This window comes from Dama dama, chromosome 17 (genome assembly GCF_033118175.1).
Source record: "Dama dama isolate Ldn47 chromosome 17, ASM3311817v1, whole genome shotgun sequence".
Classification (NCBI taxonomy): domain Eukaryota; kingdom Metazoa; phylum Chordata; class Mammalia; order Artiodactyla; family Cervidae; genus Dama; species Dama dama.
In genome coordinates this window covers 54,724,718-54,868,896 of record NC_083697.1, presented here as the reverse complement: position 1 = coordinate 54,868,896, position 144,179 = coordinate 54,724,718, and positions in this window count along the sequence as shown.

Sequence of the window (144,179 nt, the reverse complement as noted above, 5' to 3'; positions counted from 1 at the left end):
TGGAGTGTTTAGCCAACATGCAGACTATACAAACATCCCCTAGTCATCCTTGGTAAGGTCTACTGTAATAAATGTTCAGTCTAATAACTGGTTATGGGAGTGAGGTATTTTAGTAGTACCTGATTAATTGTAGCCTTACTAAATTAGTTAATACAGTTGCCCAGGATAGTCACTCAAACCTTGAGTTTTTGATCTTTGCAAGAGTGAGACAGAAACCCTTGCTATTTTATGTTCCTGAGATTTAGGGAATATTTGTTTCAGTGGCAAAATGTAGCCCATTTTGATGGATGTAGTCTCAATCTGTAAAACGTGGGGTTTTAACCAGATATCAAAGTCACTTACAGAACTTACATTCTATGATTTTAGGTTTCCTGATTTCAAATAGGAAAACTCAATTATATGAAAGCAAAACAACTATACCAAAGCACTCACTGCATTAAATGAAATTCTGCAGCCAGAATCGTGGTTTTTCAAATTATCTACCCAGTAACCTGTTTCCATTACATAGACTCATGCTTTCCTAAACTCAGCAATTGTTTAAAGGAAGCATTAAAATGTATATCATTTGGGAATGATTTTTATCTAGGAATTAATTGATTATTATGGCACCTTTTGGAATGTACCATTTGAAAATGCCAGAGTAACTCACTGGTAGTCAGTTTCACCAAAAAATTTAACCTAAACTCATGTTATTTACTAACTTTGTACCTAGCCATTAGCAAGGGATTATGGGAAATGCAGAAGTATATGATGTGATCCAAGTAATGTCATTAATTTTATCTTAACCAGCATGGAATATAATCACACATAAATGACACATTTAATTTGTACAGTATGAAACTACTTATGCCTTGATTTCTTGTGGAGAACAACAGTCCTCTAGGATAGGACTAACTATGATGCAATGTGAAATTATGAAAGGCATTTCTGAAAGCTAGCAAATCAGAGTCTAGTATCTAATGAGTGCAACTACCTTCAAATCTGTCACATTGAGAAATTGTGTGACTACACCCCAAGATACAGCAAGCACCCCAAACATTCTTGGATTTCCTCTTCAGGGTACTTGAGGCATTTTTGTGACCATTTTTTCCATTGAATGTGCTATTGATTATTAGAAATGGTCATTCAAAGCCTTTGCATGTGAACTACATACATGATAGATCTGGACAATATTATATTTATTTAAACAGCAAGTTGAATTTCTTATTTTGTGTCTTTTGTGGTGTGGAAATGTAGCCTCGAAGGCAATTATAAAAAAGGAGTCCCTTAGAAATGTCAAAATCAAAGTTAGATTTCATTGATACATGTAGTTTTCAAATAGACTATACTGAGGCCAATCATCCAACGATTGATTTGTTTGTGAATGCATACGAGTATACACGTTACGTATGTTGTGTGCAAGTATGTATGTATTTCTGAGAGTGAGAAACTCATTATTTTATGTTTTATAAAAAATGTTATCTCTATTTTTAAAGAATTCTGATGTAACTTGAGGATACACACACACACACACACACACACACATGTATGTATATATGTGAAGCAACATATAAGGGAATCTGAGCCACTATAGTGCAGGCACTGAACCAATGTGATGTGACATGTTAAACAAGGAGACTTTTTTCTCTGGAGATTTTAAAGAAAATGATAGATGGGTGTCTATGGAATTTGGGGGGCTGTGGTATTTCTTGGAAGTAAAAAAAAATGATCAATATTAATAAAGCTATTTCTACATCTCTAAAACTCTCTGAAAGGGGCAAAATGAAAGATACTATTATGGACTTGCCTTTGAGGACAAGTGAAAGGAAAAACAGAGCCACTCTGTCTGATCACTAGCTGTATTTCTTCAAGAGTCAGTATCCTGAAGAAGGAATAAATGGGCTACCCCCTAAGAAAGTGATTGTGAGGATTTAAATGAGATCATGCCTATTAAGTGCCCAGCACAGAGATCAACATAGGAGTAATGCTTTACAAATATTAGTTTGCTTTCTGTTGGTCATTTCACAACTTTTGCTGATTACTTGCTTATCTGTGGATGTAAGAAGAAAATGAAATTTAGCACTGATGTGCAGTGTAATGAGAAAATAAATGGAGAAGATATACGATCTAATCAAAGTGAGTTAGTGATAATCCCTTGTCTTTGAAAAATAATATAGTAAAGTCATATTTATATCAAGCTCTTAATTTTTCATATCTATAATTTTTCTTTTATTCCTTGAATAGCCCCACAACTTTGGCCAGACTGGTTATTAACATCATGAGCTTGAAGAGAAAATTAGTGGCTGTGACTTTCTGAAAGCATAACTGTTTCGTACCAGATTCAAAATAGAGGTCCCGTGATTGGAAGACTACATCTAAGATGGCACCTAATTATCCTTGCTTTTTGGTATTCATGTAATCTCCTCTTGGGTGAGCTGGATCTAGTGACTCACTCCTAATAAACAGCTTATGGTGAAAGTGAAAGCTTCATTTCCAGGATTAGGTTAAAGAGAGACTATATCTTCCACCTGGACTGTCTCTTGTTCTCTTCTTTGCTGTTTCTGAGGAAACCTACTGCTAGTTGTGAGTAACACTATAGAGAGACCCAAATGGACAGGAACTATTACCTCTGGCCAACATTCATCAAGAACTTTAAGCCCACAAATAGTCACTAAGATGGGCTTGGAGCTTCTGAGACCTGCCAACCACCATGTGAGAGAGCTTAGAGGAGGATCCTCCCCAGTCATATTCTCAGTTGAGACCAAGCAGATAACTTGATGGCACTGTTGTGTTAGATCAGAACCAGAGGGACTGGCTTGGAGTAGGAAATGGCAACCCACTCCAGTATTCTTGCCTGAAAAACTTGATGGACAGAGGAGCCTGGCAGGCTACAGTCCATGGCATCTCAGAGAGTTGGATAGGACTGAGCATGTGTTGGCTAAAGGAGCTATGTGGATTCTAAGTTAATGGTCAGATTTCTCAGATGTAAGTGGCAATGTGTTAATTGATAATAATATCAAGCAAATTCCAATCACAGAAGCAGAACTAATAAAAACATGTTTTACTTGAATATACTTCTTGGGTTTCTCCTGCTGATTCTGAGATTGTTTCATGATTCACTTGAAGATATGAAGGGAAATATACATAATAACAGAGACACTGCCTGAGATTGTGTTCTATTTTGACAACTGTGTCTATACTCCGTACTGAAGCAATTTGGATGGAAGTGGTGTTGTTTTGTGTATCTGCTTGGCAGTCATGAACTCCCCAAACGTTATCATTAGATTTGCAACTTGGTATTAAGACTTTTCAGGTGGCTCAGATAGTGAAGTATCTGCCTGCAATGCAGGGAGACCTGGGTTCGATCCCTGGGTTGGGAAGATCCCCTGGAGAAGGAAATGGCTACTCACTCCAATATTCTTGCCTAGAGAATCCCATGGACAGAAGAGCCTGGCAGGCTACAGTCCATGGGGTCACAAAAAGTCAGACACAACTGAGTGACTAACACTTTCACTTTGAGACGGACCAAATAAGTCACTCCAGATTTCCTGACTCAGAGAAACTGTGACATAATACGTTTCATTGATTTAGGCCACTAGGTTTTTTGGGTATCGTGTTATGCAGAAATAGGTGTCTAATATGCATGATTTTCGACTCTCTGCGTTTCAAACATCTACTCTATATGGTAGATATCAGTTACTAATTAACCATTGACACTTTGGAGTTAAGAGTCTTCTGCTGCTTAACTTTGTGACTTTGGTCAAGTTGTACAAACTCTACGTAACTCAGATTTTTTTTCTATAAATGAAAACAAACGTAGAAGCTACTTATGGAAAGAAGAAAAAGTAAAATCTATGTAATGCTTAGAAGTATGCTGGCCCAGGGATAGTCCCCAACACATGTTATCATTATCATTCCTTTATTAAAGTGTGTGTGATATGTGTCAGTCGCCCATGTCGTGTCCAACTCTTTGAGACTCAGTGGACTGTGGCCCACCAGGCTTCTCTGTCCATGGAATTCTCCAGGCAAGAATACTGGAGTGGGTTGCCTTTGCCTTCTCCAGGGGATCCTTCTGACCCAGGGATCGAACCTGGGTCTCCTGCATTGAAGGTGTATTTTTTACCGTCTGAGCCACCAGGGCTCTTTTCATTAAAGTAAGCAGCACAACTAATATCACCAATAATAAAAAACAGAGAACTAAGCAAGCATTCAAGTGTTGAGCTGAAAATATGAAACAAACATGAACCAGTGGTATTAACGATGTACACCAACATACACCAGCAGAAGATAAATGCACAGGATAACGGGGCAAAGAAAAGGACCAATCATGAACTAGAAGTTACAAGCCAGGCAGGTTCTGACATATTTCCATTTGTGCTGATTTCTCTTTGAGAAGATCATATTTTTCTATATAATTGTATTACTTGCTAGCTGTCTTAATTTAGAAATCTTCTTGCATGGAAGTTTACAGGTAATCTGTCACCTAATTATGTTGTTGTTGTGTATTAGTCTCTCAGTCGTGTCCGACTCTTTCTGACCCTATGGACTGTAGCCTGCTCCTCTGTCCATGGGATTCTTCAGGCAAGAATACTGGAGTGGGTTGCCATTCCTTTCTTCAGGGGATCTTCCTGACCCAGGGGTCAAACCCAGGTTTCTTGCACTGGAGGCAGATTCTTTACTATCTGAGCCACTAGGGAAGTCCATCATCTAATTATATAAATATCAATATTTTAATGAAGCTCTTTTGTTAAATTTGTTATACTTAGAGATACACGTACATGTTTGCTTGTGACTATATTTAAGTAAAAATGGAGAAGGGTCAAGAGTATTAAATAGCATATATTTAGAGGAAATTACATCCAGATTTATGCTATCTTAAATAAGGAATGGAGTGGAAACAGTCAATGTTGCTCTTGGGCATCATCTGAGAAATACCACCAAGAACAGAAATGGCCTTTAATCACAGTACCAATACTCTGAGAAGGACAGACAAGGAGTGCTTGGAGTAAAAGACAGACACAAGATAGACCTTAAAATATATAATGATGACTGGATTCAGAAACTAAAACACATATAAAAAAATTAGAGGAACACTAAACACTACCACTGCTGCTTTCATTTTTAGAGCATTCTTAAAAAAATGAATTTAATAAAGACTCTTTGGTAAATATGTAAATTAAAATACAGAGAATTATAATACAATAAGAAAATAGACTTTGCTAGAATTGCTTTTCAGCATCTTCTAGCCTGCATCAGACCTCTTGAGTCCAAATCAGTCTGTGCATTTTAAAATCTGTAAGAACAACATTTTTTTTTTATATATTAAGGTAAAAACTCCTGGGGACTTTTCTTGGAAAAGCAGAACATAAAAATTATCTTTAACAAATTTACCAACACTGTATGTTGATATTTGTAAAAGATGGCATTGCTATTTATAATAAAGAAAAAGTTTTCTTTGCTGTGTATAGTATCTAAATTCACTTTCCAGATAAAGATGGTTGTAAATCCTAACATTAGAATCACTCACTATGGTTTATACTCCAAATCTGCAAAAGCGTATTTTCTAGCTTGCTCCTTGTGGACATTATGTGTGTGTGTTGCTTTCATAAATAATAAGCCAACCGGTGGGTGGTATAGGGATGTTTAACAGACAATGAATGCATTCTAAGCCCATCCCTTGTTTCTTTCCTTTACTGGCACTGCCATTTTTATGTAAAAAGACAGAATATTGCATGATTATTAAATAGTACCTATAGAGATGAACTTATCTCATGGGATTGGGTTTTATGACCAGCTACCAAATTAGCTTCAGTGATGGTCCACTCTGAGGGAATCCTCCAGACTGATTTTAAAACCAAATGCTCATGTTTCATTTCCAGAAGGAAGCTTGATTGGAATTTGATGTCCCTGACACTATGAGTGTCTCTCTTCAAGGGCAGTGAAGATGCAGAATGGCACTTGCCACAGAAAGCAGAAGTATTATTTGACAAGTATGAGCAGAGTAAAAATGAAAGATGCTCAATAAGGTCAGGAAATCTTCCCACAGTGGAGAAAAGAGACTGCAGGTGTTCCCTTTTCCTCATCCAAGGGTCCTCACGGACCCAAAGTTCTGATTTTACTTCTATTTCAGACTTAATTGTGATACTTCTATCATCTTCTTTTGCTGTTCTCTTTTCTTTTGCCCTCATATTCTGTTTCTTTTGCACATCTCTGAAATATATATTTCAGAAATATATACTGGATTTTAAAAATCAGAAATGTAATGCTTGCTTCTTGCAACAAGTCAAACAATACAAATGTACAAAGTGAAAAGTAATGATATTCCCTTCCTAAAAGGTGTCACGTTGAGGTAACAGATTCTAACACACTGGTGATATAGCTTTCTTAATTTTACTTAATTTCATACAAACATACAACTTGCGTTTGTGTGTATATATACACAAACATACAACTTGCGTTTGTGTGTATATATACACAAACATACAACTTGCGTTTGTGTGTATATATACACAAACATACAACTTGCGTTTGTGTGTATATATACACAAACATACAACTTGCGTTTGTGTGTATATATACACAAACATACAACTTGCGTTTGTGTGTATATATACACAAACATACAACTTGCGTTTGTGTGTATATATACACAAACATACACATATTTGTTGCTGTGTTCAGTTGTTAAATCATGTCTGACTCAGCGAACCCATGGACAGCAGCATGCCAGGCTCCCCTGTCCTTCACTATCTCCCAGACTTAGATCAGATTCATGTCCATGGAGTCGATGATACTCTCTAACCATCTCAGTCTTTGCCACCCCCTTTCTCCTTTTGCTTTCAATCTTTCCCAGCATCAGGGTCTTTTCCAATGAGTCAGCACTTTGCATCAGGTGGTCAAAGTATTGGAGCTTCAGCTTCAGAAGGACTTCAGACTCAGTCCTTCCAATGAATATTCAGGGTTGATTTCCTTTAAGACTGACTGATTTGATCTCCTTGCTGTCCAAAGGATTCTCAAGAGTCTTCTCCAGCACCACAATTCGAAAGCATCAATTCTTTGGTGCTTAGCCTTCTTTACGGTCCAACTCTCACATCCATACATGACTACTGGAAAAACCATAGCTTTGACTAGACGGAACTTTGTTAGCAGAGTAATGTCTCTGTATTTTAATATGTTGTCTAGGTTTGTCACAGCTTTTCTTCCAAGAAGCAAGCATCTTTTGATTTCACGGCTGAAGTCACCATCTGCAGTTATTTTGGAGCCCCCCAAAATAAAGTCTGTCACTGATTCCATTGTTTCCCCATCTGTTTGCATGAAGTGATGCAAAGCATCACTATACAGACAGCATTGACTATACAGACCTTTGTGGGCAAAGTGACCCAGGGATCGAACCCAGGTCTCCTGCATTGCAGGCAGATTCTTTACCATCTGAGCCACAAGGGAAGCCCAAGAATACTGGAGTGGGTAGCCTACCCCTTCTCCAGGGGGTCTTCACAACCCAGGAATCTAATCAGGGTCTCTTGCACTGCAGGCGGATTCTTTACCAGCTGAGCTACCAGGGAAGCCCCAAGAGGCATCTATAGAATATGTATAAAATGCTATTTCCCTAGAAACAGCAGAATATTATCTTTCAAAGGCACTATGCAAAAAAAGGAAAAAAAGACAGCAAAAATATATTTAAAAGGAATAAAATCAGATAAGTATGTTAGAAATCAATAAGAGAAAAAAAAGGAAATCACAAATGTGTAAAAATTATACAATACAATTCTAAATGACCAATACAACAAGGAAAAAAAAACACCAGAAAAACCAGAAAGTACTCTGAGATAAATGAAAACACAATCTAATGAAATTTAAGAAATGCAGTGAAGGCAGTGCTCCTGAGAGAAATTTATACCCATGAGTAATCGTGTTAAAAAAGCATCTCAAATTATAACCTAAACTTCCACCATATGGCATTGGAAAAAGAAAAGAAAGTTAAATATGAAGGAAGAAAATAATAAAGACTAGAGAGAAAATGAAAATAGAGAATAGAAAAACAACAGAGAAAAAAATGAAAAGTTATTTCTTTGAAAAGATCAACAAAATTGACAAACTATAACACAGACTAAGAAAAAAAAAGACTCAAATTACTAAAATCAGGAATTATAGAGGACATCACTGCCAATCTTTCAGGAACATAGAGCAACATCAGTGAATATTATGAACTCCATAAGCCAGCAAATATGATAGTCTGAATGAAATGAACAAATTTCTAGACATATATAAACTATCCAAATCAACTCATGAATAAATAGAAAATGTGAATATATTTATAAAAAGCAAGGAGATTAAATTAGTAATTTGAAAAACTTCCCACAAATAATCCAGACCCACATAAAATTTTCATTAGTAAACTCTATCAAAATTTAAAGAATAATTAATGCAATTCCTTTATAAACTTAAAAAAAGAAACAGAATAGGAGGAAATACTTATATCATTCTATGAGATCATGCACTATATTGATACCAAAACCAGAGACTCTTTAGTTCCTTTTCACTTTCTGCAATAAGGGTGGTGTCATCTGCATGCCTGAGGTTATTGATATTTCTCTTGGCAATCTTGATTCCAGCTTGGTCTTCATAGAACTGTTCAACTTCAGCTTCTTTGGCATTAGTGGTTGGGGCATACACTTGGATTACTGTAATATTGAATGGTTTGCCTTGGAAACAAGCAGAGATCATTCTGTCATTTTTGAGATTGCACCCAAGTACTGAGAAGCCTGTATGCAGGTCAAGAAGCAACAGTTAGAACCGGACTTGAAACAACGGACTGGGAAATTTCCCAGTTTTCAAATTGGGAAAGGAGTATGTCAAGGCTGTATATTGTCATCCTGCTTATTTCACTCACATGCAGACACCATCATGTGAAATGCCAGGTTGGATGAAGCACAAGCTGGAATCAAGATTGCTGGGAGAAATATCAAAAACCTCACTATGCAGATGACACCATCCTTATGGCAAGAAAGCAAAGAGGAGCTAAAGAGCCTCTTGATGAAGGTGAAAGAAGAGAGTGAAAAAGCTGGCTTAAAATTCAACATTCAAAAAACTAAGATCATGGCATTCCGGTCCCATCACTTCATGGCAAACAGACTGGGAAACAATGGAAACAGTGAGAGACTTTATTTTCTTTGGCTCCAAAATCACTGCAGATGGTGACTGCAGCCATGAAATTAAAAGATGCCTGATCCTTGGAAGAAAAGCTATGACAAATCTAGAGAACATATTAAAAAGCAGAGACTTTACTTTGCCAACAAAGGTCTGTCTAGTCAAAGCTATTGTTTTTCCAGTAGTCATGTACGGATGTGAGAGTTGGACCATAAAGAAGGCTGAGCACCAAAGAATTGATGCTTTTGAGCTGTGGTGTTGGAGAAGACACTTGAGAGTCCCTTGGACAACAAGGAGATCAAACCAGTAAATCTTAAAGGAAATCAGTATTGAATATTCATTGGAAGGACTGATGCTGAGCTTTGCTCAAGCTCTGGGAGCTGATGAAGGACAGGGAAGCCTGGTGTGCTGCATTCCATGGGTTTGCAAAGAGTCAGACAGGACTGAGCAACTGCACAACAACAAAATCTCATTCATGAGGGCTCCATCTTCATGATCTAATCACCTTCCAAAGGTCCTGCCTCCTATTGTTATCATATTGAACGTTAGGATTCAACATATGAATTCTGGGTTATTGATATCTCTCCTGGCAATCTGGATGCCAGCTTGGTCTTCATAGCACCGTTCAACTTCAGCTTCTTCAGCATTAGTGGTTGGGCATACATTTGGATGATTGTAATATTGAATGGTTTGCCTTGGAAACAGACAGAGATCATTCTGTGAATAATCAGACCATGGTAGAAATGTTATCTTAGAACCAGCTGTTATAATCAAGCTGATGGAGGAAGAAAACATGTTCTAGGTACAAAAACATGGAAGAAGCCAACCAAACCTTCCTTATCACATGACACCTTCCTGCCAACAATGGGTCCAAACTGTAGGAGCGGAGAAGCCTCAATTTTAAATCAGCCTCACAACTTTAATAATTACATGGGATCAGGAATTCTAATTATTGAATTGACACTATGTTTTGTGACTAAAGGTTATTGAAGAAATTTCTTGGAGGGAAGAAAAGTCACACACTCTCTCAATTTTCACATGGGAGTCAAAAGAAAACTCACCCCATTGAGTGCATTTGAAAGGCAGTGGGAGGCACAATTTAAATTGTTTGTAATTATATCCCACCAGTCAAGCTTCTTCAAACTCTACAATAAGAATACTAATAGTATCCAATCCCTTCTTAACTGCCAAGCAAATAATGAGTATTTTTAATTAATTTATTACCATCACTTTGCTTTATTGTTAACACAATTGTTAGCATCTCTTTTAGAACAGTGGCAAACAGAATTTCTCCTGCAGATAGGAATGCTCTCTATATTGTCCAAATAAGTTAACCACTAGCTGTTGAACACGTGAATGTGGCCGGCACAACTAAGGTATTTAATTTTTAATTAACGTAAATGTAAATAGCTACATGTGACTATAATATTAGACAGCTCACATTCTAAAGTATAACAAAGAAAAATGACATGGGTCAAAAAAGTTGACTGTAAATTCAGTCCTAAATTCAGCCGTTGGAAGACCTTTCCAAACCAAATCATTATTTCATTAGTGTAAGTGATGATGCCAGAAAAATCTCAGAACAAATCACAAGCAAGTAGAATTGTAATTTATACACAGGTTAGAGTTGTGGGCAACAAGAATAACAAACATGTACACAATGAACTTTGCCAATACTAAAATATATTCGAATTAACTTTTAGACATCTAGTTCAGTTCATTAGTGTTGCTAATAAATTGCCTGTGGGATTTATACTAGCCACTTGCTAGTGATACAAATTGTTAAGCATAGTATCCTATTAAGAGAAGCTGCATCATCTTATTCTCTATGAACATTAGACAGAAAAAGATATTGTCCATCTAATTTGAATAGTCCAGCATAAACCTGTGAAAGGTTTGGTACAATTCCTCTGTAATATATAGAGGTTACCAACAGGTAAAGGGAAGAACATTGGCTTGCCTTTGGTAAATTTGCTGACCTCCTCTTTTCTATATCTTTAGTCAGCAAGGTATAAAGCAAGCCCTGGCATAAGAAGGCAGCGTCAACAGGGCTTCACACTGAAGTCTATAGACTGGGAGAAAACACTAGAGCACATTTAAGATTATATGGAGTCAAACCAGTCAATCCTAAAGGAAATCAGCCCTGAATATATTTGGAAGGACTGATGCTGAAGCTGAAGCTCCAACACTTTGGCCACCTAATGAGAAGAGCTGACTCATTGGAAAAGTCCCTGATGCTGGAAAAGATTGAGGGAGGTGGAGAAGGCGGGTGAGAGAAGATGAGATGGTTGGACTGGCATCATTGACTCAAGGGACTTGAGTTTGAGCAAACTCTGGGAGACAGTGAAGGACAGAAAAGCCTGGCAGGCTGCAGTCCATGGGGTCACAAAGAGATGGACATGACTGAGCAACTGAACAACAACGTGTGATATGCAGGGAAACCAGATCAAAAGTTAGGTAATTCTGGCTGTGTAGAGCCAAACAGCTGTGTATTGTGAAACCTACTCTTGTTGCCACATTAAAGATTTATTTCCAATGTGGCGTCTTCCATATAATGGGTCTAAGTGCTTTGACTTCTTTAATTTTTATGAGTAATATTTAAAAATCACCATTGTTTTTCCCTCCATAAGCACCCCCTCCATCCTCACCCCCAAATATATAGTTTCTTATACAGAGTTAGCAGTTCAACTTCTGCTTGGGAATAAGGCAGCTGAAGACATAATATTATGAAGACATAATAGTCTAAGCTAGAGACTGCCTTTTCACTGTATCTAGCTTGAACTGGACTGGAGGCTGTGGCAGCAGGTCATAGAAACCAGAAGTTCTGAAGGAAATGTGAGGTCAGAACTGCTTAAGAAGGTAAATGATTGTTATAACAAAAAAAAAAAAAAAAAAAGAAGGTAAATGATTGTTATAAATGTATTCATATATTTTCATAGCATATCTGGCATTTGTAAAGTGCTTATTGCATATGTGGCACTTTATACATGAATTGCTACTCATAAATATCCTTATAAGTGATATTTTAGTCCCAAAATACAAGGAAAGAAACCAAGTCTTGCAAGAGACTAAGTAATAGCATGCTCAAGGGGACATAATTAATTATTGATAGAGGTCCTGAGCCATTTGTTAAGCACAATGCAATGTGGTCTGTTTGATACAGAAGAGAATTCTCCCTATCAATCAAGGTAAGAGGTGGTGTCATCATCTCCCTGGGGTTGTAATGACCTACGGATACATGAAAACAGTGAGCAGCTCTCTATAAATAGAACTTGTATCTAACCTAAATGTTCTTCTCATCTCTTTTTTATAATGAATATAGAAACAACTGAAAGAGAAGGAATGAGCTTGCTCATGTTGCAACTCTGTAAGGTCCTTACTGGAATCTGACCAAGCAAACTAGGGCCATCATTTGAGTCCACTGAAACTCGAACTTTCTGAGTTTAAGCTCTTGGGATCAAACTTTCCTTCCGTATGTATGTATCCAGAAAATATTTTATATTTCCACTAAACCTGTACCCTTTAATATTGCAGGGCTTCAAAACCTAGTTCTATAGCATCTCTTTTATGAGGCGGTGTTAGCTTTTGGTTGTTGTCAGGGTATTTTGCTATTGTTTTTGTTTTCTGTAAACTGCAGACTCAACTCTGGCTAAATCAAGCACACAAGTATATTTGCTGTTGTTTGTTAAAGATGAATGGCTGATTTTTATTATTATTATTGTCAGTTATGCTTCAATAAGGTGCTCTCTCTCTCTCTTCTGGATAATAACCACAGAGTTACTGATTAAGTAGGCCTGGGTTGGGGCCTGACAACTTGCATTTGTTTATAAGTATATCAGGTTAGGGGCTTCCCTGGGAACTCAGCTGGTAAAGAATCCACCTGCAATGCAGGAGATCCCGGTTCAATTCAGGGGTTGGGAAGCTCCCCTGGAGAAGGGATAGGCTACCCACTCCAGTTATTCTTGAGCTTCTTCTGGTGGCTCAGGTGGTAAAGAAGCTGCTTGCCATGCGGGAGACCTGGGCTCGATCCCTGGGTTGGGAAGATCCATGGAGGAGGGCATGGCAACCCACCCCAGTATTCTTGCCTGGAGAATCCCCATGGACAGTGGAGCCTGGTGGGCTACAGTCCGTGGGGTTACAAAGAGTTGGACGCAACTGAGCACTCAAGACTAAACACACAGCACATATCAGGTTATAGGGCTTCCCCAGGTAAAGAATCCGCCTGCAACACAGTAGACACAGGAGATGCAGGTTCAATCCTTGGACTGGGAAGATCCCCTGGAGAAGGAAATGGCAACCCACCCCCATATTCTTGCCTGCAGAATCCCATGGACAGAGGAGACTGGTGGGCTACAGTCCATGGGGTTGCAAAGAGCCGGACATGACTGAGGTGACAGCATGAGATCATCAGGTTAGAATTGCCTGGAGGACTGGAGCCAAGCTAGGAAGTTACGTTTCCATGACTTACGCCAAACCACAGAAGGAAAAGGGGTTGGAGCAGTAAGACAAGTAGAGGTGGGGGGATTCATCAGGCAAAAATCTGCTGCTACTGCTGCGACGTATCTGTAATTAAGTACTGGTCATCCGGGGCACTGCCTTTGTGGGAGATGGAGTCTGTGTGGCACGTGTGGCACCTTCCTTGTGTTGTTCACTTGAAAAGCCACATCACCGTGGGTCCTTCTAATTGTCAGAAGTAGGTCATGTGTGTGCATCCAGCTGCAGAGGAGGCTGAAATGTGAATTTTCTGATCTGTACTTTGGAAAGATTAGGAGGATTTGTAATGTGAGAAAATGGACCAAGAGTAAGGAGGTAGGTTATGAGTGATGTTGCTCAGACACAATTAAGGGCATCCTCTACAGGTGAGATTAAAAATGTCGATGTTGAATTCATCCTCTAGACTGAAGATTATTCTTAGAAGTGTCAATAAGTCAATTAAGTAAACAATAATAAAAATGGAAAACCATCACACAGTAAATGAACCTCTGGCTTTTCAAAGAGAAGATGGCTACACAAAGTGTAAACTTTTCTTGATGACACAAAATTTTTAATATAGACCGCAATATTGTGAACATGATTACATAGGATGAGGGAACTGACTACTTGTTAACTGAATCCTTGATGTTACCAGTCATAAAAGAACTGATCACTTATAAATCTGATTTAATTTAGGGGACATTCTTCTGCTTCTAGTTATCAAGGGGGTATGAAATATCCTGGAATCAGATACATCTAGGCTCAACTTCTATCAGAAGAACTTTGGGTGTTTTAATAACGCTGGTGGCTCAATTGGTAAAGAATCCACCTGCAATGTGGGAAACCGGGGTTCGATCCCTGGGTTGGGAAGATCTTCTGGAAAAGGGACCGGCTACCCACTCCAGTATTCTGGCCTGGAGAATTCCATGGACTGTATAGTCCATGGGGTTGCACAAAGTCAGACATGACTGAGCGACTCTTGCTCACTCATTGATAGCTATGTGAAATGATGAATGTGAAATGTGGTTCATAGAGCTTGGTTCATTGTAAGGAGTCAGTAAATGAGAGCTGATGTTATGCTTGCTTTCTTTCCCCTGATTTTTCTTCTAAATCTGTCTAATGATACTTTATCTGAGCATGCTTGCCTCTCACTCTGCTAGTTAGAGCTCTTCCACTTTGCTGTTTCTATTCTATTATGAGATTTTTTATTAAGACCATTTAGATAATAGCTCTTTAGGTTATTGATTATTCAATTCCATGGTCTGCATCTGCCCTGTGTCCCTTTATGGGAGTTTCCATAAAGGAACCCCACCATCACCCAATCAGTTTGTATTGTTCCTGACATCTTTATTTCAAAACTTTATCATCGCCTCGGTTTGGTGTTTCCAGAAAGACTAGCCTGCCTTGCAGTGCTTTAGAGGTGGATTCTAATGTATAATTAAACATCTTTTGGGGCAAAGGTTAAAGAGAAAAGAAAAACAACAACAAAAGGAATTTTTCTCTCCTCATTAGCATGTTAAGAAGGGATTTGGAGCCAGAGAAATCTTTGATTTCAAGCCAATTCATTTATTACTCAAGATATTTCAGCCAGACAGTTAACTTCTCTGAAAGATTTTCCCAATCTGTAAAGCAGGAGTTCAACAGCTAACTTGCAGGGTTTATATGTAGCTCAGTGACGTACCAATTTCCCAGGGCAGGAACTAGCATGCAGTTTGTGTTCCTTTTCATTGCAGGTGGGAACAACCTAACAGATAGCAGGAGACACCTGAAAGGTGGACTCCTGTCTAGCATGAGGTGGGAAAGATGCCCCAGAGAAAGTATTATCTACTTCTGCTCAAGGTCAGATCTGTCAGCCTGCCAGGAGGCAAAGACCTTTAATTTCATGGTGTCATTTTCTCTTCCTAAAAGTACAGTCTGACATATATTTGCTTTTTAAATTGAAGTGAACTAAAATTAATCTCATTATGAGAATCTGATAGTCCTTAAGGTACTTGGAGACTCTGAGTTTCACAAAACTAGAATAAAAAACCCTGGCAATACACCAGCGGGACAAGCAAAGGTGGTTAAGTGGACGCCTGTGGGGCCAAGGGTGAGGGGGCAGGCGATACTTAAGTATAATTTGACTTTTTTTGGTGCTCGCCTCGGCAGCACATATACTAAAATTTGACTTTTTTTTGACATTTGCTAAAATATTGTGGCTCAAATGGACACACTGATTATTTCTGAGAAATCCTTAAAGATCTGCCTGTTTCTTAGCCAATAGTTTATATTTTTGAATCATTTAAATGTTATTCAAATTTTATTTAAATATTCAGTAGAGGGTCATTATTAAGCATTAATTTACATGCATACTTAGGATAACCATGGATTCTGGAACTGTTTCTGGAGCTTCATGTATGCCTATTCTACATCAGAGGACAGGGCATATAAATATATATAACCTGGGGTTTCTGTGCTCTCCAGATCAAAAAGTCTGTGCTTTTCCATAAGAAGAGGAATTAAGGAGCAGCTCCTGGGGATAAAATGGGGTTGAATTCTGGAATTCTTTATTATTTTTTGGATGAACTCTTCCAGTCCCAATGCGATAGCTTCTCCTGGTCAGGCTGTCTATTGTCCCCTTGATTTTCTGGCTCTTTAATTCTCAGCTGATGGTCTGCTGTCCACTCTCACATCCTGAATCTCTGTACCTTAAATCTGTGAGTGCAAGACACTCTCTTCCTCCATATCTTGAGCGCTCTAGAGCTTCCTGACTCTTCAGGCAAGCTTTTAAGATTGCCTCTTGTCACTTGCTTTAAAATATTTATGAATCTATTTTGCTTAAATTTAAGCCTCTGTCTTAAGTCTAATCATTCCTATTTTCCAGATTTTGAGAGCCATTATACATCTATATGTTTCTCTGTCCAAAGATAGAAACTAGATCCTTCTTTTCTGGAATGATTATGAACATCCTCTGTGAGTGTTGCCTCTTTTGTCCAGGTTATTTTGTACTTCTGGTTTGCCCAATGACATTTTCTTAATAGAAATAGCACAATTCACTATACATATCCATCCGTTCTTCTATCATATGTCAAACAGCATAATCATTAACAGCGTGGTTCCTGGGGTCAGATTTCCTAGATTTGTTTACTTTTTTTTAGTGGTATAATCTCTAACAAGTCATCCTTTGCCTTAACTTCCTCATCTGTAAAATTACTACCTCAAGAACATGCATCCAAGACATTGTGACAATTAAATGCCATTTATAATAAAGATGGAACCTAACTTGGCCAGAGTAGAAGGATAAGGAGGTGGAAGGATCAGGAGATAATGATCTGTGCTGATTCCTTCCTATTTGAGAATATCTCCCCTCACAGTTAGAGAGGGAGATATATGAGGACTTAGAGAGGACTTGATATATGCCAGGCACTAAGGAAAGTGCACTGGAATAAGGACTTGCACCTATTAATAGTTCTGATGATCACAGATACTAACTTCTAGGTTAATTACCTAAATACAAAGGTAGGAATATAAATAGGGGTTTAGAAGTAGGCTTATTAGTGTCTATGCATTGTATTTACTATGGTTGCTCTGGCAGACTAAGTCCTGTCCCCATCTCCTAGAGCTGTTACACTGGGCCTGGTAATGGTCAGAGAGCTTTCTTTGACTTAATATTGTTCTGTTTGTCCAGGGCAGGCTAGAAGTGATGAGGAATTAAAAAACCACCTATCACCTCCTATGAGTCTGTATTCCATGACTGGCTCATGCTGGTCTATGAACATTCTAGTTCTATTGTGTGGGTTGTGTGGGTTAACTCCAAGACACATCATCCTTATTGAGTTTTATAATTCCTCAGTGGAATTAAGTTCCAGTTACCTACTGGGCTAACTGAATTGATAATACATACTTTTCTTCTCATGTTCCCTTGTCTATCTTACAAACCCACTCTACTTCTGGTTTTTCCTTAGGACCACCTTCCCAATAAACTACTTGTATCCAAATCCTGCTTGCTTCAGGGTCTGCTTTGGGGGTAAAACCAGACTAAGATTAAAGCCATGAGAATGTAACATTGTGAAAAGGTCATAGAATGTCAGGTCCTGGAATGTGGCACATTTGTACATTTCTTGGTTATGTCATCCATTGATTCATCTTCAGAAGTTAGTTGGTCAGTGTATTATTACTTCAGAGATCCTCAGGGTCTCCAGCAGCAGCTCACCAAGCAGGCTGAGAAAAGAGAAGCCCTGAATGTTATTAATACAAAGGTTGGCAAGAAAGGAAGCTTTCTGGTGGCCTCATTGGCTCTGGCTTCCTGTTGCTACAGGTGCAGGAAGTGCAAAGATTTTATAAAAAGTTATTTTTTAAAATAAAGGTCTCCTTCTCAGACTTCACTGCACTTGCTTCATTCCTCACATATTATGATGAATGACATCATGAAGTGGAGTAATTCTGTTCCCCAGAGGACATCTGGCAATGTCTGTGTTTGTCACAACTGGGAGAGAATGCTGTTAGCATCCAGTAAGTAGAGGCCACTGGCGTGGCTACTAAATGCCTTAAGATGCACAAGACAGCCCCTCATAACATTCAAGCCAAAATGTCAATAGTGCTGACGCAGAGAAGCCTTGCATAGGGAAAGAGGATTTGCCAACCTGAACTGTGATCTCTTTGAAGAGGACTGGTAATTATTTGGTTTTGAAATAAGCCCTGTTCCATCAGGTAAGATAATAATCATTTCTGATATAACAGTGTAGTCTATTGCAACACTGTCTCAGGGGACTTTCTGCAGTAACAGAAATCTATATCTGTCTTGGCCAATGTGGTTGTATCTAAATCTATGTCACTACTGAGCATTTGAAATGTAACTAGTGAGGCTGAGGAACTGAATTTTAATTTTTACTGACTTTTAATTAATCTAAATTTAAATAACCACAGGTGACTACTGAGGACCATATTTGACAGTAGAAGTCTAGAGGTTGAGACATCAAAGGCTAGAGTCAGAGAGGCCTGAGTTCAAATCCTGACTTTGTCATTGACTTTGTAGCTATAAACCTTGAGCAAGATATTTTTTCTTCTCCAACTTCGGTTACATCATCTGCACAATCAGGATAAAAGTTATACATCCCTCACTATAATATTGCAAGGATTAAAGAAAAAATATACATAGCACAGCATTTGCAAATATATATGCTCAATGAATTATTATTAGTTGTATGTGAGCCATTAGTCACTTAGTGAGGCTTCTTCTTCATCTCAACCAGCCTTAGGAACAGGAACTGGAGACAAGTTAAAATAGCGTACTGCCCTCCCTGAACCCTGAACACTGAATCCAATTTACGTATCTATCTATGGGTATAATTCTGAGTTTGTTTATGTGTATGTAAATATGTATGTGTGTGTGCACGTGTGTGTGAATATACAACCTACCATCACATGTTAATGACAAATTGTCTATCCCAAATCCATCCATATGCAACCCTCCCTTCTTGTTAATTTTGACTTTATGTTTGAATCACACTGCCAACTTGCACTTAGTTATGACTCTGCCTGAACTTGGCATGCATTTTGAGAACTTGGGTAAAGGTCTTACCTTTTCCTCCTCCTGACTCCTTTCCACATGAAACAAAGCCATTTGTAAACATTTTCACCCAACTGACCCTGACATTTACAGATAGTGTTCTAGAAGGACTGTTGAAGTGTTTCATTTAAAGAGAAAACTTAAAACTTTGACTAGAGCTTTTCAGCAACGCCTAATGTTACTTGAAAAAAAAAGGGGTCACCATAGTTAGTTTGAAATATACCTATATTGTGTGGGTTTCATGTAGCTCATATAATGCTCCCATTATTCAGAAAGCAAAGGGGACAAATGATCATTCGGAAGACACCATAAAAAAAGTATTTAGAAGTATGGAATGGTTTAGCTTCATGTGTACATTTACTAGTTTGTCTGGGAATGAATATGCAAGACAGAAAGGAATAGAGAGGAAGAGAATGTTTTCTTTTGCCTTTTTGTGTGTGTGTGTGTGAAGGAGTATAAACCAATATATTGAATAAATATATCAGCTCATTTATTTCAACAAACATCAATATCATCATACCTTTGGCAGAATAGTGCATCTGTAAGAATGGTGTCTTGAATACCTAGAATTTTAAGGTACAGTTCAGGCGAGGCAGAAAAGGAAAGACGACCTCAACAGAAGTAGGTTACCTTTATTCAGGCAAGGAGGGGCGACAGTCGGCCTAACGACCAGGCTGAGCGCCGAAAGGGATCAGGGAGGCTTCATACTTATAGGGAGGTTTGTGGAAGCGATAAGGGAAACGTCAATCAGGCGGGATATTTTGAGTATTCTTTTGTTGAGATGACACTTGTAGTTGGGCAGGGGGTGATAAGTCTTCTGGGCGGGTGTAGGGGGTGGTAGGTTTCTGGACAGGGGGTGATAAGTCCCAGATAGATGCAGCTGGCCTGGAGCATCAGGATGGAACTAAAGTTATGCTTTGTTTTCTCCAAAGTTAGATGATTCAGCAAGGGGCCTTTGAGACTGTTGTTCTCTTTTCTAGGCCCAAAAGACTCCTTCAAGAATCATTGTAAAACAGCATGTCTTTGTGACACGCACATATACACATAGCAACACGTGAATACAGACACACTGACACTCATATACACATGTCCATGTATATTTGAATGAACAATGAGAGAGAAGAGATAAGACAGGATTTAAAGAGGCACAGACACTTCTATGTCAGCCCTAGATAGATTTCCACCATCATTTTCCTATTTAAGACAAGTTATATATTATTTTTAAAGTGTGAACACAAAAATTATGTTTTTCTTAGTAATGACATCCTAAGGGATGCCTGGCCATGCTGGGACATTGTGGATGTCAACATGTGTTAATAGTTGTTGTAGGAAGAATAAAACATTTAGCATGTAATGCACAAAATCAAAGGTATTGAATAAACTGCAACATTTGCTATTCTTTAGGAAAAACGGCAACATCAAAAATACATACTGTGCATAATTAAAACCAAGGAAATATGTTATTGGGCCCATCAAATTTGTTGAAGGACCAAAGGAATAAGAATAGAATTAACTGCATTTATAAACTCTTTATTTCAAAATGAATACTGCAATTTGAAAGACAGCTCTTCAGCCATTTTTTTTTTACTTTTGAATCATTGCTGCTAATCAATTACCCAAACTGTGATTAAAAAAAAAAAAAAACATTTTTATTCCACTTATATAATAATGTGAGTATACTGCTGTATATATATTTTGAAAGTTTGCATATTTCTATTTTTACTTTCTATCTTCTTTTTCTTGTAGTAGTAATTTACTGAGAAGTACTTAGTGCATACTTTTATCAGTATACCTAAACATAGGAAAGTGTATACTAAATGTACATGTGTTTTGAGTAAATTTTGAGGGAATTGAATTGAATGTGTTTGTATTCAAACATTGCAAGTTGTTGGGTGGGATATGGTTTCTTTGCCAACAAAGGTCTGTCTAGTCAAAGCTATGGTTTTTCCAGGAGTCATGTATGGATGTGAGAGTTGGACCATAAAGAAAGCTGAGCATCAAAGAACTGATGCTTTTTAAGAAGACCCTTAAGAGTCCCTTGGACTGCAAGGAGATCAAACCAGTCAATCCTAAAGGAAATCAGTACTGAATGTTCATTGGAAGGACTGATGCTGAAGCTGAAGCTCCAATACTTTGGCCACCTGATGTGAAGAGCAGACTCACTGGAAAAGACGCTGGTGCTGGGAAAGATAGAGGGCAGGAGGGGAAGGGGATGATAGAGGATGAGGTGGTTGGATGGCATCACCGACTCATTTCGCATGATGTACTCTGCATATAAGATAAATAAGCAGGGTGAAAATATACAGCCTTGATGTACTCCTTTCCCGATCTGGAACCAGTCTGTTGTTCCATGTCCAGTTCTAACTGTTGCTTCTTGACCTGCATACAGATTTCTCAGATGGCAGGTAAGGTGGCCTGGTATTCCCATCACTTGAAGAATTGTCCACAGTTGTGATCTACACAGTCAGAGACTTTGGCGTAGTCAATAAAGCAGAAGTAGACCCAACAATCTTCTGTCGATGGTTGTTCAGAAGTGAGCTGCAATTTTGGGGTTCTTGTAGGAGAAGATGAGTGCACGTTCTTCTACTCCACCATCTTGTGCTTCCCATGAGCCCAGAATTCAATCACTGCCTCCCCACTTCCCTGACCCAGTCATTCTCCTCTGTGTCTCCTCACTGGCCTACCCCCCCTCCCCAAACCCCTCCAACCCCCTCACCACCACCCCCCACACCCTCACCTAGCCCTGCCCCGTCCTCAGCCCAGAGTAATGCCCCATGCTGCAAAGAAAGTCCAAGTCCTCCCCCTGCACCCAGTGATGGCATAATATGTTCATTAAGGGAAATGACTGGGGAACAGAATATTTTAATTCATTCAGTTTTCATGGGGAATGAGTATTTTTACATTCCTAAGGAAACTGTTTCCAGAATGAGGGTGTGACATGGTTTGGTTGTTTAGAGATGTGCCTTTGAATTTTCTTGTACTTATGGATGTACCTCAGTATTTTAGTTTTGTAAGCACATCATAAACTACAATACAAATTCTTTTAAAATAAGTATTATATACCTCTACTTATGGCCATGGTGGTTTAAAGGACTAGACTTAACCTCTTGATCATAATTAAGAGAAATAGGACAAAATCCATGTAACTGATATTTTCAGGGTTGTTCTTGAAAGAAGGGAAAAAAAATGATGTGTTCTATTATATGCTGATTTCTGCTTAATTGCACTTTTTCAAACACAATATGAGGGGAGGAATCCCAAACTTCAGTGGATTCACGGAATTGAGTAGATGGTGATCAAAGTACAGGGAAGCTGAGGCCAGTGCAAGTTGCAGGGCAGATTTCTAGAAAGAAGGGAGCCACATAGCACACTGGTTGTTGCCTGGGGCCAGGCATGGGGTATTGATTGTTTGCTAAGGAGCACAAGAGAACAGATTCCTGAACAATGGTATCTTTCAATATATTGATGGTGACTGCTGTTGTTGTTCAGTTGCTAAGTCCTGTCCAACTCTTTGTGACCCCATTGACTGCAACATGACAATTTTCCCTGTCCTTCACTATCTCCTGGAGTTTGCTCAAACTCATGTCCATTGAGTTGGTGATGCAATCCAACCATCTCATCCTGTCACCCCCTTCTCTTCCTGCCTTCAATCTTTCCTGGCATCAGGGTCTTTTCCAATGAGTCACCTCTTTGCATCAAGTGGCCAAAGTATTTAGAGCTTCAGCATTAGTCCTTCCAGTGAATATTCAAGGTTGATTTCCTTCAGGATTGACTGGTTTGATCTCCTTGCTGTCCAAGGGACTCTCAAAAGTCTTCTTCAACACCACAGTTCAAAAGCATCAATCCTTTCACTCTCTGCCTTCTTTATGGTCCAACTCTCACCTCTGTACATGACTACTGGAAAAACCATAGCTTTGACTATATGGAGCTTTATAAGCAAAGTGATATCTCTGCTTTTTGATATGCTGTCTAGATTTGCCATAGTTTTCTTTCCAAGGATCTTTTAATTTCATGGCTGCAGTCACCATCTGCAGTGATTTTGGAGCCCAAGAAAATAAAATCTGTCACTGTTTCCACTTTCTCTCCATCTATTTGCCACGGAGAGATGGGACCAGATGCCATGATCTTAGTTTTTGAATGTTGAGTTTTAAGCCAGATTTTTCACTCTCCTCTTTCACCCTCATCAAGAGGCTCTTTAGTTCCTCTCCACTTTCTGCTATTGGAGTGGTACTGCATATCTGAGATTGCTGATATTTCTCCTGGCAATCTTGATTCTAGCTTGATGGTGATTACATGGGTATATGGGCTTCCACAGTGGCTAAGAATTCACCTACAATGCAGGAGACACAGGAGATGTGGGTTCGATTCCTGGTTCAGGAATATACCCTAGAAAAAAGGAAATGGCAACCCACTTCAGCATTCTTGCTTGAAAAATCCCATGGACAGAGGAGCCGGGTTGGCTACAGTCCATGGGGTTACTAAGGGTCATTCACGACTGAGCAACTGAGCATACCTGGGTATATATAATTTCAAAACCCATCAAAATATACAATTAAAATTGATGGCAGTTTTTTGTCTATATATCATACCATGACAAATTTGATTTTTAAAAGCACTCAGAAATGGCAAGCAACAATTGGAAGAGGAAAGTATTGAATTTTAGACTCTGAAAAGATTTAATGCAAATATAGAAAAGCCCACAAATATCTAAATTGTACAGAATGACAAGAGTTTTAATAAAAACCTACATTTACTCAGTGCTTACTATCTTATAAGCTTTGCTTTAAATACTGGATATGCACTAACTCAATCTTTAAAGGAAACCAGTGAGGCACAGAATATTATGATTCCTATTCTGTACATGAGGGAACTAAGCATAGGAAGGAAGCACAGAAAACTACTCAGATTTCACTGACGTTAAGTAGTAGGGTCAGCACTCATTCCCACATAAGCTGTCTGTTCTCCTAACCACTGTGTGAGTCCCTACACTGTCTGTCTTAGTAGGGACTGGCCATAAAACATTGAGCAGAACAGTATGATGCAGTCAGAAATTAACTGGAGAGTAAATACACACACACACACACACACACACACACACACAGGGAAATGTCATGTAGGTAGTAATGAAACACATTCAAAAGCAAATTTAAGATATTATTTTGTAAATATGGAATTACAATGAACGATGGCAATAAAATTTTGGCCACAATTACCGTATTAATCACTGCCAAAGACATTCTTAATCAGCAGACTTTTTTCTTCTCCAGTGATTATTTTGGAATGTGTATTACAATTTGAATTTATAAATCCATGTATAACCAGTTATTCCATTGTAGGAACCTTATCCTAACAAAATACCAACTGGGAGAAAAAAAACTCTAAGAAGAAAGTGTTAACTGTGGTTTTCCTGTGACAGAAAACAGTGATAATTATTATTTTACCCTGCCTAGAAAAGTAAATATCCCTTAAATCATATCCATTACCATCATAGTTATAAAGGTTATAAGGACATGACAACAGGCATGAATTAGTCACTGATGCAATGAAGATATTATTACATGTCAGTGATATTGTTATACACTGTTACGGATTGAGCTATGTCCCTCCTAAATTCATATATTGAAGTCTAACCCTTTAGTACATCAGAATGTGATGGCGTTTGCAGATTTACAGATGTAACTAAGTTAAAATAAGTTCATAATTAGTGTAGGTCCTAATTCAGTATGGCTGGTGTCCTTGTAGCATATAGTCCAATATGATATGAAGAGAAGATTGTAAAAAGAAACACAGTGAGACGATGATCATCAAGTCAAGGAAAGAGACCTGGAAGAGATTTTCTCCTAACATCCCTCAGAAAGGAACCAACCCTAATGACACCTTTATTTTGGACTTTTAGGCTACAGAGTTGTAAGACAATAAATTTCTGTTTAAGCCACTCAATCTGTGGTAGTTTGCTATGACCATGCTAGGAATCTAGTCCACATAGTTAGAGAGACTGATTGTGGCTGTTGACTGCAATTAGTGCTATTCACCAGAGAAGGCAATGGCACCCCACTCCAGTCCTCTTGCCTGGAAAATCCCATGGACGGAGGAGCCTGGTAGGCTGCCGTCCATGGGGTCTTGAAGAGTTGGACACGACTGAGCAACTTCACTTTCACTTGTCACTTTCACGCATTGGAGAAGGAAATGGCAACCCACTCCAGTGTTCTTGCCTGGAGACTCCCAGGGACGGTGGAACCTCGTGGGCTGCTGTCTATGGGGTCACACAGAGTCAGACACGACTGAAGCGACTTAGCAGCAGCAGCAGTGCTATTCACCAAATATTTCTCTCTCTACTTCTGGCATTTATAAGAGTCAGCTTCTTTCCTCTTGATGATAGGAATGGTCATGGGCTTTCTTTGGCAATGAAAGGTGAGCAGACATAACATGTCATTTTAGGGAGATGTTTTAGGAACATCATATACTTCATCATGCTTTCTCTTTTCCTCTGCCTCAGTTCAGTTCAGTTCAGTTCAGTCGCTCAATCGTGTCCGACTCTTTGAGACCCCTTGAATTGCAGCACGCCAGGCCTCCTTGTCCATCACCAACTCCTGGAGATTACTCAGACTCATGTCCATTGAGTCGGTGATGCTATCCAGCCATCTCATCCTCTGTTGTCCCCTTCTCTTCCTGCCCCCAATCCCTCCCAGCATCAGGGTCTTTTCCAATGAGTCAGTTCTTCGCATCAGGTGGCATCACTTTCTTTACAGTCCAACTCTCACATCCATACATGACCACTGGAAAAATAATGGCCTTGACGAGATGGACCTTTGTTGGCAAAGTAATGTTTCTGCTTTTTAACATGCTATCTAGGTTGGTTATAACTTTCCTTCCAAGGAGTAAGCGTCTTTTAATTTCATGGCTGCAATCACCATCTGCAGTGATTTTAGAGCCCCCCCAAATAAAGTCAGCCACTGTTTCCACCGTTTCCCCATCCTCTGCCTAGGCAGCTGGTAATCCTAGAGATGATGGCTGCTTTGTTAGCCAAAAGTGCATGGAGAAGAGCCTCCAGCTGCTCTATTGAGCACGTGTGGTGTGAAGACAATATAAACTTGTTGGTGTTGTATGGCAGAAACCAACACAATTTTAAAACACAATTTTAATTGTAAAAATTAAAAACTAACAAACAAACAAAAAACAAAAAACCTGTGTTGACTTAATCCACTGATATTTGAGAGTTGTTTGTTAACTGAAGCCAAACCTAACTCATTCTAAGTAAAAGACTAGTAGTGTATGGGCTTTGCTTACAAGGACTTTAAAGTCCTCCTGAGAGCTGCAGAAATAATTAAATGATTATAACTGAATATGGAAAATTCTCTGACAAAAATATGCAAAGACTTTTGTGGGTACACATAAAAAAGTCATTTAAACTGGATGAGGAAAATTTCCTGAAGGGAGGTGACACATCAGTTTAGTCTTGAAAGGCAAATAGGAGTTAGCAGAAGAAAATGAAGTCAGATAGACGACGTGTGGACAAAGGTGAGAAATGCAAATTTTACATTATGCTGAAATGTAATATATGAGGGTCAAACGAGTAGAAGTGATGTTTGGGGAGGATACGTTGACAGGATCCAGGTCTCGGTAACTTTTTAAACTACACTTTGAAGGTTGAATATTACTTTCTCATGTACCTTCCCTAGGCAATGAAAAGTTCACAGAAATAATCAGTTACATTTGTAGTTTCAAAACTGGTAAAAAGAGGAAGCATTATATACTTGTGATTGCAGTCATGTAATATATAAACATGGAAGATTGCAAAATAATATGCAAAAATGGTTATGTGAGAGCAGTATGAATATAGGTAAATAGAGTTGCCTATTTAAAATGTTATTATACAGTATGTTCAATTAAAAGGAAAGTTAATATAATGGTCTGACCAAGTAAGCAGAATGAAACTAAAACTATATTTCCCCAAATTTTAAAAACCTATGAGAAATGAAAATACATGCTTTCAAAATGCAGTTAAAGATCTGATGGGAAAGGACTTATTAAGATAAGCAACACAAATGAGATGAAGTGAGTTTTCTGTTACTCTCTTGCCAGGAACAAATGAGATGAAGTGAGTTTTCTGTTACTCTCTTGCCAGGAAAATTAACTTAATATCAAAGGCAGAATAAATATTTTAAAAGACTGTATTTCCAAATTGGAAATTCAGAGAGGGAAAGTAAAGAAAAATTAAAAAGAAAGTCTAGTAAACAGAAATCAAAGAAAGCCCTTTCTGTTCTCTGGTGTCTAATCAAACACTAATCCAGGTACTGATGTGACCGGAGTTTTCAGATGAAACTAAGGTCACTAATCAACTAACCTTAAAATAGGAAGATTACTCTAAATTATCAAGGTGGATCCAAGGTAAACTTGAGCCCTTAAAAGCTAAAGAGCAGGCCAGAAGAGGGAGGGGTGGAGGTTTCAGAAAAGGAAGTGGAGGAGAGATCTGAAGCCTGAAAAAGACTCAATTCTTGATTACTTGATTACTTTGAAGATGGAGGGGATAGGAGGCATGACCTGGGAACATAGGCACCCTCCAGAAGCTGAGCACAATTACTGGCCAGAAGGTAAAGAAAAACCTTAGTCCTATAACTACATGAGACAACTCTGACAACAACCTGAGTAAATGTGGAAGTGGGTTTATCCCTTGAGCCTTCAGAAAGACATGCAACCCTGTCTTGATGTCAGTCTTGTAAAACCTGAAGAAGATGGTTGCGGGGAGCCGGCCTGACTGCTCAGGCCCCTTCTCGGCCCTGAGAGAGATCAAAAGGTCCCTCTCTGTCCTGCCACCCCTGATTTGTTAAAGTGCAAATTGGCCTTTCTCACCTCCCTCAAGGAAATCGCTGCAGCCACCATTTGCCCATTTTCCTGACTCTGATAAGATTATCGGGCTCCTGTGAATGGCTTATGTCTAGGTAGTCTTTACCTGATTGTAAGACGCTGGTGCCATGCTCTGCTGGAGTTAAGATAAAACTCCTGAGCTAAAACTAGTGTCTGCAGTTCTGCACGTATGCAAGTCTTTGATCTAAAATTTGGTGAATCCTGTTAGTATATATATGTATGTTACCCCTCAATAAAGTCGTCGGAATCAGTCACAAGCTGACTCCATCCCTCTCAACCCCATCTTTCCTAGTCTTTTATTTCTCAGGTGCTCTGGTGATTGCGTCCTCGACCTGTTCATCTAGCCGGCAGGCCCGGCAGATGGTACAACTGTGTCCACTGGATTTCTGAACTAAGCAACTATGAGATAATAAATTTGTGTTGTTTTAAGCCACTAAATTTGTGGCAGTTGGTTACAGTAGTCAATATAGAACTGTGCTGTGCTTAGCCGCTCAGTCATGTCTGACTCTTCGGCCCTGTGGACTATAGCCCCGCAGGCTCTTCTGTCCATGGGGATTCTCCAAGCGAGAATACTGAAGTGGGTTGCCATGCCCTCCTCCAGGGGATCTTCCCAACCCAAAAATCTAATCCAGGTCTCCCTCACTGCAGGTGGATCTCTACCATCTGAACCACCAGGGTAGCCCAATGTACTACTGGAGTGGGCAGTCTATTCTTTCTCCAGGTTATCTTCCTGACTCAGGAATGGAACCGGGGTCTCGTGCATTGCAGACGGATTCTTTACCAGCTGGACTACCAGGGAAACCCAATGTTTCTCTAACCCCTGTCTAAGCTTTAGTGCATCCCACGAATGTTTATTGCTCTCACTATTCTAGAAAGTATCACTTACTGAAAGTAAACAAATGTTTTCTGCTTAAAATATTCTTTTCTTTTCCCAATCATAAGGGTAAACTGAACATATAATTTTAAAAAGGAACTTTTTAAGGAAAGAGAATACAGTAATTCAGTGGGAATGGGGAAAATAAATAAGCTTATGTTGGCAACTGATTTTTATAGCACAAACTCCCTGAAACTACGGCTTTAATAAAAGGTTCTTACAATTCTTTTGGCCAAGATATTTTCATTAATTGCCTTCAGGTGGGCACTTGACGAAGTGCTGACTCATTGAGAAAAAACCCTGGTACTGGGAAAAATTGAAGGTAAAAGGAGAAGGGGGCAGCAGAGGATGAGATGGTTAGATAGCATCACTGACTCAGTGAACATGAATTGGAGTGAATTCTGGGAGATAGTGGAGGCCAGTGGAGGATAGTCGAGGGGCCTGGTGTACTGCAGTCCATGGGGTCACAGAGAGTTGGACACGACTGAGAGACTGGACAACAAGTGCCCCAAAGTGCTCCGATTTGAGGAAAGCCACAACACTTATTTGGGTATAATTGTATAAGCAACCAAAGTGATATGATGAAGAGTTCTCATCCGGGGTACTTGTAACATAAGCTTCCCAGAGATTCAGGAAGCTGACACTGTCAAGTCATATAATGGACGTGGCACAGCACTTTCTTGGTACAGAACTAATCAATTGTAAAAGAAAATGTGAAATAAGATAGTAGGGAGATACTATACTATCCTATACTCCCAAAATACATGCTTCATTCTTTAATCTACAAGTTGAAATATTATACTGTGTGATCAAGGCTGTAGATTCTGGAGTCAGATGGCCTGGGATCAAATTCTAGTTTCATCACTACTTGGACAAGTCTCTGTCTCTCACTTTCCTCATCTGTATAATGGGAATAATAGTTCTTACTAGGGATTATTAAATTATTATATGTAAGGTTTTTAGGATAGGGTCTAGCATGTAGAAACTTCTGTATAAATGTTAACTAGAGTTACTTAATTTGAAAGGGTTAAACTTTGACCCAGGTGTTGGCAAGTTCATAGCCTGTTTTGTATGGGCAGAGAGCTAACAGGTTTTTTTGTTTTTTTTTAGAAAATGTTTTCAGACCCATAGGTTAAATTTACCTATTGAAAGCCATTTCAGATTGGATAAATAAAAATTTAACTGCTTACAAAAAACACATCTAGTACAAAATGACACAGAATTGTTGAAAATAAAGGGTGGGAAAAAATAACCAGGGATATCTAAAAAAGAAAGTAATTGAAGCAATGACATTAGATATAAAAGATAACTAATAGTAACATTATTAAAATGGATAAAGAAGTATTTAAAATATAAACTTTTTAAAACACAATTTTGGTTGTTGAATAAAACTCTACCTAGTAGATTACCAGATTTTTTTTCCTATTGTTGAACAAATAGTTTGTTTCTAATTTTTTTTTTTTTTCCAATTTTAGATAAGGCTACAGGGGACACCTTTGTATATAAAGCTTTTACTATTTCATTGGATTCTTTCACTAGGATACATTTCCATTAGTATATTATTAGATCTGAAAGTATATTCATTCTAAGATTTCTGATACCATTTCCAAATTGTCAAAACAATTGTACTAATTAGTACTCCAACCACATAAGTTTATCTTAAACTTTGATTTTTTTTTTCTGAAATGATTCTGTTAATGGCAAAAACAGAAAAGTTGTTATGAGATTAGTATGTATTTTCACTTCCTCTTAATGTTTTAGAGAAGTGCTTCTCAAACTTCAGTATGCATACAAATTACCCCTGAGCATGTTACAATATAGAACCTAGTGCAGTTCATCTAGAGTGGAACTAAGAGTTTTCTGAAAAGCTCTCAAATTGTTCTAATGCCCTTGGTCTGATTATCCTGTGAGTACAAAGGCTTGAGACTTAAGCTGACGTGGAGAAGGAAGTAGGATAGCTTTTCCTGAGTTTTAAAAATGAAGCAAGTTTGAAAAATCCTACTTTAAAAAGCATGTTCCAAGCCAAGTAATCTCCCCAAATTATCTAAATCAGATCAAAGACACAGAAAATAATGCAATAATCAGGAAGGGTTTGTTAGTAAATCCCTCCCACCATGGAGTACATATAAACATCTATTTACATATATAAGACATATTTTACATATTTATCATTTTTTAATGGTCTCATAGGGTAATCCTATTATAGCATACTTTTTAAGTTTAAAAATTCATTGTTAGCATGACATTCCTTGAATCAAGTATTTTTATAAAACATTTTTTCCAATGTTAGCAGAGTATTCTAGTTCATGAATATGCGAAAATTTATTTAATTAGTTGCATTTTTTATATATTGAATTTGTTTCCAATTTTGCCCATATAATTCCCCAGTAGCCACTCTTGTGTATACATGTTATGTGTATATTTTATTTTATTTTTATCTTGGACTAAATTTCTAACATTGTAGCATTCATTTCTGAATCAAAATATTAATATTCTGATATGTGTTACAAACCTGGTGTTACAAATTCATTTAATTGACACTGGATATAGGATTATGTCTAAAAGGATATCAATTTGAATATAATTACCTCATCATTGCAATTTTACTTTTTGTTAATGAATCAAACAAGATATTAAATAAGTCAAGAAATATATGTGAAGGGTCATCAAACTATTTTAGCCAAATGGCTTATTTGTTAAGTTTTGGAATTGCTAAAATACCAGAGGGCTTCCCAGGTAACTCAGTGGTAAAGACTTGTGTTCAGTATATAGAAAATGAGGATTCTTCCCTGGGTTGAGAAGATTCTCTGTAGAAGGGAATGGCAACAGACTCCAGTGTTCTTGCCTGGGAAATCCCATGGACAGAGGAGCCTGGTGGACTATAGTCAAGGGTTCACAAAGACTCATACATGACTTAGTGACTAAACAGCAGCAAAATACCAGAGGCGCTGAGGATCTAGGTAAAGGAGATATTTGTTATGGTACAAACTCATCTTTTAGGGAGATCTTCAACTAGGATGGAAATCAAAAAATCCCTATGTTTTAGATTTAGAGCTGCATGTCTTTGTAATGTTTTAGTAAATCCGTCTACAGTGGCTTCAGAATATATTCCTTTCCCTTTGGGCGCATAGTTTCACTTAAGCTTATTGGAGTGAGTCAGGTTCTAAGTATCAGCTTCCAATTTGGCCAACTGCTGATGATAGAGATACTAAAAAAAAAAAAAATCCTTTTAAACTATCTTGTCAAGTTTCAGTCAGGACAAACAACAAATATTCTTGGTAGTACTGAACAACTCCATGTACACTATAAGGGTCCCCAACAGGGTGCAAAAGATATTCTCCCAGGATTCAGAGCCACTCCCAAAGACAACCAAGAGAGAAAAGAAAGAAACCAAGAAAAAAAGACTTAGATACTTCCCCTGAAGCTTACAGCAGTCAGTAGGCCCCTACCTGCAAAATGGTGGACAACCCACATTTTTGTCCAGCCATAGTTTTGAGGGCCCTTCACACCAACAGCGGCCAAGCCAAATTGTCAGACAAACAAGAAGGCAATAGCTATCCCTGGGAAAGGAAGGATCGGTAACCATGCTTTCTTCCTGCCAATTTGAACTTGGAAAGAAAGAGCCAGTGTGAAATTCTACCTTTCTCTCTTGATCAGACACTACAGATAAAGGTTTGGAAGCACTAACTTTGGTAAGAATTCTTACCCTCTGCCAGTTTTGACAGGATGCCATCTGCAGGCTCCAGAGGCAGTGGGATGTCTCAGTGAGTCTCATTCTGGCCACCAGAAACTGCAGAGAAAGGAAAATAATTTTCCTTTTACCCTCTAGAGTGAGTGCCTGGCTCAGACCTCTTTCTCCCTAGGGCATCTCCTAAATGGATAAGCTTATCTTGTTACTGGATAGGAGAGTCGCAGAGGACCCTTCCTCTTGAGCCTTGCTTCTTGGTAAGGACACAAAGAAGAATCTGAGGTCTTACCCCTGGCAAAAACAAGTTTATTGAAGAAAGAACAGAAAGAACACCTGAAGGGAGTGCTGGGCCAAGCCAAGAGAGTCACCGGCACCAGAAGAATGAGATAGGAGGTTTTTAAGACAGGGCTCTTACATATTCATCTGGGCGGGCATGGACTGATGGTTTCGATTGACAGTTGCAAGTTACCTAACAACAGCCTCGACTGCACATGTCTTTCTGATAATTCAATCTGTTATAATCAAATGTATGTACGTATGTACAGAATGTTTATGAACCCTTAAGGGACTCCCTCCCGGCTGCCTAAGGTCACTGGAGGACAACAGCTGTGCATCAAGTGTGCATATGCCAGAGGTGGAAAAATCTCTGTGATTAATTTTGTATTAATAGCATATCTGAGTTCTCCTGATCTGCACTGGGATGTGTCTGAGGTGGGGTTTAGAGAAGCTGGTATCTTTTTCACTAGGCCACCCGTCAGTTGCTCATGCCTAAGTTCCTATCCAGCAATTTCAGAGGTTAAAAGTTCTCTACTGTGGCCACTGTAATTTACTTTTATCTTTGGCAAGGTTAACCTCTGTAGAACCAAAACTAAAATGGAGTCACTTACACTGGGGACGAAGTGGAGGTGGCCAACACAGGAGCAGTTAAGAAAATAAAACTTGACCTACCAGAAGTTGCAGAAATTTGCAGTTCTTCTTAGAAATCAGCAGAGGACGCCAGCAAATCCCCAAACGCCAATTCAGTTTAAGCCGTCTCTGGACTGCTTTGAGCGTGACTCAGCTATCCTTAAAACAGGGAAAAAGACCACCAGGCCTCCTATCCGCTGAAAAAAGCAGATAACCTTCGCAGTTACCCAATAAAAAGTCACGGGTCTACGAGCAACCAAGAACACGTTGCTTTCCTAGCCTTAAGTTTGCCGGCTTGCAGCTCAGAATCTTTGCAATAAACTCATCGTTTTTGCATGCTTTATTCAGTGCAGTCTGGCTTCTGACGCCTATTCAGGCTTAAAACAAAATTTTGTTCACCTGGGCTTCACAGTGGCTCTAATATGGTTTCTCAGTCGGATCCGGTCAGATCGTGGACCCCCTCCGATTCTGGCTGGTTTCCGGACCAAATCTGGAAAAAGAAATGAGTCGAAAAAATTCTGAAATCTCAGAACTAAAACGATCCAGGATCCGATAGGGATTTACCCACCGCTCCAGAGGCTCCAGGCTCAAAGGTACTTACACCTGCTCAATCATTGTTCCTGGGGGTCTGTCAGGGGTCCCCCTAGTTTCCCTTTTTTGATACCAGAACTGTTCAAGGTAAACTGACGCATATTAGAAATATTAAAGAGTTGGAGTAAAAACCAAATCAGGTAGGGCAGCGCTAAGCTGCAAGTCGTCAGGCTGGCCCCCGATTATGATTTTCTTTTGTCCTGTATTTACTATTGGTGAGGTTATACGTTTTCCCTACTACTGCTATTACCCAGCCCCTTATACCACTAATAAATCATATGTTATATTTTGTTTGAGGATATTTTTTCCTTTTTATGTTATTTCCTTTTTCTTGTTGATCTGTGAGAGTTTACTTTATAGTAATGATACTAGGTCTCTGTCCTACAAGTGCAAGGGTTTTTTTCACAAATGATGATTTTTTTTTTCTCTTTGTTTCTTAGAATATTTGACTTAAAATATTTCACATTTCCTATATATTAAAATCCATCTTACATTATAGCTTCTCCCTTTGCGCTTATGGTTAGGTACACTTTCCTTTTCTTCCAAGCAAACAAATATAAAATCTATTCTTTCAGTGATGAAGTAATTTTACTTTTTACCATTTCACATTGTATACAAAGAGTGATACTATTACCCTTCAAAACCAGTTATCTTGGCATCTTTTCTGCTTGAAAGTGCATCCTTTCCCTATTGATTTAAAAATTCTCTCTTAACTGAAATAAAACACTGAATTTGAAATATTTTCTCTAATTCAACAAAAAAATATGTGAAATACTTTGTTTTTAATTAAAGGGCAGACATTGAAATTTCTTAATTTCTACAAAATATTATGAAACAGTATGAAAATATTAGTAACAGTTTCTTCATCATTTTGAAAATTCAACAAGATCTTTAATACGCGATCATTTTGCCATTGGTTATAAAAATCTAACTTCCTGAGTTATATTTTATATTCTAACTCCTGTCCTTACTTGAATTTCTGTTGTCTTGAAATAAATGTGTAATCTTCTCAGTTTCCAGATATACATTTTTATGAAGTGCAAATTATGTAAAGTTCATGTGCAAGGTCAATAATGTTTTTGTTTCCTATATTCACTTTTAAAATATCTACTTAATTTTTACAGCAAAATATATTTCAATTAAAATGTAATAAAATAATATATAGCAAATATTGCAATACAGAGACAATAGTGTTTTTAGTTATAGAAAATATGATTCATCTTTAAAAATCAGGTTTCAGAGATGAACGTAGATATATATACATATATAGAGATATCCATATAATCCATTTTCTAATAAAAGCAAACAAGGTTTTCTCTTTTACTGTTCCCTCATCATCCCAAAGTAATACATCTGAATTTGATACATTGATTGGTTCATTGAAATTGAGCTCTTCAGCAGATGATATTTAAATATCAATCACCTTATGAATATTTAAATTCAAGAAATGTCAAATTAAATGTTTGCTCATCTTATTTACTTTTAAGAGTTCTTCAGAAATATCAGATAAAATGAGATCATACTTGGTGACAGCTTAAAACTCTTAAAAGGCTGATCTTTGCATAGTAATACTCCAAAATATTCAAGGGGAACCTATTCAAATATAATGTAACCTTTGGGTTTATTAAAAGAAAGTTGCTTCAATCTCAGAAAAACCTGTTGTATTTAACTTTAACAACATTTTCCAATTAACTCTTGATTTAATATACTGGACTTAATTCTAAGCTGATGCATTGGAATGAAAAATCAATTGTATTAAGCTGTTTTATTTGTGTAATTAAAGTAACTATCAATATAGTGGTAATTTTTGTTACATTCTGTTCCTGACTGATTACATTTAACTTTTAGAGAACCCCAAAGGCACTTTCGTCATATATTTTTCACTTCTTTTCAGAGAAATATTTAATAATTTGAATTTTGAAACACTAAATGAAATCTGTAATCTAAATAGTGTCCACATAAAATTTAGCTTTATAGATAAAATTTTATTTCATAAATATATTCTTCTTAAAAAGAAATCCATCATATTCTTTGGAAATGCAATTTCTTTGATTATCTTTAAATGTGATTTAGTTCACTAACATGTTATATATATATGTGTGTGTGTGTATGTATATATATATATACACATATATATATCTGAAGTTGTTTACAGAGTTTATCCTTGGATTATAAGAACATCAATGTTCACTGTATCCTTTCTACTTTCTGAGCATAGATTGAGGGATTGATACATATAAGAGAACAAAGTAACTGCCATAAAGGATCTTATTGTAAATTCATATCTGTAGCATATTTATGGAGAAGGCAATGGCACCCCACTCTAGTACTCTTGCCTGGAAAATCCCATGGACAGAGGAGCCTGGTAGGCTGCAGTCCATGGGGTCGCAAAGAGTCGGACACGACTGAGCAACTTCATTTTCGCTTTTCATTTTCATGCATTGGAGAAGAAAATGGCAACCCACTCCAGTGTTCTTGCCTGGAGAATCCCAGGGATGGTGGAGCCTGGTGGGCTGCCATCTATGGGGTCACACAGAGTCAGACACGACTGAAGTGACTTAACAGTAGCAGCAGCATATTTATATATATATATATGTATATATATATATATATATAATATATATATCAGACACATTTATTTTTATTTATATTTATTTTATATATATATATATATATATATCAGACACACATTATTTATACCTGTAGTATATCAGGTATGGTACATACATACCTGATAAATGCCATGTATATATACATATATATGGCTTCCCAGGTGGCTCAATGGGTAAAGAATCTGCCTGCAGTGCAGGAGAGGCGGGTTCAATCCCTGGGTTGGGAACATCCCCTGGAGGAGGGTGTGGCAACTCATCCCAGCATTCTTGCCTGGAGAATCCCATGGACAGAGGGGCCTGGCAAGGCTACATACCACAAGGTTGCAAAGAGTCAGACGTGAGTGAAGCCACTGAGCACCCTGGTACATCTCTCTCTCTCTCCCTTTCTATCTCTGTATTTGAAAGGGGTCAGAAGCAGTCTGACCAAACTCAGAGAAAAATTTAGGGTCATAGTGTTTTCCAGAGGCAGTTTGGTTTTCTTTATGAAGTATGGGTGGAGAGTTAACTTCTTCAGGGACAGTTTAGCAGACTAGGACAGTTCATCTGTCCGAATTCACATCTACATGTTCTCTACCTACTATTCCCCTTTGCTTTTCCCACAGAGTCTGGAATTACCTTCAGCTTTGGTCTCTGTTCCTCTGTTTGACTCTGGTTTCTAATCTTGCAGCTTGTCCCCTTGATGCTCACAGATAATCTGACTTATTTGGCCATGGGTCTTTGATCCCAGACTTCATAAAGCATATGCATGTCATCTGTCTTGCTTGATTTTTCCTGCCTCTCATCTTTACAAATCAGAACCCAGCTTTCAAGTTAACCCAGTACTTTAATTTTCACCATAACTATAATTAACCCCTATAGATTTTTTTGACAATTAAAGAGATAGTGGTAATAAATTATTCTTCACTAAATTAGCCTATATTTCCTCTCTTCACGTGATTTTCTCAGCAACTGTCAAATTCCTAACGTTTGAATTTCTTAAATCTCTTCTAAAGGACTCAGTTTTGTTCTACCTTTTTTTGCCTCTTTTAAATAAAATGTACAGAGCATGCTGGAAAACACCTGTGTGTCATTTTCCTAGAAATTAACAAATGTTAGAATCTTGTTTCCTAGAAATTAACAAATGTTAGAATCAATTTTTATACAAGAATAAACCATTTTATATGAAGTTGAAATCCACTATGAAAGTTATTCCTGGCCCATTCCATTCTCTCCTAGGTACATTATCTATACTCAGTGTTCCCATTCATGTTCACTCTTAAAATTACTCTTGTTAGATTTTTGCCCCCATCACTTCACATAACTGTTCTTTTCAAGGTCACAATAACTTCTATATTGCTAAGCCAGTGGGCAAGTCTCGGTTTCTTTTTAAGTAATCTAGCAGCATCATTTGATCCATTTGATCACATCTGCCTCCTTGAACACATCAATTTCTTAGCTTGCAGCATATCACACACTATTAGTTTTCTTCCCGTAGACTAGATCTTGCTTCCTTCATTTACTTCTCCTGGATCTCTTAAAATTGGAGTTACCTTGTCATCTTTTCTAATTAAACTCACACTTTCGGTGATTTCATTCAGTCTAATGGTTTTAAGTAAAATTGTAGACTCAAACTATTATTTTTTTAAATTCCTCCTTCTTTCCCCCAAACTTGACATCTACACATGGATATCTAATTGCCATCTCAAACTCGTATACAAAGTGGATTCCTAGTCTCTTCCCTAAGACTGTTGTATCCACAAGCTTCCCCATTTCAGTTGATGACAACTTCCAGTTGCAAGTTAGAAGTCAGATCTTAAATCTCACTTTGACTTTTGTTTCTCTCACATCCCATACCAAACCCTCTCAAACAACTTGTGGCTCATCTCCAATATCCTTCTGACTGTTGTCTTGGTACCTCCATCTCTATTACCCTCGTCTAAAGCATCACTTTCTCATTTTGATAGCAGTATCCAAACATCTCCCTACTAACACCATTTGTTTATTTCATCTAGTTACAGCAACTACTGTGATTCTTTTAAAATAAAAGTTAGGCCACATTACTTTGTGCTCAAAATTCTCCCTTACTCTAAAAGCCAAAGTCATTCCAATAGCCTACAAAGCCCTACAAAATTGGGTTCCTTCTCCATCTCTGCACTCGACAACTTTCCAGCTTGCATGCTTCTCTCCATTCACCCTGTCCTCCATGCAATTTTGTGGACATGCTAGACATATTCCCCCTTTTTGTACAGGCTGCTCATTATGCCTGGAACTTCTCTGCAGATGTCTGCATTGCTCTGTCCCCATGGCAGATCATTATGGTTACCAAACATTCCCTGCTTTAAGAAGGTTTTTTTTACACCATTGGGATGTATGACTGATCTAGCTAATGAAATGAACAGAGTGATATATGCCTCTCCCAAAAAACAGAAGCTGTAGAGCTATTGTAGGCTCTCTTCTCTTTGCTATGAAATCTGCATGATCCGGATAGGGGCTGTTGCTCTTTCAGCACAGACCCTGATATGAATCAATGGAGAGCAGAAACATAGCTGATTCATGAGATGCTTGTAACACTGGAGAGAAATAAATATTTGTTTTTGGAAATTGCTGAAAATTGGGATTTTTGTTACTGTATCACACTTAATGAAAGTGAACATAAAAATCTTTACCAAATATTGGAGTTTTGATTAAATAAACACAATAACACTTCACATTAACTTTCCTTTTGATGGCACCCAGGAAACTGTTATTGGAGTCTCAACAAATGATTACAATGCTATACAGGGGTGAATAAGAAGGAGAATATTGCTAATCTGCCTTGGTTGGTATTGACTGCTTTGGCCAGGCACTACAACAAAAACATTAAATTAGAAAATATTTGGCTACCACATAAGCAAAAATAAATGGGAATATAGAAAGCTCAGAAATTCCCAAAGCCTCCAGGTATGAAAACTGGCACTGCTTCTCATTTCAAATGTAAAACTGAGGTAGTCGTTGAAAACAAAGGCTAATTTAAGTTCAGTCTCTTCTGAAAGTATTAAACTAGAATCACGGTCATGAAACCCTTCATTAAAATCTCCAAATTGATTAAGGTGGTGCCTGATGAAAACCTTGTCTGTGTGCTGAGTCACGTCCAACTCTCTGCGGCTATAGTCCACCAGGCTCCTTTCTCCATGGAGTTTTCTAGGCAAACTAGAGTAGGTTGCCATTTCCTCCTCCAGGAGATCTTCCGGACCCAAGGATTGAACCCCTGTCTCCTCTGGCTCCTTCATTGGCAGGTGGATTCCTTACCAGTACCGCCACCTGGGAAGCCTGGTGAAAACCTTGTTAGACAAATTGCTCAAGGAAGTAAGAATAAAGGCTTGTCTTTCCCAGTACCTGCAATTAAGTATGCAATAAAGGATAATCTGTGGATTAGCTACTAATGTCTGAATTGGGTACCAGAAGAAAAGCAAACTCAGCTTTTGAAAGAGTTGTACTGCCAAAGGAATCAGTAGTCTAGATTTAAAATACACTGTGACTCCCTGAGACTTGGAGCCCCCACCTTCCACAGACAGAAAGATAAGTAAGCTGTGTAGAGCTCAAAATATTCTCTTCAGCATTCTCTTCAGATGAGAATTTAGGAGACTTAATGGAAAAGGAAAGATCTCCCAGAGGGAGAAACACTTACCAAAAGAACAGTGGACTAGGATTTACTTTAGGGGAAGGGAAACCAGTAGCAGAAGTGAAGTTGTGTCCAACTCTTTGAGACCCCATGGACTATAGCCTACCAGGCTCCTCCGTCCATGGGATTTTCCGGGCAATAGTACTGGAGTGGGTTGCCATTTCCTTCAGGGAAGGGAAGCAGGGCCTAATTTAAGGAACATTCTCTTCCTTCAGGGTGGGGGCCCTTTGCAATTTCTCCTTGGGGAGGTCACAGTGTTGCTACATATTAGTAATGATGCTTGGTTTCCATTCTCATCCTGTTTCAATGGAAATATTCCTTGTGGTCAGTCTGTATTCCACCACTGTGTGTGGTGTGTGTTGTCGGATGGATAACTTGACTTTTCAGTTCTTGGATCTTTGGATCAATAAAACGCCATATTTGGCCCTGATCTAAAGACTAGAAACTGTGTGTGTGTGTGTGTGTGTGGGTGTATAGCCTATTTCAATTGATAGAAATATTTCCCATGTAATGAGCTTTTCTAAATCTAACCTCTTGTTGTCTAATTTTTCTATGAATTGGATGAACTAAAATTTAATTTCTCTATATGTATTTAACTTTTTTTTTTTTTTTTTGCAGTTTCACTAAGCATTCTATAAAAGCCTCTGCATAAAATGCTTTTCCCATATTTAGGGTTATTTCTTTGGTGTAAATGTATGAACATCTTACAGTCACTTTAAATGCAGTCTGTTTGATTACTTTCCAAAGGTGTTGTGCAAATTCACCATACCACAAACAATATATATCACACAATTGGAATTTCATAATTCTCTTTAAATTTTCTTTGGCCCGAGTAGATAATTTTTATATTAAGTGTCATGGATTAATTATATCCCCCCTAAGAATGCTATCTTGAAGTCCTAATTTCCAGGACCTCAGAATGGGACATTATTTGGAAATAGAATTGTTGCAAAATATTGAATAATTTGTCAAAATGAGATCATACTTATATGCAAGACAGAAAAAGAGACACAGATGTATAGAACAGACTTTTGGACTCTATGGGAGAAAGCGAGGGTGGGATGATCTGAGAGAGCAGCATCGAAACATGTATATTATCAAGTGTGAAACAGATCGCCAGTCTAGGTTGAATGCATGAGACAAGTGCTTGGGGCTGGTGCACTGGGATGACCCAGAGGGATGGGATGGAGAGGGAGGTGGGAGGGGGGTTTAGGATGGGGAACACATGTAAATCCATGACTGATTCATGTCAATGTATGGCAAAAACCACTACAATATTGTAAAGTAATCAGCCTCCAACTAAAAATATAAATGAAAAAAAAAAGAGAGAGGAATGAGATGGGGGGTGGGGGAAGGAAGAGGAGAAGGAGGGGAGGGAGGAGGCAGGAAAGAAATTGTAATGGTCCTATAGAATTACCTTTGTTTAAAATTTTCTTACTTTATGTCTCAAATAAGCATTAAATATTTAAAAAAAAATGAGATCATACTGAAGTAGAATGAATCTAATCCAATGTGATCAATGTTCTTATAAGAAGATAGCCATGTGAAGCCACACAGACACCCACACAGGCGTGGAGAATATCATGTGATGACAAATGCAGAGATCAGAGTTATGAAACTGTAAGCCAAGATACGCCAAAGATTGCTGGCAAACTGGCAGAAGCTGAGAAGATGCAAGGGAGGATTTTCCCCTGTCAGTTTCAGAGGTCCTGGGCTTTGTCTTTCCCTGCATTTTCTCCCCTTTCTGTTTCTGCTCAACTGAGGGAAGCTGTTTTGATAACTCACAGATGTGATCTCCCCCACTCTTTCCCTCATTCAGAATTTAATTGGTTATTTGTCTCTTTCTTTACCATATAATCTCTTGATATTGTCAGGATTTTTTAATTTCAATGTTGTATTTGTTTTTTTGGCTTGTTTTATTTTGTATCATGGTGCCATTATTTTTGCTGGTTTGCAAGACCTTAGGAAGGCTGAGACCTTTCACTTACCTTTATTTTCCTGAAGTTCTGATGAAATATATAACAGCTCACTGTATGTTGATTGAATTAAATAGGTTAAAGATTATTACATGAGTAAAAGCAATATATTTATGCCAACAATAGTTATTAATAAGGAAAGAAATCTGACATTCCTTGTGTGACTCTTGTATGGAGTTGCATGATAATTTAATAGAAGTTATTAACTAAAATTGCCTATTTAAGTAAATTGACAGGACAAAATTTATTTGCATTTTTTTAGTTTTTCTTGGGGAAGTAGAATATATCGTACTCTCCTTGTCATAACCAAACCTCATTAATGCATATTGCATCACCATGGTGTCTGTAATAATTTTACAAGTTGTAACTTAGCTCGCTGTTGCATATGTAAGTCTTTAATTTTTCTGTAGATTTGTATAACATTAATACCCCCCTATTTTGGATAGAATCCCTATTTATAGAGAATCTTTAAAACAAAAAGAAGTTGTTGAACATTCCTTAATAATGATGATGACAATAAGAATTCATCTACAGTGTGAACAAAAAAATAGTTTATTGCTTGATAGTGGTGTCTATGCTGAAGATTTAATATTTGTAAACATTAAAATAGTTAATATTTAATTTATAATTACTGAATAATACATAGGTAGCTTGCTTTTAATTTTAATGAAGGTAGCAAAGTTACATTTTTTAAAGGAGTATTATAATTCAGATTTTGTTAATTTAGGTTAATCAGCATCAGTCAAAATTAGAGAGATAATGTAACTATAATGCATTTCTTTGAATGAAGTCTTAGAATGAGGCAGATACTGGATGCTCCCTTATGAATTTCTCTCCTCCTCTCTCTCCCTCTATATATGCACACACGTACATATTACACAAAGCGCACACACACATATATGCTGTGCTTAGTCACTCAGTTGTGTCCGACTCTTTGCAACCCCATGGACTGTACCCCAGCACAGCAGACTCCTCAGTCCATGGGGATTCTCTGTGCAAGAATACTGGAGTGCATTGCCATGCCCTCCTCCAGAAGATCTTCCCACGCCAGGGACTGAACCCAGGTCTCCCTCATTGCAGGCGGATTCTTTACTGTCTGAGCCAGTAGGGAAGCCCAAGAATACTGGAGTTGATAGCCTATCCTATCCCATCTTCAGAGGAACTTCCTAACCAAGGAATCGAACCGGGGTCTCCTGAATTGCAGGCAAATTCTCTACCAGCTGAGCTACCAGGAACACCCATATATGTGTACGCATGTATATGCATATGTGTGTGTATGGAGAAATTTATTTGGGAGGTTGTAATCCAACAGAAATAATTAAAAGAATTCACAAAATATTTTTCACATAAGCTATTTATGTATAATAAGTATATACCTGTGAACTATATACAGAGTATGTTAAAATGCAATAGCATAAGTACAAATTCTATTGCTGTTGCTTTTGAATACTACTGCAAATACTATCAAGACTGATCAATATTTATTGGACATTTTTCTATGTAGCTGGAACTGTTCTAAACTTATTACCTCTATCATATGTTTAACTCTCACAACATGATGGGGAAGGTATCATCATAGTCTTAATTGCACAGATGAAAAAAACTGAGTTAGGATATTCAAATGACCAAGTTCATACAACCACTAAGTGACTGTTAGAATTTGAACTCATGCTGTAAGATGCTGTTATGATTTGTTCTTGTCTTTCCTGCTGGAGATATAAGATATTAAAATATTGTCTTAGAAGCTCATTTGACCTCCAGAGTTACTAGCATCTCTAATGCCTTCCATAAGAGATTGAAACAAATGCCCTTGAAAATCCAAGAAGAGCCTAACATGTGCTAGCCACTTAATTATTATTTGAGAAAATGAAAGTGAAAAGTGAAAGTGAAAAGTGAATGTGAAGTCACTCAGTTGTGTCTGACTCTTTGCGACCCCATGGACTGCAGCCTACCAGGCTCCTCCGTCCATGGGATTTTCCAGGCAAGAGTCCTGGAGTGGTTTGCCATTTAGTAAACAAAGAAGGAAATGAATGGGGTTCTGAACCAGTTGTATTACTCTGAGAACAGCAGGATTTAATACTTTTAATACCTTAATAAGTATCTTAAGAAATAATTGAATTCAAAATATTTATTACATATGCCCTTCAACTTGTTGTCAGTTAATATGTTCCACTGCTAAGTATTTTATAAGTCTGTAGATTTTGCTTCCAATAGCTTCCTTGTAGAAATTGGGCTATGTTAGAAATAAACCTTTGCAAAGAGCAATGTAGTACAGCAAAAATGTTCATTTTATGGAGAACAACCTGACAAGTTAGAGGTCTTTCTCTAGACATTGGGGTTCATTAAATCAAGAGTAATTGTACAATCCAATGCTTGACAATTTGCATCTTTCATATTTAATTTGAATTTTTCTGCACCATCTATTCCTACTTGTGGATAGTTGTCTGATTTTCTACTAAATGAAAAGTGTGAGCTTTTAGTCCCAAGTTCCAACGATCAGGCATTATTTTTTTTTCTAACACCAATCGAGGTGTCAACATTTTTCAGGCTGATTAAGTCTCTTGTCACACAACTAAGTAGTAAAACATAGCCTGGTTGTATGACTTGAGTTACTTACAGCATGTTTGCAATGAAGTACCTCTAAGGGAGGGAAAAAAAAACATGTACATTTTTACAGAAAACAGCCTTAATTTGTATTCCTCAAGACTACATTTAAAGTTAAAAGTTTATAAAACTTTAAAGTTTTACAAGCATTGCCTCCTCCAGGCTTAAAAGCCTAACTGACATTTATGAACAAATAAATTTATCATAGAGCGAATATATTTTTTAAACACTTAACATGTATTCTCCAACCTAACAACATCTGCTGAGCATGAATGGCAAGCTTTTAGTTTTAAAGAAAATCTATAGTTTAGTACCGTAAAAAAGTGAACAAACTGGTATGTAGGGGTTACATTTATTTCATCAGTAAGTGTAGCTTTTACTTTTTAGACAGTTAATGAAAGAACAGGAGCATATCATAGCTTTCTAGAATTAAAAAAAGAGAAAAAGCTATTCAAATATATAAGTAGGGCCAAATCTACTCCATGAAAATATTTTTCTAAATTTCATAATTTTCTGGACGATCATTCATATACCAGATAACCAAGCCGACAATTCATTTGCCTTTGGGTTTTATGAAGAAAAGACCAACTTTTCCAAAAAGGAAATTCTAAAGCCCAAATATTTGGGAATTGCAAGGCCTGTATACCTAGACTAAAAGATTAACCAGTTTGTCAACAAATCCATGACTCAAACTTTGCCTTTTCTCTCACTCTGCCTTGTCTTCTATTTTCATTGGTCAAGACTTCTAATGTTTACTTTCATCATTTCTTCAAATCTGTAAACTCATAAAATTCTCTGCCTTGGATGGTGATTTTATTTTTCATTCTGAGTCTCCCTGGAATGCTAAGAAATGGCCATTTTGTAAGCACAATCAGAGGAAGGTAATAAATTTGTTCAGGAATCTGGAGTGAGAGAGACATTGAGAGAGTCTTTGGAAGCATAAGGACATAGGGGCATTAGATGGGACTCCAGTGGCCTGAACGAGCTGACCCTTCTCACCACACCACACAGATTTATTACTGCAGAGAACAAGAAATGAGGAAAGGATGGAGATTAAAATTTAAGAGGAAAAACACTTCTCCTTTTCCCTTACCTGACACGTAATGTGCTTAACAGGAGTTTCTCCAGTAACAGTTGGTAGTATTTGCATACATCGTAGAGAATGCAGATGGTTTTCTGCTGAGAATCAAGTAAGCCCAGGAGGTCACACTGGGAATAACTAAAGTCTTAAACTACATCCTTGTGAATGCTATAGTTTTTAAATCAAGGCCTTATTATTTAGTACTGTAACATATTTTTTCTGTGCTTAAAACATATGTGCTCTTGACCCACTTAAGGAAAAAAACAACAAAAACAAAACAACACCCACCGGTAAAGCAAAAGCTAGTAGCATAAATGATTGAAGTGTCTGTAAAACACCTTCCCAGGAGAACAGCCTGCTATTGAAGTCCATATCAGCAGATATATATATGCCTCATTATTTTTGCATGCCTCACATACCTGCTGCTATTCCGAACTTCTGCATGTTACTTTCTGTCTTTATAAGTACTGTGCTCTCATCTATTATTTTAAGAAATGAAGGAATTCAAAACTCTTGAAGAGATGTACTAGCACATTAAAGTAAGACATTTATCTTATTTTTAAAAGTGGTGCTAACTAATAAAAATGGATATAGTAGTGCGGTGGCACTTTTGTTAGTCCCATGGTTGGATTTGAATTGGAGGCAAGAGAAGTTAAGGACACAGAATTAGGGATATTTATATTAATTCTTATTTTTCCTGAAATAATTTATTGCTCTCAGTCATAGGTTGGGGAAGGCAATGGCACCCCACTCCAGTACTCTTGCCTGGAGAATCCCAGGGACGGGGGAGCCTGGTGGGCTGCCGTCTATGGGGTTGAGCAGAGTTGGACACGACTGAAGTGACTTAGCAGCAGCAGCAGCAATCGTAGGTAGGTAATTTAAATTTGTCAGAGAACATTCATCCCAAATGAAAATCATTATTTTGGTTAATGATATTTTGAAATGTATTTTTAAATGTTCATGTGTTCACTTTCTAAGTATATCTTTTTCAAATATCTATAATAGGAATGACACTGTGTGGGCACTTTGCATAGATAAATACATTTTTTCTTATAGGCTGACCTCTTCCAAGATTGTATTAGTAAGTATAAACATGCTTTAATGTGTAAAGTTATTTCAAAACATAGATCTCAAAATTGTAAAGAAAACAATATTATGCTAACTGTATCACTATCATGCAGTTAAAGACTAAGCAAATATATTCTAATTCCAGGCAGTGATGAGGGTAATGCAGCCATCTAAAGGGATGGAGAGTGAAGTGTGGGGAGAGAGAAAACCCTGGGAGAGAAGATTGTTTCAGATAGGTTTCCTGGGGATTGTTGATACTTAAATAATTGAGAGAGTGAGTCATGCAAAGATCTGGGAGAAGAGGAAACCACAGTCACAAAGTGCAGAAGCTCCGAGATTGATACAGCTTGATGGTATGTGAGGAACAGTAAAGATTGAGGGGAAATGGTTGCAATGAGTTGGAGATGTAGGCAGGGGCAAACACAAGAAAATTAATGTAGACCTCAGTCATGGTAAGAAGTGTACATTTTGTTTGATTATCAAAAAATCAGATATAGCAAAATAAAACCTACCAGATCAGTAAAACAGTATTTAGTAAGAGTTTATTATGTGTATAAGAGTTCATGAACTGAGAGCTTTCAAATTCAAGACTCATAAGAAGCTCAGAGGCCTGATCTTATAGGATATCTTACAGAGTGAAAATGAGGAAGTTGTTTAATCTTTACAATGACTGATTATTACAGTGGAGTTTCCCCCAGGGGGCAGGGATTGATTAAAAGTGGTTATCTCAAATCATTTTTTAGGAAGAGGACTTAAGTTTCTTTTGATTATCAGAGGGATTTATAAGAAATAGCTTAAGTTTCACTTAGGTTCATGAGAGAGTCAGATTTAGTTTCGCTCACTGGCTTAATTGGTTTTGTCCGCTCAAGGAATTTTCAAGTCTGGTCTCTACTTTGCGTTTTACTTTACCACTATGGATGGTGAAAGACCATTGAATGGTTTTAAGCAATTGGTGTGAGTGTATAACAGTGTGAGTTTAAGAAAGCAGGCTGCCTCAGTTTCAACCTCAGTCTGTCATCATCAGCTATGATTTTGGGCAAGTTACTTTTTTTTTCTTATCTGTGAAATGGAAAAGCAAATATAAGGGGCTATTGTGAAAATAAATGGCCTAATATATGTAATGTGTTAATTATTCATATTTAACAGTGCTCACTCTTTGTCACTTGTAGAAAACAGACCATAGGAAACCAGATAGGAAACAAGGCATTTAGGAGGCTACAGAGCATGGAAGTACATTCTAAAGTCAGAGGAGCTCTTGATGTTTAATAGTTGAAGTGATTAAAAGTGATCAAATTTAACAGAGATTATGACAGAAAACCTGAGAGGACTGAGTGAATTAAATGTAAATTAAGATAAGAAACAGAAGTGATAGCTAAGCAACTAGCACAAAAGTTGTAGCAATTTCTGAGATAGGAAATATTATTTGTGGGGATGACTTGGGGTGGGAGAGAATCTGGAGCCTCATTGGATGTATTAGGGTTATGCTCTTTATTGGTAATTTGGAGATATTGGGTAGAAAGTTAGATATACAAATTTAGTGAGGTTTGTTGATGACTATAGATGTACATTTCAGAGTCACAGATCAGAGTACATGTTTAAAGCTTTGGCAATGGACAAGTGTATCCAGGCAAATAAGAGAATAATGGTGAGGACTGAAGACTGGGGTACTATAACATTTAAGAAGTGGGAAAAAAAAAAAGGAGTTGCCAGAGAATTAGGACGTGCTCAGGAGACTTGCAAATTTTACATACAACAGTCCTATTTCCAAATAAGGTTCTGTTCTGAGGCTTTGGGGCTTAGGACATAAAGCATGTCTTTATTTTGCGGGGACAGAGCAAAATTCAACTACAACAGTGTGTTAGGATGAGACCTACATGGACAGACTGTGAAAAGTCTTGTATAGAATGCTAAGTAGTGTGGATTTTATTCTCAAACGTTATGGAAAGACAATGAAAAGATTTTAAATGACATGAGTGGAATTAATATTTTTATAAAAATAACCCTAGTCGCTATATGGTAAATGAATTTTAGAAGGGCAGAAAAAGAGGGTGAGAGTAAGGGAGTAAACTCAAAGACAGGAACACAAATTAGTGAGGACTACTATAGTAATTCGGGAAAGAAAGGACGAGCACTTGAATTTGAATAACGACATTGAATTTGGAAATAGAATCCCATTACCCTTTCCCACTCCCACTGCCACCTTCTCTAGAGGCCTGCCACGTTCCTAGGCTTAAACCTCCAACTTATCACTAGGATACTTAGCCTCTTCACTCGGTCTTCCCACTTCATGACTTTCTTCACTCTAATCCCATCTATATTACTTCTAAATATAGTTACTATATAGTTACTATCTATATGACTACTAAATACAGTTCTTTAGTGACTAGCCTTTGAATATAGGGCACAATACTCCACTCAGCCTAGTATTTGTTTCAGTTGCTTTTGGCTACAGGGAACACTATACTTAACTCAGTTTGTTCAAATCAATGAAAAACTTGCTATCTTAATTAATAGGGAGTCAGAGGTGGAACAGACACAGAGTAGGTTGATGCAGTAGGTCAGTGACATCATCATTATCTTGCTCTTCTATGTCAGGAATCTCTTCATCCTCAGGCTATGGCCCAATACTTAGAGACAAGAAGGAAAAATCTGCCTTTGTTTTCTTATTGGTAATAAAACAGTCCCCCAAAGCATCCCTAGTATCTCATGTCTCATTAGCCAAAAATGACTTAAGACAGTCTGTCCGTGAGTTGATCATTGGCAAGCAAGGGGCATCAAATGACCATGGTTAGTGAAGATTCATCATCTGAAGTAGAATGTAGGTTGAGTAGTCAAGATACTGTCCTAAGTGTTTTTTTATGTATTATATGTATCAGTTCACTTAACTAATTTATATTGTTAACACCCACATACATAGCTTTATCTCCATTACTTGCTATTTATGTTGCATAATTGAATGAGGTATCTGTATTAGTTGGCTAGGGCTGCCAGTAAAGGTGTACTGGGTGGCTTAAACAACAGAAATGTATTTTTTCACAGTTCGGGAGCCAAGCTGTCAGCATGGTTGGTTTCTCTCCCTGGCTTGCAGATACCCCCTTCTTGCTGTACCCTTTCGTCACCTTTTGTCTATGTGCCTTGCATCGCTGGGGTCTCTCTGTGTTCCAGACTTCCTCTTCTTGTAAGGACACCAGTCAGATTGAGTTAGGACCACCCTATCAGCTTCATTTTCATTTAGTCACCTCTTTTAAAGGCCTTATCCCAATATAGTTATATTTTGAGATACTGAAGGTTAGGTCTTCAACACATAAATTTTGAAGGAAAGGAGTTTAGCCTAAAACACTATCCGTGAGCATACTCTGAATATTTTTATCTTCATACCTTGATTCATATTTCACTGGGAATATTCTGCACCTTATCTCTGATTTCCAAAATTATTGCGTTTTGTTCAGGATGTATCTCGGTTGTCATCACAAATGAAATTTTCCTCAATAGTAGATTTCAGTATCCTCCCAGAATTTTTATGTACTTTTCTTAGGAAAAGGTCCTCACTTTTTTGATTTGCAATCATTTGCATACTTGTCTAGTATCTCTACTCTAGTACAGTATTCTTCTTTACTGTAGTATCCCTTGTACTAACTGTCTTGGTGTGTTAAAATACAAATGTCCACAGGAATGTAATTCATGTACAGCCTTGTAATAGGAATTGAGTTGAACAAAAAATTACTTAGGTGATATGGGAAAGATTCATGGATGAGTTGAAATTTGAAACAGGGCTTGAAGCATGGGTAATATTTTAAATAGGGAGATCTGACAAAAAGGGAGTGAGAGATTAGGTTAAATGCTTATTCAGTAAAGAAACAGCACAGGCTGAACTCAGAATTTAAAAGAAGAAGCATACATTTGTGCAATAACATGTGATTAACTGCAGGGGTTTGTTATATAGTAGTGAGAGCTGAATGCAGAACGACAGTTTGAGACTAAGTCATAAATGATGCAAATGGCATTCTAAGGAAATCGGGATTCCTTTGGTAGGCAATGGTTAGTCACTGAAGGATGTCACATATGGAAATAACATTAACCAAGCATTGGCTAAGGAAAAATATGTAGACTCTAGAAGCATCAAATTTCATTTATAAAAGTAATGAGGAATGTAAGAGAGATTTGAGGGTGGAAAGGTGATGATGAATTTGAAAATATGGAAGGATATAAAAAATATCAAGAAGCCAGTGTGAAAATAAGAAAATTACACAAATATTCCTTGTTTTCTGACATGAGATTAAATATTAGAAAATAGAAGGCTATTTGATTATTTGAATATATCTACTCACTTATGTATTAAGCTAGTCCATGGCTAAACATTAGTCTGTGGCTAAGCATTAATGTTCGTTTTAGAATTTGTGCTTATTGTATATTCTTTATCAGGGTAGTGCAGACTATTAAAAGTCAACATTTTAAAAGCCATTTTAGTTTGTTTTGTAAGATATTTAAGAAAATATTGATGTGAGCAAAATTACATGGTACATGATATACACATTTCTTTTCAAATATCCATCTTCTTAGTTACCTAAATTGTAGTTAATTTGCAAATTGTAGATCAAACATAATGTTCCAGATATCTCTTCATTAATAAATATAAATATTAAATCAGTTTATATTATGCTTTATTTTTCTAGCTGATAAAATTAGGTAACAGTTATACTGAATTTTCAATTTTTAATTAAAACCTAGACTAATTCATTGGTCCAATTATTTTTAACTTGAAAGAGACTATCTTGTTTTTGATAAAGCCTTTTTAATGAGATACTGTAAATTAGTTTACATTTACCTTTGGCTGTTTCTTTTCTATTTCTAATTTTAATAACCAGCAATGAACTAAAATTTCTGTTGATTTACATAAATAACTTACTGGAAGTTTTTTGCTCTATGTTTGTTGAGCATATATATACTTTATAATATTTTTAAAAATAAAGGTTTACCTTTATCAAAATTATTGTTATAACTCAAGGTATATTATTCCTACATATTAAAATATATATTTAGCATTTATAAAAATAATGTATGTATATACACAAATATATATATATATATACTTTTTCAGCAAGTGATAAATATATAAACATATGAAGTAGAAAAAGATGCAATAAATCAGACAACCTAAGTTAAAAATAATATAAACAGAGCACTGCTTTAAAATTGTGGTGGGGAGACACACTTAAATATCTGGAGAAAAACATTCAAATTGCAGTGTCCTTGGCCACCCACTTTTATAGTCCAGTTTTATTGTAATATAGGGACTATGATTAGTAAAGATATGATGTGTTTTCCTCCATACTTCTTTTTTCCCTGCCCATTCCCCATTTTCCAGAAAGTTTGTTTCTCCCTATTAAAAATCACATTACAGACGGCTAACAGACACATGAAAAGATGCTCAACATTACTCATTATCAGAGAAATGCAAATCAAAACCACAATGAAGTACCATTATACTCCAGTCAGGATGGCTGCTATCCAAAAGTCTACAAGCAATAAATGCTGGAGAGGGTGTGGAGAAAAGGGAACCCTCTTACACTGTTGGTGGGAATGCAAACTAGTACAGCCGCTATGGAAAACAGTGTGATTTCTTAAAAAACTGGAAATAGAACTGCCATATGACCCAGCAATCCCACTTCTGGGCATACACACTGAGGAAACCAGATCTGAAAGAGACACATGCACCCCAATGTTCATCGCAGCACTGTTTATAATAGCCAGGACATGGAAGCAACCTAGATGCCTATCAGCAGATGAATGGATAAGGAAGCTGTGGTACATATACACCATGGAATATTACTCAGCCGTTAAAAAGAATTCATTTGAATCAGTTCTAATGAGATGGATGAAACTGGAGCCCATTATACAGAGTGAAGTAAGCTAGAAAGATAAAGACCATTACAGTATACTAACACATATATATGGAATTTAGAAAGATGGTAATGATAACCCTATATGCAAAAAAGAGACACAGAAATACAGAACAGACTTTTGGACTCTGTGGGAGAAGGCGAGGGTGGGATGTTTTGAGAGAACAGCATCGAAACATGTATATTATCTAGGGTGAAACAGATCACCAGCCTAGGTTGGATGCATGAGACAAGTGCTCAGGCCTGGTGCACTGGGAAGACCCAGAGGGATCGGGTAGAGAGGGATGTAGGAGGGGGGATCGGGATGGGGAATACATGTAAATCCATGGCTGATTCATGTCAATGTATGGCAAAAATCACCACAATATTGTAAAGTAATTAGCCTCCAACTAATAAAAATAAATGAAAAAAAAATCACATTTATTTTTTGCACTCTTTGGATTTAGGGACTGCAGTGGTATGACCTCCCCACGATCTCATCCTAACCCAGCAATTTGGAAATGGTTGAAAGACTGATTGTTCAGTCTTTAGACAGATTAGACTCTGAATATTTAACTACAATACATAGAAAGGAAAACTGTAGTATAGAAGATCTTTTAAATCAACTATCCTGGATTATATAGGCTTCCCAAGTGGCACTAGTGGTAAAGAACCCACTTGCCAATGCAGGAGACATAAGAGACATGTGTTTGATCCCTGGGCTGGAAGGATCCCCTAGGGGAGGGCATGGCAACCCATTCCAGTATTCTTGCCTGAAGAATCCCATGGGCAGAGGAGCCTGGCAGGTTATAATCCGCAGGGTTGCACAGTCGGACATGACTGAAATGATTTAGCACTGCACTGTATCCTGAATTATAGAGAAAAAAGATAGCGTATCTAAAGCTTGCATCTATATGAAAAGAAGTGGATGTTGGATGATCATGAAATTATAGAAATAAAGCAATGACCATTTGAATGAATGTGTTGGGAATATAATGTGAGCAAGATCTGATCCCTGTTTTATTGTCTGTCTCCTAGTGAGAGACAGAAAAATAAGCTGAAAATAATAATCTACAGCCCTAACTGCATAGTTAGGAATACACAGGGTATACAGGACTAAAAAGTCCAAACATCATGCCAGCCTAGTGTATGTCCAATCATACTTAAATGAGTATGAATTTTTCAGTGAAGAGGAAAAGAATATTGCTGGCAGAAAGGCTGTCATAAACAAAGACATAGGAGTAGTAAACAGTATAGTGTATTCTAGAAAAAAAATCAGGTAGTTTGGTGTAAAACTTTAAAACTGGGGGGGAGGTGAAGTTAAAATGGCAGGGAGGCATGGAGGAGTCAGCCTATGGGGCATTTTGTGAGCAATGCTCTACCCCACCATTTGTTTCCAATCCTGAATTTTTTTTTACTATTATACTGTTATATAATATACTTTACTATTATACTATTTACTCCTCACCTTTTAGCATATTTAATTATTGTGTTTATTGTCTGCCTCTTCTAGACAGTAAATTTCAAGAAGACAAATTTGAAGAGCTCAAACCTAGAAACAAATCAGGAGACTCTATCATCCTTTGAGAGAAGCAAGAATCAAGTATAGAGGTGGCTGTGATTGGGGAAGAGAAGAGTGGGGAAGAGGCAGAGAAGAGGATAAGAGCAGGCCACTTTTTTAAGTAATAAAACCAGTAGGACTTACTTGGTGATGGGTGAGGTCTGAGGATGAGAGAAGGATGGTTAATGGTTGACAACATTACTCAGTTTAATAGACTGTTGGATATATGACTTTTAGAACCATAATAAATTTTGTGCTGGAGGTATAGATTCAGGAACAATTAACATTGTGTTTCATGCTGAAAACCTGAGCATATAGAGTAGAAAGAGAACAGTTCTGAGAACAAAATCCTGGAATGGATGGAGTGTGAGGAGGCTATCTAGGAATGAGGAAATGAAAGATGTAAGATTCATCAAGAGATAGTGTGGACAAAGGAAAAAGGAAGGCAAATTTCAAGAACAGTGAAATGACTCACAAATTTAAAAAGTGGTTGTGAGTTTTAGCAAGGCAAGCAATAAAATGCACTTGTTTAATTTGGCATTTAGAAAGTAAATGGTTATCATAAAAGTATCTCTGCTGGAGTGGTAGGAACTAAAGCCAAGTTCCAGAAGGCTCAAAAATGGGAAGTGAGGAGGTTGAGGATAAGCATATGCACTGTTCAAAGGAGAAGAGCTCATCTTGTCTGTTTCCTGGCTTGCTTATCACTGACAAATTCTTTTGGTAACATGTCACCTTTCTCTGATATACTTTGATTTTAAAAAGGACATTTTTGGAAGGATAATAACTTAGCTTGAAAGGCAGAGCATCTCATAATAGAAAATAGAGGTCACATGTAGTATGCATACTAAGTCGCTTCAGTCATGTCTGACCCTTTGCAAGCCCATGGACTGTAGCCCCCAGGCTTCTCTGTGCATGGAATTTTCCAGGAAAGAATACTGGAGTGGGTTGTCATTTCCTCCTCCAGGGGATCTTCCCAACCCAGGGACTGAACCTGCATCTCTTAAGTCTTCTGCATTGGCAGATGAGTTCTTTACCTCTGGTGCCAGGTGGGAACATGTAGTATAGTACCTACAAATACTACATCAGGTACCGTTAGTACATATCAACTCTTTGCCCTTTCTGGTCCTCCCTCTCCTCCCCTAAACCAGACTAATTCATGAAGACAATAGTGATTTACTAGGCAGTCAATAGGTACTCAGCCAAGCTTTGCAAAGGATTTTGCTTTTTGGCTTTTAGACCATGCCTCTGTAGCATGACTAAGTTGATCCTGGATTGCTTGATTTATTCTTCAATTTTTGCCTTGGATGTATTAATAGAACAATCAATCAGACCTTGGCAGGGATCAGAATTGGGCATTAAAGAGCCCAATACAATGAATCATGCATAGATTTGCCCTTTTTTTGGGAGGCTGGTAAACAAACAGAACTGACCTTGATTGTACAAATGTTACATGTGAATGCACTGTACAGCTTTTTATTATACTTACAATATCTAACTTTCCAAAAGCATTAAATGATCTTTCTGCTTTATAATCCTTCTGAAAAAATGATACAAAACATATTAAATATGCAGTGTAAAATACACTTAAGCAGGTGGTTCTCAACTCCAGGTGCTTCAGACATTTATTTAGGTTGACAATTATTTACACAGCAGCTGGAAAAAAAGATGATCAGGAAAGTTATGTTTTTTGCTGTTTTGTAATATTATGTTTGTTTTTAAACATACATTTCTGATATTTTAAAAAAAAATTAAAATTGTATTATTTTATAATTGGAGAAGATGAGGCATACATTAAGAAGAGCAATATGATTGAATAGTTTGCAAGGAAAAAAACTGTTTTAAGTAAGAGTTATTTATTATTTTATTTGGGAGCTTAAAAAAGAGAATGTTTTATATATGGACAAAAAGGTACCTGAGCATCTACGAAAAGGCTTGAGGTAATTTAAGGCCATCCTGAAGATAAATAAAATAACTTTTCATTTCCCCAAAATATATATTTGCAAAGTACATTTGGATCACAGTTTTTTGTTTGTTTGTTTGTTTTTTAATCTTTATAACACTAATATTCATTGGAAGGACTGTTCTGAAACTGAAGCTCCATTATTTTGGCTACCTGATGGGAAGAACCTTCTCATTGGAAAAGACCCTGATGCTGGGAAAGACCGAAGGCAAAAGGAGATGAGGCTGACAGAGGATGAGATAGTTAGATAGCATCACTGACTCAATGGATGTGAATTTGAGCAAACTCCAGGAGACAGTGGATGACAGAGGAACCTGGTGTAGTGCAGTCCACGGGGTCACAGAGAGTCGGACATAGCGGCAGAGCAATTAAATATGCTTGTAGGATCAAACAGGGCGGGGCAGGAGAGGTGGTGGGGGGCTTCTCCGGTGGATCAGTGGTAAAGAACTCACCTTCCAGGGCAGGAGACCTGGGTTGATCCCTGGGTTGGGACCATCCCCTGGGGGAGGGCAGGGCGACCCACTCCAACACGCTTGCCTGGAGAATTCCATGGAGAGAGGAGCCTGGCGGGCTATAGTTCATAGGGATGCACGGAGTCGGAAACGACTGAAGTGACTAAGCCGGAGCAGCACGATTTATGGGAACTGGAAATTCCCATCCAGTCCTATGTTTGTTGCCATGTAATCATTTCATACTGTGGATAAAGACATCCCTAAAGAATCAAATCTGATTGATTGCCTTGGCCCATTCACTTTGTCACTACTTCGTCCACTGAATAGTCTGTTTGAAAAGCATGGAGTTCTGAGGGTGAAGCATGGCGTTCAAAACGGAGAAGTTATCCAGATGATGATAATATGTATCTGGAATATTTAGGGGTTTTTTGCTGTCTTTTCAGTGATAAGCTTGATGATCACATTTAACCAAATCCTCCTATATTTAACCAGTTCTTCCCAATATAAAAATATTTGAGTGGGAATGAGATTTGCCCTACATGCTTTTTCTATTCCTTGTATACCTTATATACCAAGATATTACTGCCTGTTGGGTTTCTCAAGGACTCTAATCTAGTTGAAAAAAATAATGTCTGCCTCTTCTGCCCACCACCCTTACAAGCAGTGCATACTTAGTTCAGTTGTGTCCAACTCTTTGAGCCCCATGGACTATAGCCTGCCAGGTCCTCTGTCCATGAAATTTTCCAGGCAAGAATATTGGAGTGGTTGCCATTTCCTTATCCAACCCTATCGCCAGAACTCTGCTAGAGACTTTGGATTTTACTCAATGCTCAAGTTACCCAATTTCTCTGAGCTGTAACTGAATATAACTAGAAAAATATCATTAAGATTGGTCTGGAGAGAAATTTGTTGATGGGTATAGGAAGTATTGTTAGAAATGTTCTTTGTCCAGGGTATTTGTAAAATGTTGGCAATGTTCCTAGTTCCTCAAAATTATTATGAGTTTTTTTTTTATATATATAATTGTATATGAAAGACCCAGAGGAGTGACTTGGAAATGAAGATGCATTATTAAAGGGTTTTATGATATGTTGGCCAGACACAAAGAAGCTTGCTACAATTTTTAGTATCATCTTACTTGCCCCTAGGGCTTCCCTGGTAGCTCAGCTGGTAAAGAATCTGCTTGCAATGCAGGACCCTGGTTTGATCCCTGGCTCAGAAAGATCCACTGGAGAAGGGATTGACTACACACTCCAGTATTCTTGGGCTTCCCTGGTGGTTCAGCTGGTAAACAATCTGCCTTCAGTGTGGGAGACCTGGGTTTGATCCCTGGGTTGGGAAGATCCCCTGGAGAAGGGAAAGGCTACCCACTCCAGTATTCTAGCTGGGAGAATTCCTTGAACTGTATAGTCCATGGGGTCGCAAACAGCTGGACACACTGCAAGACTTTTACTTACTTTCCCCTATTTTCCCTTTCCAATCCTTTTGCTTACTTTGTATTTGCCAAACATTTTCTTCTTTTTCCACTTTGTTTCTTATGCAAATCTATTGAGAGATTTCATACTATAAACGTTAAAAAGAAACTCTAATGAGTTTAGTACTTGTGACCCCAGGATGCTAACAGCTTTAAACACTAGACAAGATCAACCATAATATCAGAATAAATAAACGGCCGAGTCTCTGGGAACTTTTTGTTTGTCTGTTTTCTTGAAACAGGTGCATAAATAGTACATTCTTCAACATTACCCTGAGGTGTAAAGCTTCCGAAGTGGCACAGTGGTAAAGAATCTGCCTGGCAGTTCAGGAGATGCAAGAGATAGAGCTTGATCCCTGGGTCAGGAAGATCCCCTCAAGTAGGAAATGGCAACCCATTCCAGTATTCTTGCCTGGACAATTCCATGGTCAGAGGAGCCTGGTAATCTACAGTTCCTGAGATTGCAAAGAGTCAGACACGACTGAGCACAAGCACACACATAAAATGTCACATATATAAATGCTTTAAAAATATTAATTAACATTAATAACAGCATTATGGCAAAACTAATTTATATTTGATTCAGCCTTGCAAAGATTACTAATAGTTATTTATGAAGTATGAGCTTCTAATTTTACAGTCTAATCTGGCACACATCAATCAAAGGAGACAGGCAGAGCAAGGATGTGTAAAGCTAATATACCGGTAGTACCTGGACTTATTAACTGTATGAAATTAGGCAAGTTACTTGACTTCTCTGTATCATCATTTATTTGCTTGTTTGTTTTGTTTTTCATTTGTAAAATGTATCTACTTCATAGGGTTGCTATAAGGATTAAATGAATTTCTGTATTTAAGCCCTACAGTGCCAGGGACATAGTAAATGCTCACTGACTTAATAGTCAATGTCTCATTAAATTCAAACTGCACTTATTGGGTACTTCATAAATTTAAGGGCCTGTAGCAATATCATAGGAATCTTTTAATTAAGAATTTCCACTTAATACCTGGATAGTACAATTCAGTCATTGTTTAAAGCACATAATTGTAGTTTTGTCTTCTGGCAATAGCATTTTATTCTCATTCAATTAAATCTCAAGTTCAAGATTTTCCATTGTTGGGTCATCTGATTTAATTTTAAAATTTAATACCAAGACAGTTACTCCTTTCTGTCTTTCTGATTAGCTGTAGTTTAAATCCATTTATTTTGAAATATAATAATAATTATTTTTAGAGAAAAGTGACATGAAGCCCCTATCAGAGAGAGAGGAGCTGCTTTTTAGCAGTGGAATGAATAAAATAACCTGTTGGCATAGAATATTCCAACATTCAAATTGATCCAAACATTCTAAAAATCATACTTGGGGTACAGATTTCTACTTAGTTTCAGAATTTCAGAGAGTTTGTACTGAATGAGACTTGTGTAGTGGCTAGCCTAACTGCTCTCACTTGGGGGAAAGTTTCTGACCTACCTGAGGTTGTAGTCGGTAGCAGAAGTGACATCAGAAAGCCGCTCTCTTGATTGTCTGGACAAAAGGATTTCCAGCCTTGAGCATTACCTGTTCTTTGAACAAGATGCAGAGGGGTGTTTAAGAACTTTTGGAAAGGTGAATGCTGAAGTCAATTCACAGGTCTATCCCGTGTTTCTCAGTATCTATAAATGCTTTTCTATTGCTCCAGGGTTTGATACTAATGCTATACCTGGGCCTATACCTATATTGCCCTTGGTTAGTGATTCCTAGAGGAAAATTGAGTAAATGTTTTTGTATCCTGGCTTGAAGTTTGAGTGCCACTCTCCCAATCGCTTGGTGATTTGGGTCCTTTTCCGCATGATATGTCTTTCAGTTGATTAGCTATGGGTAACCTCTATGGATCTATCTCTCCTAGTGTCTGTAATCCTATCTTGTTTTCTTTGCCCTTCCTGTGACCTGACTCCCTATGAAGTCTCTTCAGTAATAGAATTCTTCTGGCCACTTTACTTCCCAGTGACTGGGATTTGCTAACAATAGCTTCTGCTGGGTGCAGCTTCTTGCCTATTCTGGTCCTTTTTTTTACTATTCTATAACTTGAATCTTCGCTGATCACCTCCCTCACTTTTGCTACAAAAGATAATCTAGGGATTTGACTCAACTGGGAACATTTGCTGACAGTCCTCTGCCTGACTTTTCACCAGATTCTTTATATGTCCTTTAAGTCTTCACTAGGATAGAATTTTGAAGTCTAAGACCTGTTTTCACAGATTCAACTTTTAAATGATTATCCATGAAATGAGAAAAAAAAAAAAATGAGGCTAAAGAATCACCCAAAGAAATGGAAATTGGGTTTGAGTCAACCTGTGAAAGAATAGGTTACACTGTAAGGGGAAAACTTTGTTGTTCTTTCTTGAGTTGAGGAATGATAACTACATGTGGGTGAGGAATTGTGTGGTGGTGGTGGCCGGGCTCATCCTAGTGGCTATGGTTGGTATTGTCAATACTGTGTCAGCTATATCTCCAGCTCTGAAAAACATAAATGTCTACTTAGAGAAATGACTACATCAGTCAGTGAGCTCAAATCTAAGTATTACTGTGGCTGAGAATCATTTTCTATACATTTGATTTAGGGATTAAGCTGTCAGTCACAACGTTGACTTTGTACACTATGTGACTTGGAACAGTTGTCTGTTCTATAAAATGGGACTGCTATGCTCTCTGATTTATAAGGTTATTGTGATGATTTGTTGAATTAACATAGCAAAGCCTTTAGATCTATGCCTGACTCATGATGTCTTAAATAAATATTACTTTATTGGAAAAATACCTAGTGTAAGTTATTGGTTTGAAAACCCAAGTTTTTCTTCACAGAATCAATTTAACAGTCAATAGAAAATATTCATAAACTACAACTTTCTCTTTTGTACAATATCAAAGGATTTTTCCAGTTTTATTTTATAATTGAAATAAAGTAACCATGTTCCTGAGAGTTTGTGAAGAGACAGGACCAGGTGTAATATAGCTTTAGATGTTTCAGATTCAAGTGGTAATGTTGAGCACAGAAGTCAATGGTGCTAAGGTGAATTATTCCTAGATAGTCTTATCAAACATTTTGTCAAACAGCAGTTGAAACAAGAAAATTCTAGGTAAAGAGAAGATGATAAGTGTTAAGTATGGGTGAATAGCCAGGGAGAAACAAGACAGAAAAGACCAGGGATATAAAAAACTTGGCAGATAAAAGAGGAATAAACAATAATATAATGAGGGAAACTTGATCAATAATTGGAGGAGTCAAAGGAAAATTTTTAGTTCACACATCAGTGAAACCTCTTAGATATCTCTAGGAGAGGTAAGTTATCATGGCACTAACTAACTGCTCTTCCCTTTTGGGAGGTAGTCAAGGTACCATCAACCATAAGTGGATCTTCCTTCTTGTATCTATATGGCCTGCCAGATTCTCCTTTAAGACTATAATGATTGATTTTATGTGTCAGCTTGACTGGGTTAAGGGATGCTCGGCTGGGAAGATGTTATTTCTGGGTGTGCCTGTGACCTGTAATGGTGTCTCTGAAAGATATTAGCATTTGATTTTGTAGACCAAGTAAAGATCACCCTCACAAATGTGGGTAGGCATCATCCAATCTGTTGAGAGCTTACATAGAACAAAAAGTCAAAGAAAGGCAAATTAAAAAAATAAATAAATAAAAATAAACAAAGAAAGGCAAATTAACTCTCTCTGCTTAAGCTGAGGCATCCATCATTATGCCCGTGAACATCAGGCTTTCGGATTCAGACTGAGACCTATTTTGTCAGAGCCAAGATTTTCAGTCCTTTAGACTCATACTGAATTACACTACCAGCTTTCCTGCTTCTTCAGCTTGCAAAGACTTGCAAGAACTTGGAGCAACTTGTGGGACTTCTTGATCTCTTAATTGTGTGAACCAACTTCTGTAGTGAATCTCCTCTTCTATCTTACTTTCATATATATATATATATATATATATATATATATATATATATATATATATATATATATATTCTATTGATTCTCTTTCTCTGGAGAACCCTGACTAATTCAGAAGTACTGGCCTAAAAGTTGTGTATGAGATAGATTGCAACTGGAGAAATATTCAAAGTAACTTTTACAGCTATACAGTGGTAATTATAGCAAGGATAAAGAGAAAGAGACAAGTACTTAGATTTTTCAAAGAATGGGTAGACTTGGAAGCTGTGAATGAAGGAGAGGAATTGATGAATGAATTATTATATGAATGATGGTGTTAATGCAAATGGTAAGTGATATGAAAGAACTGAATGGATTTACAAGTCTGCAGAAATGCAATCTGATTCACAAAGATTCCTCCTTCAAGATAGTTGCAACTTTTTTCACCACTAGAGCAACATGGAGGTGGATAAGTCAAAATCATGCAAAATTTATAAAGCATCGTATATGTGCAAGGGAGATGCTGCTGAACAGAAAGCTCTCTTTTAAGTGCATTTTGTTGCGGAAAATTTTCTCATTGCAATGAATTTGTTTTTTCTATATTTAGTTCATAGCATATAAAGCAAATATGGGTCTTTGAACAAGACTCTTTAAAATATTCATGTCTTCTCCCATCACAACTTGTATTATAAGCCATTTGTTATTTCGTTGCATAAAGCTTATATAAATGTGTTGTGAATAACTTTAAGAGGGTTAAGAAAGTTAGTGAACAGTGCTGGAAGCATATTTGAAGTAACTAAAATATTAACCCACCTTTGCCATACTATAAGAAGCTTTAAAATAATACTTCACATATATTTAGTTGAACATTTTGATTAGAGATTGCTTTATAATTGGAAAAAAACCACTTTTTCATGGAAAAGTGACAGTAACTACACACTCAATAAGAATTTACTGAGTATCCATAATATGCTCCCAATAGGTACTAGATGTGACAAAAATTGTTGCTTACTCTATATCCCTTTCTCCCTATTCTTCTTATGAACAGAGCTTTGGTGTCAACCAGAGTAATTTAAGGCATCTCTCAAAACTATGTAATGTCCCAACCTTTTTACTCAGGGGAAAAGGCAACGTTCCTACATAGGCATCCAAAATGTCCTACAGGAAGCATACCGTATTTACTTCTCTGACTCCATCTCCTAGAATTTTCTCACCTCAGCGCGCCCTGTTACCCACACCAGCTTCCTTGCTTTTTCTCACATACCTTGTGTTATTGTGATGCAGGACTTTTGCACTGGCTATTCCCTCTCTCTGAAATGCTTTACCTGCAGATACTGATAAGTCCATTTTCTTCCTCTTTGATAACTCTTTGCTTAAATGTCATCTTTGTGAGGAAGGCCACTCTAACCATCTTCTCTTTCTCCATCTTTTATTTAAACTATTATATTGATGTATGATTGTCACACAAAAAGGTATACGTATTTAATATATACAGTTTGATGAGTTTGGAGATATGTATACAACTGTGAATTCTTCATGCCTTTAACACAGTCTATGCCATCAACAGATCCATCACCTCCAGAAGTTTCTTCCTGTCCTCTTATCTTCTTTTTCTCCTCTTATTCTTATTATTGGAACATTTAACAAAAGGTCTATCCTCATAACAAATTTTAAAGTATACAGTGTTATTAATCATAAACAATATATAGTATGGTAGATCTCTAGGCTTTACTCAATTTACAAAGTCAATTTTGGTATCATTTCTCCCTCCTTCTAGCCCCTGCCAACCATAATTCTACTCTATATGTTTCTTTGAGTTGGACTATTTTTGAATCTTCATGTAAGTGGTAGCATGTAATGCTTGTCTGTGACTGTTTTACAAAGCATAATGTCCTTCAGGTTCATCTATGTTGTCACTAATGGAGGATTTTCTGTTTTTTTAAGGCTGAATAATATCCCATCATATCTATATACTGTATTTTCTTTGTCCATTCATCTGTTGATGGACATTTAGGTTATTTCTATATCTTGGCTATTGTGGGCAGTGTTTCAGTAAACACAGGAATGCAGATATCTCTTTGAAATTCTGTTTTTATTTCTTTTGGATATATTCCCAGGAGGAGGAGGATTGCTGGATTTAATAGTAGCTTTATTTTTTTAATATTTTGAGGGACCTCCATGATGCTTTCCATAGTGACTGAAGCGGTTTGCATTCCCACAGGGAGTTCCCATGTATTTCTGTTCTTCACGTCTTTGCCATTGATTATCTTTTGTTTTTGTGATAATATCCATTCTAACAGGTGAAAAGTGATCTCTCTTTGTGATTTTGCTTTGCATTTCCCTGATTTGCATTTCCTTTGAGTGTGGATAGTTTTCACACTATTTATTGAAGAAACTGTCTTTTTCTTTATGTATTATCGGCACTCTTGTCAAAAATTAGTTTATCATACTTGTGTTGTTTTATTTCTGAGTTCTCTATTTTGTTCAGTTGGTTTATTTATGTTTTTCTGCAAGTACATACTTGTTTGATTATTATAGCTTTGTGATGTAGTTTGAAATCAGGAAATGTGATGACTTGAGGTTTGTTCATCTTGCTAAAAATTGTTTTCTCTTTTTAGGATCTTTTGTGGCTTTATAATAAATTTTAGGATTATGTTTACCATGTAAGTAAAAAGTTCCATTTGGATTTTAATAGGGATTGCATTAAATCCATTGATGGTTTTGAGTTGTAGGGACATTTTAAAAATATTATTTCTTCAATCCATGAACAGTATGTATTTTCACTTATTTGTGTTGGGTTTAATTCTTTCAAATTTGATTTATAATTTTCAGTTTTTCAAGTCATCTATCTACTTGATTAAGTTTATTCCTAAATATTTTATTATTTTTATGATTTTGTAAATGGAATTGTTTTCTTAATTTCCTCTTTGGATAGTTTGTTTTTGGTGTGTAAAAATACAATAGGTTTTTGTATGTTGATTTTCGTATCCTGTAACTTTACTAAATTTATTTTTGGTTCTTTGTGTGTGCATGTGTGTGTGGTCTTTATGGTTTTCTGTCATGTCTTCTGTAGAGATAATTTTGGTTCTTCCTTTTAAATTTGGATGTCAAATTTTATTTCTTTTTCTTGCCTAATTGATCTGGATAGTTATTCCAGTAAGCACTATGTTGAACAAAAGCAGTGAAACTATGTATCTTTGCCTCCTTCATGATCTTAGAGGAAGAACTTTCAGTTTTTCACCATTGAATATGATGTTAGTTATGGACTTTTCAAATATGGTCCTTATTATATTAAGGTACATTCCTTCTATGCCTAATCTGTTGAGAACTTTTATCATGAAAGGATGTTAAACTTTGTCAAATATTTTTTCTACAACTACTGAAACAATCATAAAATTTTATGCTTTAGCCTGTTAATGTGATTTATCACATTTATTGCTTTGCTTTTGTTAAACAATTTATCATCCTAGGGATAAATCTCATTTGGTCATGGTGTATGCTCTTTTTAATGAGGTGTTGAATTTTGTTTGTTAATATTTTTTTCAGGATTTTTGCATCTATGTTCATCAAGGATATTTGTCTGTAGTATTCCTGTGTCGTCTTTGTCTAGTTTTGGTATCAGGCTAATGCTGGCCTCATGTAATCGTTTTGTCAATGTTCCCTTTTCAAGCTTTTTGAAGGATTTAAGAAAAGTTGCTATTAATTCTTCTTTAAATATTTGGTAGAATTCACCTATGAGTCATCTGGTCCTGGACTTTTCTTTGTTGGAAAGTTTTTAACTACTTATTCAATCTCCTTATTTATTTTTGATCTGTTCAGGCTTTCTTTTGCTTCTTGATTCAGTCTTGGCATGCTATATGTTTATAGGAATTTATCCATGTCTTAGATTGTTCCATTTGTTGGTATATAAGTGTTTGTAACTTTTTAAATGATCTCTGAAATTTCTGTGACATCCATTGTAATATATCTTCTTTCATTTCTACTTTTCTTTTAGTCTTCTCTCTCTCCCTCTCTTTCTTGGTTAGTTTGGTTAAAGTTTATTTTGTTTTTTATTTTTTTAAATCTCATAGTCAATTTTTTCAAATGTCTTTCTATTCTCAATTTCACTTATTTCTGCTCTAATCTTATTTCCTTCTTTCTGCTAAATTTGGGTTTAGTTTGTTCTCTTTTTTTTTTTCCATTTATTTTTATTAGTTGGAGGCTAATTACTTTACAATATTGTAGTGGTTTTTGTCATACATTGACATGAATCAGCCATGGATTTACATGTATTCCCCATCCCGATCCCCCCTGCCCCCTCCCTCTCTACCCGATCCCTCTTTTTATAGTTATTTGAGTTATAAAGTTATATTGTATATTTGAGATTTCTTCTTTTTAAATGTAGATGTTTGTAGCTATAAACTTCTCTCTCAGTACTAGTAGGTTTTGGAGTGTTATATTTTTATTTCACTTGCTTTAAGATATTTTCTAATTTTTCTTTTGATTTTTTTGACCCAATTGTTGTCCAAAAGTGTGTTGTTTAATTTCCACATATATGTGAAGTTTCCTATGCTTCTTTATTACTGATTTCTAACTTTAATCCATGTGGTTAGAAAGGATACTTGGAATGATTTCAATCTTCTTAATTTTTAAGACATTTTTGTAAACTAGCATATGAGCTATCCTGGAGAATGTTCCATGTGTACTTGAGAAAAGTGTATATTCTACTGCTTTGGGTGGAACATTCTATATATTTTAAGTTAACTTGTTCTATATCAGTGTTCAAGTTTCCTGTTTCTCTATTGAATTTATTTCTGGATGATCTATACGTTATTGAAAGTGGGGTATTGAAATCTCCTATTAGTATTGTATTGCTGTCTATTTCTCCCTTCATATCTGTAAATGATTTATTTATTTAGGTGCTCTAGTGTTGGGTGGAAATATTTCTTGAACTGTGCCTTTGCAAATGCTTCCTTTTAACTAAAACTACTTCTCTTGTTGTCTGTAGAATTGGTATGTATTTATATTGATAAAGATATGTAGATTATGCTGCAATAGCATGCAAGTCCTAAATTCATAGTTTAACACAATTAAAAAATGATGCTCAAAGTATAATCCATGGATATATAGGAATACCTAAGATCTCTTTCAGAGTATTGGTGAGGGCAAACCTACTTTCAAAATAATATTGAAATGGTATTGACCTTTAACCTTGTTAACATTTGCACTGATGATGCAAGGTTATGGATAAGACTGTGGTTTCAAACTGACCTATTATTAGATATCGTATTTTTCATTATATTTTTTGGCCAGAATGGGAAAATAAAAAAAGGATAATTTCACTTAAAAGTGTCCTTGATGAAGTATAAAAATGAGCAATTTTATTAAATTTTGATCCTCGAGTACACGGCTTTTCAATATTCTATGTGACACAATGGGAAGTATGCATTTCCACTACACATAAAAGCATGATGATTGTCACACAGGAAAAGTTCTTGTGCAATAATAGAGCTGCAGGCTGAATTAGCACTTTTTAAAGAAATGTCATTTTTACTTGAATGAATTACTGAAAATCTATGCTTATTTAAAATTGAGTATTCAGAATACATTTTCCAAAATAAATGAATGAAGAAGGTCTGTTGCTTCATGGAAAATAATTGACAACTTTTATGATCAATGATTATTAAGATTTCAAGTAAAAATAATTTTGAAAATCATAAATATCTTCCATAGTGAACTTGACAGCTCCCCATACCTCGAGATTTTGCAGATGAGATTTGTGATGTCAACAATTGTTATTTTAAAATATTGAATTAAAAAAATATATCAAAAGCTGGAAGATCTGAATAACTCAGTAAACTAGTTTTCCAGATGACCAATGCATGATATTACATAATTGTGCCTCATTAAAAATGTCTATTTAAAATGCAGGATAGATGAAATGTTTTAATAATAACAAAGTATAAACAGTTAATTGGTATGACTTTAGATTCCTTATTGAAATTAACTCTTCAGAAACTGATTTGTTGAGTATTTTTGTCTTAACTGAAGAGTAAGATCCATAATTATCTGAAAAGTCTTCAAACACTCCTCTCATTTTCAACTACATATGTATGCAAAGCCAGATTTCCTTCATGTGCTTCTATTAAAATAATATGTTTCAAGTTATTAAATCTAGAACCAGATAAGAAAATTCAATTTTATTCTACTAAGGCAAAATTAAAGAAATTTAATGTTACCGGATGCAACTTTTCTCACTCAATTTATTTTTTGGAATATATATTTTATATAAAATATGCTATCTTAAATATCAACGTTCAGAAAACTAAGATCATGACATCGGTCCCATCACTTCATGGGAAATAGATGGGGAAACAGTGGAAACAGGGGCTGACTTCATCTTTCTGGGCTCCAAAATCACTGCAGATGATGATTGCAGCCATGAAATTAAAAGACGCTTCCTCCTTGGAAGAAAAGTTATGACCAACCTAGACAGTATATTAAAAAGCAGAGACATTACTTTGTCAACAAAGGTCCATCTAGTCAAGGCTATGGTTTTTCCAGTGGTCATGTATGGATGTGAGAGTTGGACTATAAAGAAAGCTGAGCACTGAAGAATTGATGCTTTTGAACTGTGGTGTTGGAGAAGACTCTTGAGAGTCCCTTGGACTGCAAGGAGATCCAGCCAGTCCATCCTAAAGGAGATCAGTCCTGGGTGTTCACTGGAAGGACTGATGCTGAAGCTGAAACTCCAGTACTTTGGCCACCTAATGCGAAGAGGTGACTCATTTGAAAAGACCCTGATGCTGGCAAAGATTGAGGGCAGGAGGAGAAGTGGATGACAGAGGATGAGATGGTTGGATGGCCTACTCAGTGGACATGGGTTTGGGTGGGCTCCAGGAGTTGGTGATTAACAGGGAGACACAGCTGCTGCAGTTCATGGGGTTGCAAAGAGTCAGACACGACAGAGTGACTGAACTTAACTGAACTGATAAAAAGTTTAAAATTTAATACATTTCTGTTTTAATTTGAAACATAGGAATTATTGATAGGTAAATAAATATAAACAAATATTTTTCAAGTTCAGTTATTAAGAAAGCAATGGCGTTCTGAGACCAACATTTTTGAGAACCACTACAAAAATATATTTTTCATTTATGCTGCATCTTTGACATGAGATGATAGGGAACTGTATTCCAATTTGGTGTTCATAGACCTGGGATAACAGAGAATTTACTATCTTGTATTTGTACTATCTTTTTATTGTGAATCCTATTAAAAAAAAACAGCAAGGAAGCAGACACATAGAAACATGCTAAATTCTGTGCAGTGGTTTAAAAATACTTAGAGATAGGGAAAATAAGTGAAGGCAGATGCCATTAAGAAGTTTTAAGCAGAAATTGGCACTTAAGTTGGTTTCCAGTTGAGTGACTGCATATGGACAGGAATGGGTACAAGAAAATTATTCATGGAAAAACAACAGTAAGGAAGATTCTTCCAGATTTGTCACAAGTTGCCTTCATGGTCATGAGGAATTTTGATTCCAGCTTTAATGGAGGGTCTATGTTGGCCAATAAGGGAGTATTATATATTCAAAAGCCAAGTAGGATTAGATTGTAATTGATTTTTAAAAAATGAAGCTGAAGAGTTGAGATTTGATTTACTAAATACAAGGGCTTTGGCTTTGAGGAGGGAGGTGATATGTGTGTAGCATTTGAAGTTTAGATTGATGTTAATTGTTTATAAGATGATTAATTGGACATGGTTGGGACAGAAATTGGAAAGGCCAGCTAAGAATTTTTGAACTAATTGTAAGTGTTAGTATGAATTTGTAAAAGCAGCGAGGTGGAGTTGGGGGGGGGGGTGATAGAAAAGATTAGGAGAGGAAAAATTTAAGACATAGTTGGAAGAAAAGCTAAATCAGTTTTGTTGACTGAGTACTGGGAATGAGATATTTGTCTGTTACTAAACATCCTTTAATATATATCCTTCTGTGAAGCTTTCTTTCTATTCTCCTACTCAAAAACCGTTCTTCCCAGCACTTAGTGTCCACAGAGAGTATCTTTCCTAATTTGTATTATGATTTGTTTCCTTGCATGCATATTTAGATGGGTAGATGTCTTTTAGATAATTTCCATGTACTACTTGAGCCTAACACAATACTTGACACAACCAGTGTTTAGTACTGTTGGTTGAGTACATGATGTTATTGTATGAATATAATTAATGTATCAATTGAAGAAGAATAGTTTTTATTCATTTATCTAAACTTCAGAACATGTGGATAAGTAACATTAAATAAATGGTAAAAATAAGTACATTGGCTGAATTTTTCAGGCTCAACTTGGTCTTATTAAATTTTAAAGACAGAACTAGAATATATATATATGTGAGTATATATTATATATATAATATATTATACATAATATAAAATACATAGTATGACATTCTTCTTCCTTTTCTGTTACTTAATAGTGTGACATATGTTCCTAACAAATATTCATGTGAGTCAATGTGAGAAATGTTCAGACAAAATGACAGTGAAATGTAATATAAACTAAGACATAAGCCTACAGTTACATATCACTGGACATTTGCCAGATACTTTTCTAACAGCTTTCCACATACTGATTAATTTTATTTTCAAAATAACCCTATTATCTCTGCTTTATACATGAAGAAAATGAAATGCAGGATAGCTAGGTAACCTGCTCGATGTCAGACATGTGTATAAAATGTGTACACAGCAGAAGCAGTAGTTGTTTGAGGCAGTCCATACTCCTGACATCTGTCTTTGAAACTGAGATTTTCCTACTATGACTTTACAAAGTTTCAAAAAACTCATTATAATGTTGTTAAATTCTATATGATGGTATTTTATATTTGTAAAGGGTGATTTTTTTTCTCTTTCAAAAATAAGCAACTGGCTTTTTCCTAATGAAGAGTACAAAAGTAATTCACAGTTGCTTAGAAGAATCACATGCATTTGTAGATCCAAAATAATCAAATACTTATTTTACAATGAAAATTGAAAGATAATGTTTTAAAATCAGAAGATAATAATGCATAACTCTCCTGTGTAGATTTAGAAACCAAATTCTAGAGTACAAATACAGCGCTGGATATCTAAATGATTCATAGCCTATGTGGATCTTGGAAATAGCAAAAGGTTCTTACTAAAAGAAAAAGCAACATATTATACACTAAGAATTTCTCAAAAAAATGTGAACATGAGAGCTACTAAAATCATGAACACATCATCATTATTATTATCATCATCATTTTCATCAGTTGCTTTTTTATATATAGATACTGGGTTCACGATTCTGAATTAAATGCTGTAAATCCATAAAAATATTTTTTAAATTGCAAAAGAACTAAAAAAATAGTATTGTATATTTCTAGAGACATTAAAACAGCTGCTTATTTATTGACCAATGCTTAACAGTTTCCAATAATCAGAAGTGTAATGTTTAAAATTTTTATTTTTAAATTTTCAAAATAGTTTATATATAGACATATGTATAAATCCTATATGAAAGAATTAACATAGATTTTAAATTATCTACTGAATGTTGGAGACTCTGACTCAATATTTGAAACCAATTAAGTTTCCCTATATAGAGAGTTGACATTCATACTTTAAAAAATCAAAGTGCGTTTTTTCTTTATTGTTTTGCTGTGGATATATTTATGATTTTTAGACAGAAGGTATTTTTTCCCACAAAAGTGCTGAGATTTGAAATAAAGATTTGACATAAAAATGATAATCTTTATATATGTAAGTGTACAATTAAATTCAGTGACATATTTGTTCTTTTGAAAAGAGAAAGTTTGCTTTTTAAAAGAAAAAGTATTCAATTTACATTCTATGAAACTAACAAAAGAAATAAAACAGTTGTTCTAATTTTAATTGGTATGTTGAGAAATAGGTTAGAATTCAAATAATCACTTTGATTGTTTTGAGAGTCAGTAAAAAATAGTGGATCAGTTCCCAATAAACATTAGAAATATATGATGCACAGGTATACTTTTTTATTTAGAATGGATATTCTTGAAAATTTGTCAGATATTTGAGTTTTTTTTTGAAATTGTGTTAGATTTCAGTGGCTAGATGAGGTTAAAATTAAAATAGTTCTGATCTAAAAAATGTTTCTAGTACTTTCAGAATAATAACTATATATATATATATGCATGTTTAACATAGTACAGATTTATGTATGTCTGTGAGTGTGTTTTGAGCACAAAATAGATGAGTGTATACTAGTCACTTAATTTCAGTTTTCATTTGAATTATCCTTTTTTTGAAGACCTAAACAAAATCACATAAATATTTGCAAAGACGTTAGATGTCTTTCGTGAAGATGTTCTTCTCTTATGGTAACGATAACCCTATATGCAAAACAGAAAAAGAGACACAGATGTACAGAACAGACTTTTGAACTCTGTGGGAGAATGTGAGGGTGGGATATTTCAAAAGAACAGCATGTATACTACCTATGGTGAAACAGATCACCAGCCCAGGTGGGATGCATGAGACAAGTGCTCCAGCCTGGTGCACTGGGAGGACCCGGGGGGAATCGGGTGGAGAGGGAGGTGGGAGCGGGGATCGGGATGGGGAATACGTGTAAATCCATGGCTGATTCATATCAATGTATGACAAAACCCACTGAAATGTTGTGAAGTGATTGGCCTCCAACTAATAAAAAAAAAAAAAAAAAGTTAAAAAAAATAAAAAATAAAAAAAAATAAATAAAAAATAGAATTAATGTATTTTCCCTTCAAACGAGTACATTAGAAGATAACTAATTATATCTCAAGACTACCTTGAGTAGTTTTAAAATTGTGATTTCCCCTCCCTAGAATGTCAGAATCATCTAGTTCAGTTATGTGGGATTTAACCAAAATCCATAGATGATGCTGATACATGTAGAAACCAAAAATGTGTTGCTTTATTTCATTTCAAGTAACCCTAATTTACAGACAGCTTATAGTACATTCTGTACACTGTTTTGGATTCGAATGGCATTTGCCTCTAGCACCTTCAAACTCTGGCTTGCTGAGTAAGCAGCTCAGCTCTAGTCTGTGGGGCTCCTCCACCTAGAATAGGCAGCCCCATACCCAGAGGTTTTGCGTCCTCCTCCAAGACTTGAATGACATGCCATAATCAGCAGGAACATGCAGCCAGATTTTGAGAGCTCACTTAGCCAGAAGCAATCAGAAATGCAATGGAATTAGTCTACTGCCAGGAGTAATTTGATTAATGGAAATATGTCCCTCTCAAAGACTATGCATCTGAGGCATGGTCTCTCCATTTAGGGTATCTGGATATGTACCATTTGGCTGAATGGACACATCTGCCTGTCACTGATTGTATTGTTTCACCACTCATCAAGAGACCAGTAAAGTGCTCCTCATCCTTCCCTATTTCACTAATTTTTATGCTCACATTTTTTTTTTAAGGAACTCAGTCTAGAACATTCTATACCCCATTTAGAAGAAAAACATCTATTGTATTATGTCATATATGCTTATATTGAGACGGTGTCTTTAACTTATGTCTACCATAATGAAATGGGTCACAGGAAAAAACAAAAAAAAAACACAAATCTTGTATTATAAGAGGTAAGAATGCAGAACCAAAAGTTGTATACAGAACAAAAATTAGCTGCTCATGGTGTGTGATCGTCTTAATGTGCTGTTGAGTTTGCTTTACCAGTATTTTCTTAAGAATTTTTGCACCTATATTCATTATGGATATTGACCTGTAGTTTTGTAGCTTTATTTTCTTGTAGTTTCCTTATCTGACCTTGGTGTGAGGGTATTACTGGCCTCCTAAAATGAGTTTGATAGTATTTTTTCCTTATCAATATTTTTGAAGAGTTTGATAAGGATTTTCACTCATTCCTCTTTAAATATTTGGTAAAACTCAGTGAAGCCATCTGACCTAGGCTTTTCTATGTTGAGAAATCTTTGATTACTGAGTCAATCTTATTATTAATCTGTTCTAATTTTCTATTTCTTCATGATTCAGTAATGGTAGTGAAGTGAAGTGAAAGTTGCTCAGTTGTAATCAACTCTTTGAGACTCCATGGACTATACAGTCCATGGAATTCTCCAGACCAGAATACTGGAGAGGGTAGCCTCTCCCTTCGCCAGCAGATCTTCCTGACCAAGGAATTGAACCAGGGTCTCCTGCATTGCAAGTGGATTCTTTACCAACTGAACTATCAGGGAAGCCCTTTCAGTCATGGTGGGTTGCATATAAATAGAAAGGCATCCATTGTTTCTAGGCTGTACAATATATTGGCATATAGTTGTTCACTGTAGTTTGAGATCATTTGTATTTCTGTGGGATCAGGTGTGATGTCCCTCCCTTCATTTATAATTTTATTTATTTGGCTCTTCACATACCATGATCAAGTGAAATTCATCCTTGAGATGGAAAAAATGCCTTACCATATGCATCTCAATAAATGTGAGACACCACATTAATAGAATGAAAGACAAAAATGATGTGATCATCTCAATAGATGCAGAACAAGTATTTGATAAAGTTCAACACCCATTTATGATAAAAGCTCTCAACAGCTTGAATTTGGAATGATTATATCTCAACATAATAAAGGCCATTTATGACAAGCATACAGCTAATATTATATTCAGTGGTGAAAGATTGAAAGCTTTCCCTCGAAGATCAGGAACAAGACAAGGATGTCTACTATGGTGGTTTAGTCACTAAGTCATGTCCTACTCTTGTGACCCCATGTACTGTAGCCCACCAACTTCCTCTGTCTATGGGATTTTCCAGATAAGAATACTGGAGTGGGTTGCGGTTTCCTTCTCCAGGGCATATTCCCAACCCAGGGATTGAACCTGGGCCTCCTGCACTGCAAGCATATTCTTTACTGATTGAACTACCATCTTATTCAGCACACTACTGAAAGTAATTGCTTATGAATCAGGCAAGGACAATAAATAAATAAATAAAAGGCCTCTGATTTGGAAAGTAAGAAAGAAAATTGTATCTGCTTGAAGATAACCTGGTTCTATGTATAGAAAATCCTAAATGTCACTGAAAAACTGTTAGCTCTAATTAACAAATTCAGTAAAGTTTCAGGGTACAAAATCAAAGTACAAGTATCAGTTGTGTTTCTATTCACTAAAAATGTTATCTGAAAAGTAAGTAATCTCATTTACAATAACCTCAAAACCAATAAAATACCTAGAAATAAATTTACCCAAGGAAGTGAAAGATTTGTACACTAAAACTATGACATTTGTGAAATGGAAGAAGATGCAAATAAATGGAAAGCTATCCCATATTCTTGAATTGAAAAAAATAATATTGACAAAATGTCCCACTACCCAAAGCCATCTATTGATTCAGTGTAATCTCTGTTAAGATTCCAATGACATTTTTTTGCAGAAATGAAAAATATAATCTTAAAATTCTTTTGGAGCCACAAAGGTCCCCAAATAGCCCAAACAATTTTGAGCAAGAAAAAGAAAGATGGAGGCATCACACTTCCTAATTTCAAACTATTTTACAAAGCCTTGGTAATCAGAATAGTATGATATTGGTATAAAAATAGACACAGAAGCATCTAGAACAGAGTTGAAAGCCTAGAAATAAATCCATGCCCATACGGTCAGCTGATGTTTGACAGGGGAGCCAAGGCTTCTCAGTGGAGTCTCTTTAATAAGCAGTGCTGAGAAAATTGGATATTACATATAAAACAATGAAACTAGACACCCGTCTTACACGGTTCACAAAAATTAGCTTGAAGTGGATTAAAGACTCAAATGTGAGAACTGAAACTATAAAAATCCTAGAAGAAACATAGACATCTTCTTGACGTTGGTCTTCAGTCAGTCAGTTCAGTAGCTCAGTAAGATCCAACTCTTTGAAACACCATGGACTGCAGCAGGCCAGGCTTCCCTGTCCACCACCAACTCCCAGAGCTTACTCAAATGAATTTCCATAGAGTCAGTGATGCCATCCAACCATCTCATCTGCTGTTATCCCATTTTCCTTCTGCCTTCAATCTTTCCCAGCATCAGGGTCTTTTCCAAGAAGTCAGTTCTTTGCATCAGGTGGCCAAAGTATTGGAGTTTCAGATTCAGCATCAGTCCTTCCATGAATATTTAGGACTCATTTCCTTTAGGATAGACTGGTTGGATCTCCATGAAGTCCATGGGACTTTCAAGAATCTTCTCCAACATCACAGTTCAAAAGCATCAATTCTTTGATGCTCAGCTTTCTTTATAGTCCAGCTCTCACATCCTTACATGACTACTGGAAAAACCATAGATTTGACTAGTGGACCTTTGTTGGCAAAGTAATTTCTCTGCTTTTTAATATGTTGTCTAGCTTGGTCATAAGTTTTCTTCCAAGGAGCAAGTGTCTTTTAATTTCATGGCTGCAGTCACCATCTGCAGTGATTGGGGCCCTCAAAATTAAAGTCTGTCAGTATTTCCATTGTTTCCCCACCTATTTGCCATGTAGTGATGGGACCAGATGCCATGATCTTAGTTTTCTGAATGTTGAGTTTTAAGCCAACTTTTTCACTCTCCTCTTTCACTTTCATCAAGAGGCTCTTTAGTTCTTCACTTTCTACCATAAGGGTGGTGTCGTCTGAATATCTGAGGTTATTAATATTTCTCCTGGCAATCTTGATTCCAGCTTGTGCTTCATCCAGCCTGGCAGTTTACATGATGTACTCTGCATAAAAGTTAAATAAGCAGGGTGACAATACACGGCCTTGATGTATTCCCTTCCCAATTTGGAACCAGTCTGTTGTTCCATGTCCAGTTCTAATTGTTTCTTCTTGACCTGCACACAGATTTCTCAGGAGCCAGGTCAGGTGGTCTGGTGTTCCCATCTCTTGAAGAATTTCCCACAGTTTGTTGTAATTCACATGGTCAAAAGCTTTGGCATAGTCAATAAAGCAAAATATATGTTTTTTTGGAACTCTCTTGCTTTTTTGATGATCCAACAGATGTTGGCAATTTGATCTCTGGTTCTTCTGCCTTTTCTAAATCCAAGTTGAACATATGGATATTGGTCTTGGCAGTGTCATTTTTGATATGACACCAACAGCACATGCAACAAAAACAAAAGCTAACAAGTGAGAAAATATCAAACTGAAAATCTTCTGCAGAGCAAAAGAAATGTTCAATAAAATGGCAACTTGCAGAATGGAGGAAAATATTTCAAAAACATATATGATGAGGGTTAATATCCATAATATTTAAGGAGCTCATAACTTAATACCAAAACAATTGAACAAAGACAAGTAATTTAATTAAAAATAGGCCAAGGACTTGAATAGAGCTTTTTCCAAAGAATACATTCAAATGGCCAATTAGTACGTGATAAGGTGCTCAACTTCACTACTTATTTAATCATCAGTAAGTGCAAACCAAAATAAGATACCATCTTTTGCTTGTTAGTATGGTCACCATCAAAAAGATAAGAGATAGCAATTTTTGATGAGGATGTGGTGAAAGTGAATCCTTAGTTAGTAGAAGTGTAAATTGGCACAACCACTGTGGAAAACAGTATGAAGGCTCAGCCCCAAATTTAAAATAGAAGTGCCATACGATCCAGTGATTCTACTTCTGTGTATATATTTGAAAAAATTAAAAAAGAAATCATGAAGAAATATCTGCACATTCATGCTAATAGCCATATTATTTACAATAGCCAAGATATGGAAATAAGCTGTGTCCATTCATGAATGAATGATAACGTACACACACACACACACACACACACACACACACACACACACACACACATATATTTAATGAAATATTATTCAGCAATAAAAAGGAAATCCACCATTGAAGAAGCATGGGTGGATCTTGAAGACATTATGCTAAATGAGATAAGTCACAGAGAAAGCCAAATGATTTCACTTATAGTTTGAAATCAAAACAAAATAATAATAATAAATCATATGAACAAAGAACAGATAAATGGTTGATGATTGTCAGAGATGGGAGTAGACATGGGGGAAATGAGTGATGGTGGTGAAAGGATGTGAAATTTTCAGTTATAAGATAGGTAAGTTTCGGGGATGTAATGTACAACATTGTAACTTTAACTTACAAGTATGTATTCTATATTTGAAAGTTGCCAAGAGAGTAGATATTAAAATTTCTCTCACAAGAGGAAAATAACTATGTGAGGTGGTGGAAGTTAACTAAACTTATTATGGTAAATCACTTTGCAATATATACACGTATCAAGTTATCATGTACACCTTAAACTAATACAATGTTATATGTCAAAAGTATCTCAATAAAACTAGAAAAAATAACTGGTATATCCTTCATATTTTTTGACTAGTACTTCCTAAAATTTTCAGTTCACAGTCTACTTTATGTGAGTATCTGAAAGATTTTTATCTCTTTCTCTTATCCCATATGCCCACGACATCTTACCAATCATCCAAGGGAAACGTTGTTTTTAGTCGCTAAGTCAAGTCAGACTCTGCAAATTCCTTAGTGATAATTGTTTTCTGGGGGATGGAGGCTGTCAGATTTGTTTACCTGCTATTATGAAGTACAAGAAGTCATGACATGTACAAGAAGTGGAAGTAATACTATTTTGACCAGTGGAAGGCATGGGGGACAAAGACAAGTTTGAGTTTGATTAGTACATTTCTAGCATGAATCCCTCAATATAAGCACTCGTCTTCTCTTATTTTCCCTTTTCTGAGTGGACATTTCACTCAAAGAAAATTTATCTTAGAAATCTGAAGCATCTTTTTCATGAGGCTTAAGCTGAGCCTTGGAGAAGGCAATGGACCCCACTCCAGTGTTCTTGACTGGAGAATCCCAGGATGGAGGAGCCTGGTGGGCTGCCGTCTATGGGGTCTCACAGAGTCGGACACGACTGACGCGACTTAGCTGCAGTAGCAGCAGCAAGCTGAGCCTTGAAAATGGGGAGTGTACTTGTTCTTTTCCCTACAAATATGTAACTCTTCTGCTTAATATTTAGGGAACTCTCAATTGTGTATTTTTTGGCAAGAAGAAATGTCCTGCTTCCCAAGGAATATGTTTCCATGCCAACTGTCCTGATGTACACTAGTGAATAATTTTGTCTATCAAAAGTTTCTAACTAGAATTTTTCATATGGAGAAAATTGGGCAAAGATGATGCATTTCTTTGTACTGGTGGTATATGGCAATGTATTCTCTGCTGTTTGGCCCTCCAATCTGCTTTTCTTTTCTTGGTTTTCTAGTTTTCCAGTCTCCTAGTAACTCTGTGGGCTACTAATACATTTACTTTTTTTGCTTAAGATAGCATCTGTTAATCGTTTAGCATTCAACAACTTGGTTAACATAGCCAAATATCATGTAGGCACAGAACCACTTGAAGTTTGTCCCAGGTTAAGGAGTCAGCATGAACAGAGGGCTATATCCTTACACTGTATTGTGGTATTTTAAAATGATTTTGTATTTTTCAGCATAATTAATAACATGAACAGATGTGTATGTCTGATCTAGTAAGCATATCTGTGACAAGAACCATGAAGTAAACAGAGGATGCTAATTAGACAACACCTGTCTCTGATAAAGATGAATGTGCATATTTTTAGTCTTACAATTTGAAAAAGCTTTGTACATCTTCATGGAATTAGGAACTGGAAGACAGTGGTATTGTCAGGGCTTGCAGTGATAATGGAAGAAGGCCCACCTGTTACACCATCTGTCCTCCATGCCATAGCTTCTACTGGAAAGTGGAACTTGTAATAGAGGAAAGATCAGCAAGAATAACCAGTTTTTCATGATTTTGGAGTATAGGGTAAGGGAGCAAAGGTGGATTCAATCAAATTTAATTCAAGATTCCTTCACTTCTCTCCTTGTCCTGTTTACTTTCCTTGTGAAAAGAATGAGTCTGCACAATACCTGGGGATGACAGAGAATAATCATTTGACTTTTAGAAAGTTGTCTTCTGCCTATGTGTACTTGCCTCTTTGGAGATGGAATGATTTCTGAACTCTGCTAAAGGCCAGATAGCTTGCTTCAGAAAGATACTTTGCTTGTCACTGCTTTATTATAGCAACAATAAAGATCTTATATATATTTAAAAAATATTTTTCAGCTATTAACCTAGCCTTTAAAAATTATATCTTATTACTACATCCTGAAACTAGATGGCTTTAGGAGGGACTATATAAGACCAATAAAGTATTCAGCATAGCATAATATGAAAGTCAAGGTAATGCTATTTTAATAAACATATAAGTCCAGCTAAAGCCTGAGAGTTGGACTGTGAGGAAAGCTGAGTGCCAAAAAATTGATGCTTTTGAACTGTGGTGTTGGAGAAGACTCTTGAGAGTCCCTTGGACTGCAAGGAGATCCAACCAGTCCATCCTGAAGGAAATCAGTCCTGGGTGTTCACTGGAAGGACTGATGCTGAAGCTGAAACTCCAGTACTTTGGCCACCTCATGCGAAGAGTTGACTCATTGGAAAAGACACTGATGCTAGGAGGGATTGGGGGCAGGAGGAGAAGGGGACGACAGAGGATGAGATGGCTGGATGGCATCGCTGACTCGATGGGCATGAGTTTGAGTAAACTCCGGGAGTTTGTGATGGACAGGGAGGCCTGGCGTGCTGCGATTCATGGGGTCACAAAGAGTCGGACACAACTGAGCGACTGAACTGAACTGAACTGAAAGCCATCTGTATTTTAAATTATTTTACCTCTTTGCTGACCTGAAAGGGAAACTGCTATAGAGTGACACTTGTTTTTAATGCATATTATTGAGTAGTTGGCTTCTGAAGTTTGTAGAATCCATTTCAAAAATGAAGGCTGAAGTTTTAATGTGACTCCCTTGTATTCTGTTTCTGCTAGACCCGTAAGTACTAGAAGTACAGAGTTAATTGTGCATTTCACTCTGACTTCATCATTTAATAGTAAACCTAAATAGCATTTTGAGAAGAGTACATAATAAATGCATTCAGACACTGCAGCTGTTTTTTGTCTGTTTTCCAAACACATAATGTGCTAATTTGGAAAAAAATCAACAACAGCTGCAAATACATGTCAACAGCAAGGTCTTCAAGGGAAGGCCTTAATAGGTTTTGTTAATCAGTGGTGAACCAGGTGTGAATAAATAATTAAAACGCTAGATAACAGAGCCCTGTTGCCCCTGCTGCTGTAACTAAAGTTCTGATAGCCTTTCCTCTAAATTCAGGATTTACCTGCAGAATTTTAAAAGAAAAAAAAAATCACTACCAATTCAATAAAACTAAAGTAAGATTAAAAGTAAAACAGAAATATTGGGTATGGATAACAGGAAAGTTATCTTACATAATTTAAGTACATTTTAATCTTACAAATAAAAGTAGATGTCAATCTGTTTCATTGGTATACCTAACAGCAAGCAATTGTGAAATGCACACCAGAACTCTGTGGTTATTACACTTAAATCTAGTGTTGTATCAATAAATCTACATGCATTTTAAATAATACTGCATAGAAGAATTAAAAAAAAAAGTGTAAGACAATTAAAAATCGAGTGTAAAATAGACTTGAAATCTTAACTTTTGTGAAGATTTAATATTTTGTTGGATATTAATAAACCAACGTGATGGAAAATTTATCATCTTATGGGAGAATGTATGAGGCACTGGGTTTAGAATATGCTGGTGGTCCTCAAAGAGTGGTCCCAGGACCAGCTGCAACAGCACTACCTAGGAATCTGTTTAAAAGGCAAATTCTCAGGCCCCTTTCAAACTTCGTAAATCAGAAATGTGGGGGCAGGACCCAGAGGTCTATAGAATAAAAAGCCCCTCCAGGTGGTTTTGATGCTTGCTAAGGCCATTGTTCTATTCTTGTCACTAATTCATTTTACAGAGTAGTGTTAATTGCCCAGTGTATGGTTTGATGACTAAAACCCACATCTGGGAACAAAAGTTATTTAGTGTCCCACACATTGTCAGATAAAACACCAGCTGTTGGTGTCATGTCACTGTTAAGCTGGGTGAGAGGCCCCAAACAGGAGAAATGCTATGCTACCAAATTATTTTTCTGTTACTGTAGGTAGTGGCCTGTGTGGGAGAAAGGTCACTTGTTGTAAAAGTACAGAGTTCCCAAGGGAAGATTTTGCCTCCCTTCTTCACCTCATGGGTGTTGAGATTAACTTCAAAGCTAAAGGTGGGAAATTCAAGGGATTGACTAATAGTTACCATTTTCAAAACTCTCACTCCTCCACCAGTAGTAGGATTGATGTTGATGGTGATTGATGTCAATTGATAATTGCAATCAGCAGAATGCTAGAGGAGCCCATGGCAAATGCTACTGCTTTACCAAGCTTCGAAGAACAGTTCCAGGAGTCTTCCATGGATGATATGAACTCCTTAGAAAATGCTTAGACTTGAGCCATCCTGTCCCTTTCACTCACACCTCAGTGGCATTTGTCTAGAACATTCTTTCACCAGAGGATCATTCATTAATATGGTGAACATCTGGCACTGGAAGATGAGGAGGAGAAGAAAGGGCCAAAGTCATCAGGGGAAATTCAATCCTTGCCCACTGAAGGCTCCCACTCTGCAAAACTAACTCTTAGGAAATGAATGTTTGTGTCCCTGCAAAATTCCTATGTTGAAGTTCTAATCCCCCAGGTGTTGGTATTTGGAGATGGAGACTTCGGGAAATACTTACATGAGGTAATGAGGGTGTGGTTCTCATGGTGGGATTAATGCCCTCATAAAAAGAGACACCAGAGAGCTTGCTCCTTCATTCTCTCCAGTGCAGGCATTGAGGGCACTCAGGAAAGGCCACATGAGCACACAGTGAGAAGCAGTCCTCTAAAAACCAGCAAGAGTGCCTTCGCCTGAACCCCGCCATGATGGCACCCTGATCTCAGACTTCTCACCTCCAGAACTGTGAGAAAATAAAATTCCACTTATTCAAACAACTTACATTTAAAACTGAAGAACTACAATGATACTTTGATTGGATTAAAGTCCCAAACTAAAGTCAGATAGTTTAACTTGTATTCTATTAACTTAAACTTCCCAGAGTAATATTCTGTTAAGCTATCCTAAATTACCTATGTAATTTTGTTTTGCCAGCTTGAGCAGGTTAAGACATTATATGATCTTTGTTCCTTATTCGTAAAGATGCTTTTGGCTTTGGGGAAAAAATACATCCCTCTCCAATATTCAGAAACACTGCATTCTTTCAAAGGCAAACTCTTTTACCTTCTGGAGCCTAGTGGGGCTTCTCTTGGTCAGAGGATGGTGAGGATGTGTTTGTGGGAAGGGCACTTCTCAACTAGCCTTGTAGGGAGGGGACTGGAAGCTTTTTCAATTTATTGAGGGATATAATGACCTTTTATTCTCAGCTCAGCAGCTTTGGCCCATGATTAGAAGTTGATACTGTAAAGACATCTTATATCTCTTTGAAAAATGAGTCTTAAAATACGAGACCCAAAATTAATTGTAATCATAATCCCATATTTACTAAGAAGTTATCATGTGAGACACAATGTACTAAGACTTAAAATCAATCACTAATCTTCCCAACCAGCCTGATGATGGGTATCAGTAATATTAGGTGAATTGTGTCTTCCCAAAATTCATATGGTGAAGTCCTAACTCATAACAATACCTCAGAATGTGACTTAACAATAGCACATTTACTTAGGAAATCAAATTAAAATAAGATTATTAGGGTGGGTCCTAATCCAGTGATTTAGGCTTTAGCAGTATGTGAAACTGGAACGTCCAGATGTACAAACTGTTTTTTTTTTAATTTTTAATTTTTTTTATTTTTTATTAGTTGGAGGCTAATTACTTCACAACATTTCAGTGGGTTTTGTCATACATTGATATGCATCAGCCATAGAGTTACACGTATTCCCCATCCCAATCCCCTCTCCCACCTCCCTCTCCACCCGATTCCTCTGGGTCTTCCCAGTGCACCAGGCCCGAGCACTTGTCTCATGCATCCCACCTGGGCTGGTGATCTGTTTCACTATAGATAATATACATGCTGTTCTTTCGAAACATCCCACCCTCACCTTCTCCCACAGAGTTCAAAAGTCTATTCTGTACTTCTGTGTCTCTTTTTCTGTTTTGCATATAGGGTTATCGTTACCATCTTTCTAAATTCCATATATATGTGTTAGTATGCTGTAATGTTCTTTATCTTTCTGGCTTACTTCACTCTGTATAATGGGCTCCAGTTTCATCCATCTCATTAGAACTGATTCAAATGAATTCCTTTTAACGGCTGAGTAATATTCCATGGTGTATATGTATCACAGCTTCCTTATCCATTCATCTGCTGATGGGCATCTAGGTTGCTTCCATGTCCTGGCTATTATAAACAGTGCTGCGATGAACATTGGGGTGCATGTGTCTCTTTCAGATCTGGTTTCCTCAGTGTGTATGCCCAGGAGTGGGATTGCTGGGTCATATGGCAGTTCTATTTCCAGTTTTTTAAGGAATCTCCACACTGTTCTCCATAGCGGCTGTACTAGTTTGCATTCCCACCAACAGTGTAAGAGGGTTCCCTTTTCTCCACACCCTCTCCAGCATTTATTGCGTGTAGACTTTTGGATAGCAGCCATCCTGACTGGCGTGTAATGGTACCTCATTGTGGTTTTGATTTGCATTTCTCTATTAATGAGTGATGTTGAGCATCTTTTCATGTGTTTGTTAGCCATCTGTATGTCTTCTTTGGAGAAATGTCTGTTTAGTTCTTTGGCCCATTTTTTGATTGGGTCATTTATTTTTCTGGAATTGAGCTGCAGGAGTTGCTTGTATATTTTTGAGATTAATCTTTTGTCTATTTCTTCATTTGCTATTATTTTCTCCCAATCTGAGGGCTATCTTTTCACCTTACTTATAGTTTCCTTTGTTGTGCAAAAGCTTTTAAGTTTCATTAGGTCCCATTTGTTTAGTTTTGCTTTTATTTCCAATATTCTGGGAGGTGGGTCATAGAGGATCCTGCTGTGATTTATGTCAGAGAGTGTTTTGTCTATGTTCTCCTCTAGGAGTTTTCTAGTTTCTGGTCTTACATTTAGATCTTTAATCCATTTTGAGTTTATTTTTGTGTATGGTGCTAGAAAGTGTTCTAGTTTCATTCTTTTACAAGTGGTTGACCAGTTTTCCCAGCACCACTTGTTAAAGAGGTTGTCTTTTTTCCATTGTATATCCTTGCCTCCTTTGTCAAAGATAATGTGTCCATAGGTTTGTGGATTTATCTCGGGCTTTCTATTCTGTTCCATTGATCTATATTTCTGTCTTTGTGCCAGTACCATACTGTCTTGATGACTGTGGCTTTGTAGTAGAGTCTGAAGTCAGGCAGGTTGATTCCTCCAGTTCCATTCTTCTTTCTCAAGATTACTTTGGCTATTCAAGGTTTTTTGTATTTCCATACAAATTGTGAAATTCTTTGGTCTAGTTCTGTGAAAAATACCGTTGGTAGCTTGATAGGGATTGCATTGAATCTATAGATTGCTTTGGGCAGAATAGCCATTTTGACAATATTGATTCTTCCAATCCATGAACACGGTATGTTTCTCCATCTGTTTGTGTCCTCTTTGATTTCTTTCATCAGTGTTTTATGGTTTTCTATGTATAGGTCTTTTGTTTCTTTAGGTAGATATACTCCTAAGTATTTTATTCTTTTTGTTGCAATTTCTTTTTGTTTCCTTAATTTCTCTTTCTGTTTTTCCATTGTTAGTATATAGGAATGCAAGGGATTTCTGTGTGTTAATTTTATATCCTGCAACTTTACTATATTCATTGATTAGCTCTAGTAATTTTCTGGAAGAGTCTTTAGGGTTTTCTATGTAGAGGATCATGTCATCTGCTAACAGCGAGAGTTTCGCTTCTTCTTTTCCTATCTGGATTCCTTTTACTTCTTTTTCTGCTCTGATTGCTGTGGCCAAAACTTCAAACACTATGTTGAATAGTAGTGGTGAGAGTGGGCACCCTTGTCTTGTTCCTGATTTCAGGGGAAATGCTTTCAATTTTTCACCATTGAGGGTGATACTTGCTGTGGGTTTGTCATATATAGCTTTTATTATGTTGAGGTATGTTCCTTCTATTCCTGCTTTCTGGAGAGTTTTAATCATAAATGAGTGTTGAATTTTGTCAAAGGCTTTCTCTGCATCTATTGAGATAATCGTATGGTTTTTATCTTTCAATTTGTTAATGTGGTGTATTACATTGATTGATTTGCAGATATTAAAGAATCCTTGCATTCCTAGGATAAAGCCCACTTGGTCATGGTGTATGATTTTTTTAATATGTTGTTGGATTCTGTTTGCTAGAATTTTGTAAAGGATTTTTGCATCTATGTTCATCAGTGATATTGGCCTGTAGTTTTCTTTTTTTGTGGCATCTTTGTCTGGTTTTGGAATTAGGGTGATGGTGGCCTCATAGAATGAGTTTGGAAGTTTACCTTCTTCTGCAATTTTCTGGAAGAGTTTGAGTAAGATAGGTGTTAGCTCTTCTCTAAATTTTTGGTAGAATTCAGCTGTGAAGCCATCAGGTCCTGGGCTTTTGTTTGCTGGAAGATTTTTGATTACAGTTTCGATTTCCTTGCTTGTGATGTGTCTGTTAAGATCTTCTATTTCTTCCTGGTTCAGTTTTGGAAAGTTATACTTTTCTAAGAATTTGTCCATTTCATCCAAGTTGTCCATTTTATTGGCATAGAGCTGCTGGTAGTAGTCTCTTATGATCCTTTGTATTCAAACTGGGTTTTGAAGAGGCAGAGGAACCAGAGATCAAATTGCCAACATTTGTTGGATCATGAAGAAAGCAAAGGAATTCCAGGAAAACATCTATTTCTGCTTCATTGACTATGCTAAAATCTTTGATTGTGTGGATCACAACAAACTCTAGAAAATTATTGAAGAGATAGGGGTACCAGACCACCTTACCTGTCTCCTGAGAAACCTGTATGTGGGTCAAGGAGCAACAGTTAGAATCAGACATGAAACAACTGACTCATTCAAAATTGGGAAAAGAGTATGACAAGTCTGTATATTTTCACCCTGCTTATTTAACTTCTATGCAGTGTACATCGTAGGAAATACCAGGCTGGATGAATCACAAGCTAGAAACAAGATTGCTGGGAGAAATATCAACAACCTCAGAAATGCGGATGATAACCACTCTAATGGCAGATAGTGCAGACAAACTAAAGAGCCTGTTGATGAGGGTGAAAGAGGAGAGTGAAAAAGCTGACTTGAAACTCAACATTCAAAAACTAAGATAATGGTCTCCAGTTCCATCACTTCATGGCAAATAGATGGGGAAAAAGTGGAAACAATGAAAGATTTTATTTTCTCGGGCTCCAAAATCACTACAAATGGTGATTGCAGCTGAAATTAAGACACTTGCTCCTTGGAAGAAAAGCTATTGCAAACCTAGATAGCACATTAAAGAACAGAGACATCACTTTGCTAACAAAAGTTCATGTAGTCAGAGCTATGGTTTTTCCAGTAGTCATGTATAGATGTGAGAGTTGGTCCATAAAAAAGGCTGAGCTCTGAAGTATTGATGATTTTTTATTGTGATGCTGGGGAAGACTCTTGAGTCCCTTGGACAGCAAGGATATCAAACCAGTTAATTCTAAAGGAAATCAATCCTGAATATTCATTGGAAGGACTGATGCTGCAGCTGAAGCTCTAGTACTTTGGCCACCTGATATGAAAAGCCGACTCATTGGAAAAGACCCTGATGCTGGGAAAGATTGAGGGCAAGAAGAGAAGGGGGTGACAGAGGATGAGATGGTTGGATGGCATCCCCAACTCAATGGACATGAGTTTCAGCACACTCCAGGAGAGAGAAGAGGACAGAGGAGCCTGGCGTGCTGCAGTCCATGGGGTCACAAAGAGTCAGACAGGACTTAGAGCGTGAACAACAACAACAACCCCAGTATAATCAGGGTCCTTTTGCATAGGTGGAATTTGAACAGACAGGAACACCAGGAGAAGGTGTGTAAAGATGAAGGCAGCGATTAGGGTGATGCTTCTACAAGCCAAAGGGCACCAAAGATGCCAGCAACCCACCTGCAGCTAGGGGAGATTCATGGAACAGAATCTGCTTACCCATCCCCAGAAAAAATAGCCCTGTTCACCTTGATCTTGGACTTTTAGCCTCCAGGACTGAGAAAAGTCAATTTCTATTATATAAGTCACTCTATTTGTGGTACTTAATACAGCTCGGGGAACTATTACAGTTAATATTCCAGTTTTATAAATGAGAAAATTGTATTAAACTCATTTATAACTCATTAAGCTCATTTAAAAACTCATTAACAGGTGGTATAGTGGATGGTCTCTAGGGTAGCCACATGGTCCCCACCTCCCCATGTTCATTCTCCTGTGATCCCTACCCCTTAAATGTGTGTGGGCCCTATGATTTGCTCCTAACCAATCCATTATGACAAAAATGATGGGACATACATGATTGATGATCTGCACTGAATTCTGTTACATAAGATGGTAACATCTGTCTTATTAGAGGACTCTCTTCTACTAGCTTTAAAGAAGTGAATTATCATGTCTTGAGCATGTCTTGAGCACCCACATTGGGGGTGGGGGGTGGGGGGTGACAAGAAGCTGAATGTAGCTTCAGCCTGGCAGTAAGCGAGAAACTGAGATATCTCAATTTGGCAACCTTGAGGAACTGAAAGCTGCTAACGTCTACAATTAGAACGCAGATCCTTCCTTGGGGGAGACCCAGATGAAAACCCAGTCCTGGCCAACACATTGACTGCAACCTTGAGGAGAACCCAACTAGGCCAAGAGCAGATCCCGGAATCCAGAAACTGTGACATAAAAAATGTGCTCAAGACACTTTTAAAGTTTATCACTTTTAAGTTTGTAATTTTTTTTTTTTTCCAGCACTAGATAGCTAATACAGGTGGTACCTCCTTAAAACTCCATTGTTGGCAGGTAAAGACAACTCCCATCCCTCCCATCCATGTTTTGTTAAATAAGAGACTTGGCAACTCCAGAGATTTTTGTTGTTGTTGTTTTTAAATTACCCCTCTGTTGTACGGAGAAAAAGGCACCACACTTAAAGACCATGGTGAATTTAGGATTCTGAATTTAGAGTTAGGAGTCTTGCTTTTAATCCTTATCACTGCTGCTTATATGACAGGGGGACCTGAGGCAAATTTATTAAGATGTTTTCTTCTCTACTGTAAAACAAGATTAATACTGTATGTGAAAGAACCTAGTACAAGGTGTGACATATACTAGGAATTAATAAGTGCTTTTTTCCTATTTCTCCATGTTTTAAAATTCTCTAACAGAGCCATATGTATATCATATACAAACACACACACAGACACACCCAGAACCTAGAAGTGGATAAGTTAGGACCTTTGAATGGGCTGGGATATAACTGAGTTAAATTAACAAGTGACACAAGGAGATTGGCCCCATTAGTGACACTACAGATTACAAAATATGATCATATTGTATGTAACTTCATGGCATTATCTCATGGTCTTCTACAAATCCTGGTCCACAAGAGGTCCGTAAGAAACATGTGCACAGCTTACTCCCAACAGCCACTTTGTTATTAATTATTTTTATCAATTATTTTTGCAAATAATAACTTCACTCAACTGCCCTGCTTACTTAAGTGTAATATATTCTGTGATGACTTTGGCATCATTTTAACTATAGCAACAGTGGAATAGTTTTGGACTCAAGGTAGGTAGAAAGTAAAGAAACTCTTGCACTAGGTACTCAAAATTTAGGGAATTATTGCCCTAGGTGGGGTGGAGTTATGAGGAAGTCCTTACAAAGCATACATCGGATACTTGGCACAATACATGGTATATAGTAATTACTCAATGAATTGTGTTTCTTAAAAATATGTTATCAAGAAGCTAAAAAGTAAGAGTTTATCAAATTAGCTATCACTATAGATACACAGAACTGAAAGTAATTCTGGGGAACGAACTTTCTTTCTGAAGAGCTTTATGTTTTCTTCTGAGTGAAGTTGGCCATATATACCCAGTTTTGTTTAAGAAATAATTGCTGCTATCTGGCAATGTTCAGGGATGCTTCCTTTCAACAAGAAGCATATGTTCTGAAAGGTGACAAGGATGTTTACATTTGTTTTAGCCAGCCAGAGGTATTTTCTCTCTGATTTTGTTCATAGAATCCGAGTGCTTTTTTTCCATCAAACTGAGGAAGATTTCAAGTTCCCACTTACTTTTAAAGGCATATATATATATATATATATATATATATATAGTCTCTTTTTATACTCTTACAAAATGTAATTTCTGGAAAAATGCACATGTGTATTATATTGAGCTAGAGCCATCTATCACACAAGTGATACTTAGAAGATAAACAAAACACATTAACATTTAAACAAAAATGAGTTTTGCCCCACCATGTTATCTACTTCTGATAAAACAACAGTTAGAAAGAGGCACCGAACAAAAATACCTATGGGGAAACATGATTCAACCTGCAGTAAAGCTGGATTCTCGTGATGGGGAAACATTATATAATGAGGTATGACTGAATTAAACACCTGGTGGTTGCAATATCAAATTAAATCACCTCTTTTGAACTCAATTTCACTCATGAAATAACTGTAGTTGTGTTTTTTTTTAAACGCACAGAGAAAATAAACTCATCAACAGTAATTGTACTAAATTGGTCCTAAGGTAGTAGGAAGCTGACTTCAAAAAGGCCACATTATCATCTGTTCCTAATTAATAAGGCCACATTCCAACTTTGTATTTATTCATCTCCATAAATTAATTTTGATAAATGATTGCATAATGTCTGTCTTTACTAACATATCTCGAAGTGTAGGTTACCAATTTATCTCATCGCTTCTTCTACTTGGTTTCTTTTAATAGGTAGATGTCTTAGTATGTCTGAGCTGCTATGACAAAATACCATATACCAGGTAGCTGGCATTTCTCATAGTTCTGCAGGCTGAAAAGTCCAAAATGAAGGTATCAGCAGATTTAGTGTCTGGTGTGGGCCTGCATCCTGGTTCACAGACAGCCATCTTCACTCTGTGTCCTCACATGGCAGAAGGGGCTAGGGAGCTCTTGGGGTTTCTTTTATAAGGGCACTAATTCACTTCATGGAAAATAGATGGGGAAACAGTGGCAGACTTTATTTTTGGGGTCTACAAAATCACTCCAGATGGTGACTGCAGTCATGAAATTAAAAGACGCTCACTCCTTGGAAGAAAAGTTATGACCAACCTAGATAGCATTTTAAAAAGCAGAGACATTACTTTGTCAACAAAGGTCCGTCTAGTCAAGGCTATGGTTTTTCCAGTAGTGACGTATGGATGTGAGAGTTGGACTATAAAGAAAGTTGAGCACTGAAGAATTGATGCTTTTGAACTGTGGTGATGGAGAAGACTCTTGAGAGTCCCTTGGACTGCAAGGAGATCAAACCAGTCCATCCTAAAGGAGATCAGTCCTGAATATTCATTGGAAGGAGTGATGTTGAAGCTGAAACTCCAATACTTCAGCTACCTGATATGAAGATCTGACTCATTTGAAAAGACCCTGTTGCTGGGAAAGATTAAAGGTAGGAGGAGAAGGGAACGACAGAAGATGAGATGGTTGGATGGCATCACCGACTCAATGGACATGAGTTTGAGTAAACTCTGGGAGGTGGTGATGGAAAGGAAAGCCTGGCATGCTGCAGTCCATGGGGTCACAAAGACTCAGACACGACTGAGCAAATGAACTGAATTCAATTCATGACTCAATCACTTCCAAAGGTCCTACCTCTTAATACTATCACATGGGGGTGGAGGGCTTACGATTTCAATATATGAATTTAGGGAGTGGAAGACATAACCATTTAGCCCATAACAGTAGGTGATCAAAATTATAATTTTGTAAAGCAGTACTACTATATATAATGATGTGTGATGTTCTTAGCTGTTCAGTTGTGTCCCATTCTGTGCGACGTCATGGAATGTATCCCTCCAGTCTCCTCTGTCCTTGGGGATTCTCCAGGCAGGAATACTGGAGTGGGTGCCATGCTTCTTCCAGGGGATCGTCTCATGCATAATGACAGCCAACATCTATTAAATATTTTCTTTAAATCAGATTTATTATCCTAGGATTTTTATATACATTAACTCATTTAATAAGATCCTTCCTAAGGAAACAAGCTGGAATCAAGATTGCCGGGAGAGATATCAATAACCTCAGATATGCAGATGACACCACCCTTATGGCAGAATGTGAAGAGGAACTAAAGAGCCTCTTGATGAAAGTGAAAGAGGAGAGTGAAAAAGTCAGCTTAAAGTTCAACATTCAGAAAACTAAGATCATGGCATCCAGTTCCATCACTTCATGGCAAATAGATGGGGAAACAGTGGAAACAGTGGCTGACTTTATTTTTTTGCGTTCCAAAATCACTGCAGATGGTGGCTGCAGCCATGAAATTAAAAGACGCTTACTCCTTGGAAGAAAAGTTATGACCAACCTAGACAGCATATTAAAAAGCAGAGACATTACTTTGCCAACAAAGGTCTGTCTAGTCAAGGCTATGGTTTTTCCAGTAGTCATGTATGGATGTGAGAGTTGGTCTATAAAGAAAGTGAGCACCGAAGAATTGATGATTTTGAGCTGTGGTGTTGGAGAAGACTCTTGAGAGTCCCTTGGACTGCATGGAGGTCCCACCAGTTTATCCTAAAATCAGTCCTGGGTGTTCATTGGAAGGACTGATGTTGAAGCTGAGGCTGCAATACTTTGGCCACCTGATGCAAAGAGCTGACTCATTTGAGAAGACCCTGATGCTGGGAAAGATTGAGGGCAGGAGGAGAAGGGGACGACAGAGGATGAGATGGCTGGATGGCATCACTGACTCAATGGACATGAGTCTGAGTAAACTCCGATAGTTGGTGATGGACAGGGAGGCCTAGCATGCTGCAGTCCCTGGGGTCACAAAGAGTTGGACATGACTGAGCGACTGAACTGAACAGAACTGAATGCTTCCCCTGGAGAAGGGAATGGCTACCCACTCCAGTATTCTTGCTTGAACAATTCCGTGGACAGAGGAGCCTGGCGGGCTACAGTCCCTGGGGTTTCAAAAAGTCGGACATCACTGAGAGACTTTCAGTTCATTTCCTAATGCTTACCTCTCCAAGATTATAGGAATTCTCACTCTCTAAACCTACCCTTAAATCTTCAACTTAACATAAGAAAAATCACCTGACTGCCAAGAATGACCCAGCATTCTCTGAGACTACTACGTTCTTTCCTACTTCTGAACCTTGGCCTACATATTATTCTTTGCCTAGAATGGTTTTTTTTTTTTTTTTAAATTCTTCCACTTTGGTTCTGACCATCTTTTAGGACAGGTTTTACATATCACTTTTTTTTTTTTTTAGAGAGACTTCCTTAACCCACAGTGACTAGAAAGGGAACCTCATGTTTGGACTTGAGAGAGTTAACTCTTAGGTAGTTTGATAAGGAGTCAAGGGCCCTTGGGACTTCTCTGGTGGCTCAGACGGTAAAGTGTCTGCCTACAACGTGGGAGACCCAGGTTCAATCCATGGGTGGGGAAGATCTCCTGGAGAAGGAAATGGCAACCCACGCCAGTACTCTTGCCTGGAAAATCCCGTGGATGGAGGAACCTGGTAGGCTACAGCCCATGGGGTCGCAGAGTCAGACATGACTGAGTGACTTTACTCACTCACTCAAGGGCCCTTGAGGAGGAGAAAGAGGTCCAAGGCTCTCAAGTTGGAGAAAAGGGACAAATGTTTTTTTTCCCTACATTACTTTGTCTTAGTCACGTAAGAGGTTTTTTTCTTGAACTCTGTGTTGTTATGATAACAGTCTTTAAGACTAACTTTCTTTAAGCCCAGAGCTAATGATTACATGTCTCAACAACTCATCTTGCTAAAGGGTATGTCTTTCCTTAAGCTCTGTGCTAATGATTATGTAACAACATTGTGTTTTGCTTGAGGACATGTTTCTCCTTAACAAGAACCTTCTGACTGATCTTGTTATCTTAAGACTTATGTTGTGGAAGTGGGTCTGGTAAGACCTTTCTATTGTTAGTCCTAATCTTTTAATTTAAGATGTATGTTGTGGGAGTGGATCTGGTAAAAGTAGATAAGGCCTTGATAAGGGGGGCACTCTTCTGATGTATAAGTCAGAAGCTTCCTCTGTCGCTTTTCACTGTGATAAAACTTCTGCCACACAAATGTTGAGTGATCAAGCCTGGTTCCTGATCCTGAAGCTAAATCTTCTTCAGAGATCACAAATCTGACATGGTGCACTGTAAGCTATCAGGCCCTGAGTGGTGGATATTTCACCCCATCATAGCCCTTACCAGTTTGGGAAGCTTCTGGTATATGTTATGCTCTTTGATAATAGGGACTGTGTTTGCTCAGCCACTCAGTTGTGTCCGACCCTTTGGGACTCCATGGACTGTAACCTGCCAGGCTCCTCTGTCCATGGAATTTTCCAGGCAAGAATACAGGAGCGGGTGGCCATGCCCTCCTCCAGAGGATCTTCCCCACCTAAGGATCAGACTCGTGTCTCTTGGGTCTCCTGCACAGACTGGCGGATTCTTTACCATGGGGCCGCCTGGGAAGCCCACACCGCACACTTTGATGATAGGGACTCCATCTTGTTTATCTTATGTAGTAAAGTGCCAGGGCAGAGTGAATAGCCAGTTTGGTGAAACAATGAATAATTAGGTTCATTGTATTTCTACTTCAATTTGGATTACTTTCCTAATAATTTCTGGGCTATGAAACACAACACAGAAATGAAAGGGATTGAGTATAGTATGGCAAGAATTTTCAGTTACTAATGAACAATTTGTTGTTTTTGTGAAAATCCTAGATAAGTTGAAGAAAAGATAGAGAAATAGATCTCAGGGCTTTAGACAGTTAATTCTAAGGATATTGACTTTAAAATGTCCCTAGTCAATGTTTTATTTTGCCCTTTAGTTATTGAGGGATTTTCAAGTCCATTTAAAAAGCACTGCCAAAACCATACTAGTAAGAGTGATTTCAAGCTAATGGTAAGGAAATTGGATGAACAGAAAGACAGAAACAAAGGACAACTCCAAAATAAAATAAAAATGCAAAATGAGAATCTACATTGTGTGGGCTTTTAGAATGAGCAGTCAAACTGCTTACATTTTTGCAAGATACATTCATCTGCTTCTTAAGAGTGAAATAATGTTAAAAACAAGGAGGCTTAGTTAAAGTTAGTTTTAATGTATTTTTGATGATTAATGATACCTCTAGTTTGAATACTTTGAGGACTGATATTTAAATAGGAATCAAGTAATGTTTAAATAGCAAACAAATTCTTTGAATATTTAATCTATGGCTTTCAGAAATCAGATACAGAAATAAAAACCATATATATATATATATAAAGATAAATATTGAAAACAAATCAAAATGATGTGTGCTGTAAGTAGCATGCATTATTTATAGAATCGATTACAATCAGAAGTATTACATATGCACGTATATCAATTATGTTAAATAGATTTCAGATATTTAATGACTAAAGACTTTCATAGCAGCCTCAGAACTAATTATGAAATGAACAAGCTATTATCCATCTTTCTAGATGTTTTTGAAATATCTTTGAATATTTAGCATTGTTTTGAGCTAGATATTATATATTAGTTTTATACATTTGACAGGAATTAAATCTATTAGTCAAATATATTTGCGTTCATTTTATTCACTAAAGCCAAAGGAATTTTCTCAGGATGACAAATATTTTGAAACTCTGAAATACAGTCTTGAAAGTCCTAGGGTTAAATATAATACCATTATCATAGCTAGTGCTCAAGAAATAGATGTAATAATTAATTACTTAACATTGATAAGACAACAGCTATGGTTAAGAGTTTAAACAAATTTTAACCGAATTTGTTTTCATAAGTAGTTGATCATTGTGGAGATAAATACTAAAATACTTGAATGAAAAGAACCCCTTTGATTTTCTTGGCATTGCATGGATTGTGTGTGGTTGTGGAGGTCACTCTGAATTTTCTGATTTTATTTTATCTTTCCAAGTCATGGACAAACTGACTTTTTGGGATGAAAGTATTCACATAAAATTGAAGACCTTAGTCAAAAATGTGGCTTTCCTTCAAGGTGAAAATATGTCTTTCCTGTGTGTAAAGATAAGCTCAGCAATTACTAGCAGATATGAAAAACAAAATTGCTGTCATTTGTTATGGCAGCAATTTTACATACCTGATATTATCTAATTTACAATCTGTTTTGAAAGAAATATCTGCCTTTGTCTGTGAGGGTCACAAGTCACAGAAAGTAAAGAGTTTTCCCAGAGTCACACTGATGATGGGAGGTAAGCTGTGTATTGGAGCAAGGACTGCATAGTCCAAGACTGTACTCATTAACCATGGTACTATACTTGCCTAACAGATAGAGGCTTCTTAGACTACATCCTCAGATTCCCTTTTGCTGACTCATTGGGAGAGACCTCTGGTTGACAAAGTTCTTAATAGCACAACCACAAGAGAGGGTTAAAATGTCTTGGGTTAGATACCTCTTATTTCAACTTAAAGCTAATATCTTGAAAAATCAGAGGAAAAAAAAATCAAGCATTTATTGTTAGATTTTTTTCCCCATAGCTATGCTTCAATTTTCAGGCTTGTTTGCTTTATTTTGTTCAGTTTTGTTGTAAAGTCCTCAAGGTTTTCTAGCACCTTGTTACTCTAAGGTAGGTCAAGAACCAGCACCAAGGGAAATTTATGGGAGCATCTTAGAAAGAGAGACCTTAGATTACATTCAAACCTACTGATTCAGCACCAGGCTTTTACCAAGATTCTCAGGTGATTCATAGGCACATTGAAGTTTGAGGCTCACTGCCCTTGCAGGCCATCAGAACGCTTTTAAATAGCCCTGAGAACAAGACAGTAGATGCAAGTCTTATAGTCTTTCAAGGATCAACAACTCTATTTTGATATTGCCTATGTGTTCAAATGCAGACAGAAGTGATTTCATAAATAATCAATCAGCTATCAGCCCCATGGTGATTCTCAGCTTCGGCGTTTATTTCTCTAACAGTGGACATCACTTGATTTCCATCTGTAGGACTTCCTGTGTTGCCTCCTGTTTCTGAGTCACCCCTTTCTATATAAAGAATGGTTTAACAACTCCAGATTTCTAATCTATGGTTGGATTTCAAGTCATTCCCAAGTGCTATGCTGGTTCCTTTCCTCTGTTTAACTTGGCTTCCCTCTTGTTCACTGCTCCTCTTATCTTCAGGCCAATGATGTCTCATGTTATTAGTCTCTGTCTCTGAAGATTTGTACTTCCTTTTCTTCTTTTTGGTGCCCAATACCTGTTGAGCTCTGCCCTACTTATTGTTTGTCTCTGAGATTTTCTGGTCAGACATTTTCTGCCTGCTCAGACATTTTCTGCATGCTCAGACATTTTATGATTTGGCTTCATTGTCCAATTCTGGGAAGCCATGCAGGCACTAGTTCCATCTTTTACTTTGTCCAGGACAGAATAATACAGATCAACTCATGATAAAAAAATCAATTATTATGGGTATAATTTTTAATGTGCAGATTAATTATGAACTTGCAAGGCTTGTGTATCTTACTCTCCTACAACTATATTTGGTTAGTTTTTGATGATCAAGGGTTTGATTTTCAAAATTGCTGAACTTAAAAAAATGTGGTAACTTTAGGTCCTTTAGACATTTTATTCAGAATCCACTAAGAGCAGCAGATATTATTAATTCATTATATGAAATGGAAGTTTTGGCAAAAGCAAAATCTACAAAACTTTCGAAAACAGATGATTAAGGTTACTCAGAAAATTGCACTTAAAGACTTGGTGTTAGGTTTGTTATTTGAAAGTGGAAAAAATAAACAAAACTTAGGTCTATGCTACCTGGTCTTTTTCCTGGCCTAGGATTATGTCTATCTTCAGGATTCTGGTTTTGTATATGTGTGCATAGCCCAACTGTCCGCAATGAAGAGAGAGCATTATTTGTAGAACTCTACTCTGTGACTCACTTTTCCTTCACCGTCTGCTTCGGGACCACCTAAATGCTGCTTAAGGTCTAACGTCTTGGAACAAAATGCATTCATTCCTCTCTGTCATCTTACATTTAATGGCTTCTATTATCAATATGCTCTCTAGGATTCACAAAATCCTCTCCTTTTCCACCAAAAACGTCTCCCTTTTGATTAGAACACAACCATTTGCCATAATCCCATTCTCACTAGCTTCTCAGTGTCTATTTGTTCTGTCTCCATATAGTTTTGTCTTTCACATAATGTGGAATGCCTTCTACTCCCATCAGGCCTGTTTCTTTAGTGAATTTATCCAACTTCCACAAAATTGCAAACGAGTTCAAACTGTTCTACCTACCACCAAACAACAACAACAAAACAAAAAAATCTAGAATTGTAGATTTTATGTATATATTTATCTGTACATACAGTTATATTAAATTATAAGTATACAGATCAGTACATTTTCAAAATATGCACAGATTCATGTAATAAGGTCTCAGATCAAAGAGAACATTCTTGCCCACTCCTTTGAGCCACTTTGTACTAAGGCTAAGACTTCATTCAGAGTTGTCTTTTTTCCTTTGTTCCTCACCACCATCAGTCAGGATGAGCTAGGTTATGCTGTAGTAACAAACAGCCAGATTCTCAGTGGATTAAAAGATTAGAGATTTTTTTTCCAACTTTATATATCCATTGAGACCATTGCAGCTCTGCAGAACCTTATCTGTTATTTGAAATTTTTTTTTCTCATAGTAAGAAAATTGAATTATGGAGAATTACACTCAGGTACTTGAAGGCTTACATATTCTCTTTTAACCATTTTTTTTTTTTTTGTATTCTACACAACTCATATATTTCCTTGAAGAGTTAGTCCAATTTTCTAGTTTAAAGCTGTATAAATTATCAGTCACAACACAATCAGAACATTCTTGATTCCATATCTACTATTCCATATCTGCTGCTGCTGCTGCTAAGTCGCTTCAGTTGTGTCCGACTCTGTGCGACCCCATAGACGGCAGCCCACCAGGCTCCCCCATCCCTGGGATTCTCCAGGCAAGAACACTGGAGTGGGTTGCCATTTCCTTCTCCAATGCATGAAAGTGAAAAGTGAAAGTGAAGTTGCTCAGTCATGTCCTACTCTTCCCGACCCCATGGACTGCAGCCTACCAGGCTCCTCCGTCCATGGGATTTTCCAGGCAAGAGTACTGGAGTGGGTTGTCATTGCCTTCTCTGATTCCATATCTACATAGTATAAATACTGTGTTTAGTCCTATAAATCAATCAGTATAAATATGAGATATAGACTTGAGTCAAAGGGCATAAAATCACATTGGACAACATTGTAGGGGTTTTACTTACAAGAGGCTACTTTCCCCCTGTTTTGAAAATATTACCAAATTGCACTCATGGCTTGTACTGAGGTTTTTGGCCCACCCTTGAAGTTTCTCCTGGTGTTTACAGAATTGTAAGGTAGTAGGTAAATATTTTTATTGTCCTCAATAATTTTATGCATCGTATCTAAACATTTCTGCCTAATTCCAGTTCACAAAGATTTTCGTATATGTTTTGTAAAAACTCTGTTGTTTGAGGTTTTACATTTAGGTCTATGATCCATTTGATCCATTGTGAGTTAAGTTCTATATGTGGTATGAGATATAAATCAAAGCTCTGATTTGATTTGATTTGTATGTGGATATCTAATTTAAAATCGTTCCAGCACCAATATGTAGAAAAACTATTGTTTTCCACTAAATTGCCTTCTGCAGCTTTGCCAAAAAATCAATTGTCCATGTATATATGGGTCTATTTTTGAGCTCTATTCTTTTTTTTTTTAATCTATCTTAATACTCAGACCTCAGCTTCTTAAATACTGTAGTTAAATTGAGTATTGAAATCACATAAAACTTTTCAGGTTTTTCTCTTAGTTCTTTTAGCTATTCTTGGGTCTTTCTATTTTGATGTGAATATTAGAATTAGTTTGTCAGTTTTTATTAAAAAATACTAGCAGTGGTTTTGATTGGATTATATCAGATCTGTAGATCATTGGAGAAAATTGATATCTTAACAATATTAAATCTTCTGAACTAAATTTTGCCTTTCATTTCAGTCTTTATCTCTATAGCACTTTCTCATTTTCATTTTATCAGTTTTTCACACCTTTAGTCAGTTTTAGACCCACATATATCATTGTTTTTTGATACCAGTGGAAATGTTATTTTTTTTTTTCTAGATCAAATGTTAGCATAACTCTGTTGTACTTATTTAAGTGATTGTTTCAGGATTTCTAGTATATATTTTTAACTTACATAATCTACTGTCAAGTGATATACTACTTCTCATCTAGTACATAAGTCTGAAGACAGTATAGTTCTATGTCTATCTCTTTCCATCTCACCCTCTCCCCTAAAACAAACAAAAATCCACAGCAAAATAAAACCCTGACTTCTGAGTTTGTTTTGTAATTCTAGCTCCTTGGTCTTTGTGAGCTCAACACTCTATTCTTTAATTCAAGAAGACTGTAAGCCTACATCTTGTCCTCCTCTTTTTAGACTTTAAATAAATGCTTTGGACAATCATAGAGCTTCCCTTGTTAGTTTCCTGTGGTAGGCTGAATAAAAGCCCCCCAACACACCCCAAGATGTCTACCTCCTAACCTCCAGAACTTGTGAGTACCTTACACAGGAAAAGAAACTTCGCAGGTGTAATTAATTTAAGAGTTAGTCTCGCAGTGGGGCGCTTGACCTGCTATCCAGGTGGGCCCAACATAATCACTATGCTCTTCAGAGGAGGAATGAAAGAACCTTCAGAGCGAGAGGAGAAGGTGATGTGATGCTGGAAGTAGAGAAGGGAGTGTTGCACTTTGGAGGTGCAGTTGAGGGCACAGGCAGATGAACTCAGGGGAACCTAGAAGCTCAAGAAGGTAAGAAAATGGATTCTCCACTCAGAGCTTCCAGGGAGAATTAGCCCTGCTGGTACCTTTACTTCAGTTCAGTGAAACTGACCTCCAGAATTGCAAGAGACCTTTTAACTCTTTTAAGCCATTACATTTTCAGTAATTTATTACAAAAGGAAGCTAACACATCTTACATCTTTTGAGGATCATTGTCTTTTGATTACTGATGTTCACTGCCTTAAATACTATTGTTTTATATATTGTGTTTGTTTGCTTTTTGCTGTTCCAGCTTGGAGGGTAAATGGGTTCCCTGCTACTTTATTTGAAATTTGAAATCCAAAAATGTTTTGTAATTTTCAGGGATTAAAAAAGCAATTCCTTGAAGATCCATGTGTGGAGTTGCTTGTTTGAGGGATAAAATTTAGTATTTCTGAAGTGTATAATGTTATGTGGTTAATGGTTTGATGGTAAGGAAAGTGACTGGCATAAGATGGTGTCTTCCTCTAACAGAAAAAGAGAGAATTTCATACTATTGTATGGAAGTAGCATAGTATGGTGAAACAGCAAAGAGCTTTGGAATCAGACTTCAGTTTATTTTTTGCTTTTACTCCTTTCTTCTTTGAAGTGAGATAAGACATTAATCTTACTTCTGCCTGCAATGCAGGAGACCCGGATTTTATTCCTTTGTCGGGAAGATCCCCTGGAGAAGGAAATGGCAACCCACTCCAGTATTCTTGCCTGGAGAATCCCATAGACAGAGGAGACTGGCAGGCTACAGTCCATGGGGTCACAAGAGTTTGACTTAATGACTAAACCACAACCACCAAGACATTAACTACTCTTTTAAGAGTTGATTTTGCCATCTCCAAGACAGGGATAATGTCCTATGGTTGTTGCAAATCATGAATGTAAAGGACTTAATCTGGCACAGGGCATATATTAATAGTAAAGATTTAATAAATGTTAATTTCTTGATTATTAATGTCTTCTAATAAAGTAAAGTATTAGGCAATGGAAGAATTCTGGAAGCTGGCTATCAACTCCTCTTAAAAAATGGTCAGGAAGAGGGAAGGAATGTTTAGACTCACTGAGTCTTAGTAGTGAGTAGTTGTTGGATGAGAACTGGAGTGTGAAGGAAGCAATTGTAAATTTTTGTAGAAATTTATGTAGAAATGATATTCTGTAAAGTTGAGACTTGACTTGCCTAAGAACTTTGCAAATTGGAACTGTCCTTTAGTTTCAAGACTGAGCTAGAATTGAGCCACCACTGACAGCCAGATATCTTTTATTCCAAAGAAAATACTTAGAATGATTAATTAACTTTAAAGTAAATCTCAGGGTGCCCCCCCTCCCCCCACTATGGAGCCACTGTCTCCCTAGTGAGCTCTGGGGCTTACAAAAAAGGAAAACAGCAAGTACTAAATGCCTGGAATTCATAACTTGGGCTCTTGAGCCACAAGACTTCACAAACCCTATACCTTTCATCCTGGGTTTCCTTCTCCCATCCTCTGACCTCAACTCCATCCCATTGTGACTGAGCTAATGCCTTTTATCTTCAGTTTACCTGTATCACTCCACACAAGTTGATCTTGGTAGCTTTTTTTCTGTGCCTGGACCAAGGACTTCTCCTGTCCTTTAAAACCTGCCTGAATACAAATAAGCAACTCACATAAAAGTTAATTTACAGAATGAGGTAAAGTTTAAATTTCATGTTACATGACTTTTCTAAAATTTTAAAGTTCTATAAATTTCACATTATGCTGACTTAGTGGTAAGTTATTGGTTTGAATCCTTGTCCATTACTTTCCAGTTGTGTCACTTTGGAAAAGCCACTTAATTTTTCTTAGCTTTCATTCTTTTATTATAAAGAAACAATTATGATAGCTTTATCATCAGATACCTGTAAGAATTAATTGACTAATACATTTAAAAGTGCTTACAACTGTCTGTGCATGATAAATATTAAATAAATTTATAATTATCAATATTTCAAAATTATGCAAATATTGGTAAATATTAACTATGCTTTAAGGGATTGGGGGCAGGAGGAGAAGGGGATGACAGAGGATGAGATGGCTGGATGGCATCGCCGACTCGATGGGCATGAGTTTGAGTAGACTCCGGGAGTTGGTGATAGACAGGGAGGCCTGGCGTGCTGCGATTCATGGGGTCGCAAAGAGTTGGACACGACTGAGCAACTGAACTGAACTATGCTTTTATTATAGCACAAGTTTATATTTAATGTAGTTACTTTAAAAAAGCTTAAATAATCCAATATGTTTACTAAATTTTGGGTTCTTTTCTCTTTAGAATGCCTAGATGTCTTACCCATATAATTCTATCTGTTGATGCCATCATCAGAGGCATCAGAATGCTGTCAGAGGCAATAGACTAGTGGCTATTACAGAAATACTTTTGCAAACTCAGTGCCCTAAAGTACTGGCAGCTAAGAGAGTCAGACAACTTATAGACTTTGAAACATTGGTTTCTGTTATTTGACCCATTTAATATAGAGAAAGTGATCATGGAAATAGGCTCTGTAAGCAATATTTATTGCTTATTTCTAATAAAGATTCTGAGAAAGTCTAGTGCTTTTCAAAATTTGATATACCTGAAAATCACCTCAAGATGATGTGATTTGTGGATTTGTGATGTGAATATGTGGATTCCAAATCAAAGTCTTGAGTGGGAACTGAGCTTCTTCAAGTAGAGCCAGTTCCCAGGTAATGTGTCTTTTTTGCTGCTGGTTCTTGAATTACACTGTGAATAGCAAGGTTTTAAGATGTGGAGGATTAGAACAATGACAGGCTAATTTTGAAGATCTTTAGACATTTTGACATCTATAGTTGTATATCAGGTACATCCCTTACATATTTGAGAGGAATATACTTTGTGGTCTTGAGGTTGGTTATAAATTGCATTCGTAAAATATGCCTCTTAGATGTCATTTTTCTCTTAATGTCAATTTCATCCCATTAGTCATTTCACTTGCATGACATATTCTGCTTTAAAACTAGGCTACCTAATATCCATTAGGAAGTAAAGACAAAATTGGCAATCTTCTGATTTTCTTAAGGTCATAACATAAACATGAGGTGAAAACTGGGTCATTCTAAAATTGTTAAACTAATTACATTACCTAAAAAATACCCCAAAGTTATGTCTTATCCCCACCCTCCACGAACCTGTTGTAACCAACGGAACTATTGCCATAGATAGTAATAGGTTCATATACATGTCATCTAAAAAAATAAAGACAAAATGTTGGCTGAGAAATATCTGGACCCAAGAAAAATCTCTGAAACTTAAAATCAATAGCAATAATTAGGAAAGAGCAAATTGGTAACATATTTTAAGGCAAATATTTTGTGGAATGATGAATTTTCCAATCAAGGTTTATATTTAATTGAAAAATATAAAAGTATCAAAATATTCCATAGAATACAATTAAATGTTTCTTAGCAGTAGAATCCCAAGGATAATTAATTTTGAAATATTCAATTCTCTTATCTCTTTAAAGAATAATTTACTTATCTCTTGTGGACAAGCATTCTATTTCCAAGTGATTTGTTTTATCCAGCTCCCATTGGTATTGTCTGTTTATTCACTGTTCTTCAAACTCCCTATTCTTAAAATTAAGATAGTCTGTATTAAAGAAACTTTGCCTAAGGTTTGTGAGGCCATGAACTAATACAAATTTATTTCTATAAAGTATTTAAACCAAAGTAAGGCCAAAATAAAATTATACAAGGTAGGTTTGCTTCTACAGAAGGCTTTTTGCTTTTTCCACAGTTTCCTTTAGTTTTCTTGATTGTTATTTCTAATTACTGAAGAATTTTACATTTGGCTCCAACGTAGCAGTCTTTTAATACTGTTATTTCTTCAGTGTTTATGACAAATTTCAATGTAACCATGGAAATCATTGTACTACCACAAATTTTGCATTCTGATTTTGAAGCAATATTAAGATGCTTGTGGATTACAGTTGTTCAAAATTTAAACCATTTAGTAATAAGATAACAAGGAATAAAATGTTAAACACTCAAAGGTTAACAGATTTATGTTGCAATGAACATTTCAGGGTTCTCTTTTTCTGTTATGAATATATTCATTAGAAGGAATAATATAATTTAATAACCTTTAAATGTATGAAGTTGTCATTTTATTACCAATTAAGCTAAGTAAGTATTCCTTCATTGAGAAGAGGTTTGGTTTACTATCATTATAAATGGAATCAATTAGGTTCAACAAGTATAAAGCCACTTGCTACCTTATAAAATCCATATTCTTGATTGTATCAAACCAGTGACTTTTCAGATACCTCTAATTCATTTAATGTGGATTCATTTAGCTTCTAACAAGTGCCTGAAGGATGTAAGTGACTGTGATGAGTGTCATTTGTCTGTATTTTAATTATTTGGAAGATATTGAGCTGGTTCCAGTGATAAAGAGTGGGAACTGCCCATTGTTCTGCTTAATTTCAGGAATTTATTAAAATGATATATTTTGGCTTCAAAAAGAAAGACCCACTCAGCATCAGAATAGTACAAATCCTAGTGAGCTAATCAAATGCTAGCTCTTGGATAGTAGACCACTTCCCCATATGTTATTTTTGGAGTAATGAAGAGATCTTTAAATAACTCTTTATGGATCTATCATTTTGACTTGCTTCATTATTTCATTTAGCTATCTGCTAAAACATCCCATTCGAAGAGAGCCTCTCCTGAAGACTCTAAGTAAAACTGCAATTCTTAACCCTTGGCTCTCACACCACTTCATCTTCATAGCATGAGTTACTCCTTAGGATTGTATATACTTTGTTTTAAAAAAAAGTCTGTAATGTAGTTTCGATATTTTAATATACCCACTAGCGTATAATTTCCGTGAGGGCAGAGGCCTTGTCTGTTTTACTCATTGATGACCTAGCATCTGAAAGCAATATCTGATAAATAATAAATGCTCAATAAATATGTTTTCTTGAATATATAAATGAATATATTAATTACTGTGGGCTTTGCCCTTCAGCAAAGTATACAGCTTCCATATTTTATATCACACTCAGTGATCACAGTTGATTTCTTTATCTTTTATTTATTTTTAATTCAAGGACAATTGCTTTACAGAATTTTCTTGTTTTGTCAAACATCAGCATGAATCAACTATAGTTATACATATGTCGCCTCCCTCTTGAACCTCCCTCCATCTTTCTCCCTATCCCACCCCTCTAGATTGATACAGGGCCCCTGTTTGAGTTTCCTGAGCCAGGCAGCAAGTTCCCATTGGCTCTCTATTTTATATATGGTAATGTAAGTTTCCATGTTACTCTCTCCATATATCTCACACTCTCCTCCCCCTGCCCCATGTCCATAAGTCTATTCTCTATGTCTGTTTCTCCATTGCTGCCCTGCAAATAAAGGAAACTATAAACAAAGTGAAAAAACAACCCTCAGAATGGGAGAAAATAATAGCAAATGAAACAGCTGACAAAGGGTTAACTTCAAAATATACAAGCAACTCATACAAGTCAATGCCAGAGAAACAAACAATCCAATCAAAGAGTGGGAAAAAGACCCAAACAGACGTTTCTCCAAAGGAGACACACAGACGGCTTACAAACACATGAAAAGATATCAACATTGCTCATTATTAGAGAAATGCAAATCAGAACTACAATGAGATACCATCTCACACCAGTCAGTTCAGCCATCATCAAAAAGTCTTCAGTTGATTTTTAAAAGATATTGAAGTAGGGAGTGAGCAAGTCAACTGCATGAATAGAATATGGAATATTCTAGAATATTCTATTCTAGAATAGAATAACAGACCCTCCCATTTTCTCAGGGGTCTGTTGTTACATTTGTTTTGTGATCTCTAACTTTTCTTTTTTTTTCTCGCACTAGTCTATTTGCAATTCAAAATGGATTGATAAATAGTGAAATAAAAGCAAAATAAATGAATCTTTTTTTGTACACCCACTAAGGTTTTCACAAATAGTTAACTACAAGAAATGAGAGGAACAGATAAAGGGGCATGAGTGAGGTGGTTCTGGATACATTTAATTCTAATTTCTGTATTCAATGTATAGCGTTTGGGAAACTCTTTTAGTAGAATATCTTGTTTTTATTCAAATCATGGTGTAGGGAAAGATGACTTTTCAGAGTGTTGTATTAAAAAAAAAAACAGTTTTAAAATACTTAGTATTTCTTGAAAGAAAGCTCTCATTTAGTACAATGTCTTCACTGTTCAAATGAAAGTCCATAGCACTTCCATGAGGACAAAGGGTAAATTCTAAAGAAAAAATAAATTTAGGAACAGAAGCATCTTCCTGTATTTGTTTTCCTTTATTTATGTTTCTGTCTATACACCATGTCGTTGCTCATGTGCCTCTGGGCACTGTTAGAAATGATCAAGACAATATTAACAATTGATCTTCCACATCTAACTCAGGATAAAAGCTAAAGTAAATCAATAATTTTACCATTGTATAACACTTTGCTGTAATTTACTTCTAGGGTGATTTACTGTGTATGTGCATGAATGAGTGAGAACTTTATCCCTGAGTGGTTCTTCAACACAGCCTTAAGGCACTGTTTCACAAATGTCATTTTACCCGTTCTCATATTTTACCTGCCCTGAACAGTTATAATTTTGGATTTACTAACAACAGCTAATTTCTGCACGTTTCAAGAAGGAATGTGGTTCTACAGGTGCTGTTTGTATTCTTACACTAACATAAACTTAGGGATTTGTATTGGATTTACAGAAAACTCAGTGTGAGAAAAATCACTTTACAAGCAGCTGGAGCCTTTCAGGAGGTAGATTATTCCCTGGGAATAAATGTGTGACTCTGTAAGAGAGATACAATCAGGGCTGAAAATTCAGTTGTCCATTTTACTACAGCACAGCTAAATGACTAAGGATTGTGGTAAGAATATGAAAAGAAGGGTTCCATTAAGAGAGTCCCCAGAGGATTTAGAAAACGAATCATGTGGTTATATGATATGATCATCTGCCTTGTATTTCATATCTGAGTTGGTCATTTAGGGATGGGTCTTAATTCTTCTTGGTCATTTAAGTAGTTGTAATGGATCATGATCTCCACCAAACAAAAATCATAACATAATACCAAAACAAAAATCGAAACTCCACAAACCCTAACTTACTATCTAGAAATAAAATATTTACTGGGTGAATCCAAATTCTAAGACTGCATGAGACATATGAGTGTTACTTGTGGCTGAGCCCTAAGTGGATGGGGCAGGAGACTATGAGCAATGAATAGCTCTGCTTCTGCCTTAGGCTAATTAAGTTACATTAAGAAAGACCTTTGACCTTCCAATGCTTCCCTGATTTCCTCATGTGTAAAATGGAGAAAACGATTCCTCTCTCAAAGTATATCTAAAATGATAAAGCTATATGTGGATACAAAAAGGTTTAGAAAGGCTATGACAGTCTTTGCAGAAACACTTATGCATAAAATTTTCTGTTTATGAAGATACAGGTTGTGTATAGATAAATATATATAGAAAAATTGACCTATATATTTGTATATATATATCAGATAAATATATGGTATATATGAATTTTATATTATCTGATTTATTTATTAAGCAATTATGAAAAAATAAGATAGATAAATGTCTGTGAATGGATATAGAATAAAAGTACTGTAGTTAGAAAACAAGTGAATCATGATAATTGATGTAAGCTTAACCAGGTCAGTTTAATCATTTGTAATTATTGGATGATTTTTGATAGATGTAGATAAATCTTCCATAGTTACATATTGTGGGGATTTTAGATTGTTCTTCAACAAACTTACTACAAAATAAAGATGAAGGCAAGTCTAAAATTCATCCTACCTCATGCAACAAACAAAGAGCTAGAAAACACACAGTTATATGATGCTTTGGGTTTCTACTATTTTAGTTCATTTTGACAGTTTCTTTAAAGCCTCATCAAGACACATGCAACAGTATTCTAGCTAAATTTTGTGTATTAGAAAGGTGATAAAACTTGCCTATAAATTTCTGGACACAAGATCTATCAGACTACTAAGCAAACTGTCTTGCAGTCTAGCCTGCTTAACATGTTTAATTCTTCTACCTTCTTTATGCACATAAGGAAGTATCTAAATATTTCTTGCTATTTCACACATTCTACCGAAGAACATTATCTCTAATACCTATTATGTCAAGCAACAAAGTCTCTATAGGGAGCTTGTTCAGTGATAAAGGTATCGTTCATCTCCAAATATAGGTTTCAGTTCAGTTTAGTTGCTCAGTTGTGTCCGACTCTTTGCGACCCCATGAACCGCAGCATGCCAGGCCTCCCTGTCCATCACCAACTCCCGGAGTCCACCCAAACCCATGTCCATCGAGTCGATGATGCCATCCAACCATCTTATCCTCTGTTGTCCCCTTCTCCTCCTGCCCTCAATCTTTCTCAGCATCAGGGTCTTTTCCAATGAGTCAGCTCTTTGCATCAGGTGGCCAAAGTATTGGAGTTTCAGCTTCAACATCAGTCCTTCCGGAACACCTAGGACTGATCTCCTTTAGGACGGACTGGTTGGATCTCCTTGCAGTCCAAGGGACTCTCAAGAGTCTTCTCCAACACCACAGTGCAAAAGCATCAATTCTTTGGCGCTCAGCTTTCTTTATAGTCCAACTCTCATATCCACACATAACTACTGGAAAAACCATAGCCTTGACTAGATGGACCTTTGTTGGCAAAGTAATGTCTCTGATTTTTAATATGCTGTCTAGGTTGGTCATAACTTTCCTTCCAAGGAGTGAGCGTCTTTTAATTTCATGGCTGCAATCACCATCTGCAGTGATTTTGGAGCCCAGAAAAATAAAGTCAGCCACTGTTTCCACTGTTTCCCCATCTATTTGCCATGAAGTGATGGGACTGGATGCCATGATCTTAGTTTTCTGAATGCTGAGCTTTAAGCCAACTTTTTCACCCTCCTCTTTCATTTCATCAAGAGGCTCTTTAGTTCTTCACATTCTGCCATAAGGGTGGTGTCATCTGCATATCTGAGGTTATTGATATTTCTCCCTGCTATCTTGATTCCAGCTTGTTCTTCCTCCAGCCCAGCGTTTCTCATGCGCATATAAGTTAAATAAGCAGGGTGACAATATACAGCCTTGATGTACTCCTTTTCCTATTTGGAACCAGTCTTTTGGTCCATGTCCAGTTCTAACTGTTGCTTTCTGACCTGCATACAGGTTTCTCAAGAGGCAGGTCAGGTGGTCTGGTATTCTCATCTCTTTCAGAATTTTCCACAGTTTATTGTGATCCACACAGTCAAAGGCTTTGGCATAATCAATAAGGCAGAAATAGATGTTTTTCTGGAACCCTCTTGCTTTATGGATGATCCAGCAGATGTTGGCAATTTGATCTCTGGTTCCTCTGCTTTTTCTAAAACCAGCTTGAACATCTGGAAGTTCATGGTTCATGTATTGCTGAAGCCTGGCTTGGAGAATTTTAAGCATTATTTTACTAGCGTGTGAGATGAGTGCAATTGTGCGGTAGTTTGAGTATTCTTTGGCATTGCCTTTTTTTGGGATTGGAGCAAAAACTGACCTTTTCCAGTCCTGTGGCCACTGCTGAGTTTTCCAAATTTGCTGGCATATTGAGTGCAGCACTTTCACAGCGTCATCTTTCAGGATTTGAAATAGCTCAACTAGAATTCCATCTCCTCCACTAGCTTTTTTCGTAGTGATGCTTCCTAAGGCCCACTTGACTTCACATTCCAGGATGGCTGGCTCTAGATGAGAGATCACACCATCGTGACTATCTGGGTCGTTTAGGATGTAAGTTTTTCAAATGAAAACCAGTTGTTCCTGAACAGCTCTTTCTGATGAAAGTCTTTAGATAGTAACTATTATTGGGTGTAGATGAGAATGAATTTACACACACTTGTCACTTAACCTATACTGAAGGAATTTAATATGAATTGCTGGTAGTATAAAAGTTCTCTGCAGATTTATGTTTCTTTCTTTATTTCCCAGTTCCAATCAGAGTATGTGTCAGTTAAGCAATCTCAATACAGTCAGTTCTTCTTTAACATTTGTTTTGAAAATGTAAATCTATTCCAACATGATGGTTGATATATCAGGAACAATTCAGTTGAAACATTAATTTCACATTTACTTGTGGAAATTTTGTCCGTGATAAACAGTAAGTGATATAGGAAACTGTCCCTTCTTGAAGCGAACCTGTTAGGATATACAAATCACATACATGCAGACACCTCAAAGATCTATCAGATATTGCCCTCAATGTGTGTTCCATGAGTTCACACCCAACCTCATCTGCTTTACAACTCCATCTGATCTCAGGTAACCTCTCTTCCATCTTCTTTTACCATGATTCATGATATGCAGACTCTTTTTTTAATAAAGAATTTGCCATATCGATTTATGGTATGGTGCATATGGTATTTATGTACTTCTTAATCATTTAATGTGTAAAATTTCCACCATTGCTTTTTGGCTTCTATTTTTTTTTAATATATCACTGATGAAGTCTTTGAATGTTGTGGCATAATCAAACTTTCCTCATAAGCTCCATGGTGGACTTTTATGGCTTTATTTTTGCATAGCCCAGTGATTGCTGTGAACATATATATGAGGCTTTATTACAGAACTCATTATATTTACAATAAAATTTCCCTTCCTTCTTTCCCTCCCTCCCTCCTTTTCTCTCTTTGTCTCTCTCCTTCCTTTCCTCCCTCCCTCTCTCCTTCCTTCCCTATTTCTTTCTTTTGTAAAATGTGTTCAGTGGCCTAAGCCTATCGGACTAAACTTGTGCTAGGGTAAAGGGATATGAGTGTGCTTCTAGATAAGCCATGGGACTAATTGAATTTTTAAAAGGCAGGTGAATTTTCTTCTGTCATTTAACTTGGAATTTGTCCTGATTGTTAATTTTATTTTCCTCCAGTTCTCATATCACAGAATGCTGTATAATGAACTCTTAGTATTGAATGAGTAGATATAAATACCCATAGAAGAAAAGCTGGAAGTTTCTCCCTTAAATATTACATCAGGGACAGAGCCAGCATTGTAAGAGGTAATGATAACATGAGTTAGGCAGGAGCTGATATAAATGGGCCAAAGTCATGGTCAATCCATAGAAACACTAGTATTCCTCTATTGTAAACAGAATATAGGATCTGATTTTCAGGCTCGCTAAAAGACCACTGTGTTGTTTGGTAGATACAAGTTTGTCAAGTTACTTAAAGGAAAATATTTAAAAATCTTTCTTTATTTTTCATTCACATATATAATACAATATTATTACAGAACTAGGAAAATTAACAATATTAAAAAAACAGTCTAAAAAAAACTGAACAAAATGTGTAGATTCAGTGCTGATTTGCAGCGAGTTTTGATATTAACTACATGTGTGACTGTAATTCCCATGTTCAAGGCTGTAAGCCCAGAGAGTTTTCCGCATTCACTGATTCTCAGTGTGATTTGGCCCTTGTGGAAATAGCAGGGAATTTTAAATACTTTCTGGTCAATCAGTTGTATTGTTTCAATGGCATTTCTTCTTTGGACTACAGGTCACCTGTCTCATAGCTTTGTACCAATAACCATGGAGCTTTTGTAAGGTTCAAAATTAGAGTTGTCATGATATTCATTTCTAGGTAAAGCAGAATCCTATTAAATGAATCTGCCCAATTACAAAGCTTTGTCAGAATTGTCCTACATGTATGTATAAGCCTTAATTACTTCTGTTTAAAAAGATGAACCTGAGGTTCTCTAAAACCCTAAATTGCCTATTGAATTATCAGTATGCATTTGGAGTAATCAGTATATTCATATTCTACTGAATGCTAATAATTTGAAAATGTGTGATACATGGATTATTTATATCAGTGCTGAAACAAATCATTCAGTGAAAGAGCTCTTTGAAACAGAAACCTTCACAGATTTGAATCATTCAAACCTGAGTTAAAATATTGGGTTCGCCACTAATTACCTGTAATTTCTGTAATGTCATTTAACTCTTGTAAGCCTCAGGATATTCATATATAAAATGGGTATTATGTCTACTTTACACAGTTGTTATAAAAATTCATTAAGGTAATATTATATTAAATGCCTGATATATCCATTCTCTGTGCAAACATATTGGTTCCTGGTCTCTTTACTTTAATTCTCTGATCCTAATGAAAAATTGACTTAAAACTCAACGTTCACAAAACTAAGATCATGGTATCTGCTCCCATCACTTCATGGAAAATAGATGGTGAAACAATGGAAACAGTGAGAGACTGTTTTGGGGGGCTCCAAAATCACTGCAGATGGTGACTGCAGCCGTGAAATTAAAAGACACTTGCTCCTTGGAAGAAAAGCTATGACCAACCTAGACAGCTTATTAAAAAGCAGAGACAATACTTTACCAACAAAGGTCCAACTAGTCAAAGCTATGGTTTTTCCAGTAGTCATGTATGGATATGACAGTTGGACTATAAAGAAAGCTGAGCATGGAAGAATTGATGCTTTTGAACTGTAGTGTTGGAGAAGACTCTTGAGAGTCTCTTGGACTGCGAGGAGATCCAACCTGTCAATCCTAAAGGAAATCAGTCATGAGTATTCATTGGAAGGATTGATGCTGAAGTTGAAACTCCAATACTTTGGCCACCTCATGCAAAAAACTGACTCATTGGAAAAGACCCTGATGCTGGGAAAGACTGAAGGCGGGAGAGAAGGGGATGGCAGAGGATAAGGTGGTTGGATGGCATCACCGACTCAATGGACATGAGTTTGAGTAGGCTCCAGGAGTTGGTGATGGACAGGGATGCCTGGCGTGCTGCAGTCCATGAGGTCGCAAAGAGTTGGACATGACTGAGTGACTGCTGAACTGAACTGAACATCTACAATTCAATAGTTGGTGTCATTTCTAGACTATACTTGATTTATAAAAGTACTATTTTGTTAAGCTTGAAAGATCAACACCACCATCTACAGAGAATGGATATATCAGGCATTTAATATAATATTACCTTAATGAATTTTTATAACAACTGTGTAAAGTAGACATAATACCCATTTTATATATGAATATCCTGAGGCTTACAAGAGTTAAATGACATTACAGAAATTACAGGTAATTAATGGCAAACCCAATATTTTAACTCAGGTTTGAATGACTCAAATCTTTAGTTCTACACTAAACTATAGTATAGAAGATTATCACTACAACTTGATAATATTAATGGCAAAAAATATAGGCTGTGGTAAATCTTGTAGTAATTAATATATAGTCATGAAAGTCCCACTGAAGCTCCTCCTCTTTGTGATATCTGAGTGGCTAGCAGCAGCAGATTTTCCGCAATATTAGCAGAATTATAAAGTATCCTCTGATGGAAAGAAGCTTCCATGATTGGTTGAGGATGGCAATTGCCTGGTGAAATGTGTAAATAATGAAACGTGCTAGAGGAGTTGAGGTGTCTTCTTCGTTTGGACCTGATATCCAGTTTTACTTTTCCCTAGCTACACATAGACAACAGTATATTGGGAAATCAGAATCAGTTTTATGTGATTATTGTGTATATATCACCCAAGGAATGCCTGAATATCTTATTGGTGAACATAGATCTACTTTCAAATTAGATTGATAGGGTTGCTTATAGAACACATGAGAATTTGTAATATTTTTATGGGTCACACAGAATATGTAAATGATATGAAAAGAGATTGTGTGGGTAATATTAAAATAATCAAGTCTACAAAAGTGTTAAATCACTGAATATTTATGCTTCTTAAGGCAGTATTTTTGTCCTTGAGGTTTTATTTTTAAGAAACCAGAATAAATAAGAGTCCCTGTTTGGGGTTTTTATGTTTGTGTGCTTATTTTTATTTTGTAGAAGTTATTACATACTTAAAGTTATTTTGTTCCTGGCAGTCTTATGAAGGACATGATAGAAATAAGTTCTAAATGTATCATTTTCCTACAACTAGACCTAATTAACCATTATAGTGCCTTTGGTCAACTATACAGAATAGGTAAATTTACCTTTTAAAATGATATATGCAAACTAATGTCATTAATATTCACTTTATATCCAAACCTGAATTTTTGCCTACTTTACATGTAGAAATATAAGAATGTGAAAATAGGTGTATTGTAGAGAATTTAGGACTTTTCATGAAAGAAAAAGAAAATTCCTCTTAAACTGTTTCATATTAAATTTTCAAACTTGAAACATCTCCCTCTCCCAATTTTTTCCTTAATTAACTAGGCATACTCAAGGATCTTCATGAAGTACAAATTTGGTATTGAGAGTTTTCCAAGGAGAGGATAGCTTTGGTGAACAGCCTTTGGTTAAAAATACTAAAATACTAAACCTTTTGAAGTGAGAATAAATAGAAATAGATGGACTTCAAAGAGACTGACTCAGATGTCAGTCGTCTCAGGCTGATGGAATTAAGGTGTTTTGAGAGTGCCGGTTTCCCTAGCATAGTCACTTATCAGAGGCAGATATAAGTTCTCTCTGAAAGAAATCAGTCAATGTTAATTTAGCTTTGTAATATTTTATGTACATTTTCTAGTGTGCAATTAAAAATAATTATTAAAAATAATTTCAGGAGGCAGTGACATATACTGAAAAGTAAGGAAACAACAGACAACAGAAGAGACCTATAGAGAATCCAAGAAATGCAGATATTCAGAGTAAATAAGAAGAAAGGTTATTGAGATTGATAAGAAGTATAAAATATTTTAAGAAATAAATACAAATTGTTAATGAATATGTAATGAAAAATACTATAACTGAATTTAGGAACTAAATCATTGAGTTAAACCACAGGTTCCACACAGGTAAAAAGAGAAAGTTTGTGAACTGGGACATGGGTCAAAAGAAAATATCAAGACTGAGATTTGAAGAAACACAAAGATAAAAAACATAAAAGGTTAAATGGATTTATGGAATGATGATAATATGATTTATTTCTATACTGAAAGTTTTGATAGTAAAAGTAGTCACTCAGTTAATAAATGTTAATTGATGTGTATAGGTATAAATTTTGACAAATTGGTCATACCAGGACAAACACATGGTCAGTTTACAGAGAGGCTATTGTTAGAAGGTCAAATATTCTTGAAAGTATATTTCTCAACTCTTTATGAAATCAGCATTGCTGGGACTCTTTACCCCCCTTTCAGCGTCTATGCTGAGAGCTTTGTACTTCCCTCCTCTTTAATAAATCCTATTTGCTTGAAAAAAAACAAAAAAAAGAAATCAGCATTGCTTTGATGTCAAAACTTGACAAGTCCATGATAATAAAAATATAGTCTCATTAACAAACTTAGAAGCAAAAATCCTAATCAAATATCAGCTGATAAAATAATGATTTAAAGACGTTGTTACATCAAGAATCAAGGAAGCAGTATTTTAGGAATTGCTGATGGCTTACTATTTGAAAATCTATCAATTCAGTACAATATATTAATATAATAATATGATATAATTCTTTCAAAATATCAGAGAAATAATTTGATATAATTCAATACTCATTCATAAGCAACTGTTGGAAACTTGGAGTAGAGGATAACTTTATTAAGATGGTAATTATACTTTAAAAAGTCTTCAGATTATATCACATATATCTATGAATTAAAAAAAATAAACTGCTTTATTCACATAGTACTCCATATCCTTATTAAGCTGTATGTAATTTCCTTTTTGTTGGGAACCATGTTATACAATTAATTTTGTATTTGTCTTTGGCAAATACAAATACTGGGAAAATAGTACACATTGAGTTAATTACAAAGTTAGTGCTTTTTATTTTTTTTTGCTTGGAATTCTGTTAATTCATATCTTTGTATTGCTAGCTCCTCTTTTTTCTGATTTACTCACTTTTGGCTTAAAAGTATGTGCTTCCAAAGAAGTAATGAAAGGAGATTATATACATATTTTATGGTAATCTTTACAACTAAATTAAAAATCAAGTCTATGTATTTTTCATCAATATTTTAAAATAATAGTACCACATATTTTAGGACTTTAAAGGGTATTTGAAACAATTTTAATTGATTATTTAGTAGAAGTTCTTTATTAATATTACCACTTTTCCCTTCCTCTAACCTCCAGAGTTTATCCTACAAATTGTGAAGCACATACTTTTTATAAACCCTTGTCATTTTGTAGTAGTGCATTACTAGTTGGACAATTATTTCCATACTGATAAAATATTACTTGAAGTATTTATTATAGCTCTTAGGCTATTAAAGAGTTACCCAGTTCTGAATTGCTTATGTTATATCAGGTATCATTTGCCACACAGTTCAAAACTGCTTGTCCTTTCTCAAAGCAAGTGATGCATAATTATAGTAAGTGACTGCAATTATAAATATGTAACTTTCAAGAATGACATTTATTAACTTAATTGTAGCAAACTTTTAATGAAAATTTTTTCTTCAAGCATAAAATTAATAAATACTGCCCTTTGCAGAAAACCTCAATCATGTACATTTTAAAATCTCTATCTCCTGCATCCCTTTACATATTCTTCTGTTCAGTGAATACTTTTAGCTTATCTAGTATATGTTAAGGGAATGTGCATAAGAAAATCAACAGAACCAGCACTTTAAGGTAATGGGTGTTCATGAATTTGTCAAGCAAGTGGCATTTATGGCTTATTGGGAGTAGAAATCTCAACACTTCTGTCCACTGCATTTGATATTGAAGGTGCCAGAGAAAATATAAGGCAGGTAAGCACTGGATGGAGCAATGATTTACTCACACAGACAAGAGACAGAGCAAGATTAGCTTCATTAGGGGGAATTGGTCTACCATGGCCAGCAGGTCCCTCCCAGCAGTGGACACAGGGCAGCTAACCTGCAGGAATCCTTCTTGTCCTGCAGCAAAAGGATCCTGTCTCCCCCTGGCGTGGAATGGATATAGTAGTGTTTTGGGCAGGTGCCATATGTGGCACACGCTTAAATGACAAAGTACACATTGAGTCTGAACTGCAAAAGCTATTCCGACATAATGTGATAAATTTAGCAAAAGCTGTGAGGTCTCTCTATCTCGGTAAAAAAGTGTTCCTGTCCCAAGGCCCATTCTTACGTGGCCAAGTAGCAATCCAAAAACTACATATAGGAGATTGCCTTTCCCGACAGAATTCCTGTTGACTTCATGTTCAGTGGGAAACACCTAGGAGATTGGGCTGCTTATCTATAACCTTAGCCTGGCTTGGTAAAAGCATGGTGACTGAAAGAGAGACAGACATTCCATGATAACCCACAGTGGTCAGATAATATCAAATTTTACCTTATTTTTCAACATTATATTTTAAAAGAGCATTTCCCTAAGATTGAACACAGAAAAAAATATTCAGAACAGTAAGACTGTAAACTAAGGAAATGGGGATGTCCAGTACTAGCCAAGGAAAAATAAAATGAATATGAAGGGAAGATAAAGAAAGTATCACTAGTGTTAAGTTTCTCGTAATAAGGGTGTAATTCTTAACAAGGTTCTATTTTCATGGTAATTTACATGCTAATTATTTATTATGATAATGAAAATGTTTTATAGAGACAGAGTTAAAGTAGACAAAAGGACTATAAAACATATAAATAATAGAATATTTTCAAAAGACATAAATTGAATTCATATCCTGAAAACCCACTCCAATACTCTTGCCTGGAAAATCCCATGGACGGAGGAGTCTGGGAAGCTGCAGTCCATGGGGTCGCAAAGAGTCAGACACGACTGAGTGACTTCCCTTTTTTCACTTTTCTTTTCAAGGGCTAATGGAACTTTATAAAACTTTAATGGTGGCTCAGATGGTAAAGAATCTGCCTGCAGTGCAGGAGACCCAGGTTCCATCCCTGGGTTGGGAACATCCCCTGGAGAAGGGAATGGCAATCCACTCCAGCATTCTTACCTGGAAAATTCTATGGACAGAGGAGCCTGGTGGGTTACAGTCCATGGAATCGCAAAGAGTTGGACATGACTGAGTGACCAACATGCAATGGATTAGAAAAGTTAATCACTGAATCTTTAATAGAAACCTAGGAAACAAGAACATCAGAAAAACAAATATTAAAAACCACAAACTGTCCTTAATGATTATTTTGTGGCAAGAAAGAAAAATCAATCCTAAATTGCCATATACTGTGTAAATAATAATAGACATGTCATGATTAACACTTTGAAAATTGAGTAAAACAGGCTTCAGAGGGATATTTTTATAGCTGAAATATTTATATTAGTAAAAAAATAGTTTAATTAAATTATCTAATTATCTTAAATGGTTAGAAAAATGATCAACAAGACACACCAAAGGAACCTGAAGAAAGAGCACAGTGAAGATAAAAACAAATGTTAGTGAATTGAAAAACAGCAATCACATTTTACATATCATTGTTTCTTTGAAAATGAAAGACAGTTAAGTCTATCAAGCAAAAAATAATAAAGTGGTATTAAGTTATATATGAAAAAGCAAACCAAGCTCTAAAGTCTGAAACACTAGAGAAAATGAAATATTTTATACCAAATATAATTGCAAGAATGAACTCCAAAGATACTGGGATAGTAAACTGACCAAGTATTCTGGAGGAAAATTAGAGCTCTGTGCCTCCATGTCAACCCCTTCAGATCTTTCAGACATATAAAATCCTGTTTGCACTTAAACAAGCCTGGTGTGCTGCAGTCCATGGGGTCACAAAGAGTCGGACACAATTGAGTGACTGAACAACAACTTAAACAGGTTCAGAGTTGATAAGAGGAAAAATAAATAATTTTTAGAAAGCAAGTATTGTATCATTGTATTTAATTCCACAGTAACATGTAAATGAAAAATATTATACACTAACCTTAGAGGTTTTAAGTAAAGCTTAAAGCTTACTAAAGTTTTAAGTAAAGTTTATTAAAGCTTTTATTTGTATGTATACATTCACATTTTTCTGGAGAACTGGTTCATATATTTCACCACAATACACTCTCCTTTTCCTATCCTTTGCTGATCCCACACCAATCCCTTCCAGTACTGAAACTCACACTGGAAACTGACAATGCTGGTACTGTGTTTTATGATAATATATGTAGCTTGATGTCAGTTATTTTTGAATTGTCATCAAATTTAATCCTCTAGTCAGCTACGTATTTGTTACCCTAGTGGTTATCTCAGCTGCTTTTGGCAAAATTTTAATTCCATAAAGAGTGAGAATGATTGCATAGGTGTGAGAATTTTAGCTCTGGCTGTTTACTGCATAGTAGTTTATAGGAATTAGAATTGGAAATGTGGTGCTAATCTCTGAAACTGGTCCTTGATGCCCCATATTAGCAAAGTTTCCAATGTGCTTTATATCCTATCATTTTTTCAGAATGCATTAATGCACTTTTTTTATTTCCTTAACTTTAGCTTTAGCAAATACAAGATTTTAAGTAACAGATTGTATTTGGAGAGTTTTGGAAAATTAAAGCATTAAACATTATTCCAGGTTAGTCTTTCCAGAAATGAGGTCAGTAAATAGGATTGCCTTTTATGGAAACAGTGAGGTGGGGTAGTGTGTAAGATAAACACTTTTTAAAATGTAGAATAAAATCCAGGCCTGGCCTGCCAAATTTATAGAATTACCAAATGAATTTATTTGCATCTGTAAACCAAGTATATCAATGAGGAAGGCAGAGGAAAAAGTGTGGGCGGGGTTGGGGGGGTGAGAAGAGGAAGCCCAGCCTTATTTTATTTATTTTTTTTTACTCAGATTGACGGTGTAAATTGTCCTGAAATCACTGGGTAATTAGGCAACCTTCTGCATGGCCCTGAAGTGGCAGTCTTGATACTACATAATTAGTAATGTTCTCTTCAAAGTAGGAGCAATAATCCCTTGATTGAATGCTCCATTTTCATTACATTGATATAAAATGAAACAATAATTAGAATAATGTGTGAGGAAAGAGAGGTCCATATCATTATGTGTTTGTATGTAGAGAAGAAGAAGAATTAATCAGATGAAATGTGAAATTATTATGGATAATTACAGGCATGTGGAGATGATCAGCTTGCCTGCAATGGGAATTATGTAAAGAGACAATATATGTGCTCATCTTTCCTTGATAATGCCATGTACATTTTGGGTTGTAATTGAGTTTCGGAATCTAGGATTACTGTAAAGTCTTTATTCTTTTTAGAGATTTTTGTAAGATGTCTGTTGAAAAGCTGAACATTTCTTATTAGTTAAATTCTATTCCCAGTTCTCTACACTTCCCAAACACCTTCATTATATAATTCCAAGCATTATCAATTTAATATGACCTTCTTTTACCTTTGTCTCATACCTTTCAATCCCCTTGGATGGAAAACCTATAACTGCTTCATATCTTACTCTTTGTGGTCTCTCCCCACACTTGATACTAAGAGCACAGAAATGCTTGATGAATTCAACCAAATGAATGACATCATTGAAATAAATAATAGAAATAAACCTATAGCTAGCATTATCCGAGTTCCTGAGGGTAATGATTCTAAATGAAACAAGTCTTTACCTAATGAAAATATTAAAAATTACTTTTACTCATTCATTTGGTAAGTAGTTTGTAATTATGGGCTGTGGTTAGCATAATGCCAGAAAATTCAATACATAGTGAAATAAGAGCTAATATTTCTGACATCACAATAGAAATTCTTAGTACCAATCACCTGTCAAGCTCAGGTTCCAATTTCTTAACTGCTGATGGAATATTTTAGCTACTCAAGAAAAGAAAACAAACAAAGGTTTTGCTAAACATCTACCATTTGTGTGGGTCCATGCTGTATATTTTCACAATTCAAGGGATAAAAGAGTCATTACAAATGGCCATGCAAGTTGTACTGGAGGAAGGAGGAGAGGGATTTATACACACCACTGATTTTATTTCTTCTTTAAGAGTTTGGTAGAGTTCATCAGTGAATCCACCAAGGTTTTGGCTTTCTCTTTTAGAAAGTTCAGTTCAGTTCAGCTCAGTCACTCAGTCGTGTCCGATTCTTTGTGACCCCATGGACTGCAACACGCCAGGCTTCCTGTCCATCACCAACTCCCAGAGTCTACTCAAACTCATGTCCATTGAGTCAGTGATGCCATCCAACCATCTCATCCTCTGTCGTCCCCTTCTTCTCCTGCCCTCAATCTTTCCCAGCATCAGGGACTTTTCAAACGAGTCAGTTCTTCGCATCAGGTGGCCAAAGATTTGGAGTTTCAGCTTCAGCATCAGTCCTTCCAATGAATATTCAGGACTGACCTCCTTTAGGATAGACTGGTTGGATCTCCATGCAGTCCAAGGGACTCTCAAGAGTCCTCCAACACCACAGTTCAAAAGCATCAATTCTTCAGCGCTCAGCTTTCTTCATAGTCCAACTCTCAAATACATGACTACTGGAAAAGCCACAGTTTTGACTAGACAGACCTTTGTTGGCAAAGTAATATCTCTGCTTTTTAATATGCTGTCTATATTGGTCATAAATTTCCTTCCAAGGAGTAAGTTTCTTTTAATTTCATGGCTGCAATCACCATCTGCAGTGATTTTGGAGCCCCCCAAAATAAAGTCAGCCACTGTTTTTACTGTTTCCCCATCTGTTTTCCATGAAGTGATGGGATCAGATGCATTGATCTTAGTTTTCTGAATGTTCAGTTTTAAGCCAACATTTTCACTCTCCTCTTTCACTTTCATCAAGAGGCTCTTTAATTCTTCTTTGCTTTCTGCCATAAGGGTGGTATCATCTGCATATCTGAGGTTATTGATATTTCTCCCAGCAATCTTGATTCCAGCTTGTGCTTCATCCAGCCCAGCATTGCTCATGATATACTCTGCATACAAGTTAAATAAGCAGGGTGACAATATATATCCTTGACGTACTCCTTTTCCTATTTGGAACCAGTCTTGTTCCATGTCCAGTTCTGACTGTTGCTTCCTGACCTGCATACAGATTTCTCAAGAGTCAGGTCAGGTTATTCATTTATTTAGTTTCTTAAATATATTGTACTCCTTTTTAGGGACACAGCCTATTGAAAATTCCAATCTAAAATGTCAGAGTGAAAGTTATGCAGCACCGAATTTTATCTCTTAAAAAACTCCACCCTCTTGTGACTTAGATTTTATTATCCAGATCAAACTATGTGGCCATAACTAACTTCAGGGAGAAGTGAATATGTGTTCCTTTTATATGCCTGCTATTTGCCTGGAAGGAATCTGAATTGGTAGATATTCGGTGAATAGGACTAATATCACAATATCATTGACTTGAATGATCATGAAAGATTTTACATAGTCCTTCAGTGTAAAAATAGCTAGAATTTGTGCAAGAAAAGAGATATATAGATGGCAGGAGAAAATATGAAGATCCAAGAAACCTATGGTAATAGATAAGCACAAGGTGAGTTAGGACTACCTGTGTGAACTGTTGTTACAACATACTAGATGTCTTTTGGTTATCTTCCCCACCATTTCAATCTAAGATAACCAGGCTTGAAAACTTGGAGCTATTTAAGAAACACTATTAACAAAATACATGATTTGGCCTACATACATTACTTTGGTATTGCTTAGTGAAAGTCGCTCAGTCGTGTCCGACTCTTTGCGACCCCATGGACTGTATAGTTCGTGGAATTCTTCAGGCCAGAATATTGGAGTGTGTAGCTTTTCCCTTTTTCAGGGTATCTTCCCAAGCCAGGGATTGAACCTAGGTCTCCTGCATTGCAGGTAGATTCTTTATCAGCCAGCCACACGGGAAGCCCACGAATACTGGAATGATTAGCCTATCCCTTATCCAGTAGATCTTCCTGACCCAGGAATCGAACCAGGGTCTCCTGCATTGCAGGAGGATTCTTTACCAACTGGGCTACTAGGGAAGCCCCTTAAGTGATCTCCTTAAATCTAATAATACCTTTCTCAAATATATTCACTAGTAATTTTATTTTTCTTAAATTGTCTTTGGTCACTTTTGTGCTTAAGAGAAATAATTATTCTTTGCTGTCTCTTGGGTCAATTGCTTAGTTTGTGTCCAAGAATCTAAATATGTTGATATTTAATAGAGTATATTTAAACTATTTAAATTTATTTATGCATCATCCTTTACACCCAAGGTGTTGGTTTCCTTATTTTAATAGCAAAACAAAACATGTTCATGAATAATTCTTTTGCATTGTTCTCCACCTGAAATACTCATTTTGCTCTTTACTAGTCCAAAAAGTGATCTCATTCATACTGCAATTTATCTATGAAATAATTTCTATATTGCCTTAGTATATTTCCTCTCAAATTCTATGTTCTCAGTCTCGCTCAGTCATGTCCCACTATTTGCAATCCCATGGACTGTAGCCATGCTAGGCTCCCTCTCTATGGGGACTTGTCTGGCGAGAATACCAGTATTCTGGTATTGCCATTTTTCTCCTGCAGGGGATCTTTCCAACCCAGGTATTGAACCCATGTCTCCTGGGTTTCTGGCATTGCAGGTGGATTCTTTATCTGCTGAGCCATCAAGGATACCTAAACTGTATACCGATAATAAAAAAAGAAACAGAGAGGACATTTCTTTGTTCTTTTTTCTTTTTTTCATTGCTTTAAAGAATAAAGAAAAAATTATTTCCCTTTGTGATGAAAACCCTTAGGATTTACTTTCAACAACTTTCCTATGCATTATACATAAGTGCTATTTATAGGTATTATGTGTTACATTACATCCCTAGTATTTATTTATCTTGTGACTAGAGGTTTGTACCTTTGACCACCTTCCTCCAGTTTCTCCTACTTCCACTCTTAATCTCTAGTAAGCACAGAGTCTAATCTTTCTTTATGTGTCTTGTTTTTGGTTTATTTTTAGATTCCGCATTAGTCTGTCTGACTTACTTCACTTAGCATAGGTATTATACCTTCAAGGTTTATCCTTGTTGTCCTATATGGTAGAATTTCCTTGTTTTTTTCTACAGCTTGACTTTTTCATCACCCATCAATGGATTCTTCTTTCTGTATCTTCAGTTCATTTCAGTCGCTCAGTCGTGTCCGACTCTGTGACCCCATGTATCGCAGCACGCCAGGCCTCCCTGTCCATCACCAGCTCCCAGAGTTTAATCAAACTCATGTCCATCGAGTTGGTGATGCCATCCAGCCATCTCATCCTCTGTTGTCCCCTTCTCCTCCTGCCCTCAATCCCTCCCAGCATCTGGGTCTTTTCCAGTGAGTCACCTCTTCACATCAGGCAGCCAAAGTATTGGAGTTTCAGTTTCAGCGTCAGTCTTCCCAATGAACACCCAGGACTGATCTCCTTTAGGATGAACTGGTTGGATCTCCTTGCAGTCCAAGGGACTCCCAAGAGTCTTCTCTAAACCACAGTTCAAAAGCATCAATTTTTTGGCACTCAGCTTTCTTCATAGTCCAACTCTTACATCCATACATGACCACTGGAAAAACCATAGCCTTGAGTAGACAGACCTTTGTTGGCAAAGTAATGTCTCTGATTTTTAATATGCTGTCTAGGTTGGTCATAACTTTTCTTCCAAGGAGTAAGCGTCTTAATTTCATGGCTGCAATCACCATCTGCAGTGATTTTGGAGCCCAAAAAAATAAAGTCAGACACTGTTTCCATTGTTTCCCCCTCTATTTCTCATTAAGTGATGGGACCAGATGCCATGATCTTAGTTTTCTGAATGTTGATCTTTTTTTTTTTTTCTGAATGTTGATCTTTAAGCCAACTTTTTCACTCTCCTCTTTCACTTTCATCAAGAGGCTCTTTAGTTCCTCTTCACTTTCTGCCATAAGGGTGGTGTCATCTGCATGTTTGAGGTTATTGATATTTCTCCCTGCAATCTTGATTCCAACTTGTGCTTCATCCAGCCCAGTGTTTCTCATGATGTACTCCGCATATAAGTTAAATAATCAGGGTGACAATATACAGCCTTGATGTACTCCTTTTCCTATTTGGAACCAGTCTGTTGTTCCATGTCCAGTTCTAACTGTTGCTTCCTGACCTGCATACAGGTTTCTCAAGAGGCAGGTCAGGTGGTCTGGTATTCCCATCTCTTTCAGAATTTTCCACAGCTATTGCTAACTAATGATGCTTTGAACATGTGGTTGCAGATTTTTTTTTTTTTTTTTTTTTTAGTATAGTGGTTTTATTTCCTTTGCATAAATACCCAATAGTAAAATTGCTGGATCATATGATAGTTCTGTTTTTATTATTTGAGAATACCCCTTCCTATTTCCCCTAGTTGCCGTACTGTTTACCATCCCACCAACAGTGCACAAGGGTTCCCTTTTCTCCACATCCATGCCGCTATTTGTTATTTCTTGTCTTTTTGATGATGGTCATTCCTACAGGCATGGGGTGATATCATATTGTCATTTTAATTTGCATTTTCCTAAGGAGCATCTTTTCGTGGACCTGTTGACCTTTTATAAATCTTCTCTGGAGAAATTTCTATTGTCTATTCAAGTCCTTTGCCCATTTTTAAAATTGAGTTATTTGGCTTTTTTTTTTGGTATTGAGTTGTTTCAATTATTGATATATTTTGAATTTTATCTCTTTATCAGATGTATGCTTTGCAATTTTTTTAATATTCCATAGATTGTCTTTTTACTTTGTTGCTGATTTCTTTTGCTGTTTAGAAGGTTTTTATTTGATGTAGTTTCACTTGTGTATTTTTTATTTTGTTACTTGTTTTTTTAGGCGTTACATACAAAAGATCCTTACTAAGACCCATTTCAAGGAGCTTTATTTCTATGTTTTCTTCTAGGAGGTTTGTGGTTTCCTTCTTCTAAGAGGTCTTACATTTAAGCATTTATTTACAGTTAATTTTGTGAGTGATGTAAGATATAAGTCCATTCTTTTATATGTGAATATACACTTATCGCAGACCATTCGATGAAATGACTGTTTTTTTTTTTCTCCATCAAGTGTTCTTGGTTACTTTGTCAAATATAGTTGATTGTGTGTGCTTGAGTTTTTTCTGGGCTGTTAATTCTGCTCCATTGGTATATTTGTCTGTTTTTATGTACCATCCTCGTTTGATGACCATAGCTTCATAGTTCAGTATGAAATCAGGAAGTATGATGCCTCCTGCTTTGTTCTTCTTTCTCAGGGTATCTTTGGCTATTTTCAAGGTCTTTTGTGGTTACATACAAACTTTAAGAGTATTTTTTTTCTACTGCTGTAAAAAGTGGCATTGGAATCTTGATAGGAATTATGTTGAATTTATAAATGACTTTTGGTAGTATAAATCTCCATTTCTTTATCAGTACATTAGAGACTATTAATTATCTCACAGGACTGTTGTAAGAAATAGGGGCAAATTAAGAAGTTTAGAGGCCTCAAACACTGACTTGTTTATGAAATTTCCTCATGCAATTCAAAAATGAAAATATTTCTAAACCATTATTTATGATTTATGAAGAGAGTTCAACAAAGTTTTTATTTTCCCTATGGTAAAATTTTATGCCATTTAAAAAATATGACATATTAAATAATTTCTCTATCCTCTTTTGGGCAGAGGTTATTCAAGAATTGCTGGTGCCCTAAGTAAGCACATGTTTGTTTTCCTGGTAGCTCAGATGGTAGAGAATCTGCCTGCAATGTGGGAGACCTGGGTTAGATCCCCGTGTTGGGAAGATCCCCAGGAGAAGGAAATGACAACCCACTCCACTATTCTGGCTTGGAGAATTCCATGGACAGAAGAGCCTGGTGAGCTACAGTCCATGGGGTCGCAAATAGTGGACATGACTGAGCGGTTTTCACATTCACATTCAAGCACAGTTACATTTCTCATAATATCCATTGCTGGTGGTGATTAAAATAAGCCCTGCATATAAACCACTTAGCAATAAATGACTGAATTTTACATTAATGATTATATTATTATTATTGTAGTGCTATTAGTCTCTCAGTTATGTTCACTCTTTGCAACCATATGGACTGTAGCCCATCAGGTTCCTCTGTCAATGGAAATATCAAGGCAAGAATATTGACATGGGTAGCTATTTGCTTCTCCAGGGGATCTTCCTGACTCAGAGGTTGAACCTGGGTCTCCTCATTGAAGGCAGATTCTTTACTGCTGAGCCACCAGGGAAGTCCTATATTAATGATTACTTTCTTTATATTGTGAGGTTTCATGTGATCTTATAATAATAAGTAATAAATTCATAGGCATATAAATAAATATTATGGGTGGAAATATATCTTGTGTTTAAATGGAGTTCTATTTTTAAAAATTTTCAGAAAAACTTCTCATATTAACAGGTAGAATAGAGTTTCTGTTAAAACTGTAATATTGGTATTTAATCAATTAAATCAATTTAAATCAAAAGAATTTTTTAAAGTATTGAGAAATGGAAAAGGACTCATAACATTCTAAAGGGTCAAGTCTGTCTTGAACCTCTTTTTAAAAATGTAAATTTATTTTTTTTCTTTTTAACCTGATGACTTGAACAGCTTGGTTAAAGATAGAAGGGTTATTTTATAAATGTAGAATAAGTTATAACAGTGATGTGCAGAGTGACCAAAACACACATTACTCTGCATAAAAAGGAATTAAATGCAGAACAAATTGGAAAGTTATAATTTTGGAATGACCAAATGCATGTACCTTTAAAGTAATTTATTTCAAGAAAAAATTATTTTGTTGTAATATTTTTTCAGAAACAGGAGAAAATAGTCTTAATTCAAACTTTCAGGACAAAATATCTTTTTTGGTCATGTGTTCCTCGTTCTTTTCAGCAAAGCCTTTTTGTTTTAGCACCCTTATTTAAATAAATGTGTTTTTAAAATTTTTGATGCTGTGTATTTTCATTAATTCTTACACTAACTTCAATAATTCATCAATCTATATGTAATAGTATTGAGTATCTCTTATATACTCATCACGAGGCTAAGCACTAGAGATTAAAATGTTGAATGTAACAGATGTGGTGCCTACCCTCCAAGATAATAGTTCAAATAGGAAACCAAAGTGTAATGTGATTAGGGTTGTGATGGAGGAAGTTCCATGTACTGTGACTTTACATGAGAGGACCCACAGTGAAAACAATCTATGTGTGTGGAGATCAGGGGATAGAATGGGATTGGGGTAGAATGCTTCGTGGAGTTATGCCTCAAATGAGATGTAAAGAGTGATATATGAAACTTGGGGGGAAAAGTGTTCCAGATTTAGGGAAAAAAAAAAAAACTATGAAAAGGCCCAAAGGCAAATGAGAGCAAAGAGGTAAATGTGAAGAAGAATGAAATTAGAAGTTTATTAAGAATCAATTTGCACAGGGCCCTGTATGACATTTAATTGGCTTTGGATTTGATTCTGTGATCAAAGGGCAGCTGTTAAGACTTTTCATTAAAGTACTTCAATTAAATGTTTAATTGATTTTTTAAAAATTTATATACTTAAAATATATTTCAGGTTTTTAAAGTGGTTTTAAAATATATTTCAAGTTTTTATAAAGTGGTTATAAAACTTGAAAATATATTTCAAGTTTTTAAAGGGATTAGATAGGTTTTAGGTAGGATCTTATTCTTGTTTATTTATTTTTACCATTTAAAATATTTACAATATATGATTTTATATATAAATATTAAGTGAAGATTAGATAAAACTTCAAAAGAGATATAGCGTTCCTTTTTTTTAACTTTGAAGACTTTCTAAGATTAGGCCTTTGTAGATTGGGAGGAGTGTTGTTGCTATACATATTACAAAATTACCTGGACATTTCAGATCAAATTATATATATATAAATCTGCCTGTGATGCAGGAGACCTGAGTTTGATCCCTGGGTCAAGAAGATTCAAGAAGATCCCTGGAGTAGGGAATGGCTATGTGGCTACCCACTCCAGTATTCTTGCCTGGAGAATCCTCATGAACAGAGGAGCCTGGTAGGTTACAGTCCATGGGGTCACAAAGAGTTGAACAGGACTGAGCAACTAACACTTTCACTTTTCATATATACATATATGTGTGTGTGTATATATATATATACACACTTCAAAGCACCATGTGCTAGAGATTGATAGAGATTCTGATTGAATTAAATTCAATTCTAATTGAAATTAATTCAATATTTCATATAGTTTGTTGCATTGCTGATCAGTCTAGAAGTTAGGGCTCACCTTAGGCAGGGATGGAGTAGTCTATTATCTAGTTTGATTCGGGGGCTAAAAAACTTACAAAGCTTACAATATCCTTTATTGAAGTGCTGTGGAAACCCAAGTACTTACTCTGGGTATTACCCAAATACTTGGTCCTTTTGAAGATTTAATTGAAGTATTTTACACATGTAGAAAAATCCATTACGTTAAGATCGCAATTACCATAGGGCACCATCGGCTTACAACATGTAATGTGTTGTGCTGTGTTTAGTCACTTGGTGGTATCTGACTCTTTTCAACCCCGTGTGCTGTAGCCTGCCAGGGTGTCATGGTGATTCTCCAGGTAAGAATACTGGAGTGGGTTGCCATGCCTTCCTCCAGGGGATCTTCCCAATGCAGGGATTGAACCCAGGTCTCCCACATTGCAAGCAGATTCTTTACCGTCTGAGCCATCAGGAACGCCCATAACATGTAATGGGTGGTGTTAATTGAAAGCAAAACACCAGAAGTAATCTCTCTCTCTGTCTCTCTTTAGTCACTAAGTCGTGTACGACTCTTGCAACCCCATGGACTGTAGCCTGCCAGGCTCCTCTGTCTATGTGATTCTCTAGGAAAGAATAACAGAGTGGGTTGGGTTGCCATTTCCTACCAGAAGTAATAGGGAAACTTAAAAGCTCACAAAGGAGTTATGAAGTCAAATTTTAAATATAGCATACCAAAATTATATTTGGTTCAAGGATACATATGTTATATGTATTTTCAGATTCAAAGTCAATTTAAATGCTATATATATAGCATTTATAAATAATACTAGATGGTGATTGCAGCCATGAAATTAAAAAATGCTTACTCCTTGGAAGGAAAGTTATGACCAACCTAGACAGCATATTAAAAAGCAGAGACATTACTTTGCCAACAAATGTCCGTCTAGTCAAGGCTATGGTTTTTCCAGTAGTCATGTGTAGATGTGAGAGTTGGACTATAAAGAAAGCTGAGTGCAGAAGAATTGATGCTTTTGAACTGTGGTGTTGGAGAAGACTCTCGAGAGTCCCTTGGACTACAGGGAGATCCAACCAGTCCATCCTAAAGGAGATCAGTCCTGGGTGTTCATTGGAAGGACTGATGCTGAAGCTGAAACTCCAGTACTTTGGCCACCTGATGTGAAGAGCTGACTCATTTGGAAAGACCCTGATGCTGGGAAAGATTGAGCGCAGGAAGAAAAGGGGACAATAGAGAATGAGATGGTTGGATGGCATCACGGACTCAATGGACATGGATTTGGGTGGACTCCAGGAGTTGGTGATGGACAGGGAGGCCTGGCGTGCTGTGGATCATGGGGTCGCAAAGAGTTGGACAGGACTGAGCAACTGAACTGAACTATACATAGCACTACTAGCTTCCCAGGTGGTGCTAGTGGTAAAGAATCTGCCTGCCAATGCAGGACACATAGAAGATGTGGGTTCAATTCCTGGGTTGGGAAAATCCCCTGGAGGAGAGCGTATCAACCCACTCCATTATTCTTGCTTGGAGAATCCCATGGACAGAGAAGGCTGACAAGCTACCATCCATAGAGTAGCAAAGAGTCAGACAAGACTAAAGCAACTTAACATATATATAGATATACATATATATGTGTGTGTGTGTGTGTGTGTGTGTGTTTAAATTCTGTGCTAGGTATCTCAAAAAGAAAAATGCACTTATGTAAAGAATCGTTAAATGTGAGAAGACTCCTTTTGTAGCTCTGCTGTCAAGAGTAGCTCTTCAGAATGTTATGTCTGAAAGTTTAAAGTCCTGGAAAAATTAGCATGAAGCAATACTGTGAAGGGCTATTTAGGAGGAAAGAAGAATATCATCCCTGAGGATTTTTATGTCCTTTGATAGAATAGTCACCAAAAAAATAGATTGAGAGAGACAAAGCTCTGAACCAAAGTATGAGTGGAATTCGCAGAATATATCTTACTGAATCTGAACAGTCTATCTGTGTCCCATAATTATATGGTGACTTTTACTTTTCAAATGAAGTAGGACCTATGTCACCAATGAGTTCATGATATCTTGTAGTGTCTTATTTATTTGAGGACAGTGTGTGTATGCATGTGTCTCTGTGTGTGTATGCATGTGTCTCTGTGTGTATATCTCAACTTTTACAGCAGTACAAATAATTGTCTTGAGTAGCAGTATGATTACATTGGAAGTATCTTTCTTTAAAAGCTGATGGACAACTGTTTTCCTCTTTAGCCTTGTTTTGAATCAGTGGAACACTGTGGTGAAATCAAATTATAAAGAACTCGCTTATGATTAGTATTTTTAAAAGTGGAGTATTTCTGCTTGGCACAAGTTTAACAATACAATATATCTCCATGATTAAAGTATAAGGGAAAATTGAAACCATCTACAAATGTTACATTAATTGCCTATTAAGTACATGTATATTCTGAGGGGAGCTGGGATATTTTCCCCACAGTTCTAAGTAGTTCTGAGTATCTGGTGCTAGACAAGAACAAGGGACAGATTCCCTTGGACTGGTAAGAGATGGAAGAAAATGGCACTGATTAATGGGTACAGTTATAGAGTAAATTTCAGAACTATGACAATAAGGGATATTTGTTAGTGAAAATTTGTTAGCAAGGAAGGGTGCTGAATGCAGAGGGAGAGCAAATAAAGCAAATATCACCTATAGAAGATCACTGCATATTATAGTTTTTCTGTGTTTCATGAAACTTTGTTTCTTCATGAATTATGGTCTAAAATTTCCTTTTTGGGATAATCTGAGTTAATCCCATTAGCCTAGCACAATCTGTTTCCCATTACACATATGTACTTTTTTTCATTCACCCACATATTCATTCATTCATTTCATGATTTTTCCGTGGGCAGTCATCCATGGGAAACAGTTTTTTTCTAGGATGAATCTCAACTCTGTATGCTGCCAAAAAATTCTCTAGGGTATAGAATTATTATTTATTCAGAATGTTAAGCCCTACTCAGTTTTCTGGTAAATTTACAAAATAAATTAATGTGAATTATTTAGAATCAGGTCCCTGGATATATTCTAAGGGTGGGTTATCAGTTATATTTAGAAAATTAATTAAGAGACAATTTACAGCATTGTAAAAATGCCCCTTTCAATTGTTCACAGGGTTTCTGGATTTATATCCAATGTACAGATTTTATATACAGAATCCTAGTTGACTTTGATAATGAAAGATTAATTGATCAACTACTGTTTATTAGTACTTACTAATATTATAAGTGACCTTATGTCCTTAACTAATATATTTCAACATTAAAATGTGAACCAGCTCAAAGATTCATGGCCCCATGGACTGTAGCCTACCAGGCTTCTCTGTCAATGGGATTTTCCAGGCAAGAGTACTGGAGTGGGTAGCCATTTTCTTCTCCAGGGGATCTTCCTGACGCGGGAATCAAACCGAGGTCTCCCACATTGCAGGCAGACGCTTTACCCTCTGAGCCACCAGGGGAGTCCCTATATTATAAGTGACCTTATGTCCTTAACTAAAACATTTTAGCATTAAAATGTGAACCAACTCAGAGATTCAGTCACTTTTTTAGACAAGTAATTGCACTAAACAGTTCTCTCTCTGTGGCCAAATCATAATTTTTCAGCCTTTGTCTACCATAATCCTCTGAATATTTGAAACGGGTGACCTCATTCTATTTGGAACACTCCGTGAGTTTCTACACACCAGCGCACATTTTTGGCCTACACCTAAACTACTTTCACGGTCTCCTCTTTTCCATCTGTGCCATACACTTTAGTTGTTCTTGGAGGTGCTGTTATAAGCCCTAGTCTGTTATTTTCTTATGTATTTTCTCTGTGGGTCTCAGCTACGATCATTGCTTTTCTTCGGCTAACAGGTATGTGCAAATGAGACACAAATTTTCATGCTCGATCTTGCTTTTAAGCTTTTATATATTAGTACAATGTAACATAATTACAATTAATATAATGTATTGTTAAATATTTCCTGCAAAAATGCACCTTGAGGACATCAAACCCAACATCCAAAACCAAACCTAACTACTCCTTATGCTGCGCCTCATTGTCCTCCCTTATTCTCTATCTTGTCTTCCCAAATCCTGAGAGTCTTTCTTGATTTCTTTATTTTCTGCCTCCGGATGCAATCAGTCATATGTATTCATTGTTACTTCTTGCATTTATCCACTTCTTTCCTTCTAAATTCATACTTCAGGCCTCATTTTTAATCCTGGATTTTATATTCACTTCAATAGATTCCAGCCTTGCCTCCCATCCTATTTCTCCCAGTATACATTAGTAATCATTCTAGTATTTAATCTGATTAATTTTCCTGCTTGTAATTGTGTGCTTGGCTCTATTTCTCTAACATGCATTCAAGAACTTTCATGATTTGGTCTCTGCTTATATCTGTTTTATCTTCTGCCCTCTCTACTTGCTCTATGGTCTTGTTAAACTGAGTATTTTGCAGTCTTATGAACAAGCATACCCTTTCTGGCTACTTGAACTTTGCATAGGATTTCTGCTCTAAGTGATATTTCTTTTATTCCATTTCTTCATGTGACTAATTCTTACTCAGTTTTGAGCTTTGATTTAAGGAGTAACTCCTCTGGGAACCTAGACTATCTCTCTTGGTACCTCCTAAGAAGAGTTCCAGAACCTTGTTCTTATCTCTGTATTAGCAATTGCAGGCATGGCACATTGCTACAGAATTAAACCCAGCAATTCCCAATGACCTAGGGGTATAGACTGGTGAGCAAAGAATGAGGTAAATTTCAGTCACTATTCCCTAGCTCCTCTGAGAGACTGCAGAGGGTATTGGAGGACACAGTTGGTACAACCAATGATACACTTTGGTCTTAGTATTGCCCAGTAGAGCTGGTACAAAGTATACATCTAACTTATGATAGAGAAATTAAAGTAGTTGAAGGGTCAGTCTGAGTTTTTTTTTCTTTTAATTAATTAATTAATTTTAATTGGAAGACAGTCATTTCACTACACATTGGTGGCCCCTGCCACATATCAACATGAATCAACCACAGGCGCACATGTGCCTCCCCCCTTCCTGAACTCTCTCCCACATCCCTCCCCACCCCATCCCTCTGGGTTGTCCAAGAGCACTGGCTTTGAGTGTCCTGCTTCATTCATCCAACTCGCATGGGGTTATTATGAATTATACTGATTTATCATGAGTGACTTCAGAATTGTTTTCATTACCATTTCAGGTTACTTTTGGTGTTCATTCCACCAGATCCTACTAAGAAGAAATAATCTGAAATGCAAGTCTCCTAAGGTAAATGTAATCAATAATTTTGAATTTATTTGAAAATGCTAATTATCCGTCAGTCCTCTTATTGATTGAACACATCTTCCGGATTATTAAAGACTAGAAATCCTGTGAAGCAGAAGTTATCAAAACAAAAAATTTTGAGCATTCTTTGGATAATTCCACCAATAAAATTCCTAGGGCTGTTGTAACAATATATCACAAAATGACTAACTTAAAAAAATTTATTCTCTCAGTTTGAAAGCCAGAATTCCAAAATCAAGGGACTCAACAAGTCCAGTTTCTAAGGGAACAAACTTCCTTGTCCTGTCCTAGCTTCTGGTGTTGCTGGCAATCCTTGGCATTCTCTGGCTTGCAACTGTGGAACTTTATTTTCTACCTGTCATCACATTGCCTTCTCTTCTCTGTCTGAACTTAAAATGTCTTTACATGACTTCTTTTTTGGTAAGGATCCCAGTTATTGGATTTAGAGTCACCCTAATTCAATATGAATTTATGTTAACTTGATTACATCTGCAGTGACCCTATTTCCAAATAAGTTCACATTCACAGACAACAAGAGGGATTAGCACTTGAATTTTTTTTTTTTTTTTTGAGGATGCAATTCAAATCATACCCACCACATAAACTACTGCTTACTCTATCAGTCTGTAAGATTCACTTTGAAAATGGAATGAATACTTATCTTGGAGGACAGTGGGTCTGAACCAGTATGGTTCTTTTACTCTGCAATGTTCTTTGATTCATTTCTCATCTAACTTCTCCACTTATCTACTCATGATATTACCTAGGCAAAAGAAAGAGGCCCCTTTCTCTTTGAGCAATCCCTCCTTATCCTCTTATACTTTGGCCAGCTTCCAAATCCAGCTCTTCATCTTTCATAATTCCCAGTTTCCTTTCATGCCAAAACTTGAAAACTGAGCTCTCAAAATATGTGTTGGTTTATACCCATTGTTCCCATCCTCTCTAAAACCACTTCAGTCAGATGTCATCTCCCACCTGCTGTGATGTTCAGTTCAGTTCAGTCGCTCAGTCATGTCTGACTCTTTGCAACCCCAAAACCCGCAGCACGCAGGGCCTCCCTGTCCATCGCCAACTCCGGGAGTCCACTCAATCCCACGTCCACTGAGTCGGTGATGCCATCCAACCATCTCATCCTCTATCGTCCCCTTCTCCTCCTGCCCTCAAACTTTCCCAGCACCAGGGTCTTTTCAAATGAGTCAACTCTTCGCATCAGGTGGCCAAAGTATTGGAGTTTCAGCTTCAACATAAGTCCTTCCAATGAACACTCAGGACTGATCTTTAGGATGGACTGGTTGGATCTCCCTGCAGTCCAAGGGACTCTCAAGAGTCTTCTCCAACACCACAGTGCAAAAGCATCAATTCTTTGGTGCTCAGCTGTCTTCACAGTCCAACTCTCACATTCATACATGACTACTGGAAATACCATAGCCTTGACTAGACGGGACTTTGTTGGCAAAGTAATGTCTCTGCTTTTTAACATGCTGTCTAGGTTGGTCATAACTTTCCTTCCAAGGAATAAGTGTCTTTTAATTTCATGGCTGCAATCACCATCTGCAGTTATTTTGGAGCCCAAAAAACTAAAGTCAGACACTGTTTCCACTGTTTTCCCATTTATTTACCATGAGGTGATTGGGATGCCATGATCTTAGTTTTTCTGAATGTTAAGCTTTAAGCCAACTTTTTCACTCTCCTCTTTCACTTTCATCAAGAGGCTCTTTAGTTCTTCATTTTCTGCCGTAAGGGTGGTGTCATCTGCATATCTGAAGTTATTGATATTTCTCTCAGCAATCTTGATTCCAGATTGTGCTTCCTCCAACCCAGCGCTTCTCATGATGTACTCTGCATATAAGTTAAATAAGCAGGGTGACAATATACAGCCTTGACGTACTCCTTTTCCTATTTGGAACCAGTCTGTTGTTCCATGTCCAGTTCTAACTGTTGCTTCCTGACTTGCATACAGGTTTCTCAAGAGGCAGGTCGGGTAGTCTGGTATTCCCATCTCTTTAAGAATTTTCCACAGTTTATTGTGATCCACACAGTCAAAGGCTCTGGCATAATCAATAAAGCAGAAATAGATGTTTTCCTGGAACTCTCTTGCTTTTTCAGTGATCCATTGGATGTTGGCAATTTGATCTCTGTTTCCTCTGCCTTCTCTAAAACCAGGTTGAACATCTGGAAATTCACAGTTCATGTATTGCTGAAGCTTGGCTTAGAGAATTTTGAGCATTACTTTACTAGCGTGTGAGGTGAGTGCAATTGTGTGGTAGTTTGAGCATTCTTTGGGATTGCCTTTCTTTGGGATTGGAATGAAAACTGTGGCCACTGCTGAGTTTTACAAATTTGCTGGTATATAGAGTGCAGCATTTTCACAGCATCATCTTTCAGGATTTGAAATAGCTCAACTGGAATTCCATCACCTCTACTAGCTTTGTTCATAGTGATGCTTCCTAAGGCCCACTTGACTTCACATTCCAGGATGTCTGGCTCTAGATAGACACTCACACACATCTCTAGATGGTGTGAGTGATCACACTGTCATGATTATCTGGGTCGTGAAAATGTTTTTTTCTACAGTTCTTCTGTGTATTCTTGCCACCTCTTCTTAACATCCTTTGCTTCTGTTAGGTCCATACCATTTCTATCCTTTATTGAGCCCATCTTTGCATGAAATATTCCCTTGGTATCTCTAGTTTTCCTGAAGAGATCTCTAGTCTTTCCTGTTCTATTGTTTTCCTCTATTTCTTTGCATTGATCGCTGAGGAAGGCCTTCTTGTCTCTCCTTGCTATTCTTTGGAACTCTGCATTCGAATGGTAAATCTTTCCTTTTATCCTTTGCTTTTTGCTTCTCTTCTTTTCACAGCTATTTGTAACGCCTCCTCAGTTAGCCATTTTTCTGTTTTGCATTTCTTTTTCTTGGGGATGGTCTTAATTCCTGTCTCCTGTACAGTGTCACGAACCTCCGTCCATAGTTCATCAGGCACTCTGTCTATCAGATCTAGCCCCGATCTTGTTTTTTGCTGACTGTCTAGAGCTTCTCCATCTTTGGCTGCAAAGAATATAATCAATCTGATTTTGGTGTTGACCATCTGGTGTGGTGAAACTGCCTTTAAGGTCACTGATGACCTTTATGCTATTTCTGGTAATTCTCTATTTTCAACACCTTGTATCTCTTAAGAGCACTTAACCATAATTGTATGCTCTTGTTTTCTCTACTAACTTAATGGTCACTCTTTAAAATCTCTTTTGATTATTACTCTCCTGCCTCATAATGTAACAGGGCTTAGACCTTGGTCTTGTTCTCCTCGCTAATTCACTTATATGGTGAGTTTTTCTGTCTCATTTCTTGAAATACCAATTATATGTGGATGACTCTCAAATGTATACATCCAATCCAGGCTTCTCTCTTGAACCCCATACATGTTTATCAACAGTCTATTTGATATTTTCACTTGAATATCAGATCAATATCTCTAAAACAGTATTTCTACACTGTCAGCTTGACTTCTTTCTCCTCTTTTACTCCTGAGTTCCACCCCCACCCCCCAACCCCTAAGAGAAAACCAAAAATTATCCTGCTCTTGATATGTTCATCCCAGATCTAATTTTGGGCAACTCTTTATAGCTGCTCAATTCTAAGAACTTTGCATCAGTGTAGATTCTTCTGTTTCTCTCACAACCTGTATAATGTCCGACAGGCATCAACATCCAAAGTATATCTTATATCTAATCCTCTCTCTTTCTTTCCTGCTATTGCCCTCCTTGGGGTCATCAACATTCCTTTCATAAATTACTTGAATAGACTCCTAAATAGCTCTACCTTCTGACCCCTTGCTTTATTCTCAATAAAGCATCTAGAATGATCATTTATAAACAAATATAATCGTTACTCCTCTGAACAAACCCTAAAAGTGTTCTACATTTTTCTGCGAGGAAAATTCAAAGCCTTTTCAATGCCTGACGATGTAGTAGCTGATTTGGGCATCTTTTCATGTCATCCTTCTCTCTACTTTGCTGATTCTGCTCCAGTTACTCTTGTCTCTTTGCCATCATAGGGTCTTTGTACCAGCTATTCCCGACGTGTAGTTCAAACCTCCTGCAAACCTTCACTCAGAATTCACCTTCTCAATGAGTTGTAATTAAAATTACACCATTCTCAATTCCCAGTTCTCTTTATCCTGATCTTTTTTTATTTTTCCACATTATCTTTCTCCTTTCAATGTTATAGTATTTGTGGTGTTTATGTACTATTATCTGCTAGAATGCTAAATCTGTAAGACTAGAGAACTCTGTCTATTTTATTTGACTGTTCCAAGTAACTATATTAATGTCCTGCATATGAAAGATGTTCAAGTTTGTACTCTTTGAGTAAATGAATGAACTAGCAGCAATATAGTTAGTAGTCTCACAGTGGATGCCTGAAATCATGATATTTGTTCATTTTGTATTCACTTAGGAATAAGATTATAAAGAAAAATAATGTTGTTACAATAGTCACCCTCATTATTGATAGTGTTTCTCTGGATTCCTAGGGATTTTTTTACATTGTTGAATTTGATACATATCTATGTTATATAAGTATCTATAAATAAGACCACTGGAATTTGCAAGGTTAAGTAACTGGATCAGTCTTAAATAGCTTGTACAGTGGTAGACTCAGAGTCAACACCAGGTCTGTATGAATTGAGATTCCACTTTAACCATTCTACGATATTATCACTTTTACAACCACTCAGAGAAGGTGGAAAGTATCTTTTATTTCCTCATACACATATGTGCTCTTACATGTAACTGTGTGCCATTTATTTATGTGAGATAGCTGCTCATCATCCAGCCCTGAATTTCTTAGTCTGGATTTGTTAAAACTATCACTGATATTGTTATTGTGTGTTTTTTTTTTTTTTCCCCTGTTGTCATCAACTTTTTTAGAAAGCAATCTGTGACACATTGAGAAATGCTTCTAGGAAATAGCTTTGCAACTCAACAATAGCACTTCAGAACCAAGTAATTTAATATTTCAGAGAGGAATGTACTGGATGCATCAATTTCCTCAGGGCTTTGTTTGGACTCACAGAAATGACAATGTGCTGCTCTGTAATAGGTCTTGAGCTTTCTTCACAGTAGTCTTTTTATGTCGGTGGCCCAGAAATCATTATGACATTTGCCTTAAAGAGGGTTCACTAACTCTGCCTTACTTATTTGGTCACTTTTTAAAAATGTATGTGCTGCTGTTACTTGAAGATGGCTTTCTGAAATAAATAATTTTCTTTCCTGTACATTTTAGTCATATTTCTTATGAATTTGAGCTCCAATCCAGTTCCCATTAAAAAAAAAAAAAAACTTTTAGTTTATGTCTAGTGAGACTTCAAATTCTTGGATAGAAAAGAAAAACCTAGCCTTTGATCTGATAGAATATCATATATCTAAATTCAATGAAAGCCATGTGGGGCTTCCCGGCAGAGAGCCCAGAAGCAATAGAAAAGATTGAGGAAACTGTATTGTCATCGCAATTCAATTTCAAATGTTCACATTCTGAAGCGCTCAGATTTTTAAAAAAAATAACTTTTTACAGGATAACACTTGCTAATTATAGCTTCCAAAAATAAAGAGGAAATGTTAGCTCAGGGAGAGTACTGACTGTTTGACAGTTGTAAATTTGGAGAATATTTGCTTAAGAAATGCAGGTCAGATAAATATACAACTTCTGTAGTAGAATTATTTACTAGTGATGCCTTATGATAGGATGTTTGAGAAATTCTTACATTTCTCAATTATAGCTTAATTATACAACTCAGTGTAAACCTGTATGCCTTTGTGGGATGAAAGGGGAGAACTGAGGTTGGGAATGCAGATAAATGACATTTTTCTCAAGAGAGTCAAAACTTTAGAATAGTTGTTGAACTGTTTTGATTAACTTGAGTCTTATATACCAAGAGCTGTGACTCTTTATGAATGCAGTATTATTACTTAAAAACAGTAAAAGTTAGCAAACTTCCTGGGAAATTTTCATTCCATGTATCTTTCGTGTTTGGGCTCTGGAACTTGGGACCGTTGGAAATGTAATTATTTTATCTATACAGACTGTGTTCTTTAGTTAAAGATTCTGTTTTTTATAATAAATTTCTTTGATGGTGGGTAGTCATGTGTTGAATACCCTGCACAGTAAATTTGTGAGATAGGTAAGTCATGTGTTGAATATCTATTAACCTATATCCTGGGAACATATAGTCATAACACAAAAATCAAACATTAATATTATGCATATTTGAAGAACCATTTCAGAATTGTAGATTTCTACATATTTGTTGCTTTACTCAGAAAAATTTACCCATATAAATGGGCAGCCTTCAGTTAATTTTGTATATTATTATCTAGGGTTTCCAATCATATTTCATACCAATAAACAGGTATTACTGAGTTTAGAAATATTTGATTGCTATATGTAACCTTCACGGGCTTCCCAAATGGCTCAGACAATAAAGAATCTGCTTGCAATGTGGGAGACTCAGTTTCATTCCCTGGGTTATGAAGATGCCGGCTACCCACTCCGCTACGCTTGCCTGGTGAATTCCATGGACAAAGGAGCTTGGCAGGCTACAGTCCATGGGGTCACAGAGTTGGACACAACTGAACAGCTAACACTTTGACTTTTTCAACCTTCACACACCTATATTCCAAAAAGTCTCCAGTGAATTCTTCTTACCTCTGACATTGAGTTTTTCTGAAGTCAGAAAGAATTAAGGGGATATTTCTGAAATATTTAAATTCAGAGGTCAATGTCAAAACTAATAGTGATTTTCAATAGGCATTTTATTAGGTACACACAAAGCTATTAATTGAAAGAAAGGCAGTTTAAAAAGCTGGCTTGTGATCACCGCTAGGGAAAGAAAGAAGGCATGAAACTTGGTATAATCTTCTTGTAAATATCGTGGTGAGTGGACCTCCTAGAAAAGATACAAATGGTGCTTGCCAGGAGGCTAGTACTTACCTATGAAATTCTTTTAGCAAGATGTTTCTGCTTTAGGGTTGTTTACAATAAGCAAAAGTATTGTAGGAACTAATGAGACATGGCTTCCTAGGAAATGTCATGTAAGCCATATAACTGAGGGCATAAAATGGATATGTTTCATCATATAAACTCTCCTTACTCTTTAAGGTATCCCATAAACTTCATGGGACACTTCTTATATTACTCTGAGCCAGGGAGTGAGTGCCTAGTGTTTACAGAAAGGACACAGTCATACAAAATTTTCACTGTCTCTAATTTACTTACACTCCTTGATTGCTTGTATCTTTGAAGTTACTAGTAATGCTTGCTACTTTAGTAAGGTTTGTGATTTGTGTGAATCTGACTTTATTCAGTGTGATCCATTAATGTTAGCTAAGGAATCCTCAGCATTCACGTCTCCATTGATTACTAGCTCATATCCTCTATAGCAGATATGTGGTATTTTTTAAATAAAAAATTAACTTTGTATAATGCCAGTAGATAATAATTTAGGGAATCATTTAATAGCTCTTTAATAGACCTAGGACACTGTTTCTACCAAATATATAGATAGCCAGTGCTTCAGAAATTAATCCCCTGCCCAAATGTTTCTTGGGTAGGAATTAGATACTTCAGAATGGGTTTTAAACCACACACAATTAGATCATTATTCTATTGATCACATAATATTAATAACATTATAGTTATTTGAATAAGCTAAAGATCTGAGATACGTGTTTCTTTTTAATAGAAAAATTTAGCTTATTATTGGTAACCTTCAACTACATTTTTAATCTGCATAATCTTATCTTCTCAAAGCATGTAAAACATTGAAACTTCCAAGCTTTCACTTCAAAAGGATAAAAATATTTTGGTATATTCTCTTTCAGATATCTGCTTATTTCTATTTATTTGTTGTAATCTAGTCTAACCAGAAGTATATGAGATATCTATATGAGAAATAAAGAGAATCTTTCAGTTCTCTTTCAAAATCCCAGAGAAGTATACAACCTAATGATCAGAGAGAAAACCCCAGAATGTGAATTCATTTCCCACCCCAACATAGAATAGACATTTAACTAAAAGCTGTATATATGAACAGTGAAATTAGTGGGGGGGGGGGGGGGGAAATTTCATGTAGAGTAGAAAATGAGAAATAGAAGTTAGAAAAGGGCGTTAAGGAAGATTGCTCTTATGTCTGGTTCTGATGAGTCAGATCCCTGTCATACTAAATTTATCTACTGAATTCTGTTGATTAGAGAAGTTTAATAAAATCCAATGTCTAGGGCTTGAGAATTTAGACCCCAAAATATAATTCTTCCGAGAGAATAATACATTATTTTGGAACAACTCAAGAGATATGTAATTGCTAGAGAACTTACCGGGTAGCTTTTAATATAAATTCTGTGATGACTGACACATATCAGCTTATAGTTATACTAACATGTATTGCTGTTAGATGTAGATTGAAGTGAAGTGAATGTCTAATCACTAATGGCTAATGTCTAATGGCTAATGTCACAAAAATATATAACTCACTTTACTTGCATTATAGTTAGTAAAAGAATTTCTAGGAGGAATATTTAATATGAGAATTTTAATGAAATCTTAGACTTGTG